The 144,179-nt window shown below is 36.9% G+C and overlaps 4 protein-coding genes across 7 annotated transcripts; 1 reads left to right on the forward strand and 3 right to left on the reverse strand.

Annotated features, from left to right (window-relative positions):
* Positions 1 to 7,808: 7,808 nt before the first annotated feature.
* Positions 7,809 to 10,365, reverse strand: LOC108710256 (interleukin-26-like). Its single transcript, XM_018251400.2, has 5 exons — positions 10,115 to 10,365; positions 9,946 to 10,002; positions 9,701 to 9,844; positions 8,231 to 8,302; positions 7,809 to 7,944 (listed from the first exon to the last, which is right to left on the reverse strand). Exons 1-5 carry the CDS (start codon positions 10,277 to 10,279, stop codon positions 7,855 to 7,857), a joined length of 528 nt encoding a protein of 175 aa, XP_018106889.1. The 5' UTR covers positions 10,280 to 10,365; the 3' UTR covers positions 7,809 to 7,854.
* An 8,300-nt stretch (positions 10,366 to 18,665) lies between these two features.
* Positions 18,666 to 23,645, reverse strand: LOC108710587 (interleukin-22-like). The gene is made up of 5 exons (XM_018251707.2): positions 23,218 to 23,645; positions 21,520 to 21,585; positions 21,208 to 21,348; positions 19,533 to 19,595; positions 18,666 to 18,882 (listed from the first exon to the last, which is right to left on the reverse strand). Exons 1-5 carry the CDS (start codon positions 23,422 to 23,424, stop codon positions 18,778 to 18,780), a joined length of 582 nt encoding a protein of 193 aa, XP_018107196.1. The 5' UTR covers positions 23,425 to 23,645; the 3' UTR covers positions 18,666 to 18,777.
* A 4,234-nt stretch (positions 23,646 to 27,879) lies between these two features.
* On the reverse strand, positions 27,880 to 91,361 carry mdm1.L (Mdm1 nuclear protein L homeolog). Of its 4 annotated transcripts, none has more exons than XM_041586345.1 (15): positions 91,135 to 91,361; positions 88,600 to 88,702; positions 87,326 to 87,687; positions 86,572 to 86,706; positions 84,442 to 84,621; positions 82,636 to 82,778; positions 81,915 to 82,014; positions 78,614 to 78,652; positions 78,121 to 78,296; positions 77,057 to 77,332; positions 75,782 to 75,930; positions 75,253 to 75,386; positions 72,289 to 72,535; positions 28,659 to 28,718; positions 27,880 to 27,932 (listed from the first exon to the last, which is right to left on the reverse strand). In XM_041586345.1, exons 1-15 carry the CDS (start codon positions 91,150 to 91,152, stop codon positions 27,895 to 27,897), a joined length of 2,160 nt encoding a protein of 719 aa, XP_041442279.1. In that variant the 5' UTR covers positions 91,153 to 91,361; the 3' UTR covers positions 27,880 to 27,894. The 4 variants fall into 4 exon arrangements, with proteins under 4 accessions (XP_041442279.1, XP_018107931.1, XP_018107930.1 ...); XM_018252442.2 differs by lacking the exons at positions 27,880 to 27,932; positions 28,659 to 28,718 and adding exons at positions 69,164 to 69,370; positions 70,982 to 71,041 and having other exon boundaries at positions 82,636 to 82,775; XM_018252441.2 differs by lacking the exons at positions 27,880 to 27,932; positions 28,659 to 28,718 and adding exons at positions 69,164 to 69,370; positions 70,982 to 71,041 and having other exon boundaries at positions 91,135 to 91,359.
* Positions 54,428 to 59,154, forward strand: lyz.L (lysozyme L homeolog). Its single transcript, XM_018251708.2, has 4 exons — positions 54,428 to 54,596; positions 55,859 to 56,023; positions 57,751 to 57,829; positions 58,476 to 59,154. Exons 1-4 carry the CDS (start codon positions 54,458 to 54,460, stop codon positions 58,552 to 58,554), a joined length of 462 nt encoding a protein of 153 aa, XP_018107197.1. The 5' UTR covers positions 54,428 to 54,457; the 3' UTR covers positions 58,555 to 59,154.
* Positions 91,362 to 144,179: the final 52,818 nt, after the last annotated feature.

Genomic DNA, 144,179 nt, shown 5'->3' on the forward strand with positions numbered 1-144,179 from the left:
TTTTTTTTGCTTGTTATTTTCTGTTCAAACTTGTTTTTATTCGGATCTTTTGATAAATGGCATTCATAGTTTTAGAGAAAGTGAGTTTAGTAATAGTTTCAAAAACCTCTAAAACCACTCAAATCTGACCTTTGATAAATAGGCCTCCAATAATCACTCTACTAAATAATCCTGTTAAGAAATCTATACTATCAGTGATGTAAATATTAGCAAAGATGTATGAAAAATGCTCCATGAAAAGGTAGGTAGAATCTCAGTTACAAAGAATGACAAAACTGCTAAAATGGCAAATCAAACATGAAACACAAATTCTTTTTTATTAAAACACCTATACCTATTATAAATTTGTCTAAAAATCTCAGCTGCCAATCACAAATTGCTTGCCCCTCCTCTATGCTTTAGATATAGAGACAGGGAAGGCTCTGGGGCAAATTCACTAAGATGCGAAGTTGCGCCAGGCGCAACTTCGCCGCACTACGCCAGGCGTAGTTTCGCCAGCGCTTCGCAAATTCAATAAAATCCGAAGTTGCGCACAGGGGTAGCGTAAGGTTGCGGAGTTGCGCTAGCGTTGTTTCGCTATATAAAGCGAAGTTGCGCTAGCGAAGGCTAATTTGCATACGGCGCGAAATTCAAATTTCAATGGTGGAACACGTATCTGCACTACAAATGCCTAGAAAACCTTCAAATCAGCAAATAAAATTTTTATTTTGCCCTACACATGTGCCCACTGTCTAGGTAAGTTGCCATGAGTCAGGAAAAGTAGGGGGGAGGAAGGGGAGCCCCAAAAAATTTTCGATCTTTTTCAGCCTATCAGCCATCATGTAGAAAACACGCCAGCGTTTTTTGGGACTACTCTATTGCGCTTCGCCAGGTCTGAGGTGGCGAAGGAAGTCTAGCGTAAAAGGTAGCGTTCGCTACACTGCGCAAGTTAGTGAATTTGTGTAGTTTCGTCGCTAGCGAAGATTCGCCTGGCATAAGGTTGCGAAGTAACACTAGCGAAACTACGCCAGCGTTCGTTAGTGAATTTGCGCAGTAGCGAAAATGCCAAACGCTAGCGAATTAACGCTAGCGTTCGGCGCTTCGCGCCTTAGTGAATTTGCCCCTATGACTTTCGCTTTCCATTCTGCATTTCCTAGATGTCACTGCGCTTGCAATCAGTGAATGGGTATGGGCATAAGGTGCCTGTAACAATACCTGTAGGAGGCGGAGGCGCCCAAAGCCTTGCGGGTGTCTATGTGCGTGCGTCTTTTCTTCTTGGCACATGTGTGACATCATCATACTTGGTGCGAAATTCAAATATTTAAAGTGGCTGCAAAAGGCAACTGTTATAGGTAGAGGAGTCATGACTGGATCCTTGGCGTTTGTTCTGGGTTTTGGCATACCAAACGTGACATTAATGTCAGGTCTTAAAGTGAGAGAACCAAGGCGAGAGTTCTGGACAGACAAAGGAACCATAATAGGAGGGACGGTGACAGGAGAGATGAGGTTAGAGCTAAGTCATGGGATGTGGTACCTTTAAATATTTGAATTTCACGCAAGTTGATGATGTCATGTGCATGCTGAGAAGAAAAGACACGCACTCATAGACACCATTGTCAAACCCGGAAGTGGCGTGTGCATGAAGAAGAAGTTGTACGCAGGAGAGGAGGCAGGTGGGCATCCCCGCCTTCCCAGGTATTGTTACAGTGCCCCATTCTGGTGCATAAACAAGACTTTTGCATGACGCAAAGCTTGCCTTAAAGGGATCCTGTCATTGTTTTTTTCAAAACGCATCAGTTAATAGTGTTACTCCAGCAGAATTTTGCACTGAAATCCATTTCTCAAAAGAGCAAACAGATTTTTTTATATTCAATTTTGAAATCTGACATGGGGCTAGACATTTTGTCAATTTCCCAGCTGCCCTTGGTCATGTGACTTGTGCCTGCACTTTAGGAGAGAAATGCTTTCTGGCAGGCTGCTGTTTTTCCTTCTCAGTGTAACTGAATGTGTCTCAGTGAGACATGGGTTTTTACTATTGAGTGTTGTTCTTAGATCTACCAGGCAGCTGTTATCTTGTGTTAGGGAGCTGTTATCTGGTTACCTTCCCATTGTTCTGTTGTTTGGCTGCTGGGGGGGGGGAGGGGGGTGATATCACTCCAACTTGCAGTACAGCAGTAAAGAGTGATTGAAGTTTATCAGAGCACAAGTCACATGCATTGGGGCAGCTGGGAAATTGACAATTTGTCTAGCCCCATGTCAGATTTCAAAATAGAATATAAAAAAATCAGTTTGCTCTTTTGAGAAATGGATTTCAGTGCAGAATTCTGCTGGAGCAGCACTATTAACTGATTCATTTTGAAAAAAAAATGTTTTTCCCATGACAGTATCCCTTTAATACAAGTGTCCACAAAATGGCACCTCCCTGCTTGATGTGATTATGAATGCCAAGACTAAAAGAAACAAGATTTAAATAATTTATTTAATGTAAGTGAAGATTATTTCAATTGACTAACATCATTAAATAGGATTTGGAATAATTTCCTTAGGGTGACCTTTACAACCATTTAGTGCATGTATGTTAGATAAACAAAGGAATTATAAGAAATATATATGAAATGCCTTCATTTCAGGATTCCCAAAACATTTCACACTCATTGTCCTTGCTCATAGATTTAGAACTGTTGACAGAAAAAGGAGTAAGTCCAAAACTTAAAATATTCCCTATTTGCTAGCAAAAAACGTAAAAACTTCGCAAAAGTAAAAGATTAAAAGCAGTAAATGATCCCTGTTGATCAATTGCTAAGGGTTACTAGAACTGCCTTTGGACCAGTAATTTCTTTACCCCCATAGTATGAAATGGGAAAAAAACCATATTAATATGGTCAGTGGAATAATTGTAATATGAATGCGCAAAGGAGCGGTAAGAAGCTACGGAATAACCCAGGCTATAAAAAAAAAAATTCTGAACAGCAAACAAATCTATGGGATTGTTCAGGAGGCAAATCAGTCAGTAGAAAAGAACAGACGAATGCTCATAGGGGAAAGTATGTGTACATTTGTATGGGTAAAGTTGATCAAATGAGTCATACGTTTGTATGAAATTCTGTGCTCAAGTAATGAGACGCGCATCACAATAACCAAAATGAAACTTTCCAGAGATTAACATGCTGGTTCTGCCCTTTAGAAACACCCAGATGGGCAATGGTTTTCTTTTAAGCATATTTCTAGAATAGAAATTTTATGTTTGGAAAATATGCAAAAAATATCAAGACAGAACATATAACAACTATGAACACACAAACAAACACACAAACACGCACGTACATATACTGTATTTATTTCTTTATTTAAAAACAGGTTGAAGTAATATTAAAATTGCTATTAACTTATGAAGTAGCATTTATTTTTTGTTATAAAGAGGTGCGCACCCTTCTCCCAGAGTCCTGTCCTGTTCTTACTGGCTGCAAGTACTTCAGAGTGGGTCAAGGTTACTTTTGGAATTTTGTTTCTTGTGCTTTGCTCTCGCATCTAATGAGTAGGGTACAAATGTCCTTTAGTTACAAGGTTTATTAACTAGCTACAGTGTATTGTGTCCCAACTATCACAGTTTCTCTCATGAACTATGGGGAATTGCTAAGTTTCTATAGTCTGTAGTCTATAAAACTGGCCAGTGGACACAGCAAAACTGGCAGGCAACCGGTGCTTGAGTGACTTGTGTCAGAGCTGTAAGTACCACTGGGCTTTGGTGGTGTAAGGAACATTGAACATCTGCCACCTTTCCCTGAAATGTGAGTATGGCACAAAAGCCAAGCATCAAAGTGTCCCTAAAACTATTTTGAAATGTTGGCAACTTTATGGAAATTTTAAAATGTATCCGACAATGATTTAAATTCTCTTTTTGTATATTGTAATCTGTATAACCACTAGATGGAAGCAAAGTATTTTATTTTTCTTGAAAATTAAGTGAATGCAAATTTACCGGAAGAAAAAAAAACCCCAAGATTAACACATTGTGAACCATAGGAACATTCTCAGTCAATAAAATCATTGCTTATATTCCTTGTTACTATACAGCTAACATTTTTTTAGGAAATGTTTTTTGCATGTGGTCAGCTTTCAGGAAGTTAAATAGACTATGCAAACCTGGTGTGTCTAGCTTCCCTGCAAGTGTTTAGTGAAATGGTTAATGTTGCAGTTTCTCAATTGAAGCAGCTCATTGGCAGTCCTTAATTTTATCTAAGGTGAGTACATACAGTACCTTATGCTCTCTCTCATAATATGTTTAATGGCATAGGCTTATATAATACAAAAAAAATGAACAACAAGGCTTGAGTCTGCTATACTATTAAAGAAAGGCTTGTGGCTGCTACACTACATTTCCTTTACTGCCTTGTTCAACTGGATACACCTTGTGTGATACCAGAGCAATCTCTTTGGTTCATTGGGCCATGCACCCTACATTCTCAGGGCCATACAACATGGATTCTCCACTGGTGGAATGCTGCCCCACTGCTCAACTTCTATTCTGCGGGCATAGTGGATTTTGTAGACTATTACAAAATCTTGAGTTTTGAGGCTGAAATCTGCAGTGTCTGCCTACACCCCAAAAGAGGCAGTGCAGCAGAAGAGGAGCAGTGGGGCAGTGGATTCTCTGCCTGTGTTTCTACTTAGGCCAAGATCTGCGCTGTATGGCCCTAGCCTTAAATTGATTATAACATTACAGGATGGCTTTTGTATGAAATACAGGGTGTTATGGAGAGCAACCTGTGCAATGCCCCCTAGGGCAAGACTATGGCTAAGGCCACGTGGGTGATAGATCCTAAATAGACTTGCCTCTTGACTGCTACATTCAGGAGCTTGGGACAAGCAGCAGATGTCAGTCATAACTGACCTTGCAATTAGGATCATGGCAACAGGGTGACCTCCAAGGTCCAAATGAAAGTGTCAGGGAGGAGGCTCCATCTCCCCCACTCCCACCATATACATCCTGTTTTGACACAGGTCTTGTTTTATGACAAATGTTGTTACTGAGTCATTGTGTGGCCCCCTCCCCAGCAGGATTGTGCTGGACCAGGAGAAGAAACATGACAAATATTCTTTAAGTGTTATTACTTGCCCCCCCCCCTGTCATTTTTGTCCCTCTTTCTAGTATTCAAATGTTGGGAAGTATACGTTCTCTTGATGATTCACTGATTGCCAAATATACAGAATTAATTTTATAGCCTGTGTTTTACAGTTTAGCTAAGACACTGCTTCAGGAAGTAAAATGCTTTTAAGATTCATAAAATGACTTGAATCCAAGGTCTACATTTTAATATAAGCAATAATGTGTGTGTTGAGTTTTCCATTTCAATATAAGCAATAATGTGTGTATTGTTGGAATAGGACAGAGGAAGGCCATTGGGCCAACCAGCCCTCGGCATTTCTGTTTTATCTCTCTCAAGCCTGCAACTGAAAGTCCTGTCTGGCTTATCAACTCCAGCAAACTCAAAATGGGAAAATGTAAAAAAAAGTTTTAGTGGAAAAATATTTGCAATACTAAAATGTATTCATTTGTGCAAATAATTTTTCCAGGGTTAGACTGGGCGGAACACCGGGAACAATCCTGATGGGCCCCTTTTGACCCAGTCCTACTCCCTACCTAAACTTTGGGCGCCCCACCTCAGTTTAAAAAAAATGTGAATGTACAGTAGCATCACGTTTCTCAAGGCAGAGTGCACATTGTGGGCGCGGGGGTGTAAATACACTGCTGGTGTAGGTTGGCAGGCTTAGTGACTAGGCAGGGGTTCCTGAGATGGCAGACTTAGTGGACACCCCAGTCTGTCACTGAATTATTCCTTTGCATAGTGGTTTGCTTTTTATGAAACCACCATGTCTGATGCACATGGTATGGTGAATGTTTTTGTGCCGAGGTCTCTCTGTCACTGCTCTGTGTGTATCAGACATGATGCTGTTTCCTGAGTGACTGATAACAGAAGTTGTAAAAAGACCCATTTGCCATTAGCCTTATGACACATGGGGTTTAAGTGCTGCTGTCATTAGCTGCATAAACAGAGGAGGAAAAAACGCCCATCTATGCCTGTCATTGTTTCCCATAGTAACCTCCACCACCTGTCACACATATATGCTTCAGGTACTGTGTTTTCCATAGGTAACTATGGGAGTCAGCCAGAGATGGAAGTTTTTGGTTGTCACTGTTTTCCAACAAATGGCAGTAGAAGTTACCCTGTGTGACAAGTGTCTAATAAGTTGCAATATTTCTATGCAATTTCGAAAACTGAAAGTCGTCTCCTGTAGCACATATTTCCAGGGGAAGAGAGTGATAACTTTGACTGCCATTAGAAAAGATTATGTATAATTACATGAGGGATCTTAAATTTCTCAGACTTGTGTGAAATTTTATTTGCGTTTAAAGGGTTGATGTGGGTACCACTGTCCTGGGAAAATGTAAACTGAAAGGAAATAGGGCAGGAGGTTCTAGCTTGTGCCTGGGTTCCTACCAGATGGACTGCAGTGCCTTTGCACAAGTTTTATACTACTTTATCCTGAAAATATATTAAAACAATTAGGTGTATACTAAATATAATCCTATTCCGCTATATAGGATTATACTACACATAGATGTAAGGGATCTGAATGTATCCCACTGTCTACTATAGTTAGCCAAGAGGGAAAATTTGGAAGTCCCTTTTAGCAATGCTGTTATGTATCTAGCGATTTCATTATCTACCTACCTATTCTTATTCTTATACCTGTCAGCTATATGTCTACCATGTATTTAGCCTATCTACATAGCATAGGTTATACACACACACAGCACTAACAGCACATTTATGTCAGAGTGAAAGTAGCATGTTCATATGTGATAGATGCTTCAGTGTGTACATAAATTTGACTCACCCCACAGCATTTAATGATCCATACAAACTTTTGATGAACATAAAAAAGAAACATTAATCTAAAATAGTTTTATTATTTAATCATTTCTTTATATAACAGAATATTAAAACACAGAATAACAAAATGCCAAATATAAATATTTAAGATAATTCCATAGTGCACTAATAAATAAATAACTTTCCAGAATTGTTGAAAAAACACAAAATTGTTAATCCAGATTAATACATTACATTATTATAAATTAAATTAAAAAAACACTTTTTTGAAAAACAGATCACTAATAATAAATTATATAGGATAGTGCTGAATATTATATAAAGTAACCTTATATTAACAGGAATGCATTGTAAAAAATTTAACTTAGTGACCTGTCAGCTACTAGTGAAAACTCCTATGTGTTTTATAGATTAGTATTATGCTTTCATTCTATTTGTGTGTACAGGTATGAGATCCGTGATCTGGAAACCCATTATCCAGAATGCTCCAAATTACGGAAAGGCCATCTCCCATAGAGTCCATTATAATCTGATATTTTTTTAAAACTAATTTTCTTTTTCTCTGTAATAATAAAACAGTACCTTGTACTTGATCCAAACTAACATATTATTAATCCCTTTTGGAAGCAAAATAATCTTTTGCATTTAATTACTGTATAAATAATTGTTTAGTAGACTTATGGTATGGAGATCCAAATTACAGAAAGACCCCTTATCTAGAAACCCATGTTCCCAAACATTCTGGATAAGAGGTCCCGAGCATTCTGGATACCTGTATATGTGTATATATATATATATATATATATATATATATATTTTTTTTTTTTTTTTCTTTTTTAAATTACTGTGTATTAGTTCTACTCATAGCGCTAACTATAGATACCACAGTCAAGTCAAGTTTGTAATGTTTCATCTTTTCTTTCTAGCGTTTGGATTAATTCAGAGATGAAACTAGCAAAAACATCTATCAGTCCTCCTTTCATTCCAACTCTTCAACATACTCCTGAATCCACTCGACAAGTATATCCATTTCACTTATGGCTTTCCAAAATACTTTTTTTCCATGAATCTGTGGGAAGAAATAGACCAGTTAACTAATTAATTTCACAACATTTTTTACATGATTCAGCAATGGTAAAACCCTCACCTGCTAATAATTTATTTAATGGTCAAATGCAAACTCATGCTAAGATATTAGGAGCTTAAATCATTTTGTCACGGGACCCATTAAAGTGGTAAGCAGCATTTCTACAGAACACTTTTTTTACTTAAGTCTTGCAGAAGAACATTGCTAGCTAATGAACAGTGTAAACAGTGCAAATCAAAAACTTTCTTAGATGTTACACATTTCTTACCTGGAGAGTTTTGTTTTTCAGCTCTGTAAAACTTTTACTTTCAGTTTTTTTTTTGTCACAGAGACTTTTTTTCTGTGGAGAAAAATCAATATGTAAGAGAAATGTTGTTCCTATGTTTACCTCCTAACAGTACTTTAAAATATATCATGTAGTATCTACATATTTAGGAACAACATACCGATCAGTTTGGGTTTTTTTTCTGACTTGTGTCCAAAAAAGCATGGATATTTGTATTTACAATCAACTAATACCATTAAATATAATAATTAATTAATTGTTTAACTATAAACACTTACAGGCACTCTTTTTTAGAGAACACCAGTTCACTGAATTCTGAGGGATACATTTTGCACATAGACATTTCACTGCAGCTTTCACAAATACATATTCAGGACCTTACACAAATACAGTACATATTCAGCAGCTGGGTTCTCCTATATGTTATTTTGTGGCATTGGGCTCCATTTGCTAATAAAAAACTGTGACAGAAGAGAGCCATGCAGTGGGTATACAGAGACAGATTGCAGAGGATAGCACAGACAGACAGCATGTAGGCCAAGCAACTCTATGCCTGTATATTTATAGCCCAGATTATATCATTGCTTTGGATAAACTATTAGCACCACTTACACATTGCAAATTCTCCCTGAGAAGTGCACCCTGTCAGTCCTATATAATTATCAACCTCCCTGGATTCACCCACTTGTTTGCTGAACCTGTCTTTTCCCTAACTAGCCTCTCTTCCTCTATAGTACAGGTATGGGATCGCTCATCCGAAGATCTGATATACAGAAAGCTCTGATTTACAGGAAGGCCACCTGCCGTAGAGTCCGCATTAAATAAGTAATTCTGTTTCTTAAAATAATTAGCTTTTTCTTTGTAATAATAATAAAACAGTAGGAGAGCCAATGACAAGTGCCCTGCAGAACGATACATGTCAGGCTTTTTACAGACATGTAATACGTTACTTTTTTTATTCTAATCTAATTCAAACTACAGTAAACTACCAAAATACATTTTGGCAGGAAATATTTCAAACGACAGAAAAAACTGTATCCAGGAAACCCAGGTCCCAAACTGGATAATAGATTGTATACCTGCTAGACTAAAAAGTAAGCCACAATGTCCTATACAAACATTCTCGTCATCATAAACACGAGTTAAAATGAATTAATTAGGAACCAATATTACATTCTACACTACAATGAGGTTGTTGTTTTAGTAAAAACACAGCATCATTTTATTCATGTATGCATCTTACATGGGGCTGGGTTGAGTGAGTTGTAATGAACAGCTCTAACATGAACTGCAATGCTTGTTAACATCAAGTGAAAGTAACAGTTAGAAAGTTGTCAAACCAGTGAGCTGCCTGTATATTATACAATCTGAGATTCTCTGCTCACACTTTCTCTCTCTTTCCCTCTCTGCCTCTCAAGGAATCACAAAGCATTCTAAGTTCATTCTACTCACACAGTGCAGAAGTAAGTCCTGGATAACTATCAAGTTTTGGATAATTTTGAATTTCGAAGCCTTTTCCTGAAGCAGAGGTTTTTTGAGAAAATCATTGATGTAGAATGACAGCAAATTGCTCCTCAGATCGCAGTTTTTCTGAGCCTGCGTTAGGAGAAAGAGTAATCCAGATTGATGTTTCAGATCAGACAAGTTTAATCACTCTATAATTTGTAACAAATAATGTGACTAAGCTTTTTTCTTACCATAAAATCCACTTTCAAATTTTCTGTCAAAAATTTAATGCCTGTGATATTGTCTTTCTGCAAAACAAAGAAAGAAAAATACATAAACAAAAGTGTATCATTTGCCTCCAATGCAATAAGAAATATTCTCGTTGGGTAACAGTTCATATCAGGCAAACAATTTACTTACAGGAAAGAGTCCTTTGAACAAGGCTGTTTCGTTGTAGAGTTCTGCAGTTTTTTTTTCCAGTAGCGGTCTTTGGCATTTTTTGGGGTGAAGTAACTTTGTTTCACATGTCAATATAAATAAGCTGGCTAGATAAAGCACTGACAAGAGGCTATTACAGAATTTCATCTTTCTCAACTGGATCTGCCTGTCCTTGATACAGAACCAAGACTGCACAGTTAGTAGTGGTCTGTTCAGAAACCCTTAAAATGAGATTGCAGCTTCTTTAGCCTTGTTTGATGGAAGGTCAAATCTGTTGCTGGTTTATATAGATCGTCTTCTGAGTTTAAACAAAATTCCCCCCATCATCATTGGTGACGTTTTGTAAAGACCTACACAGGTTTACTGGCAGAAAAAAAGCTAATCTTCTTAGAACTACAACCCAACTTACCACAGCAAAAATTCATATGTGGCTAATAGGCTATAGGAGTTCTCTTGTGGCTGTGGTTCATTTAGCGTGGTAAGCAAACCCTCAAATACATTTTCAAGTGTTTTCCTTAAAATATGAGATGCTATTCCTTTTAATATTGCTCAAAAAAATCATAATTTGTGCTTTTAAATCGTTTAAATGCAACTGAGAAAGTATGTTCCTGAGATCAAACATACTGATAGATTAATGCAACTCTGTGCCAGTTAAAACCATTTAGAGGCATATTTACTAACATCAGGAAACGTTTTGCACAAATTGCTATTTTTAATAGTTTTTGCATTTTAGCATTATTGGGCAGATTTATCAAAGGTCGAATTTCTTTTTATGTGAATTTTTTATTACTATAAAAAATTCGAATGTACTCCCAACTCTTCCAGATAGTGATGAGTAAATCTGTCCCAAAAATTAGCAGAATGCATTGAAGTCAATGGGTGTTTTTTGTTAATTACGGTTTTTGTTGTGCCCAAATGCATTGGAGTAAATGGGTGTTTCTGCGCTGCATTTTTTCCGCTCAAATGCTTTTTTCAAGTCAATGGGTGGTTTTTTTTCTCATGCCAAAAATGCTTTAGAGTCAATAGGAATTTTTTTCACTCATTTTTTCACAGTGGAATTTTTGCTCATCGCTACTGCCAAAGTATTGTATGCACCCATGATAAAAGTTTTCTAAGGTCTTCCTTGTGCAGATATACCTCATGAATAGTTCCACAAATTCCACAATCAGCCTATTAATAAATTAGAATTGGGAATTGTGGAATACGTACAGAAATTTGGAGAGGAATACCATTTAAACAAATATACTTTGCCAAATTTCACCTTTAGAAAATTAGTAATCGTACCATTGGGCTAAAGTTGGAAGCCTTAAAGGAATTGTTCAGTGTAAAAATAAAAACTGGGTAAATAGATAGTCTGTGCAAAATTATAGTTTTATATTGTTATTTAGCCAAAAAGCTGGAGTGACTAGATTTGTAAAATAATAACAAAACCCAACTCTGTAACTAGTGTGCTGGGCCCCGCTGCAAAAAAATCTTCAGTGGGGCCCATCGCACTCCGATCCCTATCCTCCTACCACTTCCCTCCTCTGCCCACTTCCTGCCCAGAGCCTGCCCACTCCCCACCCAGACACTGCCCACTATGTGCCCAGTGCCAAGGCGCTATGCTTTCCTGCCACAGGTAAGAGAGCAAGAGACCCCCCCCAAGAAGGGGGGTCTCTTGCTGGCTATAGAGGAGCAACTGATTAAAAGCAAACTCATTGAACAGTTATGTCCCATGTGGCCCCCTATAAAGTCGCTGACTAACTGAGAGTTAGAGAGATATAAAGCAGGAAGTTGGTTCTGGCTATTATGTTAGACATCCAATCACTCCAGTCTTTATACATTACATTTTTGGCTAACTAACGATATTAGAAATGTTTTACATTTTGCACTATTTATCCAGTTTTTATTTTTACAATGAACTGTTCTGTTAAACTTTTTGCAGTCCCCATGTAAGGTAACTCCTAGGTACTAGAATGACAGCACCGAGTGGGGCATCTAAAGGTAGTGCTGGATCTGTTAGCAATATTACAGATTTTATTTTGTTCACACAAATCCCAGAATAACCCCCAACCCCCTGCATTTAGAGCACTTCCTAGTAAACGTATTTGCATTACTTAAAAATGTAATTTATAATTGAATTAATTAGCCCTTTATTATCATCATAGATCATCTCTAAAACCAATGTGTCAATTTAAAGAGGAAGAAAGCGGTGGGGAGGGGGATTTCAACACTACAGAGGAAACAGACCCTGCGGTCCGGGCCCCCTTTTTCCTTGGGCCCTTCACAGGATTTTATTCCTCTATAGTTACTCTAGTGGCTTTTGTGTTATTTAGGGTTTTATTCAGGAGCTCTCCAGTTTGCAATTTCAGCAATGTGGTTGCTAGGGTCCAAATGACCATAGCCATCATACACTGATTTGAATACTGTATACTGTTGAAGACTGTAATATGAATAGGAGAGGACCTGAAGAAAACGTTGAATAATCAAAAGTAAGACTAACAATGAATTTGTAGCTTTACAGGGAATTTGTTTTTTAGATGGGGTCAGTGAGAGACCCCTATTTGAAAGTTAGAAAGAATCAGAAGAAGAAGGCAAATAGTTCAAAAACTATATAAAAAAAGTTAACTTAAAGGTAGACCACCCCTTTAAAATAATATTGTCAGCAAATTAATATATGGACTGGTGATAGTTCTGGCAGAAGAGATGGGTATAGCAGCAATTATACAGGCTGTGTGGTTATTTATAAAGTCTGACACATTGTGATGCAAATCAGGGATATCTCTCATTTGGCTCAACCAACTAGATAAAATGTAATTATTTGCCAAGAAGTGTGAATGAAAATTAGTATAGGGGCTAATAAGAATTCTCTTAAACTGTAAATCTAAATGATTTCTAAATCTCATTTGTATTCACTGTAAAACAAATGCATAATTTTATAGTTATTTCATTAGTTCCATTGAGGCACTAATAAGGCTACTTTGTTGAGCATCAGTCATACTGTCCTGTACATTCCTGGAGAGGATGTGAGAAGGATATGGCTGAAGCCTCAGGGACATCACTTAAAGAACAAATTAAACTAATATGACTCATGGTTTCTGTATTTTTTCCTCTAATGTCATACTTGCTGATCTGAAAACAATGCTATCCAAAGAACTACACTGTTCAAGTTTGGGACACAATAAGGGATGTCCAACTTACCCTGAATTGCACTTGGGAGATTGTAAGTACCCAGTGTAAATATGAGTGCAAGTGGTTTGTTGGTATCACTGAGTGTGTGTCTTCTCACATGTATGTGGTGTTGGAGCAGCCGTTCCGTGCAGTGTTTACATGTGAGATATGCAGATGGGTTTTCATCTTCTAATCTGAACTGCAGACTCAAATGGGGAACTTGCAGCACTGAAGGCGGAAGCAAACGTGGGAGAGGAAAGGAGGCTCTGGTAGGGTTTGTTAGCATTTGGAAATAGGTGTTAGGGACCCTTAAGGTGTTTAATCATGTGCTGGGGTGGGGGTTGGGTGCTGTGTTATCCATAGGGGATGAGGAGGCATATGGATTTAAGGGTATTAATATGACTTACATTTTTCACACATGAGTGATAAGTGATATCCCTACAGTGAGCACCAACCATTTGGATTTTTGGTTTGCATTAATGTGGACATGGTCTTAAAAGTTCTTGTGGTAACATGGGTGGGTTTAGGGGAGGTGGTGAACACTGGCTTTCATTGTTGGCCCTCCACCACAGTGACCAGAAAAATTCCGCCCCTCGGTACCACAGAAGTTGGTCTGCACTGACTTAGGGGAAGGTATCGTTAGTAATGTATCAGTGTTTGCAGATGACACAAACCTATGCAACCCAATTAATTCCATCCATAATGAAACATCATTGCAGCAGGATCTTGACAAACTTGCACTCTGGGTGGCTAAGTGGCAGACGAGATTCAATATTGATAAATGTAAAGTCATGCACCTGGGATGTAAAAATATCCAAACCATATACACACACACTTAATGGGACTCCACTAGGCAAATCCGGCAACCGAGGTCTTGAGCTGTATTAAAAGGGGAAAAATCCACACAAGAAGGGGGTTATTCTTCCACTGAGCAGAGAGCTGGTAAGGCCCCAGATAGAATATTCCGTACAGTTTTGGTCTTCAGTGCTCAAGCAGGACATAATTGTATTAGAGAGGGTACAGAGAAAGGCAACTAAGCTGGTAAAAGGTATGGAAAATCTCAGCTATGAGGAAAGACTGGCCAAATTGGTGGTGTTCACGCTAGAGAAGAGGGGAGATATGATAACTATGTATAAATATATAAGGGGATCATATAATAATCTCTCTAATGCTTTATTTACCAGTAGGTCCTTCCAGCTGACACAAGGGCACCCATTCCGATTAGCTGAATGGAGGTTCTGGCTACCATATGGTAAAGCATCTTGATATATAAATATATGCTAATAAATAAATTATTGATTTCTAACACGGTGTGCGTGTAACCTTGGAACGCTGTATACTACAATCTATACACTGCACCCGAAGTAACAGACAAAGTGACGTGTGCGGACTTGCAAGGAGGCTATATATATATATATATATATATATATATATATATATATATATATATATATATATATATATTAACTTTATAGTAATAATCTTGATAATGCTGTTTAACATTTTCCCTGTATCACTATCCAATAGTATACCAGTTATTTGTTATTTAAACCCATGGGCACATCCACACAGGACTGGATTTACGTAGTGAGCGCCCCTAGGCCCACTGCCGTTCGTCGCCCCTGTGCACTCCCCTTTATTCGTGCAAATTTTCATCATCTGGACTGGAGCAATGGGAATTGGTGCATGGGATTTAAAAAATGATTGTATCCCAGTGTTTTTGAACCAATGTGGGTGTGGTTGGGCAGCATGCCACCCCTTAAAATCCTGCTGCCCTAGGCCCAGGTCTAGGTGGCCTTTCCACAAATCCGGGCCTGCATCCATACAAATCACACCCATACACCACAATCCTGGGCCTTTGACTTGTAACACTGCAATTTCTCAGTCGAAAAGAGAAGAGAGACTGTGATATGCATTTTTCATTTTCTGTGAAGTTAAGGTCCTATTTGGCAGGTAGTGGGGCTGCTAAAGCAGATGGAACATGCATTTATACCACGGAAACCCAACTGCTACCCACTTGTGCATGAACACCTCTAAATGCTCTTTCAACAAATTGCAAGGATTATACATTACAACCTGGGGAAAGTACCTGAAACAACCTCAAACAGCTCACTGCAACCAGTTTTATGGATTCACAAATTTGTGTTTATGTGCAATTATATGGCTTTTGCAACATCCACTATGTACTATATGCTAAATCACGTGAGGATGTGATGCTAGATGTAGGTCTTCCTTACTGCTTACAACAATCCCTTTAAAGGACAGAGACTTTTGATATATGTGTATCTGCATAGATCAATAAATGTAAGAAGGAAGCAATGTAGCAAAAAATATAGACAGTGGAGAGAGCATACTCACTCGGAAAGGTTTGCATACATGTAAATATGAGCCCTACAGCCCTTCTGGGGTCTGTCGGCCAGATTCAAGTTGATGAGGAAAACTCATGGTTTTTCATCTGAAACCTCACTTGAAGTCTATGGGAAAATCTGGCATTAAGCTTTTTCATCTACTTGAATCTGACTCTTTGGGGGTTATTTGTCAAAGGTCAAGTGTTTGAGTTTTTTTTTACCTCGAATGAACTCGTAACTTAAATGGTCTCTTACTTAAGAAAAAACTTGAATGTGAAAAACCCGATTGTGCACGTTCAAGTTCCGAAAACTCGAATTGATCGAGATTTTGGCAAAAAAAAAATGAGTTTTTTGGCAAACCCTCTGAAAAAAACTCGAACATCAAGCAAGGTCTCAACATCTTTAAATGGTTCAAGGGATCCCTGCCATTGACTTCTTCGTGACCTCAACAGGTTTTAGGTGGTGTATTTTCGGATTCAAGCTATTTTCAGGGTAGGGGTATAATAAATCTTGAATATTCAAATATTTTTTTTTACCCAAAAATTTGAAAACTCAAATTTTCATGGAAAAAACAACTCGAACCTTAATAAATCTGCCCCTTTATGTCAGCCCCTTTATCTATATAGTAGCTTATTTATGGAAACATTTTAGAACCTTTGAAGCAAAATGCACAGGTGCTGGGTAGTTGAACACTGTTTTTACATGACTATAAAGCCATTTAACATTTTGGTGATCTTTTAACTCATTGAAAGTGGTGTATTTTTAAAGCTATGTAAAAAGTGGCTTTGGAGTACAATTTACATGGTCACTTGTACACCATGGTATGCTTCATAAAGCTATGAAGTGTCGTATGCAAGTGTGTAGTCAAGTATTAAATTCTAGTGTAAAGATGGTTCATATAGTACTGTTAGTTTAAATAAAGTACATTAGGTAATAAGCAGCAACACTAATCTGATCTACACACTTTTATAAATACGCAGATTTTTTATAAAGGATTTCTGTGACTTTGATGCATGGAATTTCAAAAGAGGCATTTATTTCACACCAGCTTTTGTTCAAATTTTTTAGGTGTAAAATTGTTTCTACACCTTTATTAATACGTCATATATTTTTGTTTGTCTTGGTGTAGTCCTCTGGTTACAGTTACGTGTAACCATGGCAGTACACTCACACTTTGGCCCTTCTAATATATCTGCATTATTTTTTTATAGTCTATAGTTTATTGGTAAAATAGCTTGTTCTTTCTGCCTTTTTGCTGCCTCACCCTCATGCTGCCAGAATCCACACAGTCTATTGACCTAAGCATAGGGTAAGGCAGGGGTCCCCAATTATTTTTATCTGTCAGTCACAATCAAATGTAAAAAGAGTTGGGGAGCAACACAAGCATGAAAAAAGTCTCTGGGATTTCAAATAAGGGCTATTTAGTGGACTGGCAGCCTACAGGAGGCACTATTTGGCAGTGCATCCATTTTTTATGCAACAAATAAATTCCCCCAATAAGCACCTGAGACCACTGAGAGCAAAGAGTTGGTGAGCATCATGTTGCTCACGAGCCATAGGTTGGGGATCACTGGGGTAAGGCATATAAGTATTGCTATCATTTCCTTGCCTGTTAATAACATTGGCATCTGCATAATTTTTACTGGACAGGCCAGTAGATTACTAGTCATATGAAAACCTGACCCAAGCAGGAGTTAATAGGAAATGAAAGTACAGATGTCATTCTTTTTTTAGACCTTTGGCTACTGCTTCATACAGTGGACAATGTGGCTGTTGATACTTCTGTAAGCAAAACAATTAGAATTGGTCTTGCTGCTGTCTCAACAGTTGGAGACTTAAAAAAATGCATGGCCTTTATTGACCTGTAGTGTGTTCCAAAGGGGCACAAAATATTTGTACATTGATTATTTAGAGTAGAGGCACGTACATAGGTGGATTATAATGAAGGCCAAGGGAGACTCAGCCTCCCTAAAACAAAAATATTTTTTTTATTTATTTGTATAACAATTCTAACTCGCTTAAGATAAACTAAACATCTTTGTAAGACATCACAAAGGACAGTGACAGGGAGTGGGATTTGCTTAGGGGAAAAGATACACTCTGATTGGTTGATGCCCAAATAGTCCAGTTATACTTTCATTGGATGCCTGCCACACATACCTAGTTCTTCTTTATAAGCTGGACATAGTCTATCCCTCTCTGCTATCACAGGGGCAGCTTTATGTGCATAAATAAGGTTTCCCACAGGTGTTTTGGACATTTCTACACTACAAAACTATTTCTCTTTATCTCCCATCTCTCAGAAAGAGCTGATCATTTAGGTCTGTTACAGGAGTGTGTAACAGACCTAAATGTATCATAGCCCTTAAACACCAGAAAAGGAAGAGAAAATAGCAAATTATGTTATTATTATTAACATGTATTTAGATAGCGCCAACATATTGCGTAGCACTGTTAGATAAAAATCGAATGAAATTTCAGTCATGCTATAGTCTATAGGTATATAAAATCTGTGTATTATTGTGTGATCTACCCCATCCTTTTACCAATTATATATATATATTCAAATAACATAACAATATATAATTTCTCTTAATTCAACAAAATAACACAGTGGGTTATGAATCATTATACAGATGCTTTTAATAGGTGTCAGATACTTATATTTACAGTTTTAAAGAAGATAGTTAGTTGTAATATAATGTGAACATTCACTGTGAAATAAATACAGCATGTTGAATAAATACAATTAATCTTTCAGTACAATAATGCAAAAATTCAGTGGCACCTTCTACCAGCAGCTATTATTGTCACAATATAAACTACTGGTATGCCTCTTGAGATAAGGTCTCACAATGGGACACACAACTGCATTATTTACTAGACTTTAGTTCTGTGTCCAATTTAATTTTCAAATTGACAGAAAAATACAGTTGTAATACTGTAGGAACTTTTAAAAACATAGCATTATACTTCCTTTCTTTTATTCTGTAACATGTTTGGAATGTATTCAGTGCTGCATGCTACAAACCGAATATGAATGGTGACTTAAACAGAGATTAGATGGTGGGTGTTGCAGGTAACCAGTTGATGGCAATGACAACCAGCTTCAGTAACTTACACAATTACACTTTTCCATTGTGCGGTTTATTTATGTACATGAGGTTTCATTCTTTGTAAGGTACATTTTCTTAGATGGCCAAACAGCAAGTCCAGCTCACCAACTACTTTATTTTTTCCATTGGGCCCCATCTGTTGTAAAAAAAAATGATATGGCAGAATGAATCTGAAAGGTGTGAGACATCTTTTTTGCTTATACATGTTGCAGAGACGTATTAGGGTACTGCTACACTGGGATGTTTCTCCTGTGTATCAGCTCCACTCTAATACACTCTCTATTGTGTCTGCACCCAGAGGCACATTGTCGTCCTTAGTGCAGACACATGGAATGAAACAGCCCAGTGTGGCACTAGCCTAAGGGTGTATTTACTAACATAGGTGCGAAATTGCACAAGTGCACTTACCCATAGCAATCAATCAGCAATTGATTATGTTTGCTACTAGTTAGAAAATGTAAGATCCAATTGACTAATATGAGAAATGGCACTGTTAGTATCTCTGTAAAGCAGCAGCATGGTGTTGACATAGTAACATATCAGGGATCCTTTAATTCCACATGTACAAGATAATTGTACAGTATACCATCTAAAATAATTAAAATCAGTTGCAAATTGTCTCAGAATATCACTCTCTACATCATACTAAAAGTTAATTTAAAGATGAGCAACCCCATTAAGGGGCATAACAGTAGGGAGCACAGGCCATGCCCTATGATCGGCATTAAAGGCCTAAAAGACATGCAATTTAATTTTACGACAGGAGTGTATTATTGATATACTTACCATTTTCATTTTGTTTATCATCTGTTCAACATTTTTTCGAATATGATCTTCTTCTTCAGATTTCTGTTAAAGTTAACAAAGTTCAAGCTCACTTTTTAGGGCTTCATTTACATACATAAAAATAGTATCTGTACAAAAATATGGATGCCATCCTAGCCAAAAAATCAATAGAAAAAAATAATTTTTTATCAGTGGAATTGTTATGATGAAAGTACAGCTGAATTCTCATAAAAGCAATATCATGAATGGCAAAATCTTATTGTTGGTTCAGTCTCCACGTGAACAACATAATGGGCTGGCAACAAGGGTGTTTATTGGCTTAATACAGTGGCCTTTAATAATAACAAGACAATGGGTGCAATTATAAGTAATGAAACTGCATCTGATTTACAGCAGAAGAACTAATATATCCCCAAGATTACTCAAGAAGGCATAACGTTTTTACAAATGAATACTGAAGGATATAATGCCAAATATGAGTAAGATAGTAGAGATGAAAGGTGAAAAGAAGAGAAATGAATTGTGGTATGAAGTATGAAAACTGGGAGTGAAGGGAAAGTGCTAGAAAATGGCAAAATAAAAAGCAAAGGACAACACCAATCCATTCAGCTGGACTTTACAAGGGGGTCACCCTGTTTATTTCAGCAGAGATATAACAGGGTTTAGTTCCCATTTAAATACTGTAGATATATGGATGCAAACGTGTATTGGCTGCTTTAGATATCAATGAACAATATGTATAGTCCATTTGGTCTTGCTATGTTTAGGGGGCACATTTACTTAGCTCGAGTGAAGGAACAGAATAAAAAATACTTCGAATTTCGAAGTATTTTTTTGGCTACTTCGACCATCGAATTGGCTACTTCGACCTTCGACTACGACTTTGAATCGAACAATTCGAACTAAAAATCATTTGACTATTCGACCATTCGATAGTCGAAGTACTGTCTCTTTAAAAAAAAACTTCGACCACCTACTTCGCCACCTAAAAACTACCAAGCATCAATGTTAGCCTATGGGGAAGGTCCCCATAGGTTTTCCTAGCTTTTTTTGATCGAAGGAAAATCTTTCGATCGATGGATTAAAATCCTTCGAATCATTCAATTCGAAGGATTTAATCGTTGGGTCGAACAATTTTACCTTCGATCGTACGAACGAAGGAAATGCGGTAAATCCTTCGACTTCGATATTCGAAGTCAAAGAATTTTACTTCGACGGTCGAATATCAAGGGTTAATTAACCCTCGATATTCGACCCTAAGTAAATGTGCCCCTAGGTTTTGTCCTACAGCATTTTTATTTAAGCTATTGGTATGTCTGGTTTAAAAGAACTGAGAAAAGTAAAACATAAACTGCCTAAAATGCTTTTTCCAAAGTTTAATGGGGGGTTCTAAAATGGTTTTCGCAGTGTTGGCTTTATTCAGCCAACACTGCAGAGCTAAACACACTGGAATAAAAAATGTAACTTCTCCTACAATATTTTATTTTACATGAACATAATTTTTTGGTCCTATTGGTCCTTTACTGTCAGTTCTTAAAGAAACATTGATGATATTATTCAGATGACTCTGTCATTATGATGTCATTATTCAAAAAACTTATGTGTTTAGCTAATGATTTATTTTTAATTTACATATTGTCCATCTACAGATTTTTGCAATAATTATGATACTTACACAACCTGCTAAATCCTTCTGTATGTTTAGTAAAAAGACAATTGCATTATCAATATGGGGATATTTCTTGGAATTGTCATGCAGAACATTCTCTACAATGGAACTGACCACATTTTTCATTAAGTAACAGTGATCCTTCTCCTGGAATAAAAATAAATAAAAGGTTTATTTTATAATTATTGCTCCTGATAATCTGAAGCCTTTGCATGAAAACAGAAACACAAAAGGTTCATATACCATTCTGTACACTTCTAATGAATGAACATTAATGTGTTTGCAATAAACATAGTAAATGCATATTATTTGAATTACCTTAATGCCAAAGAAGAGATAGCTTCCAAAAAGTTTATTGTCTGTGTCCTTGTCCATTATGCGTGCCTTTATTAATATAGAAGTACAAGATTAATTGGTGTAGTATTGTGTATAAACTCACTTTTTTTGAGCAAAAAATCTTCTATACGCCTCCTACAGCCAGGCTGATATATAACATTTTCTTGGATGGGATTTGGATCCAAGTCAAATAGAAGTTCAATATGGCTACTGTGTATGAGTCTCCTATACTTAAAAACAGCAATTTTCTTTTTTTACAAATGTGCTGTTCAGCTACAGCAATCTTACTAGCAAAAATCTTAACTGCATTTATCAGCAAAAGGAAATATACAGGAAAGGTCAAAGGGAATCATCACCCAAAAACTGTTTTTTTTTTTTGCATAATGAAAGGAAATAAGCTTCTAAGCAACTTATCTACATATGTGCATTAACTGAACATTTGCTATGGGTTTAAATGTATTTGTAACTGAAATTTCAATTGAAAACGGTGTTTGTTTATCCATTTCTGTTCTCACTTCTGGTTCTGAAACAATGTGACATAAGTCCTCCAAGGCAGTAGTAGAATGACCAAAGAAATGGGTAAACATGTGAGTTTTTCCTTTATTACCCCCCAATAGGAGATGAACACTGCAAGGGAGATGTTACTAAACAGGCAATGGTTTATCTGTTTAAAGGATTTTGCTGGCTGGCCCTGAAAGCTGTAGTGTTCTGAAAGGAACAGACAATCCATTCCAGTGGTCCAGTTCACATCTTGGAACTCATTTTCTACAGGAAGGCTGTCCTGTGGAAATGTTTTTAATCATAGTTAAGTGTTAGGAAGATCTCTCAGAGCAGGGCACAGAACAAGATAGGTTACCTGTCTCTGTTAAGAACTCATAGAGGGGCTGGGGGTGCTGCCTGCCACTGCAAGGAGCAGAGGGAAACATGACCAGGTGATTGAGTCTAAAGTAATTGAAGTGCTGCCAGAAGATGAGCCAGGCCAGAAGCTGAGGACTTCTGAAGGGGAAGCAGGATCAGCACACTCTATTGGTAGTTATAATGTGATCGTTTATTCCATAAAAAGAAGCATTTTATCGACGTTTGGGTCCGACATGGGGAGGGTGATACTGCACTGTATCCTTGAAAAAGGTCCCCATGTGGGACTGAAACATTGCAAAAAATGCTTCTTTTTATGGAATGAAGATCACATTATCACTACCAACAGAGTGTGTTGATCCTGCTTCTACATATATATATATATATACATATTGCTAAGAATTACATTTTCTTTCATTATGCAAAAAACTGCTTTTCAGTGCAGATCCATTTTAAGTAAAGCGTCGCAAACAATTTGACCAACTTGAGAAGGTAAATTTATCAGTTTTCAAGATTCTGACTTTTCTGACTGTTTTGGCCTTGGTGCAGACACGAACCAGATTCAGTGCAGAAAAGTGTAAAGTATACATTCTCACACCAAAATCCATGGCCTTTGTCTGCACCCAATTCAAGAAGAAAATGTACTCTCAAACTTAATGTTATACACAGACCATAATACATTATTCAGAATAAATGCTAATTAAATAACATTATAGCAACATTGTTAACTGTGTTCTGAATCTGAATTGAACTGAGCTGCTCAGTCATGTAATACAGCATCAGTTAGAAGGAAGTTTCTCTATCTAATTAGTTTATATACAGTACCTGTTCTGCAAGTGTGAAAATATTTTTTTTCATGAAAGTCTGAAGAAAGTATGTTTTTCGGATGGTACAAGGATGCTGCTTGGAAATCGGAGGGTTTTCTTGTTGGTCCGTTGGGGCACAAAGCAGACTATTGGGCAAGCAGCAGCAGCAGCATAAAAAAAAGCAATATGCAGCCAAGTTGCACACACGCAAATGGAAATCAGCCATTTCATAGGTAATGTGCCTCACTGTTGCGCTAATCCTGGAAAACAAGAAAGGTTATTCTATTTACCTGTTTAGATGATGAAAATGACACAAGCTTACAAATACTCAAGATACCAGAACTTGCCTTTCTTTAGTGAAGTATACAAAAGGACAGCAAGTGTTCTGCTATATATATAGTGCATGGACGTTGGCTTGAGCAGATTTCTGTATTGATAGCAATATGACACCACGAAGCTCTGACTTTCCAGAAATTGTCTCTATAAACAAAAATCCCCCAATTGTGGGCCTAATACACTAGTTTTTTTCTGTATATAGTGGTTTTCAGTTGCTTGAAATGTACATGTGGTTTTGTAAATTAAATGTCTGTTTAGATGGAAAAATTGCTTTTTTGTGTTTTTGCAGTTATGAGAGAAATATAATTGTCATCGATGTGAAATGCTTCTTAAATGTACTTGAACTTGTGTGTGGTGCCTTGGTGACGGGTGCAGTTTTGCACACTTCTTCTTGATGTGAGATATTATACTAGAGACCCTGGCTCAAGTTCCAGTGACCCAGGACAAATCATTTACAGAGGTACTGACATACTGATCAAGAACATGCTGGTGAATTCTGCCCCTCAAACAATAATATATTTGCTCTTTACTGTGCATATCATGACTACATTCATTTCTATAAAAAAGTCTTGTGAAGCCCTGTGTGAGAAAAGTTCTGTATGAATAATGCCCTGAATTTATCAAAAGGGCTACACTAAAAATTGTTCTAAAAGGCCACACAAGTTCTCACCAAAAATATTTAAGAATTCTACTACAATTTTAACCACAGGAAACCAAACAGAAACAAATATTAGTAACTACTTTGTTCACTGCTACGGGGGGGGGCATAACCTTCATGCAGGAAGGCTGGGTGAAGAAGGAGCTCCATTCCCAATCTCCTGCTGTAATAAAAGCCATAATTTGTCCTTAATAATACCCCTATAGTTTGTTCCAAAAGCAAAGTTGGCCTTTTCTTAAAATCCAGATGTGAGAGTGCACATTTTTATATACCACATGCAAACAAGATTTATAGAATAAACCAGTTGTTTAGTGAAGCCCATTACACCCTTACAACAGAAATGTGCAAGGGATGAAAGCAAACTTAAATACACTGATCAAGAAAGTTGTGGCAGTGGAATAAACTGCAGACAATGAAATAAGATGTTCTTTTTCACCACTTTTCAGGCTGCTAAACTTATATTAAATATTTCCCTAGCACAAACCAAAGCCATTCATATAATTTTGAATTTCCTAACTATTTTCTTATCACTTTTGCTCCCATAACAAATGGCTACAAACACAAAATCTACCATCAGTGTGCTCAACCACCCATTTTTGTAACTGTGTTGCATACCAGTAGTATACCTTAAATAAGAACTAACCCCAAAAACCATACCTATAATAGTAATGATCCAGGCCTTCTATGTTGTACACAGGGGGTATATTTATCAAAAAGTGAAGTTAGAGATAACCACAGTTCGCTAGAGTGAAATACCACCACTCTTCATTCATTTCTATGGGATTTTTAAAAGAGTATTTATCAATGGGTGAAAGTGAAATACGCCTTTAAAAATCCCATAGAAATGAATGGAGAGTGGTGGTATTTCACGCTAGCGAACTGTGGTTATCTCTAACTTCACTCTTTGATAAATATGAAAATATGAAAAATTTCACCTTGAATGGCTACCCCCCTGTCTTTTCATAACTATTAACCTCCCTAAAGGAATTGTGCAGTATAAAAATAAAAACTGGGTAAATAGATATACTGTGAAAAATGAAAATAGTAAATGCTTCTAATATAGTTAGTTAGTCAAAAATGTAATCTATAAATGCTAGAGAGACTAGATGTGTAACATAATAGCCAGAACACTCCTTACTGCTTTTCAGCTCTCTTGGTTTCCACTGATTGGTTCCTAGGCAGTAACCCCGCACTCACATATCATGCATTATCTTGGCCTGGGTGCAGTCCAATGAAGATTTGAACAGGTCTTCAAGTAGGTAAAGGATTAGGAATATACAGTCACAGGACTTAACGCTCTAATATTTTATTTTAATGATGCAGTCACCATTAATCAAATATTGCGAGCTTGTACATTGTAATTAAAACTTATCTATATATCTGTACTAGCTGTCACATAAAACAGCCCATATTTAAAAGGATAAGGAAAGGGTTAATCACTAAGGGGTTGCAAATATTTTAGGCAAGATGTTAGAATTGTTTTCTACCTTCAGTAACTGTTTATGTTTCTTGTTGATATTATTTTCTCTGGCAAATCAATTTAAAATCTGTTAAAAGTAAGAAGTGCTATTTGTGCAGGCCATTTGCAGGTTACTAAAGAATTTAACCGTACTTGCAAACATGACAGTAAATTGGAAGGTTTCATAAATCAGTGCCTTCACATTTTAATCACTTGCCCATGTAAGTCTAGAACCCTGGAAAGTACAGTGGTTTGAGCCTCGATGAGTTGCTTCTCTTCTTACTGACTGCCTTTCTTTTGACCCTGACCTGTCCTGATCTTGGCCCTACCTTTGACTACATTTAGCACTTTTGCTACATTGTACTGCGTCCAGTCCTGTTTCTCCTTTGGCAGCTGTGTTGCTTGTGTTGAGATGCCATAGATGCTGTGTAAAATGTGTCCACCCAATTGTGTTGGTAGATGACCCCTTTAGCCTCAAGAGTATAATAAACTGAATGGCATATCCCCATTACTTCTTATACTGCAGTCCAAACCCTAAGGTATCACCCACCATTTATCAGACTGTATTTTGGACAAGTTTTAAACTGCCCTCAATGCCCTCTACAATATCAAATATCCTAAATTATCCCTTACACTGAGGCAGCACTGCCTTTTTTAGGATTTAATATGTTCCCAAAGCAGTTGCCTCTATTTTCCTTGTCCTGTTTGCAAACCTCTCGCCTCCCAAAACTAGGGGGCCCATTAACTAACAATAAAATTTAATTTTTCCCAAGTATCTTTAAAAATTCATGGTTTTCCTATTTTTGTAGCGTTAAATTTTTTTTAGATTTATTAAGTGTGAAAACCATGAAAACCAAAAATGGTTGTTGAGGTCCTATAGTAGTCAATTGGAGTTACTCTGATCCTATTGGCCTGTTGTAAATCAATTCAGATTTTAGAGGTTTTCGGATTTCTCTTTTGCTATGAATGGTCCGAAAAACTTTTGCTATGAATGGTCCGAAAAACTATTTTTCAGCTCATTATTTTCAGTTTGTGATTTTTTAATTTGGATCTTTTAATAAATGTCATGACATTTGTAATTTTAGAGTTTGTGAGTTTGGATGTGGTTTCAAAAACCTCTTAAATCAGACCTTTGATAAATAGGCCTCCACACAACCAAAATGCAAGATCAATGTATTCTTTACCAACCACTTCTAGGACTCGGCAAGTGCTGATAGTAAGTGGAAGTGGGGGTGTCTATAATGACTGTGAATCATCAATAGCAGTGAAGGCTGCTATTCTAGAAGACTTTCTAGAAACAAGCTCAAAGAAAAATGGAAAAAAGCATTTAATTGAAGTACAAAACTCACAAAATTATTACAGCTGAAAAGTCAAATATTAAAAAATTGATTCAGCTTTGTTTGCATTGCAATGATTCATTTCCCTCATATCTCTGCAGACACCTAATTCACATTTAAGAAATATTGCAAGTTAATTAAATTAATATTTGCTGGCATAAAAGTTGCAGCATTTAACTGAAAGCAATGCACTTTGGAAATTTGACAGCCAAAAATTTGATTTTACAGAGCAAACTGTACCTATATTAGAAAGGTGCATAGAACTGATGCAACAATTCACTTAGAATGTCTTAATGGGAATTTTACCAAATACTGTCAGCAAAAACTGCAACTTGACTGCTTTTCTCTTAAGACTGACCACATTCATATAAAAAGAATTGTTAAAGGTAGTTTCATTTTCTCTTGTGGGCTGTTATGGTTACAGCAAATAAGGTTAGCAATCCTGTTTTCTAGGCACAACTACATATTTACAAGTAAACCTTCTTTCTAACCATGTTGTGCAGCACTATGTTTCAGTAAGTCTATTTTTTTTAATTAGCAGTTTAAACAGTAGAATAAGTAAATTATTTTATTTTCCGTGAAGTTAAAAAACATAATTGCAAACTAATGAAATATGCTTTATTGTTCCTTTAGTATTAAAGCTTAATGTTGACCAAATGGGTAATTTAAGAACCTCAAATGACAACTAATCTCCAAAAAGTGATAATTTTCCAAATTGCAGTTACAGTTAGCGGTATTATTTCTAGTTACATCACAAAATAGTTTAACTGCTTGAATAATGGACACTAGAGATGATCAATCTGTCTTAAAAGCACCTCTCTGTACTCCTCTCTATATTTCATTTCTTGCCCCAATAACTGTCTTTTTCTCTTTGTGCATGCTCCAGGACCTGAGAAACCAGGGAACTCATAGCAGACCTTTCAGAGATTTGGGAAATCTGTCATCTGGAAACACAAATCAGCAAATATCATGGCTACACAGAAGCTTATTTATATAAACTGTACTAGTGTTTGTTAAGTAAATACACAATCTGTAAAAGTGAATAGCAAAAGTACATTATGTTCTAATTACTTAAAACAACTTTTATTTTTTGGTGGCACTGTCCCTTTAAATCATTAGCATGATTCAAGGGTTGTTATACCTATTGTCGCCTGCATTTGTATAAGAATACATTGCTTCCCTCTTGCTTCTAGGTGTTACAGACTCATTTTGGAAGCCAAATCATGTCTACGTTTCCACATTCAGGCTAACCACTTTCTCCAACCTGCATCGAAAGAGGCCAGTAATGGAATAACTCCTGGCACAGCATAAGCTCAAATAATACTCGAGATTGCTCATAGCCTCTATACAGAAATAACATATGAGTAATAGAGGTGTCCCAGTGTATAGGAGAATATATTCCACAGTACAAAGTAGAATACAAATATAACATTTTATTACTTAATGTTTCTTTAAACTCATTGACATAATTAACATTTTATATTATATTTTACAAAAATAATAGTATAGTTGTATAGAAAATTGTATGTAGATATGCACATATTCCCATAATAAAAACACTTTGAAGCTTGAAGCTTGAAAATGTGGCATTAAAAGAAATTTGTTAATAAATGTGTTTACAATATTTAAACCAAAATCATCATCCAGTTTAAATAAAACAATAAACACACCTTCCATACTACAATCATCAGAGAATGCTGTTCTATGGAGACCAGGTGAGCCAAAGTTTCCTAAAAACAAAATCAAACAAAATGCTATAACGTGTAGAAATGATGAATAAGATGATTACATCTATTTTGAAATAAGCAAAAAGATGTTGTTTATTAACATAATTATACAATTTATTCTAAAACAGTTTTGAAGTTCTTTTTTAACAGTCGTTATACAATTTTGGTCCAACCTTGCTGCATAGCATCAGCCTCAGGTTTCACCATTATACCACAGATATAAAAAAAACCATAATAACTCAACATCAGTTATTTTAGTTTACTTTTAAAGAATATAGCCTATACTGTATAGTTGAAAATGTGCAATTGCCAACTCATTTTTACCAGTACACATTTTCAAAATGTATTACCACTACCAATATGGAGGTTTAGACATCAACGAGCAACACTCTATTCTATTGATAAGAAATAGATAAGAATCATGTTGATCTCCACTCATTGGTATAGCCTCCAAACAACACATGAACTTTCACAATTAAGTGCCATGTAATTCTCCATGTCATCAAGAGATTTTAGTTTATTGTAGCAAGAGATCAGCCATTTCAGGAGGACCTGTCTGCAGCCTAAGGAAATTAGTTTATAATTCTGTAAGTACCTCTTACACTCAACTACAAGAAGCTCTACAACAAACAACATACAGGGAAGATGGTCATGCGGGTGCTTTATTCAGAAAGCTGGATGTTTGTTAAAAACAGCTAAACACTAACAGCAAACAAAATATAATACTTTTACCAATGTATTGAAACTCTGGATCCGTTAGTGCTCCTTGTATTCGGCATGATGGGTTCCAATGTGATGGCATGGACACATATGGTCTCTGCTCAGGGGATATGCTAACTGGAACAGTTATTCATGGAGGAGAAGGATTATTTGAAATGTGGCCATGGATCTTTCCTTAGAGGTAGCGCATCTACTGAAGTGGCTAGGTGGGCCAGTTAGCTCTCTATCCTTGAGGGGGAAAAAAAAGACAGTAATAAAAACAGAAGCAAGATATTAACCCTTTTAGCGGTAGCAAACATAGACCCTAGAGCACTGATATAAAAGTGCCATAGTACCAGTAGTGAACCATCATCAAATTACCTTGTCACTTCGAGGGTTAAATGTGAATACTGGCTAAGAATTAATACTTTAAAACAAATACAAAATAGAACAATGACATTAATATTTATGAGATGGAGTTAATCATGTCGCAGGTTTCCTAAGGAACCTCAAAGAAATAAACAATTGGAGGGGCAGATGCCTAAAGATGACTGAACATTAGGGGTAAATGCTAATTTTCTTGTTTATGATAGTAAAAATGGATTGCACTTTCTTTCATTTGTGCCCTCCATTCTTGTCAGCGTAGACTTGCCAGCATTAACCCACCCCCACCAAGAGATCATGAATAGTTAAAGCGAATGCCAACCCAAAAAAAAAAATTTCTTATAGTACCTGCCTGAAGCACAGTAGTTGTCGGATAGCCAATTAAAGCCCTGCAGTCACAAAAACATAGGCTTCAGTTACCTATCAGGTCAGCCTAGCTGCTGATTGGTACCTATGCCACACTGCAGTGTGCTGAGTGCCCCCCCCCTCCCCCTGCACAGCCTGGTAAGAAGACAGCAGGTAGTGGAACAGATGGGCAGGACTAGTAGGGTTTTTGCAGAAATTTCCAAAAAATCAGCTTGAAACACAAATATTTAAGCACAATTCCTTCTATATGCAAGAGTACAACGTACTGGCACATTCTTGTTTTTTAACACGTTATGTCTACTGTAATCGCCCTCTCTATTAGATTGTGGGGAAGAACTGAATACACATATACAGTATTAGCAGCAATTAATGCATGTACAACCTACATGAAAAAGCCCCTTTTTTAGAGAAATGACATTAAATTACAACATAGCACAAGCATAACTAAAATCCCCCAAATGCTGTAGGCAGTAATAAATACTATATGATGCTGGTTTCACTCGGCTAAAAATTTGCTTCAAAAGGGCCCCTTTATTAGAGCTTTCCATTTCCATTGATTTTATACAGTCCGTATTTCAAATGAGGGGTGGGCATGTTCTTATAGTCCCTGCCTGAAGCACAGTAGTTGTCGGATAGCCAATTAAAGCCCTGCAGTCACAAAAACATAGGCTTCAGTTACCTATCAGGTCAGCCTAGCTGCTGATTGGTACCTATGCCACACTGCAGTGTGCTGAGTGCCCCCCCTCCCCCTGCACAGCCTGGTAAGAAGACAGCAGGTAGTGGAACAGATGGGCAGGACTAGTAGGGTTTTTGCAGAAATTTCCAAAAAATCAGCTTGAAACACAAATATTTAAGCACAATTCCTTCTATATGCAAGAGTACAACGTACTGGCACATTCTTGTTTTTTAACACGTTATGTCTACTGTAATCGCCCTCTCTATTAGATTGTGGGGAAGAACTGAATACACATATACAGTATTAGCAGCAATTAATGCATGTACAACCTACATGAATGGCCACTATGTAGACCTGGCTCACACTCTTCTACTGCACCTACTCTTTCCTGCACTGTTCTAATTCTGAATAAAAGTGCGATTAATTTACCATTCCTAGTTCATTGACTTAAGTTCAGTCTCCAGTCTCTTGTCTTGTAAAGACTCACTCATCTTTACAAGAGCAGCACACGTGGTCAAACCCCATCCCTGGCTAAATTTACAAACCAGCAGACCCGGATTTGTGACAAGGCCACAAAGGCCCAGGCCTAGGGTGGTGACATGCAGCGTGGGGGGCGGTAGTTGGGGGATGGCCAATTAAAGCCCTGCAGAGGCTGACGGGGGGGTGCTAGGACCATGAGGACTTGGGGCTCCACTGAGGGAAATCCGGCCCTGCAAACAAGATTCTTGCGCTCATGTACGCAATCTGTAGATCGTATGTGGAGAAAATCCCATGCACAAGCACACTTCATCCATAGCTCAATTCTGCCTTGTCAAAGGCCAAGCAAGAGTACTACAGTATTCTTATAAACGATAACAAATTAAATCCTGTGGGAACCCTGGAGCTACTGCCACCTCCAAACCATGAGGAAGCTCTGGGGTTACCACAACAGCCTGTCTCAGTTGCCTCAGCATAGATCTGCCAAAAGAATTGGGCACACACTTCATTCTCATGTCTAATGCTAAAAAATCTGCCAACTTCACCACAATTATGTCTGAATTGCGATTAAGTGCAACTGCATCAATTTTTCTGCATCAGCAGCAACTGCAGCCTTCATCAATCACTGAAGTTGTCATTTTGATGTCATAAGTGAAAATTTTAATTGCTGATTGCTGATTCTGGTCAAAGAGCAAATATGTGAATTTGGATGCACTGGCAGAAATTACCCCCTGCCGACCACAATTACACTGAAATTAATAGAAAAAATGCTGCATTATTGGTAATAAACATGGCAATTAACTTCAAAATTGCACTGTGCACACTTTTGGGACTTAAAAAAATGCCAATTTATTATAAGCTTCATCTCATGGAAAACTCTTTCTATATGTATATATATATATATATATATATATATATATATATATATATATATATATATATATATAGATATATATATATATATATAGATATATATATTTCTAAATACATTACTGATTCCAGCACAAATCCTGCATGTAGAGAGTCAATCTGACAGGGTGTATAGAGAATGAAAACAACTTGCTGAGAGGTGGATCGTAAAAAGTACAGTACTAATAAGTTAGTTTCTTATTTTAGTGAGATGAAACTTATATTAGTTCCCCTTTAAGAGTTTTTTTTAGTATATAAATGTGTGGGGAAGGATATGCTTTTTATAATAAAATTAAAGCTATAGTTCAATTAATGCCTGGTTTATATCAGTGATCCCCAACCATTAGCTTGTGAGCAACATGTCACTAACCCCTTTGATGCTGCTCTCAGTGTCCTCAAAGCAGGTGCTTATTTTTGAATTCCACTCTTGGAAGCAAGTTTTATTTGCATAAAAACTAAGTATAGTGCCAAGTAGAGCCTCTTGTAGGCTGCTAGTCCACATAGGGCTACCAGACCTCATGGTTGAAAAGGGTTGGGGACACCTGGTTTATATAGTACGTGGAAAAGCATAATATATTTTAGTTGTACTGTATATGTGCTTAAATAATATAAGCCAAACTAAGATCTAGATTTACCATTCTGGGCATACAATATATTTTGTTAATGACTAAAAGCCACAGTCTGCTATCTGCTAAAGACTGATGCACAGCAATGTCATAGGAACTTGTCACATAAATACTCTCAATGCCAAAAGCCTATCTTTGTAATTAGGTTACAAGACTGTTTTATTTTTTACTATGATCATTCAGAACTTTTAAAACAATGTTAAAAGTAAGGTGGGACTAAGGAAAAATCCTTACTTCACTAAAGTGCCCAATTTTGTGGCTAGGAAAGCAGTTCCACTGCGTATTGTGGTAAATAACGATGAACTCACCTCTTCCTGCTGAGTCATAAACCTGTCATTACTGAATTGCATAGAAGTAATAGCTGAGTAGTTTAGCTAATACTGAGACTGGGGGAAAAAATGGTAGCAGACGGAAAGAGAATAAATATGGTGGAATGTACCTATGGGCTACAGATAATAGATGTGCATATGTGTATATTGTGGGGGAATGTTTAAATACTCCTAAGCTGCTTATTTAAGATTAAACATTTATTTCATTGGTATTTCAGTGTCCCGCAGTCCAAGTATTAGTGTGTCTTTACTCTTTAGAGACCCTATGCATTCGGCAGCTCTCTTTGAAAGTGTGGAGAAAGCAAAACAATATTCTGTGCTTTATAATGTTAAAATTCAGATTTTTAAATAAAAAGTATAGAAAAGATACCCAACTCTTTCTTGAAACTATCTGTCAGCTCATTGTAGAAAACCCTTTCTAAATGTAAAGATGAAATCTCCTTTCTGCTAAACGAAATAGATATGAAAAAATATACTCACGCTACTATGATAAAAAAAATCACATTCAGGGCTTTTACTGACGAGCAGTTGTAGCTGCGCTCCCTTGCGTTCCGTTTTTCTGCGTTCAGCCACAGGGAAGCGCAGGAATAGATGCATTACATTTTTTCCAATGGGGCTGTACTCACACACAGGTGCGTGTAGGCGCCGAACGCAGGAAAAATGCAGCATGTTGCGTCTCCAGCCCCATTGGAAAAAATGTAATGCGACTATTCCTGCGCTCCCCTGCGGCTGAACGCAGAAAAACAGAACGCAGGGGAGCGCAGCTACAACCGCTCGTGAGTAAGAGCCCTTATTATAACAAGTTAAAATACATTAGTCCCCATTAAAGCCTACCTATACCTAGTCACAGGCAACCAAAAGCAAGTGTATCAACCTGCATATATACATATATTTTTTTTCTCAAACACACCCTCCCATGATTAAAACCAATCAACATAATATGAAGCATCTGTTGTATAAACAGCTCATAGAGCCGTCACAATCAGTAGCAGTTTCCCAACAGACAATTAAACAGACAATTTTTACAATTCACAGTTACAAAAAAATACCTGTTCAAATAGTATATAATACCAAGCAACCCAAACTCTTTGATTATGCAAAAGAAGTCACATTAAAAGTAAAATTCACACCTAATGGCAAACATGTCTGTAAGTAAAAAAAATCCAATAAACTTATGTAGAAGGGTTAAAGCATCCCCCCTCTTACTCCAATTTTCACCTTTTCAATTGCCTACACCGAAAAATATTTCAGATCACTTTGCATTCCATAAAGTACCTGGTAACATTAATTATTATTACAGTATTTAATATTGCTAATCTGATTAACATGCTCCCTAATTAAATTTTTTAAAGAATGCATTGTACAGCCCACATATTGTTTTCTGTAAATTGTTTTATTCTATATGTTTTATTAGTAACCGTGGACCAGAACTCCTGGGAAATGTGCAGGTGATGCAGCCACATGTATAAGTGAGTTTGCTTCATGGATTTATTCACATATAATACAGAAAAGCCATGAATATCCTGTAAATTATATCCTTATAAACAGTGAGTTCTGATGTCATTTCTGTCACATGACTCACTGAAACTTGTGTATTATAATAAATAAAGTACCCCCAGTTGCAAAATATGAGGATATTAGAAGTTACCTCGGAGTTCCATGACCTGTATAAAAACATCGGGCTTCGGCCTTGTGTTTTTATATGGTCATGAAACTACTCGGTAACTTATAATATCCTTATATTTTACAAGAGGGGGTACTTTATTCGCTATATATATTAGGCAATAATAGATCACACTGCTCTCACGTTGATTCAGGGTCCCAAGGAAATATTTATCTGCATACAAAATAGGCAAAATATTTTTAACAATACATACTATTTTATTATATTGTCTGCTGTATATTGTAATAAAGGAAACTCTATTACTATACTGTTTAGCTTGTGTTTTATTTTTGGGCATCAATATCGAATTCCTATCAGTCCCAGCAGGTTCAAATTCTACATTCTAATTTGAATTTTCGAGTTGGATTATTGGTCAAAACTCACAAATTTGAGTTGGGAATAATCCAAACTCAAATTCAGATTTATCATACCTGGACCCTGGGAACAACACAAATTTGACTATTCGCCATTTAAAACCAGCCGAGTTCATGTAGAAGTCAATGGCAGAGGTCCAGTGACCCATTTGAAGACGTTAATCAGGGCACCCCAGGAAACCCGGCCGGCCACTTTGGCCCCCGCCGCAGCAGTGCTCTATAGCACCCAACAAAGGACGCGAATGCGCAACCGCACACAGCCGAGGGCGGTCGTGCATGGTCATTCCCAAAAAGGGTTGCCACCTTTTCCTGAAAAAAATACTGGCCTTCCTATATATTTATCTTTTTTCCCTATTAATAACATTGGGACCAACCATCATTTTTACTGGCCAGGCTGGTAAAATACCGGCCAGGTGGCAACCCTATGCGCAAAGCACTTTGATTTCAGAGAGTGCTCCCACTTCACTGGGGTAACACTTGTCGGACTAGGGGTAGGTTAGATATGAGGCACATGCCTGCAGCCCCCCAAGCTTTGCGCCGTAGGCATCTGCCTCTTCTGCCTACCCCTAGTTCCAGTCCTGATGTTAATAGCCTCCATGACATTCAAGTTTTTTTTGGAGAAAAAACTCGATTTGAGTTTAGTTGAATACGATTCAAATTCGATTTGAGTTTTCGGGTTCATAATATTCTAGTGTTTTCTTGAAATAAGATACTGAAAGATTTGAATTTCGAGTTCATTCGAGGTTAAAAAAACTCTAACATGAGACCTTTGATAAATCAGCCCCATTTTGTAGTATATTGAAGTGTCTGTCTGCTCTGATTTGTTATTCCTTAATGCTTTCTCTTTCATTTCTATTAACTTTCTAACATCATGCCACATTGGGAGCTCTAAATGCTTTTATATTTCTTCTTTCAAGGAGAAGGAAAGTCACAATCACTGGGGAAGCCAAAAGTTAGGCACCCCTCAGTAACTGTATTCAGCTACCTGATACCCTGGGCCATTGCAGTTTTTTGCTGATAGGAGCACCAGCCTGGGTATCAGATAAGTGAATACAAGAAAAACCCAGACCTGCACCCAACCCGAGCCCTCACGCATCCGCCTCCTCCGCTCTATTTATAGGCCCATGCGGAGCATGGTGAGTGGGCACCTAGGAAGCAGGAAGCATAACGTCCAGTAAGGTCACAGGTGGGGAGAGCAGGCAGAAGAGCTCAACCCAATCCTACCTGTGACCTGCAAAGGAAGTGCTGAGGTCAGCCCAAACCCCCCGACCCACTAGTGTGGCATTTCTTTGATACTACTAAAAAAAAATTTCAACTCATCTAGCACGTTTTTAGGCGCACATACAGGGTCGGACTGGAGGGCCCGCGGCTACTGCCCCCCCTACACTGCGCCGCTTGTGTGAGCGTGAGCGCAGCAACTGAGCATGCGTGCTGAGCCATGTACACAATTTATTTTGCCGCAACTGCAGGACAAAAGGAGGTCGCAACATTAAAAAGCCTCCAAAGCGCAGATCTGGGCCGGTGGGGCCCACAAGAGGCAGGGGCCCACCAGGTTTTTTCCCGGATGTCCTGCTGGCCCAGTCTGAACCTGGGTGCATACCTGTTAAAAATAATACAAGTATTGGATCTGTTGGGGCTAGGGTTATTCAGGATAATGGATCTTTCCATAATTTGGATCTACTAAACAATTCTTTAAACATTAAATAAACCCAATAGGATTGTTCTGTCTGAAATAAAGATTTGGAGACATTTATTTCTATGGGATTTTCAAAAGAGTATTTATCAATGGGTAATAGTAAAAGCTCACCCTTTAATAAATATGCCTTTAAAAATTCTATAGAAATGAATGGAGTGGTGGAATTTCACTCTAGTGGACTGTGATGATCTCTAACTTCACTCTGATAAATATGTCCCTAAGGCAAACATTATTTGATGATATAGAAGTTTTCTAACATCAAGGGGAAAATAGGCTGCAGTTGTTTTATGGATGCTGCCATCTAGTGTCTCTAATGAATTTATGTTCACAAAATGTAATAACTGCAGATCATTGTTCTATTTTTTAATATTACTTTTTATTACAGAAAAGAAAAATATCAGCATGTCAACAAAAAACAAAAATATAGAAATAGACATAAAAAATAGAAAATTAAATAGGAATAAAAGTATAAGTTTGTGGTAGTACATTAAAATCAATCCATATATTACAAATTGTACTGTAGAGTTAACCTTTTTAAAGTTATTAAATAGTAAAATCAGTAGTCAATAATCTTGCGAAGTGTCCTATACTGTCAATGTGCTATGTATTGTTGGTGTAACCCAGCATAATATATATGTGAAGCCCATGTAATGCCAATATAATGTCAATAAAATACATATTTATTACTGCTGTAATATCTATATGTTAAATGGGTGGTTCACCTTTGAGATTACTCTTTGTATGTTATACAATGTCCAATTCCTACCCGCTTTGCAATTTGTCTTCATTATTTACATTTTATAGTTTTTGAGTTGTCTTTTAAGTCTGACTCCTTACAGCTTTCAAATGGGGGTCACTGACCCTATCTAAAAAAACGAATTCTCTGTAAAGCTACAAATGTATTGCTATAGCTACTTTTTATTACTCTTCTTTCAATTTAGGCCCTCTCCTATTCATATTTCATTCTCGTAATTCAATTCAGTGCATGGTTGCTAGGTTGCACCCTAAGTAAAGGCCAAGATGTCCACTTTTCAGTCTGTTTGATTCCCTTTGTTTTGACTATAGTTATATATAGTTATAGTTTGTTATATAGTGGCTATAATTATAAGTTTGAAAAAAGTAGAAAAATGCATGAAAAATTATCAGTGTGTGCATGAGAAGTGGAGGGCAGTTTGGAGAAATGCTTTTGTATTTGAGCAGAGCTGAATTATGTGAACAGTGTCTTTGATTTCACAGAATGCAAAATGTTTACTTTCAGCTGGTCTTCTTAGACAGATTGTTTGTTTTGTTTTTAATATGATCTGGATTGGGCTTCTCAGCATTTTGAATTGTATGTTCTTTATATTCCCAGCTTCTTTCTGTGAGTCCTGGGAAGATACTGTTTGGGCACATTTTAAGGTTATGGTGGACAGTCTGGTAGAGCAAGAGATTAGAGCATCTGTCATCTCAATTTATGAGGCAAATGAGCTTCCTAGAGAGTATTTGGAGGCAAAGTAAATTGAGCTTTTTATCTATGGGCCTGAAAAAAATATACATCAGGCATGCTTTTTTTAACTATTTTTTAATTTGTTATAAAGCTGGACTTTAGAGAGTGTATTTGAAGCGCTTCAAGCCAGAGACAAAAAGGTATAACATTAAATATCTTTCTCTTGATAATTGTATTAGAAGTCATAAATTATATGGTATATTCAAGTATTATTTCTTTTGAGATGGTACTGGAGGAAAACCATGAACAATACCATATAATTCAGAAGTTCGTTATCCTTGCAGATGTAGATGGTGAATTGCATTTTTTTTTTATAAATAGAAAAAAAAATTACTGATGTAAAGATGAAAGATACAAGATTCTTTCCACTCGGGCACTTCTCTTTGTGTCCCTGTGCCTGGTATCCAACCTAAGAATTGCACTTCCCTCATCTGAAACATTCTTCCTGGCTCCGTCACATTTTGCCATTCTCTTTTCTCTGAATTTCTATGTTTACTAGTCTCTTGCCTTAGTTCATTTATTTCTGCTACTTGGATAGGGATCTGCAAGGTAGGAGAGCCTGGAATGCTAGGTTATTATGAGAGTGCTATGAGAGTCTGAACTGTAGGAATTTCATTGTAGGGGGCTATATTAAAAATTCCCTCCATTACATACAGGTCTGACGGATGAATACAGTGAGTGGTTGGAAAACGGAAAAAACTTTCTGCTGGGACATCTTCTAAGATTCATGACACATCTCATTTTATTCTTCTGAACTCTAGGACTTCAGACTAAGGTAGTGATTGTGGCCTATAATGATAATAATGAACTTGACTGGCAAGTGTATACTGTACTCTAATGATTTAAATGTTGGTAGAAAGAATAGCTAAAATCAGCTCAATGTCTTTGGGAATGAAGTTGTGCAGCATCAGTTCTACATGTTTAAGCAATATACCTCGTATATGGCAAGCAGGAGATGTTTACTGCAGCTACACGCATAGATGACAATTGGAATTTACCTGTTCAGAAAAGTAGGTATATTTGTGCTCGTCAAATAGTATAGAAAATTGGTTACGGTCACATATAAATCACTGTACTCTGTGTGACTGGTGCTACAATAATAGCTATAATCAAACAAGTTTAAATAGGGGGGGACCAGAGACCAACCTGACAAGCAATTGAAACATCCCACACTGGGTATATTCATTGGCAAGTAATATACAAAGTGGCATGACCATCCCAATCAAATAGCGAAAACATTAATGTGCACATTACTGGCCACTACTATAGATAAAACACCATAGTCATGCACATAACCGTATTCTCTCTAGTAAATATGCCAACTCTGGATTGTGTCTGAATTGTACCATTGACCGTAACAGGCAAAAACCATGCTCATATACACATTATATGAATGGACACTTAGGGGCAGATTTATCAAGGGTCGAATTTCGACCATCGAATGGCTTTACTTCAACTTCGAATATCGAAGTCAAAGTTTTTTTCACCGGATTTGACCTTTTTGCGGTCGAAGTAAAATCGATCAAATGATTTTTCTTCGACTTCAAAAAACGTAGAAAACTGCTCTAGAAGGTCCCATAGGCTAACATAGCACGTCGGCAAGTTTAATTTGGTGAAGTATTGAAGTCGAAGTTTTTTTAAAGAGACAGTACTTCAATTATCGAATGGTCAAATATTCGAACTATTTTACTTCAAATCTAATTTGAAGTCGAAGTCGTTGTATCCTATTCAATGGTCAAAGTATCCAAAAAATTACTTTGAATTTCGAATTTTTTTAAAAACTCCCTCAAATTCCCTTTGATAAATCTACCCCTTAATAAAGATCCGCTGCTCAAAACATGTGAAAATGTGTGATAGAAACCTGAGGTCTAGGTACGGGAACAACAAAGTCCTTAAGTTGCAACTTATCCATCCCTCTGTGTCTCCTGTTATTACTAGTATTACTGATGCATCCACATGCATTTTGCTTGTAACAAAACATATTTTCTTTTAGGAGGAGGTCTCTGTTGAGGTGTTGAAGACTTACATACAGGTAAGAGTTGTTATGAAATGGAACATAATCCTTTTTACATATATCAGTTGTTTTAAGCTCTTTGAAAGGCCTATTTATTTTGTATAAAACTAACATTTCACTCCTGCTGCCTATCAATGAGTCCCTTATGTCATTACTTGAGTCAAGGCTGAGGTTTTGAGCCCTATTGCCCAAAAAAGGTATAATTATGCACTGGATGGGGCCCACCCCTCCTACAAAGGACTCCTGGATTAACCTAGTGAACTCCATAATACCTATGTTTAAGCTCACATGAAGCTAGAGGCACCTCCGATAAATTTGATAAGATGGAGTCCCTGGTGGGAATTGGGCCACGGAATACAACCAAGGAATGAAATTGCTAATGTATATTGTACTTGTAACTTTAACACTTTAAGTTTGTAAAATAAGCTCAGTTGAAACCAGTGACACACTTTTTGATTCAATTTAATTTGTTTATTGCCTTGCTAATGTTTATTGTTCACGAAAACAAAATAAACATTACATTTAAAAAATGTTTTACTTGAGTCAACATGCGCTCCTTGCACTTTATCATAGTTAGTTGTGCTTGGCAGCATTTGCTCCTTCCACTGCCTGTTTCAAAAGTTGCACCTATTGGAGCTACCACTACATGCAAACCAGAAAGTAGCGCCAGGGTTCCCACACTAGCCTTCATCACTTGTGCTAAAAGAATAGGGTGCACACATCACTATGAGACCAAACTGCAGCAAATTTGATTAATCAGCCACAACAGGTGCATCTTCCTCTGGCAACTACAGTTATGCTGGAATCATGGCAATAAAACCGCACTTGGCTAGAAAACATAACAATTGCATTCAAAAGCCCACTGCACTGTGCACATGGCAATCTGATTATTCTTAATCATTTAAAGCAAAGTGAATTGAAATAAGCCCTGTTTTTGAAGAGTGTACATATTCAAAAAAGTGTACATACGCAAAAAAGATGCTGGGCAATTTGCTCGCCACAACCTTGCACCAGCTTTAGATTCGGGGACCAGTGAGGTGAGTAATGGACAGGGTTCCCTCCCTTCATAAAATGCTAATGTGAATAGGGTCAAGCTGGGTTTAAATATACAAAAGCTTTATATAACATTACAAATATGAATCAATAGAAATAATCAGCAGTAATGCAGAATACGTATGATTAGAATTTAGGAGCACAAAATTATCTGTAAAGTTCACATTAAACATAGTATATCATATCTAGTGATTATCTGAAGTATGTAGAGTTTGTAAAATAAAAAGCTTCTCTTATGGGCATAGATCTCATAGTGTCACTCTTTCTCAAAGGAATCATAACTTGATCAATTATTTTCACATTGAGATCTTTGTTACATGTAGTTAAGCATGACTTTAAGTGTTTGCCCAGAGCAGATTGAGGGTCCACATTTCTGTCCTTCAAGGGAAGTAATAGTATGCCTCACATACTGTCTTTTACAACTTTTCCATTCAAGGTGATAAAGTGTTTGGTATTGCAGTTACCATAGTATCTATTATTTATAGATCCTACTAGTAACATTGGATTTAAAATCCCTGCAAACAGTAATGACTATTTTTAGAAATAGTTCCTTCAGACTTATATGTTTCTGCAGCTGACAACCAATTACGGTGCTAACATATTACACAATGTAAGCAGGGCCAGATTTACATAGTGGGCGCCCCTAGGCCCACTACCGTTCGTCGCCCCTCTCCCCTCCAGGGGGACAGGAGCAATGGGGATTGGCGCATGGGAAATTTAAAAAATTGTTGTATCTCCAGCACATCCCCAGTGTTTTTGAACCAATGTGGGTGTGGTTGAGCAGCATGCCGCCCCCCTAAAATCCTGCCACCCTAGGCCCGGGCCTAGGTGGCCTTTCCACAAATCCGGGCCTGAATGTAAGGGAACACTTTATTTAGAACAGGATCATTGTACAGTACAAGAATGTATTTTCTGATAACCTTGCAAATATCTCTATGTTGTTCACTATATTGCATAGTAAATAAGTATGTGAAGGCTTCATTAGTTTTATTTATTTTATTTTTAGGACCTCTGCCATGAAAAATTACAAAAATATTAGTCCCCTTTAAAGGGTTGCAAATTACCTCGTTGGCCAGTGCTGCCATACTTGCATTCATGAAAAGTTACTTCTTTTGGCAAGACATAACTCTTGTTTTATAAGTTTATCAGGATCCACTTAACTAAGGGTATGAAACGGTTTTTATTTTTAAAAGACAACAGGGATGTTCTGAACGTGAACTTTCTCAAATAAACCTTAAGCTTACAAAATAGTATCTAAAATGATTGTCTGATACTGAGTACCCAGTGTTATTTATAATGTTGCTATTGTCACCAAGCATTTTTACTAATTGAAGTGATGGACTAACTCAATCAGATCAAATATACCAACATGGAATAAAAACAACAATTTAAGAAAAGCCTCCAATTTCACCAAGTTATGGAAGGTCACAAAATAAAAGTAGTTAAGGAGTTTGGGACAAACCCAGTGTACTACTTGTAGGCACCTCTCCACCATCTTCTTTCTTCTCCCAGATGTGCTCTTCTGAGATTTTGTAGAGAAGATGTGCAATACAGAAATCTTTGGAAAATTAACTAAGAAGGATGCCTGGAGAAGTGGAAGGAGATAATGAAAATATATCAACCCATTTTAGCCAAAAAATAAGTCTATGTAGATTCTTAAAAGGTGTCCTTACAGTCAACCCCTGTTTCTGGAAAGAAAGTTACTCCTTTGTGTTAGTAAAGAAGCCGAGGTTAACTTTGGTAGAATTATTACCTTCTCTACATCATGAGAGCAAAACCAAACTGTAAGATATTTCCTCTTTTCCATTTTGCTCACTGACACGATTTACTGTATTAACTTGTCACCTCTGCCCACAGGAGGACCAAGCAAAGATTGATGTGATTGATTGGTTGGTTTTTGATCCTGCTCAGAGGGCAGAAGCTTTGAAACAGAGCAATGCCATCATGAGGAAATCTTTAGGTAAACATGCATTTTTCTTCATGTGAAGGCTGTATATCCATCATTTCCTGTGCACAGAATTATGGGATAACATCTTTAAGATACAAGTAATTTTTAAGCTTTTTCTTTTATATGTTCAAGGAAAACTACAGTATACCCCTTGAACAATGTAGGTTTTTATAAAATGTATTGTATAAAACAGATCATATTTTTATTATTATTAATAATAATAATAATAATAACATGTATAACCCTATATGTATAACGTGTAAAACCCTGCTTCATAAATAGGAAATTACCAGTTTAATATATCTTTTCTTATAAAACAGCATCTTTTTCTTCTGCTGTGATGGTAAATAAATCCAAAGGCTTCCCCAACAGTATTTATCACTTCTAATGCAGTACTGTTTCATGTCTGTCATTTTGAACTTTTGTCATTTAATTATGAAGATTTTGTAGTCGGTTCTCATATTAATGCCTGTTTTTTTACAGAAGAGGACCCTGAGCGTAGCCATGAGATGGTCTTGTTAAGGAGGCTGTGTTTGCCAATGGTGTGCTTTCTCTTGCACACTTCACTACACAATACAAAGCAGTACAAAGACTGCCTTAGACTGGCAGATATTATTTCATCTGAACATCAGAAGCTGTACATGGTATGTACCATCATGTATTTTCTTTGTAAGAATTACTGTATAAATCGTAATGATAAACATTTGTTACTGAAGATGCACGACTGTGTGTTGTAGCCCCTTCTGGTATGGCTATAATCAGTATAATCTTATTGTACTATGCCTACCTTAAAGGCCACACTTCATCATACCCCATAGAAGAGGATTATGCTTGAGCCATAACCATGTTTCTATGTGACTTCTGCAATTTTGTAGCACAACATTTATTGGTATTTGTCTATTATGTGTCCTGTGATGCCTGTATATATGGTTTTAGGGTCTCAATAGTGAAGTCTTCACAGGGTTTTGTTATTCTTGTGGGTCTGGTGATGTTACCACAGGCTCCAGAGGGATAATTTGATTTCCTTCTTAATAAAACCTGGCTGAAAGGATTTAAACACAGACTTGACAGTGTTAAAGTTTGTAAGGTATTAGCTATTGCATATTCTGTAATTCTTGACTTGTATATATACCAGATATATTTATTATAACCAACAAGGAACGTCATTTGTGTTAAAGGCTTATGGAAATCTTTAAGATGACAGTCTAGTTAATGTTCCATTATAATTTACCTCCTGTTATAAGGACACTGTATGGTTTATCTGTTGCTAGCATTACTTTGCATTGGATATTTAGTTGGTGTAAGTTTGTACTTTTCTTTACAGGTATTTTCAAAGACAGAAATGAGAAACCTACTGCAAAAATTAAGAGAGTCTTCTCTAATGCTGTTGGATCAACAGCTCGATCCTTTGGGTTATGAAATGCAGCCCTGAGGGCCTGCATAGCTCAAGGCTTATTTTGCATTTGTCTTAAAGGAAACACTTACATTTTTCATTTGTAAAGATAAATTACTATTTTTGCTACTTTTTTACTTAAAAAGTATTTACATATACACATTTGACAGGCTGTTATCGAATTGTATGTAATATAGAAGTAATATTAAAGATCATCTGTTCCTGAATGTGTCTTATTGCCTGTTTGATATAACTTTTTAATTTCTAAAGGATGTTTCCTTTTCACGGCTGCCATTTCCTTTTGTGCTAACTCATGTAAAGATGCCTTGAGAAGTTCTGCTTGCTTGTTTTACCAACACTGAGCACAATTGAGTGAGTTCTGTGGGTTGATTGTCTTCCTGGCATGTGAGCTCTATTAAGTGGGCATGCACATTTACATTCACACAAAACTGCTTTTTCATATTTCAGAAGCCCTAACTAACCTTGACCTATCTCCTCTTAAGAACACAGCACCATTTAGAGTTATTGTCTTCTTTACAAGTAAATATGCATAACACTCTGAAATGTTTTTTCTTTTAACTTTCATTATTCATTATTAGTTCTTCATTTACCAGAAGCACAATATAAAAATATAAAAGTCAGTACTGATTCTTAAAGGAATTTAGGACTTTTCATTTAGTCAGGTAATTCCTTATCAGACCTAGATTTTCTAGCAGTCCACATATATGCAGATAGCCACACCAATGGGATCTTTGCCCTGCATCCAACAGTGCCTTAAAGAAGCCAGGAATTGATCCACATGCTGCTTTGTATGTTGTGATTATGTGAATATAAACATTTGTTTGTTAGCTATTTGGACGCAAATGGTTTGTGGTAACATAGTAAGTTAGGTTTAAAAAAGACACAAGTCCAAGTTCAATCTTATAAGTCTATATAAAACCTAAGACCTAGCCTAACTGCTAGATGATCCAGAGGAAGGCAAAAACCCCATTTGAAGCCTCTCCAATTTGCCTCAGAGGGGGAAAAATCGTTCTTGACTCCAAAATAGTTCCTGGATCAACTTGTACTACAGTATGAGCTATCTTCCATAACTCTGTATTCCCTCACTTACTAAAAAAATATCCAGATGTACAGTGGAAGAATAACCTCCTCCCTCAAATCTATGCAGCTCAAGACCAGTGATGGGTGAATCTAACCTGTGCTTCACTGAAAATCTGCAAGATGGTGACAATTTGCCAAAATGCTTTGAATTCTATGGGTGACAAAAAATTTTCACCCATTGTGAAAAATTTCATTTTTGCTGTTAAGCTCTGTAAAAAATATCGCTCATCATTACTCAAGATGCCCTTGAGGCTGCTGACTGGCATTGCTTGCTACAGCCAAGTTTATCATCTACAAGGACTCCAGAGTCCTTTTCCATTATGGATTTACCTAGTGCAGTCCCATTAAGGGTATAAGTGGCTTAGATATTGCCAGTTTGTCAAGATTCTGCTGCAAAGATACAGCATCCTGGATGGAATTAATTGGGCTGCATAGGTTTGTGGCATCTGCGCTCCACTAAGTCATTAATGAACAAGTTAAATAAAAGTGGACCCAATACAGAGCCCATGGGATTTTAGCCAACAGTGGTAACACCAAGTACGGTGTTGCAAAATACATTTTTGCCATTACAAATGTAAGTATGCTGTATAAATAAATGGCAAAAATCCCAATAAAAAAAATATTTTTTTTACTCCAGGTTGTAACAACAAAGTGTTGAAAAGTCTGGGGGTTCCAAAATACTGTATACTGTGTTTACCCTACCAGTTCCTATATATAGAATATACCTTGTTAACATGCAGAACACTTACTTGATTTGTTCGGGGTACTCAATCATGTCCAAGCCACCCTTTACAAAGCTAAAAGGTGAAGAGGTTTTGGATTTGCCAATTTATTGAGATACTATCAAGTGGCTCAATTATAGTCCCCTTTTTTCAACTATATGTCTCCTCCTGCCATTTGGGTACAAATGAAAAAAACAGTTGTGTTTCTGATTAACCCTGCTTTTTTTCCTTTGAATGAAGCCTCTTAGGGGCCGATTCACTAACTTCGAGCGAAGGATTCGAAGTAAAAAAACTACTTCGACCATCGAATGGGCTACTACGACCTTCGACTACGACTACGACTTCGAATCGAAGGATTCAAACTAAAAATCGTTCGACTATTCGACCATTCAATAGTCGAAGTACTGTCTCTTTAAGAAAAACTTCGACCCCCTAGTTCGCCATCTAAAACCTACCGAACTCAATGTTAGCCTATGGGGAGGGTCCCATAGGCTTTCCTAAGGATATTCCTTCGATCATTGGATTTAAATCCTTAGAATCGTTCGATTCGAAGGATTTAATCGTTCGATCGAAGGAACAATCGCACTATTTGTGCTAAATCCTTCGACTTCGATTTTAATCCAATGATCGAAGGAATATCCTTCGATCAAAAAAAGTTAGCCAAGCCTATGGGGACCTTCACCATAGGCTAACATTGAGTTCGGTAGCTTTTAGATGGCGAACTAGAGGGTCGAAGTTTTTTCTTAAAGAGACAGTACTTCGACTATCGAATGGTCGAACGATTTTTAGTTCGAATAGTTCGATTCGAAGTCGTAGACGAAGGTCGTAGTAGCCCATTCGACGGTCGAAGTAGCCCAAAAAACACTTCGAAATTCTACGTTTTTTTACTTCGAATCCTTCACTCGAAGTTAGTGAATCGGCCCCTTTGTGTTTATTAAAACACCAAGCTAAATTGATTGCTCTCCACTAACCCACTTTTCCCTGGCCCTTAGATTTGCGATCTTTAGGTGGTGGCTGGAGAATCAAATAGTTTATGTAAGTCTTATTATATAAGTCTATCTGAGAAAGGAACTCTGAGAAGCTCTTTTGAACAAGTGTGCCAAATGAAAACTTTCATTCTCAGAGAGTAACTTTTATATTTGCAAAGATGAAGTAAATCATAGCCAATTTGTGGCTTATATCCTCCCTTCTAATGGCTTGACTTCTATTGTGAGTAACGAGGTGGCCTAATCTGTTGTAAGGGCCCCCATGATTTCTGGTGGTAGCCCTGTTTGTATCTATATGATACTGCTTAAACGTGTTACTTGTGCCCAGGGCTGACCAATTTTTTATGAGCTCACTTGGATACCGTCTTTCTAGTGTTGGGGCTTTCCAGCATGGCCCACCTCCCTTCCTTCTCTTTTATGTTGAATTACTTAACATTCTTAGAAATAACTCAGGCAGATGTTATTGTTCTTTGTTTTATTGCTTTATTTCCTCTTGCACAGTGTTGTCTCATATGGAATAATTATTACTTCAGCAAATGTTGAATCTTACCCTTTATGTAACCTGGGCCGTACCAGATAGTCACAGATACTGGACTTGGTAGCCTGCAGTTGAAAGTGTCACAAGTGGGATCCCTTGACCAGGCAACTTCTAAGTTTCACCCCCCCCCCCCCAAATGTTAGATAATTGACTGCCTACAGCTTTCCCAGGTGTCTACAGAATGCCTGCACAGTTTGGGCATCATGAATTTTCTGCCAGAGTTCTAAACCCTTTGCAGGTATTCCATTTCATGGCTACCTGAACTGCTCCAGGATTCTAGCGTGTGAGGCAACCTCATTTCACCCGTGGTACACATGAAGCATTCATTGTGTGCTACAAGGCCACTGGGGAATTTCAGTATTTTATTTGCTCCCCATCCAGTGCCAAGGGCATGGGGGGCACAAATTAATACTCCATTTTATAATTCTAATCCGTTTTATTGTCGAAAGGATAAGGTAGTTCAAATGTTAACAGTTAACAAGGGATCTATTCAGAGTTTTACACAGATGAGGCATAGTATCTTATGTATGTAGGCTAATGCCTTACATGACTGATCTTAGCCTGCAGAAAAGCACAGGCTGAGAATCAGCCCCAATGCTGACATTCGCTTTCTACTTTGTCTCCACCCGGACCTCCTATGTTGGTTCCAGGTTCAGGCACATTGGGCGCACTTTGTTGTGAAAATGCAAGCTCTTGTGTTTTGCCAACCAAAACCACCACATGTGCCTGCATCTGGCCCAACACTGGTTCTGGGGACAATAAATAAAAAAAATGCACCAGCGTTGGGGCTGATCCTCGGCCTGCGCGTTTCTGCAGGCTGATCAGCCCAATGTGGCATTAGCCTTAAAGCACAGGCTCTTAACTCTTATTGTTCAGTATTTTGAGCCTTGTTGAACTTATTTATAAACAATCAGCATTTAGGCAGAACAATGAATACAATCATTTGGTTGGTTGCCAAAGGTAACTGCAAATTTGCCCAGTGTTGACATGAGCCCCTGAGTTTACACTCTACACTGTATCTTTTTTTAATCAAATTTTATTGCAGGTTCTGTAGCAGGGGCAGATTATTTAAACAGATTCTGTCATGATGTTTATGGTATCGTTTTTATCACTAAGTTACACTGCATACTTTGCAAATATTTTTTTCTACCATTTATCAATTTAATCTTGAACCAATATTTTTTTAGTTGTAATAATGATGTGTAGGCAGCCATCTCAGGTCATTGTGCCTTGTTATTTGCTTTCAGAAGAGCCAGCACTTCACATTGCAACTGCTTTCAAATAAGTCATTGTTTCTCATATTGAATTCTATCTTCCAAGTCACTAAAACAACTAGACTTGCTCCTTCTTGGGTGCTATCCTCATATCTACCACTATGCGAGACATGGAAGCATTTTTAGCATTGCAAACTATTTCTGACTTCATTTTGATCTGTAAAACGCGGAAACCTTCTCCAGGCTTCTAGTAACCTGCTTTTTGGAAAGGTAAGTGAGTCTGTGGTGTCATGAGCCATTGCCTCTCACTGTATAATGTATTTGGGGCTAATGTTCCCACTGCCTTTCATTGTGTTTAAAGGAAAACTATTCCACCCAGAATGAACACTTAACCAACAGATGAATGGGAGGCAGTTTTACCGTTTCCCCACTCACAACATTACAGGAACCCAGAGCAGTGGGAGCAGCATAGAAACGTAGAGTTGCTATCAGTTTAGGTATCTTGAACCTTCAGCAGAGGTGTCAGGGAGCTGTTATCATGTTTGCATCAATCCAACTTGCATTGCAGCAGTAAAGAGTGACTGAATTTTATCAGAGTACAAGTCACATGGCTGAGGGCACCTGGGAAACTAAGAACATGTCTAGCCCCACGTAAAATGTAATATAACAAAATCTTTTGAAAAATGGATTTCATTGCAGAATTCTTCTGGAAGAGCACTTTTAACGGATGCATTTGGAAAAAGAAAACTTGTGTTCCTGCTACAGAATCTTTTTAAGACAAAAAGGTACATTTCAGCCAGATTGGGGATTAAGTGGAAAGGCCAGGGGTTGAACTTTTGAGAAATTTGTGAGAATATTACACATTTTCTGCCAAATACATTGATGGTAAATTTGTAATACAAGCCCCGACCTTGGAATGTATTTTACAGGTAGGTGGCAACCCTACTTGGAACAGACAGGCTGTAAAGGCAGAGCAACAGAAGCACAGGAAGTGAGTATAGCTGGCCATAGACATGCAGATTATTAGGCTATATCGGACAAACGAATGTCTGCTCCAATCTTCCTAATTGCAACTAACCATTCTTAATATAAAGTAGTAAAGAGAACAAACCACACAATGCTCAGGCCATTCATTGACAGACAGCAATCGTACGAAAGTTATGTCTAACAAATAGTAGTGACAATCTCCCATTAATAGAATCAGATAGGCAATACATGCAGAGATATTGATATCTTTGTTTCGTATCTTCGCATCTATGGCCAGCATAAGAGAAAAGCACAGACAAAGCACAAAGGTTTTCTGCAAATAAAATAAGTTACAATACCATATCTTATAAAGCAGAAATCATATACATCTGGTTTTCTGGTAATTTTGTGCCACACCCTGACCCTGGTTAATGATTACACATAAAATATATAATTTCCAAAGGAACTTTTAGATCTCCAGTGTTATTTCACAATACAATCTAGAAAAAGGAAGTCAGACTTGTGACATTATTTCGTAAAAGTAGACTTTCAGAAATGTGCCATTTATGTGTGAAGCAATGCTGTATCTAGGCACCAAAATGCAATCGACTTTTGATATTCTGTATAAAGTACAGAATAATAAGGCGCCAGTGATTCTTATGATAACCATATAACTTATTTATTGAAGAACACAATCCATATAGAAGTTCAATGAGAGATAAAGCAGGAACATAGGACATTTATAGTTAGGTATATACTCACAGCACCAATGGTCAGTACAGTCATGAAAAAGTTTGGGAACCCCTCTTAATTCTTTGGAGTTTTGTTTATCATTGGCTGAGCTTTCAAAGTAGCAACTTCCTTTTAATATATAACATGTCTTATGGAAAGAGTAGTATTTCAGCAGTGACATAAAGTTTATTGCATTAACAGAAAATATGCAATATGCATCATAACAAAATTAGACAGGTGCATAAATGTGGACACCCCAGCAGAGATATTACATCAATACTTAGTTGAGCCTCCTTTTGCAAATGTAACAGTCTCTAGACGCCTCCTATAGCCTTTGATGAGTGTCTGGATGGCGGTATTTTTGACCATTCGTCCATACAAAATCTTTCCAGTTCAGTTAAATTTGATGGCTGTTGACAATGGACAGCCTGCTACAAATCATTTTCGATGATATTCAAGTCAGGGGACTATGACAGCCATTCCAGAATATTGTACTTCTCCCATAAATGCCTTTGTAGATTTCAAAGTGTGTTTAGGGTCATTGTCTTGTTGGAATATCCAACCCCTGTTTAACTTCAACTTTGTGACTGATGCTTGAACATTATCCTGAAGAATTTGTTGATATTGGGTTGAATTGATCTGACCCTCGACTTTAACAAGGGCCACAGTACCTGAACAAGCCACACAGCCCACAGCATGATGGAACCTCCACCAAATTTGACAGCAGGTAGCGGGTGTTTTTCTTCCGCCATGCAAAGTGCTTTTTGTTATCACCAAATAAATAAGTTTTGTCTCATCAGTCCAAAGCACTTTGTTCCAAAATGACTGTGGCTTGTCTAAATGAGCTTTTGCATACAACAAGCGACTCTGTTTGTGGCATGAGTGCAGAAAGGGCTTTTTTCTCATTACCCTGCCATACTGATTTTCTTTGTGCAAATTGCGCTGAATTGTAGAACGATGTACATCTACTTTTCTTGGCCTGCCAGACCTGGGTTTTGCAGTAACTGTTACTGTGGACTTCCATTTCCTGATTCCATTCCTTACAGTTGAAACTGACAGTTTAAACCTCTGAGATAGCTTTTTCTAGCCTTCCTCTAAACCATGATACTGAACAATCTTTTCAGATCTTTTAAGAGTTGCTTTGAGGATCCCATGCTGTCACTCTTCAGAGGAGAGTCAAACATAAGCACAACTTGCAATTGGCCACCTTAAATATCTTTTCTCATGATTGGACACACCTGCCTATGAAGTTCAAGGCTTAACAAGCTAATCCAACCAATTTTCTGTTGCCAGTAATCAGTATTGAGCAGTTACATGCATTCAAATTAGCAAATTACAAGGGAACCCAAATTTTTGCACAGCCACACCCCAGATGTTCCTGGGAAATGAAAGACATACCACTGTTATCTTTTTTGTTGAAAGTGACGTAAATTATTATGCAGTCTCAGAAGGGTTTCCAAATTTTTTCATATGACTGTATATATCCCTGCAGGGTAAGAGAGAGAATACTCAGTGTAGACAGAGGTACTCCCAGCTTTCAGCCTTTATCTTAAGAGGAGATCCTGGGAATCTCCCTAAATCCTGGCTCAGCATTATTTTTTTCAACGGTCAAGTTGTATTTTACCCAAAAATTTTGCGTTTTCAAGGGTATTTTTGAGTCAAAACTCGAATTTTCAGGTTAAAAAAACGTGATCTTTGAGTTTTTTCAGCGAGTTTCACTCTAAAACTCGATTAGTTCGAGCAATTTGAGGGTTTTTTTCTGAAAAATGTGTGTATTTGAGTATTTCATCCCGACTACACTGATTCTAGTTTTTTACATTCAAGTTGTCAAGTGAGTGTAGGACTAGCCATACAGGGATAACATTGTTGTCCAGCTTAAATATATTGCAATATATGAACAAACAATCCCTGTTTTGTTCAAGGGGGAGGGCATTTTGGTAGCTTTATCATAAATGTCTTGATGTCCTTTGAATATTGATCATGGGTGAGCACTATTGGTTTTTAGTCAACTCATAAGTTTTCCTGGTTTGAGCATATTTGAGAAATTTAGACATAAGACTGAAAAGAAGCATAAGAAAAGAGGTTTAGTGGCTTCAGATAGATAGAGCGACCCAAAAAAAAGGAATCACAATGATATATATGTTTTTTAACTTTTTTGTGTGATTTGAATTGCGTGAGAGGGAACTAACTGGTAATTCAGAGCACTGGATAGATAGCTGTGCTGAGCACACATAACAATTCAGAAATGAATTATAGCATACATTTATAATGGCCTTATTACCTTCCTCAAAGTAATGATTAGCATGCTTAGATAACGTCATTATGTATTTAAGAGTGTGGGTGTGTGTATGTATGTATGTGTGTATATATATATTAGTAAATCAAAAGTCAGCACCAAGAGTCTTGCAGTGTGAAAAAAACTAATCGTACTATTGCATAGTATGCATGCAGGATAGAACTTATACAAGCATCTCACTGGGACCCTTCATATGGTTGATTAGGAGTGTATTACACTGCTGCACTATGTAACGAAAACCATTAATTCAGTTTGCTTTTATCTGAAAGCAAGAAGAGCCTTAAAGTAGTTGTTCACCTTAAAATACCTTTTTCCGTTTAGTTGTTTTCAGCAGAAATAAAGACTTTTTTCAATTACTTTCAATTTTTCTAATATTGAAGTGTAAAGTTTCATTTTTCACCTTCTAAAGCAGCTCTGGGAGGGGGGGTCGCCGACCCTTTAACTGTTCTTTATGATACATTTAGTTGATACATTAGTTATCTTTCTCCCTGAGTTTCATTAAAGCCAGCTGTTAGAATTGATACACTTGTTGCTAATATTACAAAGATGTAAATGTAGCAAATTGTAACAGTTCAGAATCTGCCCCCGGATCACTGTGCTACCAGACTGAAACCCCAGAGACAGGAACATTAATCTTTAAACTTCAATTTGGGAAAAACGATAACAAATAAAAGATGGAAAGCAATTAAAAAAAGTCTTTATTTCTAGTGAACAATCTGAAAACAACTCAACTGAAAAAAAGTGTTTGGAAGGTGAACAACCCCTTTACTTTAAAAAAATGTTATTGCCCCCTCCACATGTGCTGGAAGGTTATTATCTATATTTAAAGGCCAAAGGAAACCCTTTCGGTGCAAAAGCCCTATACCCGTAATACCCCCTTCCGCCTCCCCCCCCCCCCCGGTCTACCTCCCCTACCAGCTCTTCGTGCTGTTTAAAATGTGATAAACAAGGAAATGCATTAAACTACTGAAAGTGGGACAGGCTCTATCCCTCTTTGCCTTTCTGTAAAGATTTGGAGGTGGAGTTTCTGCCACTCAAAAGAAGTTGCAACAGAAAGTCTTTTAGTATATTGATTTTCTCTCTTTAGCTTAGACATGAACTCTGCAGTACTTATCTTAGTGGGGATTTTTATTTTCCCAGCCACAAATGGGAAGCTATTTGAAAGATGTGAGCTTGCAGGGACTATGAAGAAGATGGGGCTTGATGGGTATCGAGGATACAGTCTGCCTAACTGTAAGTTAATCTATTAATGTTTTTGGTATATCTCTGTCAAAGTTTGAGATTTATATATAAAATTTTGAATTCTATGTTATCTCATCTCTAAGGACTTTGGTATAGCAGAGTATCCGTGGTGAGGCTGCACTCCAAGTTCATTTAATGGATTAACACCTTAAAATGTATTCCCAGTGCGAACTAAAAAATAATAAAAAAATTAATTTAAAAATCATTTAAAAAAGAAAATAGCTCTTTGCTCTGTGTGTAAAGATCACACCAAAATTGTTTTTTCAAAAAGCCCTGGGAAAGCCTTGAATTTGTTGTATAGATCTATCCACCTATATTTTTATTTATTTGTCTTTGTGTCCATTTTTAATTTGTATCTTGTTAATAAACAAATAAAAGGATTGGGACCAGAGAGTAGAAGGTATAGGTTCTCCACTTACATATGTCCGGGTTCAAGAGTCCTTTGCTTTAAGTGTAACTGTGTGCTCTGGAGATTCCAGTTTTTTTTCCAATAAATGTGATATCTAGAGTGGTAAGCTTTCGTTTCTACAGTAAAATTTTTCATGGCGTTGAATGAAACAGCAAAATCTGATAGCAAATAGAGAGACTTGTGCACCCCAATAAATTTTAAACATTAAACAGGGGTTCATTGAGGCTGTTTAGTTTTAGAGATTAAGTTTTAATTTACTGCCAATTTAATGAATTTTTAACTTTTTGACCTGTTGGTCAATTCCTGTAACTGTGCAAACAGAGAGATATACAGATGGTTTCTGTTGAGGAAATTGTACACAACATTACTGCCATCAAGTAAACAAACAGGTCATTACCCTACATGTAGTAGGTATTCAGAAACCTGCTTGTCCACCATCTGATTAGTCCTCCCTTTGCTGCTATAACAGCCTTTATTCTTCTAGGGATGCTTTCCACTACAGTTTGTAACATTGTTGTTCCATTCAGCCACAAGAACATTAGTTTGTCAGGCCTTGCTCACAGTAGGGATTCCTATTCATCCCACAAGTGTTCATTTGGGTTGAGGATGGGACTATAAGCAGGCCAGTCTCAGCAAGACCATTCTGGGGGGATTATTGTGCTGACACAGGAATGAACCTTCTCCAAGCTGTTGCCACAAAGTAGGAAGCACATAACTGGCCCTAGAACAAACCATGGAGAACAACCCCAGACTATTCGTATTCTACATCTAACTTTACAGTTATGTTTTTTTGCATGAAAAGCAAATGAATATTCTTTGGATTAACTTTAATATCTGTCCACAGGGGTATGCACAGCTTTCTTTGAGAGTTCATTTTATACAGATCGTACAAATTTCAACAGGGGAGATAACAGCACTGATTATGGCATTCTGCAAATAAACAGTCGTTGGTGGTGTAATGATGACAAGACCCCGAGAAGCCACAATGCATGCAACATTAACTGCAGAGGTAAAGTCCTTGGAAAATGTGTTGTTTTGTGTAATTTATACAATATCACTGCTGTACATGTAGTGGACCCTTGATCAGATGGGGTCCATAAATATCCCTTAAAAGGGCCACACCCAAAGCACAGACCTTGAGTTGGAAAGACTTTTATTATATTATAGTGACCTTACAGCTGTTGTTTAACTAAAACACTTTGGGGCACCGCAAAACTTTGTAGGTCAACAAGAGTTAGAGAGCCACAGATTACACATCCCTGATGTATGCAATGGAGGCAATGGTATGTTTCTGTATATTTCATATTTTTTGGGCCTGTAGAGGTCTGTTTAAGCCTCAATGTACTTGAAATACCAGGGCCTGAAATCTGAAATTCAATCCGGACATGCTAGGGACTATGATGTCAGCACCCACTTACGCAAGGATGTTTTTGTCTTTTTGTAGTGGGGGTCCCCGGCTTTCCCTAAAATATCAAGGGCCTTCTTCAACGCTAGCCTTAAAGACACATTACATGAGCTTGTTTTCTAATATTTTACAATTACAGGAGAAGGAAAGGTTAAAACTAAGTAAGCTTTATCAGAAAGGTCTATATAAATACACCAGTAAACCCTCAAATAAGTGCTGTTCTGAGACCTCTGACAAAAGAAACACAACCGTTCTTTCCTTCTATTGTGTATACATGGGCTTCTGTATTAGACTTCCCTCTTTCCCTCTTCCAAGGCATGTCTTGAGCATGCTTAGTTTGCTTATCTCTTTCTCCCCCCTCCCCTCCCTGCTGTAATCTGAGCCCAGAGCTATAAGTTAGCAGGGAGAGACTCAGGCCAGAAGTGATGTCACACCAAGCTAATGTGGCAGCTGCTATCCTAAACAAACAGAGACAGTGTCTAGAGCTGTTTACTCATGTATGGGAAAGCATTCTAAAGAATAAAAATGGTGTTCTAGCTTGCACTGTTGTGGCTCATCTATTGGCAATAAACTGCCTTGGTAGCTTTCCTTCTCCTTTAACCGTGCCCAGATCAGTGCTGGGTTGTGATCAGTATCTTTTAGGAAAAAAACAAACATTTTTTAAATACAGTTGTTTAAAATCAGAGGCCTAATTTCTGGGCGTTGCTTCATTCAAATCGATTAGAGGCTCATTTATTAAAGGAGAACTAAACCCACTTAGCCAACATAGCTCCCCCTCCCCTCAACTACCGCAGTTGATGTTTGCAGTGGAATAGCCATTGAATGAACCATCTTCCAGAAATGTAAACTTGTTTTAAGTACAGATATGGTACCTGTTATCCAGAATGCTTGAGACCTGGGATTTTCCAGATAAAGGATCTTATCTAATTTGGATCTCCAGATAAAGGATCTTATCTAATTTGGATCTCCATACCTTAAGTCTACTAAAAAAGCATTAAAATAGTAATCAAGCCCAATAGGCTTGTTTTGCTTCCAATAAGGATCAATTATATCTTAGTTGGGATCAAGTACAAGGCACTGTTTTATTACTATAATGTAGATTTTGGAAGCACACACAACAGCAGAAAAACTGCAATTAAGTTTTTATTGTGCATCCACACGACACGTTTTATTACTACCAAAAAAAAAAAAGAAAGTTTGATTATAATGGAGTCTATGGGAGATGGCCTTTCCATAATTCAGAGCTTTCTAGATAACGGGTCCTATACCTGTATGAATGACCCTAAAGTTCATAGTTATAAACTATAAATTATACTGATGCCTTTTTCTAGATCTCTTAAGTGATGACATCACCCAATCAGTGATATGTGCAAAACGCGTGGTGAGAGACCCTCAGGGCATGGAAGCATGGTATGTAATACATATTAGCACATACATTTTCCTATGTAGAGAATATGAAACTGAAAAGTACATATTTTACCTATTTCACACTGAAAACAAGCAAAGCAAATGACTGCTTTTATTTTAAGGGAGCATAGGATCATTTAGGGGTGCCAGTTTGTTAGGCACCTCCAGTGATCCAAATAACTCTCCTTTTACCCTCATCTGGCACCCTGTCTTCTGGAAATAAAATTAATCTTCCAGGAGTACTTTCCTACAGAGTGATGCCATCTTTTGATTATCCTCAGGCATCCGTTGCACTAATGGAAGCTGTAAACATGACCATTACAGTAATATCCCACACATGGTCTTGCCCTGGCTGGCAAAAGGGATGCCTGGGGCAGTTCATTCTGCACTCTTAAGGAAAGTATCTTAGGAATGATGATTTTTTTCATGATTAGGGATGCTGGGCACAGGTAAAGTCATTTTCCCCCATAAAAAGCACACTAGCCAAAGGTGTAACTCTTGCATGTAATGTATTAATGTTTTAAATACGTTCCTCAGATGTTCCATTAAATTATCCATGAATGGAAGCCATGGAATTGCAAAATTATCAATACACTCTTCAATTACCTAAAATCCAGTTAATTGAAATATGTTTGTGTTTCATAAACAGGGTTGGCTGGAGAAATCACTGCAAAGGAAGAGACCTTTCTCAGTGGATTAAAGACTGCAAACTTGATATTCTTTTATAGCTCTACTGAACTCTCTGGTTCCCTGCTGCTGATGGCAAAGCTTCCAGCAATAACCATTTTTTTGCAAACCAAATGAATAATGCGCACGTCATTTAAAAAATGAGAAAACATGTTAGAAACAGCATAAAAATGGTGCCAAACTTGTTTTCATTGTCATATATAAGGGAGGAGAAACATACAATCTTTAAGATATAATTGGACTACCACTCTTGGAATACTGGAAGTGGTCCAGATTGCCTTCATAGGGCCATGGCATTCTGGGAATTTGCTCTACTGCTTCTGTGGGAACATTACGTCAACATCTAAACACTCCAGTAGTTAAAATGCCCTGTAGGCCACTAGCCATATATTTCTTAAGATTACTAACCTGAAGGAATCTATAGCAGGAGCATGCAGATACAATGCACCTAGCTGCTGTGTTTAGACAGGTAGTCTACTGAGTTTTTTATACAGCATTAAAAAAAGACAGTATCCCTTAAATGAAATGTAGATCTTTGTTATAATTCAAGAATAAAAATAACATTTAGCAGACATACCTGTGTACTCCTAATGCTTGCAATTTACTGCCTTTCTGTTAAACATTAAATCATTTCTATATCACTTTTGTTTTATCATTTTTTCTGTTGTAAATAGTGCCATTTTTGGGGCTGTGCCACTGCCATGCCCCCCTTTCCTGCTCCACTCTTGAAACGTTAGCATTGGAGCAGGGCAGGTTTCTCACCTTGCCTCGTGGTAGGAGCTGCCTTGGTTGTAAACTTGTCCCTGCAAAGAGATGGAAGCATTACATTTACTACATTAGATCAGGGTCAGACTGGGCGAAGACATGTCAGGCCCCCCCCGAGCTGCAACCCCCTTCCGGCCGGACGGGAGTTCAGGGAGTAGAGCTAATGGCAGTCTGGGCCGGCAGGCCCACCAGGTTTTTTCCCGATGTTCCGAAAGCCTAGTCCGACACTACATTAGATGATTCAGTTCTCAGCTGCATCTGTGGTATGCTAACAACTATTAAAAACTATTGTATCAATTGTAACAGCTGCTTTTAATGAAATTAATACAATGAATACCAGGTGCTTGTATGAACCATACAAGCACCTTAGGAAGGATCCTTGATCTGAAACGTTGTATATTTTCTTTTTTTTTTTAAGGGTAAATTTTATTGTTTTAACAACACCAAAACAAACAACCCAAAACAAAAAATAATAGACATGTTTCAGTTGTGATTGGTTATAATAGCTTCAATTTATGTTGGTGCAGATACAGCGTCATGCCTGTAGCCATGGTTGTTAACAGCATTTATAAGTACTTATGTGGAAATGAGGATATAAAGTAAATAAATGTAGGTCATAGGTGTTTCAGGGAGTCTGGGTCGCACCCCTTGTTTCATACATCAATTTAATTAATGGAAGAGCTCCGTCAGGGTATGGTAGGAGGGGTATTCCACACCCAGTGCATAACAATGCTTTTTTGGCGTAGAACATAAGGGAGCATAACCGAGTACTTGCCGCGTTGGTTGGTATTAGATCATCAATCACTCCCAGTAGGCATACCACCGGGTCGACTATCTGTGGTCTGCCCAGTTCGGTGGCTAGGACATCGTATATTATCTAATAAAAAGATGACTGATTGATACAAAAAGATTCTCCAGAGTGACATTATCTGTAATTTTTGAAGTTTGGAAGGTCTGGCGGTGCCTTTCTCTGAAGGTAGAACCTACTACACAATTAAAAAACAACAATACAATCATCTGTATGGTATATATACCTTTGAATTATTGAACAGTTTATAGAGTTGCTGACAACACCCAACCCCCCAGCTGCTCCAGGGAGACAATCTGATTAGCATACTGGCTGTGCTATAAAACCCAGTGGGAGAGTTTTAAGATGGCCATAGATGCAAAGATTTCTCTGCAATATTGGACAAACGATCTCATCTCCCGAACTGCCACTAACCATTCAGATCAAACAAAGCAGTAAAGAACAGATCAGCCGATGTTCTGCCCCACAGCAATCCTAGGAAAGTTGTTGTCCGACAGTGACAGTCTCCCACTGAAGATCGTCAGGATGCTGCCACTTTGCAGATTAATTTGTCTAAGTTGGAAAACTGGGCAGCAAACTGGAAAATGACGTTCAATGTTGATAAATGCAAGGTTACGCACTTTGGCAAAAATAATATAAATGCAAGTTATACACTAAATGGCAGTGTGTTGGGAGTTTCCTTAAATGAGAAGGATCTAGGGGTCTTTGTAGATAACACGTTGTCTAATTCTGGGCAGTGTCATTCTGTGGCTACTAAAGCAAATAAAGTTCTGTCTTGCATAAAAAGGGCATTAACTCAAGGGATGAAAACATAATTATGCCTCTTTATAGGTCCCTGGTAAGGCCTCATCTGGAGTATGCAGTTCAGTTTTGGACTCCAGTCCTTAAGAGGGATATAAATGAGCTGGAGAGAGTGCAGAGACGTGCAACTAAATTGGTTAGAGGGATGGAAGACTTAAATTATGAGGGAAGACTGTCAAGGTTGGGGTTGTTTTCTCTGGAAAAAGGCGCTTGCGAGGGGACATGATTACACTTTACAAGTACATTAGAGGACATTATAGACAAATAGCAGGGGACCTTTTTACCCATAAAGTGGATCACCGTACCAGAGGCCACCCCTTTAGTCTAGAAGAAAAGAACTTTCATTTGATGCAACGTAGAGGGTTCTTCACAGTCAGGACAGTGAGGTTGTGGAATGCACTGCCGGGTGATGTTGTGATGGCTGATTCAGTTAATGCCTTTAAGAATGGCTTGGATGATTTTTTGGACAGACATAATATCAAAGGCTATTGTGATACTAAACTATATACTTAGTATAGGTATGGGTATATAGAATTTAATTAAAAATAGAGAGGGGTGTGTGTATGGATGCTGGGTTTTCATTTGGAGGGGTTGGACTTGATGGACTTTGTCTTTTTCCAACCCAATTTAACTATGTATGTCAGATCGGCAATACATGCAGAGATATGATCGTCAGCCGACAGAAATCTTTTAACCTGTCTGATCTTGCATAGGCAATGCAAGATAAATGTCAGGACACTCCACACATGATCCTAAAATCACACAAAACGAGGATTCGTATGGTCTGATCTTTGCGTCTATGGCCAGCTTTATTCTCTTAACTTTTCCATGTAAGATTCCATTCCATAGCTGTGCTAGATTCAATGCAGACGTTTAAATGCTTAAGCATGACTCAGATATTACAATAATTTTCAGCTTATTCCTGAAGGGAGGGGTTTAAGCTTGACATTTGATGCATTTGGACCCTTTTATTTGTGATTAATCAAAATACATAAATTTAAACTGTCAGGGCATAAAGAAATCTAAACCATAAAAAGAATTAGTCTTACAAGTCTAAATTACCATAGCAACCAAACCAATAATTTGATTAAGAGACTGGAATATAAATAGCAGAAAGAAGAATTATAAAAAGTAGCAATAACAATGAATTTGTAGTATTGCAGAGATTAATTTGTAGATGGGTTCAGTGACCTATTTGAAAGTTTGAAGAATCAGAAGAAGAAGGCAAATAAAAATTCTATAATATTCTAAAAGTTAACTGAAAGCTACACCACCTCTTTAAGATAAGATCACAAAGCCAATTTAGGACATAGTTTGGACCCTTACTTACATGTTATGCCTACAGGTAAAGATCCACGTTTAATTCCAGTAAGGGGCCGATAAATCAGCTGTTAATCAAGGAGAAAACCCCCATTAACATATCATGTTCACTTGCACCTTGCAATGGCTGGTGTTGAGCATTTATGCTTCGATTTCCAAGATGGGTATAGCAGCAATTATAGAGTCTGTGTGCTTATTTATGAAGTCTGACGCATTGTCATGCAAATCAGGGATATCTCTCCCTTATTTGGCTCAAACAACTAGATAAAACTGAATTATTTGTCAAGAATTGTAAATGAAAATTAGTACAGGGGCTAATAAGAATTCTCTTAAACTGTAAATCTAAATGAGTTTTCATGTCTCTAAATCACATTGGTATTCACTGTACAGAAAATGCATTGTTTTATTTTTATTTTATTAGTTTCCTTTTTTTTGGAAGTTTCCTACACTGACGCATGTGGTTATAAGGCTACTTTGTTGAGCATCAGTCATACTGTCCTTTACATTCCTGGAGAGGATGTGAGAAGGATATGGCTGAAGCCTCAGTGACATCACTTAAAGAACAAATGAAACTAATATGTCTCATGGTTTCTGTATTTTCTCTGTCTTGGTTATCTGAAAACAATGCTATCCAAAGAACTACACTGCTCAAGCTTGGGACACAATAAGGAATGTCCAATTTACTAAATACTGGATTTGTTATGCCATAGCTTTTGTTACATTTCCTTACATTTTTTTAGATGAAGAGAAAACTCTTTGGGGCATATTTATAAAGTTATGTAAAAGGTGGCTATAGATTATCATTTACGTGTCACGTGTACACCATGGTATGCTGTATATAAGCCTGTGTGTTTCTAAAGCTGTGAAACGTTGTATACCAGTGTGTGGTCAAATATACATTTTTTCTAGAGTAAAGATGGTTTGTTTAGTACAGGTACTGTTAGATTAAATAAAGGTACATTAGGTAATAAGCAGCAACACTTATCTGGTGTGCACATCTTTATAAATACACTGATTCGATTTTTGTAAAGGATTTTTGTCACTGCAATGCATGGAATTTGTAAATAGGCCATTTCTTTTATACCAGCTTTTATATATATATTTTTTTTAGGTGTAAAATAGTTTCTACATTATTAATATGCCATGTATTGTTGTTGGTGTAGTCCTCTGGGTGCAGTTATGTGTAACCACAGCAGAGGAATCAGACTTTGGCCTAATTGGACAATATGTGTTATTTTCGCTAGAATACAGGCCACGTTCTATTATATCTTTATTATTTTTTCTCTATAGTTTAATGGTAAAATAGTGTTTTGTTCCTGCTACATCCTTGTGCTGCCAGGGGCCACACAGTCTATGACCTAAGCATAGGGTAGGACATAGTAATATTGCTACCTATTATGAAGAAAATATATCAGCCTTCCTACATTTATATTTCCTTGCCAATTAATAGCATTGGCATTCGCACCATTTTTACTGGCAGGGCTGGAAAAATACCAGTCATGTGTAAATATGACCCAAGCAAGGAGCTAATAGGAAATGAAAGTACCTATGTCATTATTTTTTAGACCTTTGGCTCCTGCTTCATACAGTGGACAATGTGGCTGTTGATACTTCTGTAAGTAAAACAATTAGTACTTGTTCTTGCTGCTGAATCAACAGTCAACAGACTTTAGATTCCATTTAAAAATGCATGGACTGTATTGAACTGTAGTGTGTTCCAATAGAGCACAAACTAGTTGTATTGGTAGAGAATCTGTTATCCGGAAACCGGTTATCTACAGTAGAAAGCTTTGAATTATGGGATTCCATATTTATTAAATAATTCAGAATTGTAAAACTTGTTAACTTTTTTCGGTAATAGCAATACAATACCTCGTACTTGAACCCAGCTAAGATATAATTAGTACTTATTGATGGAAAAACAATTCTATTGGGTTTATTTGATATTTATATGATTTTTAGCAGATTTCAGATATGAAGCTCCAAATTACCACTGGTCCAGAGTATTCTAAATAACAGGTCCCATACCTGTACCTGTATTATTTAAAACACTGTGTTTTTACTTCTCCAAGTAAAAACGATGAAGGATCTGTGCAAACAGTTGCTGAAATACTATTACCCAGCAGATGCATGTATCTAATAGTTCTTCTTTATTCTGTGAATAAATAAGGTCTCCCCCCAGGTATAAATGTTGGACATTTCTAAACTACAAAACAATTTCTCTTTATCTCCAGTGGAGATAAAATGGCTAATTTAAAACATGTTAAATTGTTCTCTTCTTGAAGGTATAAAAACTTTACACTAAGCATTAAAGGCAATTTGATTATAATAAATATTGGAGACATATTAATCTACAACTGCTAAGCTTGTTGCACTGCTCTAGCCTGTAAAAAAATAACAAAAACTACCTCTTGCTCTTTGGGCCAAGGGTCATATACTAAAGCAGGAAAAGGGACAGAAAGAAAGATCAGTTATCTGGAAAACCCCCAGGTCTTAAGCATTCTGGATAACAGGTCCCATACCTGTACAAAAGTAGGATACAAGGAGCCCCTTATTTTTTTAATTTGCACCTCGCCCCACAGGTTTGACCCAAAGACGTAACTCTTTGCAGATTACACTGTATTCCGCTGCCTTGTATATAGAGAGGGTAGTACAAGGGCATTCCCAAATTGCCCCTTTCAGGTATGTCAACTAGACATGGAAAGCATTAAGTACAGGGCTCCATTGCATCTAACAGCACATCACTTTGCACCTTGCACCTGCCCTGATGCACCTGTAGAATTACAGACACAAAGAGGTCTATTTATCATGTTGTGTAAAAAAAATGGAGTGAATCATTAACTGTGATGTTGCCATCAGCAATTACTGTATATTTAAACAGAATACAAAGGCAAAAATCTGATTGGTTGATATGAGTAACATCACCAGTAGGTAATGCTTCACTCCACTTTTTACATAGCATGATAAATAAACCCCAATGTGTATTGCTCAAACTGGAATGTCAGATGATGGGCAAGTGATGGGCAGAGTAAAAAAGATGCTCTGTGTTTATCCGTCTCTCCTCTTGTAGCCTGCCTTTCCACCCATGACCCGAACATCCTGCGCCTCAGCAGTCTAGACACCCGCAATTGGTGTTACACAGGCAGTTGATCTATCTCAACAGGTCAGCAATAACACATGCCCTGCACAGTTGTGGGCTTTGCTTCCTCGGCAATTGCACATATAATATGGAATTCTAATGTATTTTTCATTTGGAGAAATGGTGCATGGTGCTGGGCAGTGGGGGTTACAATCACTGTTCTATTCATAATACATTTTTCCAGAGCACATCAGAAAATAACATTAATTTAAAGGACAACTATAAACCTTTATGAAAATACTGTATATCACATAAAACAGCCCATATTTAAAAGGATAATAAAAGGGTTAATCACTGAGGGGTTGCCAATTTTTTAGGCAAGAAGTTAGAATTTTTTTCTACCTTCAGTAACTATGTTTTTAATTGTGTGTGTTTCTTGTTGTGCTATTTGTGTAGGCCATATGCAGGTTACTAAAGAATTTAACTGTACTTGCAAACATGCCTGTAAACTGGAAGGTTTCATAAATCAGTGCCTCCACATTTTCATGTATTCTTTACCAACCACTTCTAGGACTAGGCAAGTGCTGATAGTAAGTGGAACCAGACATCAGTTTTTTGGGGATGTCTATAATGACTCTGAATCATTCGCAGCAGTGACTTTCTAGGAATAAGCACAAAGAAAAGTGGAAACAAAGCATTTATTTGAAGTACAAAACTCACAAAAATATTACATCTGAAAGCATCTTATTAAAAAATTGATTCAGCTTTGTTGGCATTACAGTGATTCATTTCCCTGATATCTCTGCAGACACCTAGGGGCAGATTTATCAAAGGTCGAAGTTAAAAAAAACTTCGAACTTCGAATTCAAAAAGACCAACAGAATGGTGGTCGAAGTTTTTGGGGTCAAAGTGGGCCTACTTCAAATTGTACGTTTCGAAGTAGCGCTACTTCGATTAGAAGTTTTTTTAACTTCGACCTTCAATCTCCCAAACTTCCCCAATTGCCTCGATACAGGTTCTAGGAGGTCCCCCATAAAACAGCACTTCAGCAGCTTTTGGGTGGCGAATGGACGAAGTCGAAGTTTTAAAGAGACAGTACTTCAAAAAAATTCGACCTTCGAATTTCGAAGTGTTTTTCTTCATATCGAAGTTGGACTATTCGATGGTTGAAGTACCCAAAAATTACTTCAAAATTCTAATTTTTTAACTTCAAACCTTCACTTTGACCTTTGATAAATCTGCCCCCTAATTCACATTTAAGAAATATTGCAAGTTATTTATATTTGCTGGCATAAAAATTGCAGCATTTAACTGAAAGCAATGCACTTTGGAAATTTGACAGCCAACAATGTGATTGTACAGAGCAAACTGTACCTATATTAGAAAGGTGTATAGAACTGATGCAAGAACTTGTCATCATGGGAATTTTACCAAATACTGTCAGCAAAAACTGCCACTCGACTGCTTTTCTCTTAAGACTGACCACATTCATATAAAAAGGATTGTTAAAGGTAGTTTCATTTTCTCTTGTGGGTTACAGCAAATAAGGTTAGCAATCCTGTTTTCTAGGCACAACTACATATTTACAAGTAAACTTTCTTTTTAACCATGTTGTGCAGCACTATGTTTCAGTAAGTCTTTTTTATAACTAGCTGTTTAAACAGTAGAATTAGTGAATTATTTTATTTTATATGAAGTTAAAAAACATCATTGTAACCTAATGAAATATGCTTTATTGTTCCTTTAGTATTAAAGTTTAATATTGACCAAATAGGTAATTTAAGAACCTCAAACGAACCTCCAAAAAGTGATATTTTTTCCAAATTGTAGTCACGGTTAGATGGTTCATTGTTAGAAAAACAAAAACAGTTTAATTGTTTGAATTATGGACACTAGAGAGGATCAAGCTATCGAAAAACACCTCTCTGTACTTATATTAATATTCTAACAGTTATTTATCATAGCATTGCAATTGCAACCATAATAACTCATTATAATCCCTAGAGGTGCAACAACCGAGAACTTCCAACCGTTTAGAATGTTTGCACGTATTCAGAGCCCTCTGGTCTGCAGAACATTGGAATTCTGATTTAACCCTCCAACTGTGGCTACATATAGAACCCCAGGGCTGGCTGAGATGGCTTGGCTATAGTATGGGTATGCCTTGGAGCGGTATAACCCCAAGATGTATATTATGGCAAATAAGGGTGCTGTCCACTTATTGTTTGTTATTTTCATCCATATAGGGAACACATGCACCCTTAGCTTTGTCTTGTAAAACGTTTCAAGCTAAAATGCTATAAAGAAGAACACTGGCTTTATAAGCTCATTTATCTTTTATTTTTTGTTCTTGTTCTATCATGATTGTTTTGTTATGTTTGTCCCTTTTGAGCAGCTGTGTTTGCTTAAACGCCATTTAGAGCTACAATTATTCAAATGGCTCATTCAAATCATTCAGATTATTCAAATCAGGTACAGGCACCATAGCAATTGCCTATTCAGTAGATGGACATGGTTGAGCTACTTTTATAATACAATAGGAACAGTTGATGTATGTCGAAATGGTCAGTTTATACACTGTAGTAAGTATTGTGCTTTTAGTTTCATATAGGAAATAATGCAGCCATTTAAAGGGAAAGGAAACCCAGTCAGAACTGCAAAGACAGTCAGTTGTTAGGAGTGTCCCAAATTTTGCGGTATTAAAGGGGTGGTTCACCTTTAAGTCAACTTTTAGTATGTTATAGAATAGCCAGTTATACACAACTTTTCAATTGTTCTTCATGATTTATTTTTTTATAGTTTTTGAATTATTTGCCTTCTTCTTCTGACTCTTTCCAGCTTTCAAACGGGGGTCTTTGACCCCATCTAAAAAACAAATGCTCCGTAAGGCTACAAATGTATTGTTATTGCTACTACTATAACTCCTCTTTCTATTCAGGCCCTCTCCTATTCATATTCCAGTCTATTATTCAAATGAGTGCATGGTTGCTAGGGTAATTTGGACCCTAGTCACCAGATGGTTGAAACTGCAAACTGGAGAGCCACTCAATAAAAAGCTAAATAACTCAAAACCTATAATTAATAAAAAATGAAAAGCAATTGCAAATTGTCTCAGAATATCACTCTCTACATCATACTAAAAGATAATTCAAAGGTAAACAACCCCTTTAAGTATTTATATTAAATAATCATCCCACCATAGTAAACTGCCACATATACCTTTGCAGCCACCCTCTTGCTGTTCAAGAATCCAGAAAATGGGTTAGTGATGTTTGCTGTGAAGTACTGACTTACTGTACATGTACAACATCTCCCTAATCATATAGGAGCATGAAGCATGCTGAACTTCCCTGAAATGTGCATGTGCAAAAATAAACTTGAGTGTACTGTGCGACGGAGTACAGATTTCATGCACTCTTTGAATGAGGAGGCTGCAATTGTGATTATATTACTGGAACACAACAGGAGATTACTGTTGTATCTATAAAAAGTTGCACTTCCTTTTTTCCTCTTTATTACAACACTTTTGTAATAAAATGTATACAATCAGTTATACAATCAGTGTATGGCACACAGGGAGTTATGTCCTCTACTGTGTTTCAGCCCCTGACACCTCCTATTCACTTGAATGAAAGCAACATTACTGACACTTGTTGAAAAGTGCCATATTGGCTCTATCAGGCGTTTCCTGTTCAATTAAATGAGAGGTGGTAAGGGCAGTTTTGATGCATATTGTACTTATTTAACCAACATCAATGCAATTATTTAGAAAAGTTCATAATGTTAGAAACAGGAAAGAATGCTCTCAGTATATATTAAAATATCCATTGCAATTTGGGATGGTTTGGGAACAGGACAAAAAAACAGAACAGTTAACAAAGAGGGAGAAAATTATATTCAAATTAATTTTGTAACACAGCAATATCAGGAACAAATACAGAGTGTACACTATTACAAATAAATAAAAAAATATTTCATTTCTTGCCCCAGAAATCATCTTTTCTTCTCTGTGCACGCTCCAGGACCTGGGAAGCCAGGGAACTCGTAGCTGCAGACCTTTCAGAGATTTGGGAAAGTCTGTCATCTGGAAACACAAATCAGCAAATAGTCTATATAAATGCACTGCATGTAGGCAAGGACACATCAATAGGTGAAAACAAAACATAAAATGCAAATTGTTATAATTGGAAAAAAACTTGACAGATTAAAAACATGAAAAAAAACTTGAATGCAAAATTGCATTCTAGTATCATTTTCAATGATTCTACCATTTTTTAAAAACTCAAAAAATCGGCTAGGACAACTACCATTGACTTTTATATGAACTCACCAGATTTATATGCTGAGTTTTTACATTAGTATTTTTTCATCTGTGATAAATCTTAAACATTCAAGTTTTCAGAAACCCTAATTTGAATTTGTGCGGCAAAAATGCAAATTTGAATGTTAATAAATCTGCCTCTTAAAGTTTGTATGTTTTCATATAGAAACTTCAAATAGTCTATTTATTGGCAACAAATTACCTATTTTACATGAGAGAGGTATTATATATTTCTGCAGGAAGTCATGAATGCCTTTTTACCCGTTTATCTTCCTCTGTAAGAACTAACCCTGCTATTGTCTTCTCCTTTTTTAGATTGAATAGATATCCCCATGGCTACACAGAAGCTTATTTATATAAACTGTAGTAGTGTTTGTGAAGCAAATATACAATATGTACCAGTGAAGAGCAAAAGAACATTATGTTCTAATTACTTTAAAGACTTTATTTTTTTTGGTGTCACTGGATTATTAGCATGATTCAAGGGCTGTTATACCTATTGTTTGCCTGCATTTGTATAAGAAGACATTGCTTCCCTATTGTTTCTAGGCACAGTATAATATAATGTTTATAGGTATAATAAATAATACCCTAGATTGCTCATAGCCTGTACATAAAAATTACATATGAGTAAAAGAGGTGTCCCACTGTATAGGAGAATATATTCAACAGTACAAAGTACAATAAAAATAGAACATTTAAGTATTGGGGGGCCGATTCACTAACTTCGAGTGAAGGATTCCAAGTAAAAAAAACTTCGAATTTCGACGGGTTTTTTGGGCTACTTCGACCATCGAATGGGCTACTTCGACCTTCGACTACGACTTGGAATCGAACTATTCAAAGTAAAAATCGTTAGACTATTCGACCATTCGATAGTCGAAGTACTGTCTCTTTAAAAAAAATTCGACCCCCTAGTTCGCCATCTAAAAGCTACCGAAGTCAATGTTAGCCTATGGGGAAGGTCCCCATAGGCTTGGCTAACTTTTTTTGATCGAAGGATATTCCTTCGATTGTTGGATTTAAATTTAATCGTTCGAACGAAGGAATTATCGAAGGAATCGAAGGATTTTAATTCCTAGTCGAATATCGAGGGTTAATTAACCCTCGATATTCAACCCTTAGTGAATCGGCCCTTAATGTTTCTTTAAACTTGTTTGACATATAACATTTTAAAGTATATTTTACAATTTCACAAAATAGTATATTTGTATAGAAAATTGTACGTACTTTAAATACGCATATATTCCCATAATACATACACTTTGATGCTTGGAAATGTGGCATTAAAAACCAATTTGTTAATAAATGTGCTTACAATATTCAAACCAAAATTATCATCCAGTTAAATAAAACAATAAACACATACAGTACCTTCCATACTACAGTCATCAGAGAATGCTGTTCTATGGAGACCAGGTGAGCCAAAGTTTCCTAAAAACAAAAGCAAACAAAATGCTATAAAGTATAGAAATGATCAATAAGATGATTACATCTATTTTGAAAAGAGCATTTTTTATCAACATAATCACACCATTTATTCTAAAACAGTTGCTTTGAATTTCTTTTTTAAATGAGAAGGAAAGGCTAAAATTAATTAAGCTTGATCAGAAAGGTCTATATAAATATACCAGTAAACTCTCAAAGTAATGCTGCTCTGAGTCCTCTGTCAAAAGAAACACAGAATTTCTTTCCTTCGTTTCTGTATACATGGGCTTCTGTATCAGACTTCCTGTTTTCAGCATAAACCTCCAGGGCTAGGGCTTGAGCACGCTCAGTTTGCTCCTTTCTCCCTCCCTTTTCCCCCCTCCCTCCCTGCTGTAATCTGAGCCCAGAGCTATGAGTGAGCAGGTAGAGACTCAGGCAGGAAGTTATGTCACAGCAAGCTCATATGGCAGCCGCTATCCTAAACAAACAAAGAGAGTTTCTAGAGCTGTTTACTCAGGTATGGTAAAGCATTCTGCAGAATAAATAAAGCATTTTAGCTTGCACTATTGTGGCTCATCTATTGGCAATAAACTGCTTTGGTAGCTGATTTTCCGAAGTCCCCCGAAATCTGAATATGCCGGTGCTTTGTATTCTTGCCTGTGTAAAGGCATTTCGGGGAGATTAATCGCCTGCATAGAGAAGATTTGTCGCTCTGCAACTGATCTCCCCATCTGCTACCACACTTAACAGCCATAATACAATGAATATAGTCTATATAGTTGAAAAAGTACAATTGCAAACTAATTTTTACCACTACAAATTTTCTAAATTTACTACCACTACCAACATGGAAGTTCAGACACCAACAAGCAACATTTTAATGGTCAGAAAATGACTCATGTTGATCATGTCATTGGTATAGCCTCCAAATAACACGTGAACTTTCACAACTGTGTGAACATGTAATTCTCCATGTCATCAAGAGATTTTAGTTTATTGTAGCAAGAGATCGGCCATTTCAGGAGGACCTGTCTGCAACCTTAGGACAAGAGTTTTTAATTCTGTAAATACCTCTTATGATGATAGTACCTTCATCAACTACAAGAAGCTCTACAACAAACAACATATGGGAGGGTGATTAATCATGTGGGTGCTTAATGCAGAAAGCTGAAAGTTACAAGGTATTTCCTAAATGCTCAAAATATCTAAACACTAACAGCAAACAAAATATAATTATTTCAGAATTATTTTACCATTGTGTTGAAACTCTGGATCCCTTAGTGCTCCTTGTATTCGACATGACTGGTTCCAATGTGGTGACATGGACACATATGGTCTCGGCTCAGGGGATATGCTAACTGGAACAGTTATTTTTGGAGGAGAAGGATAATTTGAAATGTGGGCAATCGGCCATGGATCCTCCCTTAGAGGTAGTGGATCTACTGTTCTAATACCGGCAACATGTGGTGAATTGCTAGGTGGGCCAGTTAGCTCTTTATCCTTGAAGGAAACAAAGGACAGTAATGAAAAGCAAGCAAGATAGTAACCCTTTAAGCAGCACCAATATAGACCCTAAGGGCAGAGACACATCGCTGGCAGGATGGCACTTGGATCGCTTCGGCTCTCCGAAGTCATCTGAAGTTTCCTTGTGAGGCAACTTCGGAAGCCGAAGTGATCCCAGTGCCATCCCGCCGGCGATTTACATTCTAGCTGACGGGAAGGCAGTTTGGGGACATTAGTCACCCAAGGAAGAATCGATTTGTTGCTGGCCAACTAATCTCCCGAAATAGCAGCATGTATCTCTGCCCTTAAGCACTGATATAAAAGTGTTCATAGTTCAAAAGCAGTAGATTCTGTGCCAATGTGAACCATCATCAAAAAACCTTGTCAATTAAATGCGAATACTAGCTAAGAATTAATACTTTAAAACAAATACAAAATTAATATTTATAAAATTAATATTTATGAAATGGAGTTACTCATGTTGCAGCATGCTGGTTTTTAGTTTGGGGATATGCACATCCCTAGGGAAACTCAAAGAAATAAATAATTGAGGGGGCCTAAAGATGAGTGAACATTAGGGATAAATGTTAATTTTCCTATTTATGAAAATACAAATTGATTTCACTCACAGTTATGCCTTCCATTCTTTTTAGTGAAGACTTGCCAGAAATAAACCACTCCCACCAAGAGATCATAAATATTTAAAGGAAATGTCAACACAAAAAATCTTTTGTCTAATAAGAGTAAACATAATTCTAAGCAACTTTACAATATACATTCATTATACATTTCTATGGTTTTTAAGTTGTTTATGTATTGCTAATGAAATCAGTGTTTGTCTGTTTCTTTCTATTCTCTGTCCTGATGGCTCAGACTGTTGATATAATGTAAGACGAGGCAGCTGATTAACAGGCCTGTCTTTGCTGGGGAACTAAAACTTTTTTTAACAACCAGGAGTTAAGTAAATGCTACATTCAATAGCAATTGTTTTTTCAAAAAACTTAAATAGCAATGAGCATTTTTAATACATGGAAAGTTGCTTAGCATTATATTTTCTTTTATTGGGCAAATTTTTATTATGGGTTTGACTTGCCCTTTAACAAGATGGTCTGACTACCATAAAACCATGAAAATACTTTACTTCAAATGATAAATAATTTTTTGGGCTTGCTGCATCAGCTATTCACATCTGTATGTAGTGTACTGAGCCCATCATGCTAAAACATAAGCAAAAAAATCCCTTCATGCCTTCTCACAATGAAATGTGTGTAATTTCTTATTAAAGGAAAACTATACCCCTCAAACAATGTAGTTCTCTATAAAAATATATTGCATTGCTCATGTGTAAAATCCTGCTTCATGTAAATAAACATTTTCATAATAATATACTTTTTTGTGCCATTGGGTAATCATAAAAAGAATACTGCCATTTTAAAAAATAAGGGCCACCCCCTGGGATCGTAGGATTCATGGTGCACACAAACATACCAATCAAACTATACTTATTAGGTCACATGAGCCAATTAACAGACAGAGTTCTGTCTTTTGCTTCCACACTTCTTCCTGTTACAGTGAGTTGTAGTATTTCTGGTCAGGTGATCTCTGAGGCAGCACAGCGACCATCACAAAATGGTGGTTCAAGGCAAGAGATGTAAAAGGGTAACATTTACTTAAATATATACACCAGTTTGATAAGATTCTTTAATATGCCACTTTATTTGATATAAACTATCTGTTGCTCAAGTATTCATTTTGGGGTATAGTTTTCCTTTTAAACCTTTTAAGGCATAGGAAAAATCATATATCTTATTTATCTTTGCTCCCAAGGGGAAACAAAGTTACAGTAAGGGTGAGGCCACACTGGGCGTTTTGGGGAGATTTGGTCGCCTGGCGACCAAATCTCCCCAAAACACCCAGTGTGGACTTACCCTAAGGGTGTAGACACACAGAGCTACTAGTGGCAGCTACTTGTCATGGCTACAACATAGATAATAGTGATAATTGGTTTTGCTAAGACACTACATGTGTTTTACCAGAGGCAATTTTCAGTATTGTCTATGGCAGGGTTTTTTGTAGACACAAGTAGCTGCTACTAGTAGCTGAAGAGCTACTAGTAGCAGTTACTTGTTGTGGCTACAAAATGCAAAAAAAAAAAAAAAAAAATACCCTGCCATAGACAATATGGTGAATTTCCTCTGCTAAATCGCATGTAGTGTATTAGCAAAGCCAATTATCAATGTTGCCTATTTTGTAGCCGTGACTCGTAACTGCTACTAGTAGCTCTGTATAGCTAGACTTATGTTTCTTTAGTAGCATTGTTTTAAAGGCACTCCATTTATTCATTTTAGTAAGTCTGGTCCAATCTGTGGGCTGCAGAGATGCTCCTTTTCTGCTAAAATTTGTCTTTCCGAAATTAATTTGTCCTTAAATGCCTCCACAATTTGTTCTAACTTATTTTGTTATACTATGTTAGTGTACCTTAATTTCTGAAAAGCATAGCTGAAGATTCTGTGGTTCCTATTTTTTCAATAATTATAATAATGATTATTGCTCCTTGTTACCTAATTGGACATCACAAAGCTCTAGGACAGGCCATGTTTGTTAAATAAAACAATACAATTCTTAGATGAAATGACATGTTAACTTTGTATCTTCAGGCATTTTTTATTTAGCAGCATACAGTTTGTTTAGAGTTATACACATTTCCCATTTACCTTGTTGAGCTTGGTTTTAAGATCCTTTTTGCAGACAGCTTTCTTTGGAGGTGTGCTACTAACAAAGAATCCTTTTTTCTTATCTTCAGGTGTGTGTGATTGCTCTTTCATTGGAGAAACTAAAAGAGCCCCTCCTTTAAAAAAAAAATACATAAAATTACAACATAGCACAATTATAATTGGAAATTCCCTAATCTTGAAGGCCATAATGAATACTATATGTTGGTTTCACTCTGGGCTAAAAATTTGCTTTAAAAACTGCCCCTTTATTGGAGCTTCCCATTGATCCTCTATGTTCCGTATGTTGTCACTATAACAAGACAGACAAAGGCTTTACAATCTGTAGATTGTATGTGGAGAAAATCCCATGAGCAAGCAACCTTCATCCAAGCAAGAATACTTTAGTATTCTTATAAACAATAACAAACACCTCTTTGCTCATACAGTAGCTCTACTAGTTTGGCTAAGGCCAAGTCTCTATTTCCCACTTTATTTCTTTTGTATTATGTTGTTTTATGATTTATAATACCTCTGGCTGGTGTGGTAAGATCATGATGAGTCCTTTGTGAAAATCCAAATTCTTTCAGTTTTGGAGTGGGTAAACGACCACCATCATCTGACGGTAATGAGACGCATTCTGGCCCATCCTCTGAAGGATTTGATGTTGTTTTACGCAGTCTGCAAAATAAAACAAGCAATAATAGCAACAATAAAGAAAGCAACAATTAACATTATCTATATTATGTATAGATAAGTATACACAAATAAATGTAAGACACAAGAGTTTCTAAGAATCTTTACTAAAATCATCTACTTAGAGGCTCTATGGCAGGTTCTTCGGTAGCAGCACAGAGTTAATGAATCCAGCATTTCTGCAATGAGGAATTCCACTGCAGAAGTCGGCAGTGGAATGACAGAAAAGGAAATTGCATGTTATCACTGCTCAAAAGAAATCATATTCATTAGGAGTCCCTTGCACTTCTTTATAATTGTGCTTGGCCCACTCAGTATATCCTGCCTTCTGTCTGAAATTGAGCCCTGAACCCTACCAAGGAAAGCCTGGAGCTACCTTCATCGTCAATTACTCTCTCCTCCTGTAAATCTATAATCCTTTAAGTATGGGACAATACCTTGCTGGTCCACTCCTGATGCTGACTGGCATTGTTTGCTAAAGCTAAGTTGGTACTGTGACTCCTCAATTGTACATACTAAGAAAAAGAACATTTGCTTTCTCAGACTCCCTTGTAACTAAAATATCTATATTTTTAATGGAGCTACTTTTGCTACTTTACAACACTTATTGTTGTATAGCACTGTGCATAGAAGTGTCTGCCTCCTCTTATTTGTAATTCCTCAATGCTTTCTCTTTCATTTCTATTAACGTTCTAACATCATGCCACATAGGGAGCCCTTAATGCTTTTATATATCTTCCTTTAAGGAAAAGGAAAGTCACAATCTTTGGGGGGTGCCAAAAGTTAGGCTCCTGTTAGCAGAAACATGCACCAGCCTGGTGTTCTTAGCAAGGAGCAATACTTACAGCTTCTACTTTCTTTGCTACCCAGGCTGACGTATGATGTAGAATGGAAACGTCAGCTTTTTTACCTAAATTTCGACCATGGTGCCTGCTGAGAAGGGCCATTGGCCAGTGCAGTTTACTGCTGATAGGAACATCGGCCTGGGGTATCAGGTAAATGAATACAATAATATTAAAGTCTCTATTACCCAAATAGTCTAAACATTGTGTATTTGTAATTCAATCTGGTTTGTTAGAGAGATTCCAATAATAATCATTTGAAATCCTACCTGTCTGGCCTTTTTACACCTTCACTAAAAACATGTGCCTCTATCTCCTCTGCATCCGCTACCACTTCAGCATCGGTTTCTTCTGCATTTTTATCTTCCACCATCAATGCTGCTATTTCTTGTGCCGGCTCTGAATTGTTATTTTCATCCCAAACAAGCCTTCTTCGAACTGGGACAGTGGGAACATCAGAAACCCCCAGATTCCCAGTATTCAAATCTTCATTCGCTTCTTTGAAGGATTTGTGCATATTTTCATTCTTTGAAGATGTCTGAAATCTAAAACCGAAAGCAACTTGATTCAAAGGAATAATACAAGCATTTATTTATAGAAGAGACTGTTTTTTTTTGCAGAAAATCAGTGCTATATTTATAAAGCATAAAAGAAGAAATTGCTAAATTTGGCCCCTAACACTATAAATTATAAATTTTATACATTAGTTGATACCCTTCTAATGACCAGCAGCATCAGTCCCTACTGAGCATTCTAAAGTGTGTTACTGAGAAAAAGGTACAGGGAGCTGGCATTTCTTTAATGCAATTGAAAAATGTTTTAACTTATCTATTACCGGTAAGTTTAAATGGCAAGTTTTTTAGGGGTACATACCTGTTAAAAATAATACAGGTATGGGATCTGTTATCCAGAATGTTTGGGACCAGTGTTTTTTTGCATAAGGGATCTTTCAGTAATTTGGATCTCCATACCTTAAGTCTACTAAAATATCCTTTAAATATTAAATCAACCCAATAGGATTGTTTTGCTTTAAATAAGGATTAATTATATTTTTAGTATCAAGTACACGGTTCTATTTCATTATCATAGAGAAAAAGGAAATTATTTTTAAAAATGTGATTTGATTAAAATGGAAGATGGCCTTCCCATAATTTTTTCTGGATAACGGATGCCATACCTGTACAATAAGTAACAATTTTCTTAGGATTTAAATAAAATTATGCTTGATTTCTTGTTAAAAAAAATAGAAAATGTTGTACCCCAAAAAGGTGTCTCAAGTAGCTTAGAACTTTGAAATACTGTTACTGTTTTGATCTTAAGATTTCGAACATACCCAGCCAGATCCAAAGCTTTTATATTGTTGCTGACTTGCTCCTCACTGCTAGAGTTCGAAGACACATCCCAGAATTTATTGTTGACAGAAAGTATCTGATTCAAGTGATTCCGGGAAAAGTGAGTTCCCTGTTCACGATGTCTGTAATATTCAGCCTTTTCTCGTAATTCCTTTATCTGGTCAAAAGTGGGTAAAAATGTCAGACTGTACGAAGGTTTAGGTGAGGTTTGCTGCAGGTGTTCATGAATTATATAAATTTTAAATTTTGTTTTAAAATCCCATAACTGTTAGAATGAGTTATATATAGATCATTTATAGCAGAGATATGTGCTGTGGACGAATACGGATCACATAAGCAGGGAAGGAACAGTATAATGTTAACAAGGCAATGCAAACATGAGCCCACAGATACAGAAAATGCACATGCACTCATGACATATTGGACCGGGTGTACACAATGCTATTATACAAATGTAATTTTTATGTGACCAACCTCAGCAACCCACAGGGCGCCTAGAGGGAGATGAGAATCCTAAAAAGAGGAACACAGACCATTTCAGTAATTAGGATGAAAATAAAGTATCTCAGAGATAATGAATATTGTAGCTGTAGTAAATAATTATAGAAGTGTCAACTGTGGACAAAACATTTCCCTTTGAAAATAAAATCAGACTTAAGCTGCTCACACAACATTCTGATTAGGTACTCTTTAAAGGAGAAGGAAAGTCATCCTGCACTTGGGGGTGCCTAACATGTGGCACCCCCAAGTGTAGGATCACTTTCCTTCACCTTTAAGGGTCTACACGGTCCTTTATTACCATTTTTATCTTTGGCCTGGGTGTCAAATGATACTCACTCCTTTAGTAACATAATAGTATTCTGAAATGAATTTGAGTTAATTGGTATATAGAGTAGAAGACTAGAGCATGGCAATATCCAGAACTATAAAGGAACTTATTTCAAATTCTATGCTCTATGACACTGCTATCTATCTATCTATCTATCTATCTATCTATCTATCTATCTATCTATCTATCTATCTATATATATATATTTGTTGTTTTTTTTTTTTTCAGTTGCTAAGATAAATAAGCTGGATCTACACAATAAGCATACAAACCACACTTACATGAAAACAATTGTGGTGAATTATAAATTATAAGACATGCATCTACATACTATATACAATGGGTTAATCCTTTGATTGACCCTTTTCTTTACCTGTATGTAGATGTAGCCCCTTAAACACTTCTTTCCCTCTCCTTTTTCCATAGCGTTTACTAATGTATTTACTTGCACTTTCATCAATTAGAGGGTCATCAGGCCTTGTGCACAACTTAGTGCAAAGCCCCTGATTTAGTGCCCAAACCTATGATCCTGTGGCCACAGGTTTCTTTATTTTCACCTCTCTATTCACCAATATACATGCATGAGGCAATGTAAAAAGGAGTCATAATAAGGAGTCTTTATTTTTATTCTGCAGCCACAACCCCTACAGACAGCTGCTTCTACACCTTTGGAGCACTCCATCTCCTGTCTGCATAATGTGACAACATTTGGCACTATGTACCCTTATAGTACAGTTTTAAAAATACACAAACTCTATGCCAAACATTATTTCATGATATAGAAATCAAAGGGAAAGTATGCTGCAGTTGTTTTATGGATACTGCCATCTAGCGTCTCTGTTAAGAACACCAGCAAAAAGATCTTGCAGAAAGTTATTAAACAGTTAAGTCATTAGTCAGTAATCTTGCAAAGTGTCTTATGCTGTCAATGTGCTTTGTATTGTTGGTGTAATCCAGCATAATATATATGTGAAGCCCATGTAATGCCAATATAATGTCAAGAAAATACATATATATTACTGCTATCAATATGTTAATGTGATACCTATACCAATATAGTGCCAGTGAATTACACATATATTACCAATGTAGTGTCATATAGTGCATATGTGGTACCAATATGATAGAGGTGTAATACAAGTGTATTGCCATTATAATTATAGTATCGTACTACTTATATAATTCCCCTACAATTCCAGCAGGGAAAAGTACCGGTGTTCCTGTGCTGTTATACATTGCTAGTATGGTGATAGAATAATTATGATTGCAGATCGTTTTCATTGATTTTTAAATGACTGCAGAACCCTTGTCACTAATGTTTATGCAGCTGTAAGACTGAATACAATACATTCCAGACTGCTGTGTTTACTTTGGTTTGTCATATAGAGGGATGCTACTTTTACATTTTTTAGTTTATAGTCTGTGTAATGTTGAAATAAAAGGAACAAACAAGGGCCCATTTACTAACAATTGAATTTTGATTTTTTTTTTTTTCACGGATCCCGAAAAATTGTGGTTTTCTATCATTTTAAAAGGCTCTAAAATTTGAGATTTATTAAGTGTAAAAACCACGAAAACTTCTAATATAAAACATTCGTCAGGTAAAAGTTGTTGAGGTCCTACAGAAGTCAATGGGAGCTGCTCTGATCCTATTGGACCATTAAATCAATTCGGATTCGGAGGTTATCAGATTTTTTTTCTAATCGTCTGAAGTATTATTTTCCGTTAATACTTTTTTATTCAGCTCTTTTAATAAATTCCATGACATTCATAGTTTTAGAGTTTGTGAGTTTAGTTTTGGTTTCCAAAACTTCTAAAACCACTAAAATCCAACCTTTGATAAATAAACCACAAAGACTGCAGCATTCAGTCTGACTGTTGCAAGACCACGTGGTAAACTTGATGCAAGTACTCAGATAGGAGTGACATTACAAAATGCTTGAACTATACATTAACCAAATGTGCAGATTGCCACTGTGACTCAAGCCAAAATTGCAGCAATTTATATTCCATTGGCCAAATCAGGTTGGGACAGATCACACTCGCATTCATATTTTAATAGAACATTATTCAGAATATGTGTATTGAACGTTGTAGATACAAGCAACACATGCAATGTGCCCTATGGGGAATCTATAAAAAACACAAACTGTTCCTTTAATTCATGCTTTTTTCCTTCTACTGAACTTAATACATAGGATCAACATATCCAGTTGGACCTACTGTAATGTAAATCTGATGCAAGTGAATGAACTGAGCACCACTCACTTTTATTGATGTTTCATGAAAGTCCCTAAACAATTGGTCATGTAGGATCAATAATTTAGGATTGGGCTTTTTGATCTCTATATCTATCTCAACGTGTACGACTAGACTTAATACTTGTAATGCAGACTTTCCTTGAGGTCCTTTTTCATTCAGTGTTTAGTTGTGGATTATTTGATAGGTTTTGTTAATTGGAGTTGAATACTCTTTCTTATTATACTGTTGTTTCTAAGGGATACTAGAACTGAATTAGTCATATAATTGTGACCTTCATCTGCAGTGCAATTTCTTTGTGTAGTCAGTACCTCTTTATGGAGCCTGGTATGTTATTTATTTGGTTTTATAGGTTTTTACTAGGCTTATAAACACTGTAAAACACAGAAGGAGTTCCTGTGGCACTGATGGGCATCTGCATTTATTAGACTTAAACCTGGCATACTGGACTTGAGCCATGCCATTTTAATGAATTTAGGCATAACATACCCACCCCAATAGAAGAGAAATAATACAGCAGCAGTATAACATATATCCACATCCAGCAGAACAACAGTTAGATGAATCACTATTTTTTGAACTACGTTACAGTTGTGCAGGCTCTATTAATTGATTTGTCCAGACAGATGAATTCAAATAAATGTTTATGGAACAATGTCCATTTCCATAAATAGATGTTTTACTCACTTGATCAAGCATTTGTTTCTTTGCCCTCACCCAGGCTCCCTCTTTGTATAAATATTCAGATGGTGATAAAAAATTAGCAGAATACTCTGATTTAATTCTCCTTGAAGAACAAGAAAGAAACAGCCATTTTACATGCAGAAATTCTAATAGAAATACCCTAAAAAGTAAGGTTATTTGGCTATTTTAAACTATTTTCTCTAAACTAAAAGCACTGATGATAGCCAAGAAACAATAAAATGTAAGCTCCCTATCTTCTCTTCCTTTACAAGGAAATTATTACTAACTCAAACAGTTATACAGAACGATTAGTTGAAAAGCTTTTTTCTTTTTAAATTCTCATATTAAGCCATGCAATCTAGTTGGTGTGCTTACAAACTTTTGTTCATGATGCCATTGCATTTAATTAGGCCATCATTACACCTTTTCCACTGATATGAATTCTGTGGCATACTTAATCACGTTTTGTCTGATGGCAAAGCAATATTACATTTCTCTTAACATTTCAGGAAAATATTTTAAGCTTTCAGTGGCAAGCAATACACACATTTTTGTAGTTTATTTCTATGGAGGCTTGGTTTCTAAGCTGCATCTTACATGAGCTTACTGTGTGGGGGAAGGTTAAAGAGGCCAAATTCTGCATCTTTCCTTTCATTGTTACTATGGTATCTAGGAACCCAGTGAAAGCATGAAGCATTGTATTCACTAACAAGGCATTGCATACCTGCAGCTTTTAGAAGAATGTTTTAGTTGTTGAATAACTTTTTCTTTATGTTTCCTAGCATGAACCCTTTGCTTTGCTTCGGTTTCGGATTTGTCACTCTTTGGAGGGCTACATACTGCTTCCTTTTTTTGTTTCCTTTTCTCCTGGGCAAAACAGAAATATGCATTTACATCACAGAAAAGCTCTGTGAGTTTGCCAGTATTCATGAAATAAACTAATCATACAAGAGCAGACACAAACAATTCGTAATATTATCTTAACATGGCCTATGTCACTTGAGAATATTAACAGCCACTACTTGTAGCTGGTCCGTTGGGCATAAAAGGCCAACTGCTCTATGGAAAACAATGAAATCGGTAGCCACTTTTAATTAGTTGCTACTAATCTCCCTGTGTGACAAAGGATAAACATCTGTTTTCTATTACCGTATAAGCCGTCCCGAGTATAAGCCGAGGTACCTAATTTTACCTCCAAAAACTGGGAAAGCTTATTGACTCGAGTATAAGCCTAGGGTGAGAAATGCAGCAGCTTCTGCTAAGTTTCAATCAAAAAATTGAGGGGTTCTGCTCCCATTGGAGGTGCCGGCGTCTCGTTTTTGGATGCCGGCGACCATTCTTAGACGCCGGCTAATATTCTTGGAGACTATTCTTGGACGCCGGCGACTATTCTTAGACGCCGGCAACCGTTTTTGCGCTTGACCCGAGTATAAGCCGAGATAGAGTTTTTCAGCATATTTTGGGGGCTGAAAAACTCGTCTTATACTCGAGTATATACGGTATGTAAGCTTAAAAAATATTCTTTTCCTGCTATAAAATTTGGAAAGTTCCCTCTTTGAACAGACCAGATGTGTAATGCTATGGTGTGTCCTATATATAGCTGCTTGAAAAAGATTTACTTTTTTTTAAAGAAACAGTAACATCAAAAAAGTGTTTTAAAGAAATAAAAAATATAATGCAGTGTTGCCCTGCACTGGTAAAACTCAGTGTTTGCTTCAGAAACACTACTTTTGTTTATATAAATGAGCTGCTGTGTAGCAATGGGGGTAGCCATTCAAAGGAGAAAAGGCTCAGGTTACACAGCAAATAAGCTCTGTAGAACATAATGGTGTTATCTGTTATCCACTATTTAACCTGTGCCATATCGCCTTTTTTCAATTTCCACCATTGCTACATAGCAGCTTGTTTATATGAAATATAGAAGTGTTTCTGAAGCAAACAAATCCGTTTTACCAGTGCAACAGTACATGATATTTTCATTGCTTTAAAAACACTTTCATTTTTTGGTGTTACGGTTCCTTCAACAGTCAAACTACTGTTTTATTATTATAGACAAAAAGAGAACCAGTTAACAATGAAGGATTGTTTGCTTAAATAAGACTCTATGGAAAAATGCATTCCAGTATTTTAGAGCTTTTTGGAATAAGGTTTCCAGATAATAGATCACCTACCTGTAATAGTTTGTAAGGTACCCTGCAAGCATTTAATGACTATAAAAGTACAAAAAAGAATGTATGGCTTTATATGAGACAGAATAGTCAATACCAAACAAGTTAAATCAAAAGCAACCAGGGATTTCGCTGGAGCACACCCAAATCAATAACACGGGATAGATCACAATGCAAAGAGAATTGATAGGATGAAAATTGTTTTTTTTTACATTCTGGTAGATAAAATACCTCTATTAAAGCTCTATAACAGGAATCGACAATTGCACTGCAAAAAAACATCACTATGACACTGGGAGCTGTAGTGCTGCATATGATTTCCTTGAAACTGTATTACAAGAAACTGCAAAAAACTGTTTTACCTTTTTCTTAAGGGAGGGGTCCTCTGGTTCATATTCAGGAAGATGTTTTTCTTCCCAATCCTTTCTCAACAACAGACCTTTAGCAGGCGGCGACCCTTTAAACTGGCTGTTGTATTCAGTCTCTCTCTTAAGTGCATCTACATTAAATGGTGGGACTGATTTGTTCTTGTTATATATAATCTAAAAAAACACACAGATGAAAAAATGTTCAAACCTAACATACAGTTGGTATCTTGCAACTGCTCTGCACAACTTAGATCATAATCAGTGTTCTTACGTGTCATTGTAAATATTGGAATAACACTGTGCTAAAAGCACGGGACGGATCATCATCTGCAATGATAAGCAACTAAAAATGCGGAATGAGTCATTCAGGGGAAGAAAACCTTAACACTGCACTGCACTTAACATGTTACCGATAGGATTGTTTTGTCTTCAATAAGGATTCATAATATTTTGGTTGGCATCAAGTACAAGGTACTTTTTTATTATTAAAAAAAAAAAAGAAAATACATTTTAAACATTAGAATCAGATCATTAAAATGAAGCCTATAGGAGATAGCCTTCCCGTAATTCAGAGCTTTCTGGACAACAGGTTTCCGGATAACAGATCCCATATCTGTACAAGTATAAATGTCTGCAGGTATTTAGGTTTAAAGTCTACCAGCCTTGTCTAAAGAAAAAAGGAAAGGAAAGTGTAGACTTTTTTTCTATAAAGTGGGGCTATACATTTTCCAATAAAAATAAATGACGTTTTACAAAAACCATATACAGGTATGGGACCTGTTCTCTAGAATGTGCGGGACCTAAGGCTTTCTGGATAATGGATCTTTTCATAATTTCGATCTTCATACCTTAAGTCTACTAGAAACTCATGTAAACATTGAATATGCCCAATGGGCTGCTTCTGCATCCAATGAGGATTAAGTATATCTTAGTTTGGATCAAATACAAGGTACGGTTTTAATATTAAAGAGAAAAAGGAAATCATATGTAACAGATTGGATTATTTGGATAAAATGGAGACTATGGAGATAGCCTTTGCGTAATTTGGATCTTTCTGGATAATGGGTTTCCTGATAACGGATCCCATACCTGTTATATTATTATTATATTACTATATTATATTTAGTTGTCAATAAACCTATATAAAAACCTATATATATATATATCATAGAAATCACTTACAAAACTCCACAGCATATTTTAGGAAGTATACTTCTAAATATGTTTCATATTGCAGAAAAGCACACACTGTTCTCTTTCTATATTTATTACATATTTCTCTGTGGTTGTGTATTACTTCTATAAATATTTCAATATTTCACTGAGATTTCTGTGGTATCCTCTGAGCCAGTTTTGTACATCTTTTAAATATATTTTGTCTTATAATTTGCCATTGTTAAAGTCTATGACGGCTGTGAGTTGATTAATTGCCGCTTCTGGTTCATGGGTCTCCACTTGGATATCCCTGCTTAAAGCTATTAAAGCATATATTTTTGTAACAGTGTAACAAATATTACCCTACACATAAAATGCAGAAGTCCAATAGTTCTCAATTTTTTTAGAGAAGTGACAAAAGTAACTAGTGCCTATGCACTTTCAGACTGCAGACATTTAGTTGCCTCACTCAATTTTTTTGTTTTGGAGTCCCATAAGGGGGAGTGCAAGAAACTCTTACAATTTCAAAAGAGACAAAAGTATTGGATTCAAACTTTACAAACTATGCACCCAAAAGTCAGTATAATCTGCATGTGTTTATTTAGATATTGACTTTATTTACACAGCCTGCCGATTTTTAATTTTGAGCTACAATGTCTATGTTGTGAATGTTTTATACTTTTAGCTTGTATTTATAACATGTTCAAAGTATAAGAGGAGATCCCATCTTTTACAAAAATATTTAACTCAATTAAATTAGATACAGCTTGGTGGAAATATGTAAAGACTAACTTTACTACGTGGCTGAAACTATCCACCACTGTTGCACAAATATAGAAAAGCTAGTATTATACTAAAGATTATTAAAGCAATATTTGTCAATCTGTAGCTAAACTGCCATTGTGGAAAATACAACTGTTCAGATAAGGTTGAACTCACTGATATAAGATGTTTGTTTCATATTATTACCTGTTCTGCAGCAAGCATGGGAGAGTTTACTGTAGGCGTCTTTTTTTCAAACTGCCTTCTGTACTCTGATATCTTAAGTGGATGCTGAATAGGAACTGTGCTCAATCCAGCTTTCTTCTTCAGAACTCTGTGAACCTTTCAATGTCACAATTTATATTGTCACAATGTACTTTCCCAAAGACTATTTACTTACATTGGAAAAATCTATTTACTATGTAATAATGTAACATTTAAACTTTTAAATTTAAATAAAATTTTAAACAATGTAAAACATTTATCAATGTGCTGCAAAGACATTACAGAAATTAATATGCCCTGTTTTTATTGCATGAAGGTCAGAGATTTTAACAGATAAGGCATTAGGTTTTGGATTTATGGAACTTTAGATAGGCCTCTTGATGTTGCAACATATTTAGATATGCAGCAGAAAGACGAAACACCCTGTATAACTGTTTAATACACAATATATTGTAGACCATAATGGAAGTGGTTTCTAATCTAGAAGTACACTCCTTCCATTTTCCTAAGTATTGCATTGGGTTCTTATTAGCACTAGTACTAAAAATGCCAGACAGCTACAGCTCTACTGGTTATGCCAATAAACTGCTAAGTTGTTAAAGATTTCTATATATCATTAATTTACTTCATTTTTTCATTTATAAAATATGAAGTCATAAAAGCCTAAACAAATTAAGCATATTATCACCTGCTAGTATAGTATTAAGCATAGTATTGCCTACTATATGCTCCTTACCCCACTGGCTTTTGCCTGTGAATTTACTTTTTCTGAGGGAGCTGCTGTTTCTTGGTTATCTTCAGGAACTCGAACTGTTGTTTTTTTTACTGTAGATCCAACATTTACAAACATTTTATTAGAAGCAGTAGACTTTGAGTTTGCCTTTTCCGATAAGCGTGGTGCATCTGGTGTATGTGTTTTATCTTCAGCCACAGATTCTCTGTCCAGATCAAGGCTTAACTGTGCAGGTTCCTCAGTTTTAGATTCAGATTTATAATATTCATTGTCACTTGGCTGCTTCCATTGAAATGATTTAGAAATCTGTGTCGTGAAATATGGAACTCGACGTTTTGAAGGGAATCGGGGCTCTTTAGTGATGCCTTTAAAAAAAAAACAAAAAAAAAAACCAACACATAACTATGTATAAAATATTCACAGGGCATTTGTTAGCCCAATAATATGTAGAGGTTCCTAGGTGTACCACTAGTGAGTGATACTTCTCCATAGATGTTGATTGGTACTTTGTAACAAGTGTCAATTGTTACTTTTTTAATAGAACTGAACTGTCTAACACAAAGATAGTAAGTGCAAGGGGCTCAACTCCATATTTATTAAAGGAGAAGGAAAGTCTCACTCACTGGGGGAGGGGTAAATGTTAGGCACCCCCCAGTGATTGTAATAATGTATCTGATAATAGGCCAGTGCTCCTATTAACAAAAACCATAGTGGCCTCCACCCTCTTCCACACCTGCTTTGACTTCAACAAAAAAAGCCAGCCTTTTTATTGTATTGGCATGTGCTGGACCGGGGTATTGACATAGAAAAAGCAGAAGAAGAGGATCACTTCATGGTGTTCACTGAAAAGTACCCAGACCTGGGGCAGTTTTTTGCTAACAGGAGAACCTGCCTGGGGGTATCAGGTAAGTGATTACAATCACAATCACCTAACATTTGACACCCACCCACTGATTGCGACTTTCCTTCATCTTTAAGCTGCTTAAGCTGCAGAAAAAAACAATGCACAATATTTGTTTTCAGAATACAAGAACATACTCTGTGTGTTTCAAAAATTTGCAGTCCGATTTTTTTTATATACCTACTCCACGCTATAGATCTTTTGTGAAGCTGCAAGACAGGACTTTTCATGTTTAATATTACAGATAAACTATGAACACTTTAAATGTAACTTTTACAAAACATACTACAATACTGACTCTCATGTGTATGGAAACATTATGGCTTATTATAAACCAGTACAACAGAAATCAAGATAAATATAAAACCTAGCTGACCAAGTTCATCTGATCGAAGACCTGCCCATCTTGAATGAGTGGGTTCCTGCCCTGAATCTTCAGTATTTTTCCAAGTGTAATTTCGGTCATATTCCGACAAACCCTATATTGTGAATGAAAAACAATTCATAGTTATATAGTGGTTCAGGGTGTATCGATGTAGCTCCATGTTGTAACTCCCACCATTCCTACAGTTAGGCGATTCCAGTTTTAACCTTGAAAGGAAGCCAGTTGCAGGTAAAACTTAAATCCCTGTGTAAAATATAAAATGAAGCAGTGGAATTCTTAATGAATCAGGTGAAAGTTGAATGTTAAGTTAAGTTAAGACCGGCCAGACCAGGGATGACTTTGATGTAGTTGGCCAGCTTGAATATATTGCAATATATGGACAAACAATCCCTGATTTGTTTAAAGGGGAGGACATGTGTAAGTAGCTAATGCACAAAATGTCTCAATGTCCTTAATATATTGATATTGGGTTGAGTGCAGAGGACTTCTTGTCTTTGTCAGGCTGAATCGACGAAGGTCAACTTTAAGGCCAAGAAAATCCCATCCTACTTCTGTTTAATCTAGAGCAAGGCAAAATCCCAGTCTGGAAATGTGTCCTAGTTGACTCACAAGGGACAGGTCATGTGTTGATATTGGCGCCAGTCAGATCAAGTTTTCATCTATGAGAACAAAGCCGTAACATGGATAGCTAACCTCCCTGCAGGACTCATTTACAAGCACTAATGTGTACATTTTTATTTTCCAAAATACAGCATTTTCTTTAGAATTTTCATGTAGTTAGTTGCTTACATTAGTTAGGGTGTGAATAACACAACTGGATAAAGAGCCAAGACTTTTCTTTTTGCTGCTTCTCTTAAATAAAGGCTTTTAACTTTAAAGTGTTACCCAATATCTGTCTGTAAATCAGTGCCAAAAATGTAATTATGCAACACACAAAAGGAAGCCTCCTCAAGGAATGTGTTAATTTCAGGGCACCATTAAATCCATATTCACTATGCACCTTATTCATAGAAGCAGAATCACCCAGCATTGTAGAGCTAATGAATAGTATAGAGATGCCTGTATAGACACAGAGCCTTGAATAGCTTTAAAATGCCCAGAATTGTGCACACATTATTTATGCTTTTCTCAAACAACAACTTTCACTTCCCTGTGTCTAATGTCATGTTGGAAGAACTCTGGAGAGTAATTCACAAGTGGACAAAGTGCATTTTTGGAAGTAAATGCCATGTTTTTCACCCATAATGCAGTGTTTTTCTGATAATTCTCATGCAACCCTACAAGCAGCACCTGCCCTATTTGCACCCTATGCAGTATTTCACAGTGTGCACTATAAAATGACATTTACATATGATTCATTGCAGGCAAGTCTGGTTCATCGAACCCCCTGCGGGAGCCCTGAAGCTACAGCCAGCTACGGTGTTTCCCAGCATCAGTAGGCACAGTTGCACACAATTCATCAGAAGCGGTATGATGGACACACTGGAGTGGAGTGGAGTGCAGCAGTAATTTAATGAATCATGTCAATAAGTGTTCTCCACTGCTTTCATTTTAAAGGTTTGTAAATGACCACTTGGTAGTTTTGCAGTCACTGAAGCACTGCAGATTGCCTAAGCCTGTCATAAAGTAAAAGGAAAGTTAGGCACCCCCAAATGGTTATCAGCAAGCACCACAGAGCAATCCTCTTCTTTAGCTTCTTATTTCTTCAAATTTCCCAGGGCAAACGCATGCACAGTAGAGTGAAATTGACGACTTGTTTTGTTAAAGTTCAACTCAACTGCTCATGTGCAGCCATGTGAAGAAAGAAAAATCAGGAAGACGACTGCTCTGTGGTGCTTGCTGGAAAAACCCTGGGCTGGTTTTCTGTAATAGGAGCACTGGCCTAGGGTACAGTGGCAGAACTACTGGGGGAGCTGTGATTGTACCAGGGCCCACACCCCCTGGGGAGCCACCTAGAAAATCTATTCCAGAGAGGAGTGGGGGGCCGGCTGCACAGCCTGCACCCGAGCCCGACTCTGCCTAGTTACATTACTGCTAGGGTATCAGGTAAGTAAATACAATCACTTTAGGGTGTCTAACTTTCGGAACTCCTAGGTAAAAAAAAAAAAAAAAGACTTTCCTTCTCCTTTAAGGGAATGTGTTTCAGGGACTCTAGATTAATAGTCATGACTAGCACTGCAAAGTGAAAGTGAAAATAGTTAGTACAAGAAATTGTAAATCCAGATTTTAAAAAGCAGATTCGTGTTTTATGTAGAAATGTATTTCACCTTCAAAATGCAGGTGCACTCATTTCATGTATTTTTACACACGGAGTAAAACTGGGCAGGGGGCATATTTACTCATACTTTGGAACATTCTTGGCTTTGAAAAAAGTACACAGATTTTTTTTGTATCCTAAGTAGCAGGTATGGAAATAAGGCATGAGACCCCCGTGCATCCCACTCATTCCCATAGGATTACAGCTGCTGCATCCAGTCTTAGTACTTATCCATCATCTGCTAAATATATCAGTTTTTTTTATCGCACCTTGAATTGTACCGGCATGGTGGGCGTCTTCCCGAGGTGTTTCGCCGCTGATCCACTGTCAGTGTGTGTGTATGTTGAACACTACGGACAAGCACCGCGGTGCCATGTAAACAGAGCCAGTTACCAGGGCAAAGCAACATTCGAGCGTCCCCATGGATTGCGCATGCGCGCGCTAACGGCTGTGACAGCGACTCTACCAATCAAATCGCAGATTGTAGCCTCAATCCTATCAGTCCTGTAGCTGGGGGAACTGTGACGTAGGGACTCTGGTTCGTTTGTTTATAGAATGGCGAGAGCCAGGAAATGAATGCTGCCTGCGATTTTTGTTGAAGGTCGCAGTCATTTAACGCGGCCTGAAGAGAATCGAGTTATTCTTAGGACGAATAAACATCTATTAAGGAAATACAATTTAAAAAAAGAGTAGAAAGTGTTCTCTCACAGCTAGCTTACTTTGGCAAGCAGCTATTCTTTGACCCTAAGAAATGGAGCGAATAGAGCCCATTTAGGCTCAGTATACGAAGTGCAATGCTTTTTACCCACAATGCAACATTTTTTCCTGAGTAGTTGAGGTCGTGGTGTGGTGATGCACCTAATGAGTCAAAATTTGCACTTAAATCGGATTTGGATACAGTTGAAAATGTGCGGAATTTGAATTTTGTTGCTTCCAGTGCTCGCCATCGAAATGATGACTGGGTTCATTTAAAATGCCCCTGACACCCCAAAATAGTTTCCTTCACTCCGTTTGGGGGAACCAATAGCTTTTTTTAAAAAAAAATTGTTGCCACCAGCGCTAGGACATCTTCACCAGGAGGGAGCTCCCAGTACAAGCAGCCATGTTGTGTGGCGCACATAATGAGTGCCTGACATAGTCACCTGACAATATGATGTCATGCGCATAATGAGGGAGTTGAGGCACTCTCACATTACACACATGTGTGCCCCAACATGGCCGCTTACACTAGGGGCTCCCTCCTGGTGCAGTCGTCCTAGTGCTGGCTTTTGGCAGTTTAAAAAAAAACAACTATTGTTTCCCCCAACCAGATTGCAGGCTTTTTTACCCGCATCATTGGTGAAGTAAACTATTTTAGGGTGACAGGTGCCATTTAAAACGCAGGCCTCTTGGCAGTAGTTTTAGGATTCATTTGTGTCAATAGGAACACTGCACATGATCAAACTGCGTTTTTTGGTCATAATAAGACGCTGTCTACTTGGCCACACAGGGCTGATTTTAGGCTGATTTGATCTTTTGGGCTCAGGGGTTACCCGGGTTGGAATCGGTAGACAGGAGTGCAAACCACAGCGTTGTTCTTTGCTTGTAAAACTACATACAGGGGCCCATTTACTTAGCTTGAGTGAAGGAATAGAATAAAAAATACTTTGAATTTCGAAGTATTTTTTTGGCTACTTCGACCATCGACTTGGCTACTTCAACCTTCAACTACAACTTTGAATCAAACGATTCGAACTAAAAAACGTTCAACTATTTCTTCGACCACCTACTTCGCCACCTAAAAGCTACCGAACATCAATGTTAGCTTATGGGAAAGGTCCCCATAGGCTTTCTAGCCAATTTGTGATTTAAGGAAAATCGTTCGATCGATGGATTAAAATCCTTCGACTCGTCAGATTCGAAGGATTTAATCTCTCGATTGAACAATTTTTCCTTCGACCATTCACTCGTACTAAATGTGGTAAATACTTCGATATTCGAAGTCGAAGGATTTTACTTCGACGGTCGATTATCGAGGGTTAATTAACCCTCGATGTTCGACCCTAAGTAAATGTGTCCCTAAATGTCTCCAGATCCAGTTGTAGGAACAAAGAACATTAAGACAGTTTTAGATAGATCTGGTTGGTATCCTCATTGAAAGGTTCTGTTATATTTATTGGGGCACGAATCCTCAAAAACTGGAGAAATGTTTAATTGAACAGTGTTGGTTTAAGAATACAACAGACAGATATTAAATATAGTGCTTCCTTGCTCTCATGCACATTGAATACTTCAATACCAGAGTGCAAGTGAAGTGGCTAGTGGTACAACAAAGGGTACAGTTCTAAGGCCATGGAAAACTATACCCCCCAAAATAAATACTTGAGCAACAGATGTGACCTAACAAGTATAGTTTGTTTGTGTGCACCTGTGAATCGTAGGATCCCAAGGGGCTGCCCTTATTTTTTAAAATGGCAATTTTCTATTTATGATTACCCAATGGCACATACTACTATAAAAGTATATTATTATGAAAATGGTTTATTTACATGAAGCAGCTGTTTTATGCAATATATTTTTATAGAGACCTACATTGTTTGAGGGGTATAGTCTTCCTTTAACCCTGCAAAAGTTAATGTTTTGGTATGGATAGAAGTGGCATTTTATGGAAACTAAAGCCCAGCAGGAAAATATTCCAGAGCTGAGGCACAGATCTTATTGTATCATCACAGACAGCACAATATCTCAATGACGGAAGATCCTTGACTTTAATGTAGTCATTTGCCAGAATGTCTTGACTGAAAGAGGGCAGACAGGGACAAGAGTAGCGTGAAATATAATGGAATTACTCAGACACGATGTTCACTAGAACAGGTTGTGTGCATCCAGCATTAGACTTGATCAAGAAGGATAATGAACATCCCCTACATATAATGAATGGGTACATTTATGTACCAGGTTTGTACACTAGATGGTACACTATATTCAGACTCTGAACACTGAAGAAGGAAGTAATTTAACAAGAATGAAATAGTGCTCTCTGTCTAATTTTTTTTTCAGCCATCAACCCTACTAATGTGTTTCATCCAATAGCTAATTTCTGCGCAATGAGACTAAGGCATTTTAACATTATTTGGAAGGATTGCAACAAATTGCTCTTCCAAGATTTTCAAGGTCCTTGCTTAAATATTATCATTGCTAGTAAGTCTTTATAAATGCTAACATTTATAAACAACTTTTATTTTAATCCATAGACAGGTTTTAACTGACCCTTACACCTTGCCCTAAGCTTGTGCAACAACTTTTTTTAAATAATACTTTTTTAATACTGATTTGTGTTGTTTTTTCAGCTAAACATTCTCTGAAGGTGGCAACACGTGGTTTGATATTGAACCCATTTGGATTACATCTACACGCAATCATTTCTTCTTAAAATGATGTTTACTGCACAAATGTATGTTACAACTAGGATTAGTGTTGATAGGTGAAAAGGCATCAAACACCCAATGGTGTATGGTGAAAAACTATACTTTTATTCTTCCTAGAATAAATTCTATATTGATTTTGTAGATATTACTTAGGTTAATGAGCTAGTTCCAAAGACAAAACAACCCCACTTCTTTGTATATTTCTAGGGGTTTACCTTTATGTGGTATGGAGGCTGATCAATTGTATGATCATAACTTTGTAACAAAAAAAAACCCTGTTTTTGAAAATACATGCACTTGCATAGATACTAAATTTCTTATGAAACAGGGGACCTGGGAATGTGCATTGGTCAATCCCTTCTCTTTTGTTTGCTTGTAGCAAATTTGGCCAGATAAGTCACACTTCCATTGTATTTATATTTTACTTAGCCTTGAAGTGCTCCCACAACCCCCCTTTTTATATTTCAAGCAAACCTGATCTTAGATTTGAAAGAAGAGATCAACCTTTCATTTCCTGATGTAGAAACAAAATCAGCTTCTACATCACCATTCAACAAAGTGTATCTGTGTATTTACATATTATTTAGTAATCATTAACAAGGTGCAAAACACCCCAGTCCAGCTAGCTCTGTTTTCCTACATTAATCTGGTGCAGTTACCGTCCACTTAATCTGGTATCAAAAGTTCCCTTGTTTAGTCAACAATTGCATAATACTAAGGGGCACATTTACTTAGCTCGAGTGAAGGATTAGAATGAAAAATACTTCGATTTTCGAAGTTTTTTTTGGCTACTTCGACCATCGAATTGGCTACTTCGACCTTTGACTACAACTTCGACTTGGAATCGAACAATTCAAACTAAAAATCGTTCGACTATTCGACCATCCGAATGGTCGAAGTACTGTAGTCAAAAACTTTGACTACCTACTTCGCCACCTAAAACCTACCGAGCACCGATGTTAGCCTATGGGGACCTTCCCCATAGGCTTTCCTAGCAATTTCTGATCGGAAAATCGTTCGATCGATGGATTAAAATCGTTCGATCGAACTAAATGCGGTAAATCCTTCGACTTTGATATTCAAAGTCGAAGTATTTTACTTTGATGGTTGAATATCGAGGGTTAATTAAACCTCGATATTCGACCCATAGTAAATGTGCCCCTATGTGGGATAAAATGAACATGCTTATATTAAAATCGGATTTCTCTTTCCATTAGATATTCAAGACTGAGCTTAGCTCTTTTTGCTCAGCCTTGCCAACCTTTAAATGTAAAAGAGAGATGCCTGCTTGATTGTGCAGCAGCAAAGGCCTCTCCTTCACTTTGATCTGTCACTCAATACCTATTAAATATTAATAGTATGATCCACTCCTGCTTCCCCTTTGATTGCACATGCATTAGCAGTTTATTGTTTGGGGTTCACATTTATTTTACAGTATGTATGTAAAATAATGTATGTTTGTACAGTATGTTCACAGAAAGAACTTTAATTGTGGTATATATATATATATATAATCAATATAATCAAGTTTGTTCATAAGAAATATATTCATTCTATTACTGTATATTTTTGTGTTTCTAATGCTTATAACACTACAGTATATAAAATTACTTCTTAAATACTGTTTTTGAAGTTTTCTTGCTGTTTATAAGTATATTATTTGTGTGAAAATGTTTTTTTTTTTAACATTTTGCTATTCAAGGGCTTATGAACAAGTTGACAACATCTGCTAAAAATATCAAAATCTGAACTGGATTTATTAAAGAGATACTGATCCAATAAATGAAACTTGTTTTTACATACTGTATATAATTACTGTATAACAGCATACTATTTACAATTTTGCCATAAAGGTATATACCCAATGCTGTTATATTACCTTTCTGATTCCCCATGCTCCTCTATGAAGGGGCTGCCATATGTGTACAGCAATAGTTAGTTAACTCTGACAGTTTGTTACGGGATAGTCAGTTCAGCAAAACAGTGAGGTTTAGGAACTTCTAGTAACTACTGTTTTTCTTACAAAAGCAGACTTAGCAAAAAAACAATCAATGTGACTTATAGGTAATTTTTCAGGCCAGATTTATCAAAAGTCGAGTTGTGTTTCCAAGAAAAATGTTACTTAAAAACTTTTCAGTCAAAAACTCACATTTTTGGGTTATAAAAACTGAAATTTAAAAGCATGTGCATATTGATTTAGCAGATATTTACTCCCCCTAATACCCGTGTAACCTTGTAAAGTCATTGGGACAGAAAGAGAAGTTGTTGTTTTTGCATAAATAGTGGTATGGAACAGTATAATAAACAATGTTTACATTACACACATTTTTAAATAGCATTTTTCAAGCCAATACTACTTATTACACTGAAAATTAACACTGAGTTACACATTTATTACTCAACTTGGTTATTTAAAACATACGTTCATCCATTTGTGGGATATGCAGTAATTTGTTTTTCTTCTTTCAAATTCCAAACAACATTGACTTATCTGAAGCATAAATACATTTCTAGCATTATTTCCTCTTGGGAAAAGTGGTTATTGGTGAGAAATGATAGTTTAATTAATAACATGTAAACTTATTTTCAGTAGGATTTCAATATATTTTATCTGCATTATTATTTGTGCTGCTTAAAAATATTAAAGGTCAAAACTTTGTGACATAATGCAAGTCCTACTTATTTTGTAATAACAGTCATTTTGTTCCTGAAAAAACAGAAAGTTATTTTTAAGCCTGAAAACAACTTGCTTGATTTATGTCAAATCCCCTTGGCACTGGCAATATGATTTTCTACAATTCTATTTGGAAGCAGAAGGCAATTCCAGGGCTTCCTTTGCACATTGTACCCATAGGCACTTGTTTCTTAATATAACACCATAAGGTTTAAAGGAGAAATGCACAATTAGAGATGCGCTTAGATGCAGGTTAAAAAAACTATGCTATTTAAAACATAGATTGACGTCAAATTTATAAAAATAGTAATCCCTACTCATTTTAAGTAACATATTCCAGAACCACATTTCATTACATGAATGCTTGAGATTTACATTGGGACTTATACTAAAATTATCTCTGGAAGACAGGAGACAGATTAAATTATACATGTTATACATAGCTGTCATATTCTAGTGGTAGGAACTGCAGAAAAGACATAAGTCAGCAAAATAATTTCACACAATTTTTAACAAAAAGGCCTATAATATATCTTGCTGAAAATATGACTGTCTGAATCAATATTGGGAAAAGAGGATAAGTGCACTGAATTGCTCTGCACTAGAAATTTAGTTTTAATGAATCTATAAAGAAGTTATTTTGTTATATTTTTGGAGACAAAGTTAAAAAATTTAGTTAACATGCAGTTTTTATATTACATCTTTTTTTCCCCTTGCATCTCCTTGTAATGGGTTACCACTACATCTATCTCTGCCTCTCTATTGGCAAACATCAGTAATGATTCTTTGAAAGTGAACAAATAAGGAGTCAAGCCACAATTGCCCACAAATTAGTAACGTTATCATTTGCCATCTGGCCCACCTGCAAGTACTGTACATCAAATTCACATAGTTTTCAGTATGTTGTATGGGAAATCCGGACTGATATCTATATACGATGGATAGCAGTTGGTTTGTGAATGGCCCATAGCTACCAGTATAAAGTGCAATGGTAGATGAGAAAAAAAGAATGACTTCCTTTTTCCTTGGGGGACCCAAATAAAGAGCCAGATTCAATTTGGTGAAAAAAAGGTTTATCGCGTGAAAACTCATGGATGAGATTCCATTTGAGCAATTTAATTCAGGAAAACTTATCTCATGGTTTATCAAGTAAAAACTCTATTGACGTCTATGGGAAAAAACTGGAGCTGAATCCTTAAATTGCATTTCGTCCATAAATTTTCACTTGACAAACTGAATTGAATCTGGCCCAAAGTGTAGGAATACAGTAAGCTCTGTGACCCTAGCAATATTGCATTAGTTTGAGTAAGAGACTGGAATATGGATAGGAGAGGGTGTGAATAGAAAGACGAGTAATAAAAAGTAGCAATAACAGTAAATGTGTAGCTTAACAGTGCATTTGAAAGCTGAAAAGAGTCAGAAGAAGAAGGCAAATAATCCAAAAAAATAAATAAAAATAATGAAGAAAAAATTAAAAGTTGCTTAGAACTGACAACTCTATAGCATAATAAAAGTTAACTTAAAGGTGAATCACCCCTTTAATATTGATTATGCACTATGTAATAGCTATTTTCTATTGTAAGAAAACATAGCATTGTGTTAAAGGAAATGCACATTTGGGTCCCGACCTGCATGTTAAAGGGAAACTATCAGGAAAATGAAAATTTAATATAAGATACAACACACTAAAATAAGAATTTTTCCAATATAATCGATTACAATTTGCGGTCCGTTTCTGAAATAATCAAGTTAATGTCAGGTAGAAAACTGCTGTGTAACAGGTAGATGCTATGGGGCAAGTCCACCAAATATCTATGAAGTTACACACTTCTGTACAACCTTGAAAGCATGCTGAAGGGATCAACGTTATGCTTTCTCTGTAGGGAGATATACCATCTTGTTAGTACCATGGAAGCAGATTCTTTGACAGCTATGTTTGGGCAAGTTTTTAGAAAGTTTTCGTTGCCCAAATAGTATTCCATGTGTTTTATAAAATAGGTGTTTCAGCATATTTTCCCACTGTCATATATTTCAGTGGAGCCTTATACTATATACTATACTATACTATACTATACAATACTATACAATAGTAGTTTATATAACAGGGGAAGGTTCCCTTTGAGATTACCTTCTTCTTAAAGGCATGCTTCCAACAGAGGTTTCCTTGCACCACCTTGTACTGTCAGAAATTTCTTTCTCCTACATCTAAAGCCTTTTCGCCGTCTTTCCGTCTTCTATTCTTGCACATGCACCTTATCGTTCAAGTGTTTTAAAGGCACTTACAGTTCTCCCTATGTGTATTTCATTAACAAAAGTACTTTCACGTGTTCTAATGTTTTTAAAAATAGATTGATTCAAAATATATGACCTATTTCCCTTACTTTTATTTCTAACTTTTTCATTCATGTCTCTTTTTTTAAATAAGTATGTTTATAAAAATTGACTAGTACTACATTACTATTTGTTTTGGACCCTAGTAACCATCCAGTGTTTGAAACGGCAGACTGCAAGTTGACTTGGAAAGGGCCTGATATGAACTCCAATTTGTATTCAGCTGCCAATAAGACTATAATGTTCAACCTCACACGTCATTATATTTTGTGTTCTGGGTTATTCTAAATATACATTCTAAATATATCAACACAAACCATAATATCGTATATGTTAACTAAAACATATCCACACAAATTCTAAACAGGCCTTTCAAAAATAATTTTTAATAATTTTCCTTTCAATGGACCCACTAATATACTGTGTAAACCATTTAGTCATCTCCAATTGTTTGCACATGACTGTTAACCCTTCATCTTTGCAAGTTCAATGTGCTTAGATCATTTTCAATATTGTTTTTAAGACCCAAATCTGAAAGTGTTCATGATAAATTTGGCCACGGCAAACAGGACTAAAAAAAAACTTCATTCCTTGGCTCTTGGCTGTACTTTACATAGAATTTTATGACTCAGATATGTCTGGAACGCTGAGGAGAGAAGACTACTTAGAAGAACGAGGAGACTTTGCTTAAGATTACAGGTTAGAAGGACTGTTGCTTCCCTTGCTGCATCTCACAACTCAGGAGAGGATCCAATAGTAGTAGCTGCACCTCCGACTGTCCTCCCTGAATGTCCCCCAAGGCCATATAGAGCCTGGGTCTTGCGGGCTGGATTAGGGGAGACTGAAATTGACGATAAATAATGGCAATAGCCAGTGTCTCATGGATCTCTGTGAGCTTAGAAAAAGTGTAATTTGCACATTACATTTCTTAATGTCCCCACCACAACCAACATTGTCAACATCTTTCTTCTATAACACCCTTTACAATTCCCATTACACTCTCTCATTCAAACAAACTGGTTGCTATAGTAAAATATACCCTAGAAACCAGACATCTCAGTAAGATATCAATAGTGTAGGTGTTAAAACCAAAGCTATATGTTTGATGTTCAATCATAAACCAATATTCTACATGTGTGTGTGTATGCGTGCGCAAGAATGACATTTCCCCTTAATCTATACTTTTCTATAGCATTGTAGACCTTGACTTCATGGAGTTTGGAGTACATGAGTGAGACTGTAGCCTTTACCCTTCTGTATTAGTTGAAACTGTTGTCTAATAATTTCTGGCCCATAAATGATTAATAATAAAACAACACAAATCCTTACAACAGGATGCTTAAATCCACTTATAAACACCTGACATTGATGTCAAATAAAAAAGGGCCTTTGCTGCAAATGTTTTGCAAACAACCAAAATACAGTATCCACATAGTAAATTAGACATATCCTGACAATAATAAAGTCTTAAACCAAAAATATTATGTTTTTATACTGTGCTTTTAACACTTATTTCAAAAATTTGCAGAACGTCAAAACAATTTTGTCACCCATAGACTTCAATGCATTTTGGCATATTTTTGACGAAATGGGTCAGATTCATCCATCACTAGTAAACACATCTTTGCTTTATTGAACATTCAGCACATTGAATTTGGTACATTGTGGGTTGATGCAACGAGATGCCCATACAGTGATTAGCTTTCTACCAGCTGAAGGAGAAATGTATACAAGTTAATACAGAAAAATGTATATATTTTAATATGGGAATGTTATTATTTGTTTTGCCATTTTTTATGCAATAGTTTATAAATGCAGCAATATCATTTTTAAACCCTAACCCTCATCTACACCCGCCAATACACACAAAAATGATGTATGCATGAGAACTGAGCATATTTTTAGTTTATAGCTTGATGTGTCTGAGAAAGGTTATATCAGCTACATGACAGATGTACCCCTTTCTCCATCCTGGCAGGAAACAGAAACAAACCATGTGATCTAATAAACAATGATAGGTTTACAGTGTCAAAAGTCCAATTAAATGGTTTACGTAAAAGTTTCTTTTCACACTAATAGCAGAGAAATAACTGCTGGCATCTCCTTGCAGCATCTGCTGAGCTTATTCATTTTGTTTTTTCTTTTTTCATTTTCCCTTTTCACCTTATATTATTATGCTATTTGTGTAAGTACTCTGGGCTCATTTGACACTATATGCTTTAGTTGTACCTTTCATGGAATATGTTATCTAATTGGTGAAATAAAAATGGCAAGACAAAGCATGACAGAAAACACAAAAAAATGGGAAGAGGAATTAAATTGCTTGTTTCCATGGGAATATGAACATCAGCAAGCAGATCTATGTGCACATTTAATAAATGTATATGGGTTTTTCTTTCATTTTTTGCCCCTTTGCATGAGCTCTTTCTCTGTTATAATAAGACAGTTAGCTCCAAAATTAAGCAAACCAGTCGATTGGGTTTAATTTATGTTTAAATAATTCTCTAGTAGACTTTATGGATGACGATCCAAATTACAGAAAGATCAATTATCTGAAAAAACCCAGGTCCAAAGCATTCTGGATAACAGGTCCCATACCTGTAGCACATTTACTCTTCTTATACATTTAAGCAGTGTGCTTCTTTCTATTCATTTTCAACTATTTTCTGCTGATATCACACTTTGAGGCAAATTCACTAAATGGCGAAGCGCCTAACGCTAGCGCAAATTCGCCAGCGTGATGTCATTTCGTTACTTCGCCAATTTACTAACGTGTGCTGGCGTAAATTTGCTAGCGAAGTGGACCTACTCTAGCGCTACTTCGCACCCTTACACCAGGCGAAGTTGCGCTATGGCGAAGGGACGTAACTACGCTAATTCACTAATTTGCGCATTTTACTGAACGTTACCTCTTGCGCCAGACTAACCTTCACCACCTCAGACCAGGCGAATTGCAATAGAGTAGATAGGGATTGCTTCAATCACAAAAAACGCTGGCGTCTTTTCCTTTTTTAAGGATGATAGGCTGAAAAAGATCGAAAAAATTTTTGGGGGTACCCTCCTTCCCTACATTTCGTAACATATGGCACCTAAACTATACAGTGGGCACATGTATTGGGCAAAATAACAACTCTATTTTATTCTATGAAGGTTTCCCAGGCTTGTGTAGTGTAATGTATTTGCTGCTACATATACGTCCATTGTACTTTAACTTGGTGCCGTATGCAAATTAGGCATCGCTATCGTAACTTCGCTTTGCTTGACGAATTAACGCTAGAGCAACTTAGCTACCTTTTGCCTCCCTGAGCGCAAATTCGGATTTTAGTGAATTAGTGGCGCCTGGCGAAACTTAGTGTGGTGAAGTGTGTCGAAGCCTGCGCTAGCGCGACTCTGCAGGTTAGTGAATTTGCCCCATAGTGGGTGATATCAGTTAAGGGCAGATTTATCAAGGGTTGAAGTGAAATCGAGGGAATTTTCGAAGTTAAAAAGTTCGAAATTACATTTTTGGATACTTTGACCATCGAATAGGCTACTACGACTTCGACCTTTAAAAAACTTCTACTTCAGTACTTTGCCAACTTAAACCTGCCGAAGTGCTATGTTAGCCTATGGGGACCTTCCAGAGCATATTTCTAAGTTTTTTGTATTCGAAGGAAAATAGTATGATCGTACGATAAAATCGTTCGAATCGCACGATTCGAAGTATGATTGGAGTACGATCATACGATGGTACTACGATCGGAATACGATCGTACGATGCAAAAAATCCCACTAATTCGACTTAGAATTTCGTGGTATTCAATTAGATGGTCGAATTTCTAAGTATTTTCCACTTAAACCCTTGATAAATATGCCCCAAAGTGTTAGAATCGTTGACAGTTTGTTACGGGATATTCGAGTCAGCAAAAAAAATAAGGTTTACAAGTATAAAAAGCAATGTATACGTTACACACATTTCAAACAGCATTTTTCAAGCCAACACTACTTATTACACTGAAATTTAACACTGAGTTACACATTTATTATACAACTTGGTAGCATGATTTTAATGTGTTTATGAGAAGTGCATTCTGATTATTATTTAAAACATACTTTCATCCATTTGTGGGATATGCAGTAATTTGTTTTTCTTCTTTCAAATTCCAGACAACGTTGACTTATCTGAAGCATAAATACGTATGGGTGATATCTCTTTCACGGTTTTATTTTTATGGCTCTCTTGCCTATATGGAAATAAAACCAGTAGCCCTTACATTAATAATGATATTTTACAATCAAAAACAAAAGGGTTATTGTAGCAAATACATTTCTCAACAGCTTGTCCTTTGTTTATGTTTCTAACCTATTATTTACGGTATATTTCCCATTAACTTACCACACCCAAATGTTAAATGGCTTTCTCGGTTCCTCAGTTAGAATAACAGTAGTTAAACAGAGGTTGCTTTTTCACTTGTACTTGTCACTTATTATTATTTGAAAAGTAAAATCCAATACAGTTCAGCAACTGAAAATTAAAACACAATAAATACATATTCTAAAGTACCTGTTATTTGCACCATGAGCACATGTAACAGTAGTTAAGTAAGTCCAGTGAATAACAGGTGGTAGATACACACAGGGTGTAAGGTTACCCTGATCGTTTCTACAGCTAATGCAAACATAGGGTGGATTTCAGACAGTGGTTTTGAATTGTCCACAAAATGCCCCCCTTCTGCTTTGAGATAAATGAGATAAAAGGTAAGTATAAAGGTGTCATCACTGGTGTGGATTTCAGCCTGAATAAACACCACTTCCTAACTGCCCCTGAGGCATTAGACTAATGAAAATATTTCATAACACAGTGAGAAAGGTGGATTTATGAGAATATATTTATCATTAAAGCCATAAAATGATCTTCCTTTCTACCTATACAAGTCACGTTTCAGTGATATGCTTATAATATGACTAATGATAAGATCAAAGGTTGAAGAAAGTTGCTTTGGCATTTTAATTAAATGAAAAAAGGAAAGAAAGAAGTCAGTCAGCAGTAGAGCTAAATCATTCTGGTATCATTTTTTTATATTAAAACATGATAAGAAGAGAATATACAGTAATTTGTGATCTTTAAATTATCATAGATAAGCTTGGCACCTTAGAGCAACCTATAACAGCTAATTAGCCGTTAACTTTGGCCAATGGCCCTCACAGTAAGAATTATGAAAACAACTATATTTAGTAGTTGAAATGGGGACATTTATGCACATACCATAACCCCCTAATTTATTAACAAATGCAAATTTTGTTCTGCAATCTACTCATTTGTAGGAAACTAAATCAAGTGTTCTTGTAGTCTTAACACCAGTACATATTAGCAGCAAATTGGTTGCTATAAGTCACAAGAACTTGAGCAAAGTTTGCACCACTTTTATATTCCCCAGTTTAACTAAGAGACATTAGAGTGGACTTTTAATTCCCAACCACTAAAGTCCTGCACAAGGAAATAGGAATAGCCTTATTGGCCCTTGTGTTGTTGCATTAATTATCAATATAGAAATGATGACTACACAGCTCCTCAGCTGACAAGGTTTAATTTCAAGGGCAGTTGAGGCAGAAGACAGTGGTCAACCAACAATAACTTGCACACGATTTTTAAAAGGCCCAACAATATGCCTAGTTAGAAAAAAAAATTGTGATTGATACAATTTTATGCAGTCCTAGAGACATGGTAATGTGTACAGCTTCTCTAGATTGGGAAGCAGAAACAGATCTTTTTTTTTTAAGATTTGATGAGCAGAAACTTGTCTCTTGGTTTCTTGACTTGTTGCGACGTAGTGAAACAGAGACACACTTCTGAAGTCCTTCCATATAACTTATCTTCTTCAGAAAGTTTAGTTAAACATATATGCAGAAGCAAAACTGGAGAAGTGTGGCTGGCAGTTTTACTTACCCTTGCCATTTTTTAATTGAAGTGTCCACAGAAAGAGCAATTAGATGCTATAAAACAGTCAGAAGGTCACACCTTATAAGCTCATCTTTAAGACACAGGTCAATTTCATCTTTAAGACACGATGCCAAATGTAACAGTCACAGCCTTTTTCTCCAATTTCTGGTTTCTGTCACCAGGGTTGAGATCATGATAGAATACTGGCCTACAGATCTGTTGCTTTGGAAGATCAATAGAAAGGGTGATAAGGCAAACACAGGGGTGCTCCGCCAATGAGGCTAGTTGGAAAATTCGACACAGGCGGCAGTGCCAGATAGGTTACCAGGGGCAGCAAAAAGCCTCTCCTGGTTCCTTTAAGATCAACAGATTGATTGGTAAAACTTCTTTATGATTTTTTATGGTTTATTAAATGGACGCCTTAGTACTTAAGATTTTCTATTTAGTATTACCCAATAGCACATACTGCTAAAAGCAATTATTATGAAAATTATTTATTTATATGAAGCAGGGTTTTAAATAAGAACTGTTTTATCAATATATTTTTTATAGAGACCTACAATGTTTGCCAGTATAGATTTTCTTTAAATGAGATAGATAAATGCCCCATGCAGCCAAAGTAATACAACACAATAGATAGAATTCTATAAAGTTCCAACAAAACATTTTCAGCAAATGTAAATGCCCTCTAACAGTGAAACAGTTAAATCCAAAGCTAGGAATCCTGAAAAAGAAAATAAGGTAGAATGAAGAATTTACTATACACAATAGATCAAACAACTGCTTAATCATATCTCACATGCAGATGGGCATGTGTCTGACGCAGTTTGATTTTAATATGTATAGGGACTAACCAGCTGTTGGAGAGTTGCACTAAAGAGAGCTTTATCATTAAATGCGGTTAAAATATTCAGCCGTCTTTTTTTAATTCCCTTCCCTAGGGAGCTGGGGGATGTTTCATCAGAATGTCATTTCCTGCAAAAGGCAATTTTACCTATGATCTGGCCAAAATAATGCATTAGCTTTATGCCACCTGATTCCAACTCTTCTAAATGTCAAATCTGCCATTTAAGAATGTATCCTATCATGTAGTACTTGGTGCAGTGTTAATTGCTTAGGCATAGACCATAAATCATCCTGGAGCATTGCATTATTTATGTGATGTTACCAAAAGGAGAAAGTCAGCAACTGTTAAACTTTGTTGACTGAAGAAATCAATATACGAAAAGAACCATATTAACCAAGGTGGCAAATATACAAATACAACATAAGGCATGCTGTTAAAGCTGCACAATGGGATTTATTTTCAGTAACCTGTTATACAGAAATGTCCAAAATACACCAATGTCATTTAAATAACCAATTCTTATTTTTTGGCATTTGCTATTTCCCAGTAATAATAAGACAGTAGGGATTTTTTTTTAACCCAAACACAATTGCAGAAGCTCTGAGAGGGATGCACAGGCCTAGCCACCTCTTCCAAATATGTCTTACACTGGCAGTTGAACTGCATGAACGACTACAGTCCAGTCCAATTTGCAATTATAACACACGGAAATATGATTAACTTTATCTTGGGTTTAGTGTGGGCAGCAGACAAAATTACAGTATATGTACCTATAAAACAATGCAAATAGGTCAATAATATATGGCGTAAAATACACCTGTTATAATATTTAGAATTTTAAATAGCAAAAGTCACTTAGGCGCACTGGTACAATACAATGTTACACAATAGGTTGCAGGATTCTGGGAAGATTATCCAGTTTAAGAAACATACTGAGGCTGAATGAGGCTGAGCTGGTGGAAAATATGGCCTGCCACCTACCCACGACCGACCTCTGTGGGCAGCTGGGCAGCCCAAACTTGCCCAATCTTAAGTTCCCATGGGTTTCGGGCAGGACTGTCATCAGAATGACCCCTTGACATCCATGTGTTTTCGCACCATAAATAGAACTGTGTTCAACATACACATTTTTGTTTTATGTCCACCTAAACTTGCTATACCATACCAGTAAAAAAGAGACAAACATGATTTGCACTTGAAAGAATATTAATTTCTCTTCGTCTCCTTTGCACATGAACTGCATAGTTGCTGTTTCTGCAGCAGAGTGATACAAAAGTATGCGGCTTTATTCCAGAAAAATATAATAGCAGTAACTCCCAAGCTAATTAATCTTTTAGAGATTCTCCAGAGCTCCTGGGAAGGTTGAGTCTGAATTCATTTAATGTCATATGTAAGTGTCTGTCTAATATCAATACTTTATGTAATGTAAACATGGCGTTTAAAAAGGCTAAGAAAAAATGATTTGTATATCATACCAAGCCCTGAGTTTGTGACATCAGGGCAATTTTAACAGCTGCCATTCCTGATATTCCATAACACATTTAAACTTTCACTTTCATAAAGTTGTTTAATAAATAATGAAGATTAGAAGTGAAATTTAATGAGTGATGCTAAGCTTCAGGAAATGTACTGTCCATGTTAATAATGTCCACTGTCAATGCTGTCTGTCAAGTCTTGCAAATAGCAGATTTACCTCTGCCGTGACCATAGCAGTACAAGGTTGGTTTGTGGCTGCTCTAGACAGAATTCATGCTGGTCCCAGACACATAAACTTGGTCTGACGTGTAGAAGATTGTCTAAAGTCAAACCACTCCACCCTCTGTACATGCCCATCAAAGTAGTACAACCTGCCTTCCCAGCTATAGACAAATAACACATGTGGTGGCAACAAATATGAACATGTCTTTATCTTCATTCTCATGTCCTTTATTATTAGATGCAATGGAAAGCCCAATGCCATTCTTTTGGAGAAGGTCATACTGAACCAGACTGTGCCTACTAATCCCTACTTAAAGGAATAGTAACGTCAAAAAATTAAAGTAATGAAAATATAATGTAGTGTTGCCCTGCACTGGTAAAAATGCTGTGTTTGCTTAAGAAACACTACTATTGCTTATATAAACAAGCTGCTGTGTAACCATGGGGGCAGCCATTCAAATGAGAAAAGGCTCAGGTTACACAGCAGATAGCAAATAAGCTAAGTCTGTCTAATGGTGTTATCTGTTATCTATTAGTTAACCTGTGCCATATAGCCGTTTTTCAATCTCCGCCATTGCTACATAGCAGCTTGTTTATATGAACTACAGTAGTGTTTCTGAAGCAAACAGATCAGTTTTAACAGTGCAGGGCAACAGTACATGATATTTTTATTACTTTAAAACACTTAGGGGCAAATTCACTAAGATGCGAAGTTGCGCCAGGCGCAACTTCGCCTCACTTCGCCGCACTTCGCCAGGCGTAGTTTCGCCAGCGCTTTGCAAATTCACTAAAATCCGAAGTTGCGCACAGGGGTAGCGTAAGGTTGCGGAGTTGCGCTAGCGTTGTTTCGCTATATAAAGCGAAGTTGCGCTAGCGAAGGCTAATTTGCATACGGCGCAAAATTCAAATTTCAATGGAGGAACATGTATCTGCACTACAAATGCCTAGAAAACCTTCAAATCTGCAAATAAAAATTTTATTTTGCCCTACACATGTGCCCACTGTCCAGGTAAGTTGCCATGAGTCAGGAAAAGTAGGGGGGAGGAAGGGGGCCCCAAAAAATTTTCGATCTTTTTCAGCCTATCAGCCATCATGTAGAAAACACGCCAGCGTTTTTTGGGACTTAGAAAAAATTTTGAAACAATCCCTATCTACTCTATTGCGCTTCGCCAGGTCTGAGGTGGCGAAGGAAGTCTAGCGTAAAAGGTAGCGTTCGCTACACTGCGCAAGTTAGTGAATTTGCGTAGTTTCGTCGCTAGCGAAGATTCACCTGGCGTAAGGTTGCGAAGTAACACTAGCGAAACTACGCCAGCGTTCGTTAGTGAATTTGCGCAGTAGCTAAAATGCTAGCGTTCGGCGATTCGCGCCTTAGTGAATTTGCCCCTTAAATTTTTTGGTGTTACTGTTCCTTTAAGGCACTTGCCAGAAATTATACTTTAATGCCAGGCCTGCTAAAACTTAGTTTGCCCTGAGTTTGACATAATTAGGAAACAAGGGAGGCAAGGGAGCCCTTAGCATGTTGTGCCTATACCTGCTAACATCCTTTATACCATGCAGATCAGTTCACTGTAAGTCAAGCAAAATACACACACATTGTCTGTGAGAACCCAGCACCAACACTTTTATGTAATTTACCACTACCAAAGTTATTTTGTCTCTACATTGATAAACTGCACATATAGTGGGTCACCCGATTATGCTGCAGTTCTGGGGGAAGCACAGAAATGCAGGTGTGAAAAAGGGGCGATATGTAGTCATCCCCCACCCAAGTCATTACAAGTCATTCATACACAGTATCTGCAGGAACAGGGTGCGGTGGGGGATTGTACTTGGGACTTAAACTGAAATCCACTCCCACAAGTGTTCTGTAACTGAGCACTAAAGGGTGCAACTTGTCACAAACCCCTTAATGGAATTTCATTGTTAGCGTACCTTCTGCATCAGTATCTCCAAAGAAAGTGTCTGTTTCTGCCTCAAGTCTGAGTTTTGCTAGAGAGCACTCCCTAAACACTCAAACCTATCCAGTATTACTAAAGTTATTCTTACACTGAAAGGTTTTAGAATGAAGTATAGCCTGCATAATATATCTGTCAGTTACAATATACTGTACACAGAACTTTTATAAAACGGACGTAGTAAAGCTGCATATATTAAGTGTTGTACAACAATAAGTCATAGCAGAAGCGCAGCACCAGTGAATATTCTCATCTGATTCATTCATTCATTGCTGTCCTCTGCTTTTTAACAGCATTCAACCCATATGAGTAGCATGCTTTAGCCATACATGGATGCATGGGGCCGTTTTAGCTTTCATTCCTGACATACCAAAACCATTTTTCGCAAATTATTCTGTTCCCTTATAGGCAACATTTTTATTAATGCTGTAGTTGAAAATCATGACATGCTGTCGGAAATACAGTGCCAAACAAGCACCCGTTGTTAGTGCTGCTTCTGCTTTGTCATTTCCTTTCTAGGTTTTAGGATCTGAGTCAGCACGTACTTGTAATGGAAAGATAATATATTGCTTCCTGACAGCTTCCTGGTCTTCTGAATCAGAAAATACAAATAGGGGCTACCTAATCTGTAAACTGCCACCGTAACAGAGATCCCATCTATAAGACAGACAAGCCTTGGTTTTAGAAAAACATGGTTTAATGGGAAGGAATTTAATTAAGAAGAAAGTACAAATATAATTAAGATTAGTTTTATGGAATTTTACAGAAATACTGTATAGGTGTTGAATTTTGTTTCAGAGTACAAGTTCAAATTTCAGGCCATACTTTTCAAAACACATCATACAACAATATTAACAAGACCATTTTTGTTCCTGGTTATAAATACCATCACATTCACTTTATATTTGTAGCATAAAAACATGGAAAAATGTTAAGTCATTTACATAGTAGAAGAAAAGGTGCAAAGTTGTAAAATAGGTATAGTGACATTTTACACCCTGTATTTTGCACCCTGTCTTTGGCTTTATTTGAATTGCCACACATCTCTGTGCTTCATTTTGGAACACAGATATCAGCTGAGACCCCCCATGAATACAGTGCTGCCTGCATTCAGCAGAGCTACACCTATAGGGAGAAACACATAGTCATATCATTCAGACACACAAGTTAGGCAGTGGTAACAGACATTGGCTACAACAGAGGTCTGTACTTAATGCCTGTAAGTAGATAGTACAGGGATCCAGCTTCAGACGGGGGGGGGGGGGCACTATGGCTGTCATGAGGTCACTGTCAGGTCCTCCAAAGAATATGCACGCTGCAAGCCCCCCTTCTCTCCACCATGAGTGCCTTTTAATCTCCGATGCAACTGCAATCGGGAGGTGAGGTCAGAAGGGAGCAGTTATCAGTCAGCAGGGCCCATCAGGTTTTTTCCCGGTATCCAGCCAGCAAGCCCAGTCCTACGCTGTAGGAATCAGCTGATAGATCTTGGGAATAATGACAGTTACAAGAGCTGGCTTCACTACTGCTTTACAATGTAAAAAAAAATTAAAGCAGAACTAAACCCCCCCTCCTAAATAGAGTCCCCATCTACTTGCTCCCTTTGCCCCTCTTCCTTCCCAATGTCCACTATTTAGAAATGTGTCTGAATGTCACACAGACCTCTCCATGCAGAGTAGCACAGCGGAGCTCACAGGCACCATCTTCGGATCCTCTTCCTCCCTTTGACTATTTGGGAGCGTTCCGGCGCATGCACAGTAGATGCTTATATGCTTATAAAAGCTCCAACTGTGCATGAGCAAAAAACTTAGTGTTGGCAAACATATCTGAAAATACCAAAGATGCCGCCCGTAAGCTCCACTGCGCTACTCTGCATGGAAAGGTCTGTGCAACTTTCTGCAAAACTTTTCTAAACCGTGGACTATGCGGAAAGGGGGGCTATTAAATGTTGACTCTCCTTTAGGAGGAGGGTTTAGTTCGCCTTTAAGGTGAGCACAACTTTCCCTTTTGCTTTGATAATGAAGCATCAGGACTAATGTGCAACTACAATGGGTGCAGTTGTTCCACGAGTTCATGGCATTCATTTTTGTGTCCAAACACACTCCTTGCAATTCTGTATATTTGTGCTTGGCACTGGTGCATCTGCCTGCTGCAAATTATGTATTGCACACAGGTGTTTTTATTAACACAAGGGAATCTTGAAATCATTCTAAATCATTTCTGGTATAATGTATCTTTAGAATGATACATCACTAACCTATTTTATAATAATACCATTTCCTGCCACTTTAAAGTTAAATGTTTATATAATTATATAATTTATATGTTAAATGCATCTGTTGGTATTACTTCTGATCCTCATTTGGCTTGTGGGACACTGGCGCTGATCAAGAGAGCAATATAGGGCTTCCATTGTTTATCAGAAAGGAAATAGTTATATGAGCACTAGTGGTGAATTTACCCATGCAAGCACAAAAAGTGGGCATTTATGTAAACATGTTTCCCAAACCTACTTTATACAAAACTATACCTTGTTTTTATAAAAATAAACACTCTACATTCTAATGACATTGTCCCTTTGACCCTCTCCTCTTTTAATGAGCACACAAATATGGACAAATTAATTTTATGAAACAACCATGTTGAAATAAACTGTAACCACAATGAGATACAAGATGCTCAGTGGATGTTCCAAAATGGGAATGTGTGACAGTTAAAATGTCAGTGATGGCAACAGTATCTTGTGTCAATATTTAAAGTGTAGTAAAATATCGGCCGTGTGTAATTCTACATTTATTTATCCACAATAACTGACTCTTTTTATGGAATAAGTTAAGCACTGGTCTATATTATAGACAATATAATCTTCCCAAAATAAATAATTATATTTGAAAACAAGCATAAAACAGACACAAAAGTATCAGAGTTGAAGAAAAGAGTACCCACTGAACCATGCTTAATGTTTATGACACTGCACTCACTTAAAGAAGTTGTCCACCTTTGAATTAAATTTTAGTATGATGTAGCGAGTGATATTCTGTCACAATTTGCAATTGGTTTTCATTTCTTATTATTTGTGTTTTCTGAGTTATTTAGCTTTTTATTCAGCAATCTAGGGTCCAAATCACCCTAACAACAATGCATTGCTTTTAATAAGAGATTAGAATATGAATAGAAGAGGCCTGAATAGAAAGAACAGTAATATAAAGTAGTAATAACAATACATTTGTAGCCTTACAGAGCATTTGTTTTTTTAGATGGGGTCAGTGACCCATGTTTTAAAGCTGGAAAGAGTCAGAAGAAAAAAGCAAATAAACTATTAAAAGAATAATAAAGTTCAATAAAAAAGTTGCATAGAATTGGCCATTCTATAACACACCAAAAGTTAACTCAAAGGTGAACCACCCCTTTAAAGATACAGTAATGAGTATCTACTTTTTATATAAATTGCATTTGTTTCTGCAAAACTTTCTCCTATTCTGAATGCATGAAAAAGAAGCTAAATATTCATCACATATCTAATCTGCTAATTTTGCAGTGTAAGTAACATGTCAAATGCTGGATGCTGTTCTTTATAAAAAAATTTTTAAAAAAACACGCTCAATAATAGCAGTAGTGCAGACATTGGTGATTAAGTCTACTACCAGTTAAAAAATGAAGATCAGAGTTTTCAGTTAAGTACCTGTTGAAGTAAATCTGCCACATTATATCAATTAGGTATATTCTACAGTAAATCAGCTTATGTAAAAGAAAACTTTTAAATATTATGTACAAATTTAAACAAATACAAAATTGCCAGGTAAATTTATTAACATATTTGAGTCTATAAGATTTGGTTCAGGCCCCCTTAGCTTATAATATGGTTACATACAGTTAGAAAAATATCAGACAATCATCCACATTTTTAAGAACATTAGTGTAAATACTGTACGTTTTCAAGTTATGCGTTCGGGGGCATCAAATAGACATTTTCCCCAGATCTTACTTACTTACTTACTTACTTTAGCTGGCAGTGGCGTAACTAGAGTGCGCCGGCCCCCCTGCAAAAAAACCTTCAGAGGGCCCTCCACACTCCGATCCCCATAGCGATAGAGGAAACAGACCCCATAGTCCTTCTATAGTTACGCCACTGTTAACTGGCATTCAGTCTGAGCCAATGTTCCAAGCTCCCCCAAGGGTGGGGGCAGCTCTACTGTTTGGGAAGCACCAATATGTAATAAAAAAGTATCCTCTGCTCTCACCCATTATCAACATATATTAAGGATATTAAGTTATACATAAAGCTACTAAAAATGCTCTTCTGTTGATAATGAGTGCAGAGGATGCCTTGTCTATGTATGTACTTACTACCTGTATGTCTGTTGCACATAAGGCGAATCAGTGCCACATTGCACAGTATTTCTAAATGTATCTTTGAAGATCCAATTTATGGCTTTGAAAAAACCATTTTCAAAGCACCAAAACCTTCCTGTAAATGTGATCACTTAATGTATACAACATTTTGTTTGTTAACTCTTCATTTTGTACTTTTATATTTCTTTTTTCTCTACTCAGTTGGATCAGTGATGATTGCAAGTACACATACTAGCAGAAGGTTTACTCAGCTGCAGATTTGTAGAAAAAAAATAGTACTGCAGAAGACTGATGGATTCCCGCTATTTAAATTTTATCACAATTATTGACAAATTAATTCAGTGCTTGTCTATGGGGAATATACAGTACATCAGTACATCAGTACATCAGTACAATGTTCCACATAATTAGGAATCTAATATATTAGTAGAATCTGTTTTGAGTGAAACAGTTTGAGGTCAGAAGCCATTCATTTTTTTATGAACAGTAAGCTGTTGATAAAATCTTAGTTTATGAAGGAGGGCACTTTTATGGGGTTATTTATGAAAATCCAAATTTTAATTAAAAAAATCCAACCAAAGCAGAATCTAATTTTAGCTTATTTATTATTAAAAAGCTTGATTTAATCGATTCACTTAATTTTTCAGGCTTTTTCCCAAAAAGCCAGAATTTTTAATTCCAGAGCAGGCGACAGAAACTTCAAAACAGGATAGGGACCTCTGCAATTGACTTATACACAACCTTGGCAGGTCTGAGATGGTGGATTTTCAGATTCTGGCTTTTTGCTGCATCAAGCTTTAATAAATGTCGAAAAAATTTGAGTTTTTAAAAAGTTTTGCCCCAAAAAGCCCGACCGGAGTTTAGTAAATAACCCCTTAATGTTATTTGTAAAGCACAATGATTTTGAATAGATGGCCTTTCATAAATACGTTCAACCGCACATTGTTTTCTATAGTATAAAAAACATGTTTTTTAAAGAAACTGTTAGCAACACTGTATGCTAACAAGACACAAGGATGTACTATAGCAGCAGAAGCAAAATATATAAATGCAGATAAATCATGACCCAAAGGAAAACAATGTCTTAGCTGGATGTTCTTGTGTCAGTTTAATAGTCCATTTTTGAAATAAGATATGATATTGACTTTTTATCAGTGTTTTGGAGGAGAAGTCCACAAATTGGACAAATTGTTCAATATAATTTATCAAACTCCTACAGAAAGCATATACTGCAATGTAAGTAAAAGTCTCCCTGCAGCAACTGCGTGCAAAGCACAAGAGACTAACTACATGATTCTCACCAGATGGTACAGGTGCCCCACGACCCTGCATATTATCTATCCCGGGGTGTCAGATTTATGTTGGCGCTGCAACATGATACATACTTGGTGTGGTTGTCAATTCTTGCAACCCTTTTGGGTGTCAGTCTTCCAGTTAATCTCCAAAGTCATAGGGGTAGATATCCCACCTGATCCCTCTTAAGCATTGCTAACGATACCATCCCCTACTGCACAGATGAAAATTGTACCAAAGGGCTTTGTAGCATTTGCAATAGCGGCAGCCAGAACTGTCATTACCAGATTATGGAAGTGTACTAGGCCCCCTACTGTGGCTGAATGGCTAGCGGAAATTAACCAGATACAACGCATGGAAGAGTTACTCTCATACACAAACAAATCCCCTACCAAGTACATAGAAACCTGGACATCCTGGACCTTATTCAAATCATCCCTGTATTATACCCGTGCTTTGGCTGCTATATGATGTTCCTTAGTGAGAAGGGTAATATCAACATATGTGAATTTCTTTTTACTACGAGCTAAAAGATTGATCGTAATGTTGTTGTATTTTTATGATCTGATAGATTGTGATGTGCTGATCCACCCTTGTCTTTTTATTCTTTTGAAGATCCTTGACACAACTGATTAAAAGAAAGTTACTGGGTAATACTTTTATTGTTCCAGAGATGATGTCAAGTATTATGTACTGCTGAATGCATTAACTGTACATCCGTCATGTGAATGCAACCAAGGGTCACACCCTTCTGATATGATTTCTATTATTCTTATTTCTGTATATTGTCTTTGTTTTATTTTTCTGAAAAAGAAAACCAAATAAAGAATATGTAAAAAAAAAGTCTCCCTGCAGGACCCACACTGTCTGTGAGTATACAATTGGATCCACATCTCTGACAGAAATTCGACACCCCAAAAATACTCTCATGGTTTAAAATGTAAATGCCAAATAACTTATAATTCTATTTCTCGTTATACAAGTTTTAATAGGGATGTGTTTTCTGTCACAGTAGTTCAAACTTCACTGCTTTATAAATGATATATTATTATGAATGATTTATATATATTTATTGTCCATTATACTACAACATAAATGCTAATTGATTCCACTAAATCTCATAAGAAAAGTGCTCAGATCCTTTGGCCTATGGCACACACACTGCATCTCTGCTGGTATGCAGTAAATGGTAAAAGTCTGTGTGTACTGACAAGCACGTTCTAGGCCTGACATTCTGATAATGTGCACAGATACAGAGATGAGGGGTACAAGGCAGTGTTTTTTTCTGCCAATGTTTTTACACCAGTGGAGAAACCCTAATGTGCTTCTAGGTTGTGTTACTGCACAATATAGAAATATGTCTTGACAGAATACTTTCATTAAATGTCTTAAAGAACATGGCAAACACTCCTTTGATGAGCACCTGTGGTGGGCCTTCTTCTGAATAGTTTTATTTTTCTCAATAAGATCATTGGCGATGTTCAAGCCAAGGAATCTTAAGAAAATATCAACCTGCTTTATCTTACTAACTTTTACAAGTAGGTATGCTCATTGTGTGACTGTCTGAAGTCAACAATTATCTCTCTAGTTTTAGATCATTGTATTCTTGATAATATCTGTCACAAGTTGTCTCTTGGCTGTTTTATCTTCTCCTTGTATTAAACCAACTACTGTAGCGTTGTATGGAAACATGCAAATTCCAGATTTCATATGCTAATACAGTCATAAATATACAAGGAAGAGCAGCTTGCAGATGAGACATAATCCTTGGTGTCCTTGTGCCCAGGAATCTTGTGGATGACATGTTCAATCTGGTTTCAACAGCTTGAGGTCTGTTTGTCAGGAAATTAGCACTTCTGTCTTGCAGAGCTGGGGTCCTGAGTTCAATCCTAGCCAGGGCACTATCGGCAAGGACTTTGAATGTGCTGCATGTGTTTCCGCCAGGTACTCTACCTTCCTCCCACACTCCAAAAACATGTTGGGGCAGGGACTGATGTGACTAATGTATAATCTCTGTAAAGTACTGCTAAAATTGGACATTGGAAATACAAGAGAATAAAATAAAATCAGTTCAAGACCCTGTTACACAGTATGTGATGAAGATTGATGTTCTTCAGTTTTAGAATACTCTTCCCAGGTTTAATGGTATTTAGAGCTCTAGTCCAGAAAGAGAATTCCTATACATGCACTGGATTTTGTGCCGTACCATAGTTTGTGAAGCTTTTTGTTCTGTATGAATAGTGTAGTAATTCTAGAGTAGCCAGAATTTACTGTGAAGTACTTTGAGTTATTTGAAACTTTTCTACAGGTGTGAGTGCAATTGGTCTGTAGTTTTCAGTAGGTGATCTTGGTTTTCTTGAGTACTTGGATAACTGTGTATCTTTTGAAGTGTGAACCATTGTATTTGCCAAAGACTAATTAAATATGTAGACCTCAGCAAGCTGTTCTGCATACAGCTGTAGATTCCTCAGAAATATATATTTTGGTTCCACTGATTTCTTTGGATTTGGTTATAGAACGATTGGTTGATCATGTGCCAAATTGAGATAGTTTAATATGTCACTGTTGCACTGAACCTCACATAGACCTATTTTATTTCATATAAGTTGAAACATAATGAAATGCTAATTAGATGTCAAATATTGGAGATAGTCAAGGTGTCAGCAGGTAACAATACTGAAGTGGCCTAAATAACGATTTTAGTTTGAAATATTTTTGTACATTTTTTTTATACTTACTTTCCTTTTCACAGATAATCCCTGCTGGGGGGGAGAGTATAAAGATAAAGGCAATAGCCCCACTGGCAGTAAAGTTGGCCATAGATGTAAAGATTTTTAAAAGATCCGATCATCATCATGAGGCCACGATTATCTCGAAATGATCATATGATCGTACGAATTGTCCATCAACTAAAAAGACCATTTCAGGCGATATTGCCTGGAAATGCAGTGCAATCTATCGATGTTTGCTTGTCCCTGCAAACATAGATAGATTGCACTGGGACCGATAAAGATTTTTTAACCTGGCTGATCAATTTTCTGACGGATGTACGATCGTTCGAATCCCACTAACCGTTCAGCAAGAAAAATATTTGCGTCTACAGGGGACCTTTAGTGTTGCTTTGTTATCAATTGTGTTATTATTATTTTGTGTTTATACCATGATCTAATTGCATCACAGCTTTACAATGAATTCATCATGGATTTATTGCTATACAGGCACTGTGCATTTAAGTATTTATATTATGATTTAGTTGCTCGGTAGCACAATAAGATGTTATTATTATGCATTTTTTGCCTTTGTTATCATTGATAGGCACCAACCAGCAGTGTCTACACATATAACTAAAAATAATTCCTCCTAAAATAAAGAACATACTTATACATACTATACCCATACTATACTTAACATACCAATGATCATAACCACGTGAGGCTAATTCTTTAGGTGCGTGTCTAACAAAGGTTGCTGTTCTATATTTCAACTGTATATTGGCAAAAAGAATGAAAGGATGACTGCTTATTTTTTCTCACTTGTAACATTGTTTCCCTCTTACCTTTAACCTCCTTTCCTCTCCAGCACAGGAAAAAATAAAATAAAAAAATACCTAATGAATGATAAAAGATTAATGGCTGCTGCTGTTCACAAAAATATTGTGAAGTGGAAGCAAATATACATATAGGGGGTTATTTACCAAAGGTCGAGTTTGTGAGGTTTATGAGGTTTTTTCTAACTTGAAAAAAACTCACAACTCGAATATTTGCTTATTTATGATAAAACCCGAATGTAAAAACTGGATTGAATGCAATCGGTGGGAAAATTTTGAATACTCGAACTGATCGAGTTATCAGCAAAAAAAAGCTTGAATAGCTGTATTTTTGGATTCAAGCTTTTTGGAACTTTGGGCATAATAAATCTCTAAAAGCTCAAGTATTTTTTTATCCTGAAAATTTTTTTGTTTTTACTGAAACTAGAACTACTAAAAAAGCTCGATTTTTTTTTTGGAAAAAACAACTTGACCTTTTTTAAATAACACCCCTATTGTTACTATAGAAATATACAACCTTAATATTCATGTGCAAACTCATTAGGACATTGTGCATGCTATGTTAGCCCTCTACCAGTAGTTATAATATTTAGTTTTCATCCATCAAAAGCTACTTTGAACTCGATGTTCTTCAAATGCTAACTTTATTTTTCAACAGCATAAGAATAAAGGGTTCCAAACAGTTTAGTAATGTCCCATGACCAGTATGGGTGGTATATGTGGGGTAATATCTTCTGAAAGAATTAGAACCCATGTAACTGTTTTTGCACTCACTCTCACTGGAGAAAGAGATCAAATCTGTTTACTCTTTACACAAAGCTGTTAATGTGTTTTCACCAGCCTCCACACCATCCAGTAGTCTATTTATGCACTTCCTCATTACTGTTTTATCTTTAGGCAGCTCTAGGTTTATTGATATCTGATCCCGCTGCTCCTGACAACACAGGAACAACATGAGACCCATCAATAAATCAGGCAGTGTAAATCAGACTGACATTTGAAAGAACCCTGAGCAACAGAAAATGTAAGAGCTTTATGGTAAACAAAAATAGATACAAATATTGTTAGGCACACCCCATAAACACTATATGAAACAAACCACAAATGCCATATAATCTTTGCTTTCATCAGAGCTGTTAACCACAAATTCTGTTACTGTAATGCTGCTGGCAACTCTTGCCATAAAATGTAGAGAGATATAAAAATGCAAATTGCACTCATGAAGGTTATCTTTTATACAACTTAGAGATGATTTCAACTGTTGTATTCAAGATGGCAGTTGACTATGTGGTTTTATAAACTTACTTGTTTTCCTGTCCACCAATATTTATTCATATGTTGCCCTTTGTTTCTGGCATGATTTTACCTAAATGATTACTTTAGGAGGATGACATACTATACTTGCATTACTTGCACTGTACTTATTCATTTTGCCAACAATTCTTTCTTTAACCCATCCACCCAAGTACCTGCTAGTGCAATCATGCTACTCTTCTGAGCTAATGCACTGTGCTGAGATCTACCTAACGATGTGTTGAACCTTGCTTCATATACTAACCAATGCTGAGAACATTTTAAGGAATTGTAGCATAGAGATTACTGTTGTTTATAATACTTTGACAACCAAATATAAGGGGGGGTATTTACTAAAATCAGAATTTATCTCATTGTCCCAATAAAAAAAGCTTTACCAAACTCCCATGCCCATTGCCTTATTTATTAATAAATTAACTTGATTTAATTGGATTGGTAAAAAAACTCGAAAAAAAATAAACGAAAATCAGTTTTTGGGCTTTTCTCTCGAAAAGCTAAATTTTTAAATTTTTCAATTTGAGATAGGGGCCTCTCCCATTGACTTATACAGGACCTCGACAGCTCTGAGATGACGGATTTTCGAATTCAGGCTTTTTTCAAGTTTTGCCACAAATAGCCCGAGCATAAAAATTTGAGTTTTAATAAATAACCCCCAAAATGTAGCAAATTTAATATGCATCTTAGAAAAAAAGGCACTTTGTACCTGTACTCTGAACTTTGCCCCTTCAGCCCAATGATAAATGAGCCCAATTACTCTATTATGTGAGGAGAATCTAATGATATGGATAGCCTCTGACAAAATGGGTGTTTATGGTATGCTGTTAATTGCACTATATGCACTAAATATGCATTATATGCACTAAATGCTCTGTAATATTATAGAAACTTGACATGAGTGAAGAATTCGTCAATTTATTAACACTATTTTAATGATATTTTTCCCTAATAGATTCATCTTACCCTCGAAAAGGATACAACTCATTTAATTTCATTGACTATAAATACTAATTTACTTCCATCCTCAAATTATAAGTAAATAGTAATATTCTTTGGCATCATCTGCATATTAAAGGCTACTTTATTTGAATCTGATGAAAACAGATAAAACAACCAATCCTTATTTTATTGAATTCTAGCTAGAGTTGACTTCAACATTTTAAAGGTAAGAGTTCCTCAAAAAAGGAACTGACAAAAGAAATGGCTACAAGCACTGGTCAACAGCATGCTCATCATATATATATATATATATATATATATATATATATATATATTATATATATATATTATAGTAAATGAACTGAATAAATTTGTGCACACATCATGTTTTAGCCAAACCATGAATACAGATCTGAAAAAAATGTAATTAATTTATTTATGTTGAAATATTCTGATATTGTATAACATTTTCCTTCTGCTTTATGCTGCCTGGAAATAGACACCTATAAATAGTATCAGCAGTGTCAGCAATACTACAAAAATATATCAGTTTGTTATCCTACACACCAAATTGTTTTCCAGTTCTGGCATTTCTTATAAAATCTACCTTACTGCAATATCTGATGCTGTAGTACAAACATGTATGTACTTGATATCATTAGATCATTCAGTGCATCGGCGATCAGACATCAATACATGTCTTTGCAAACAAGAACGCTGATTTACTGCAAGCATGTTCTTCCATTAACAAAGCACAATGCCTGAAAGCAATCAGCCGTTTGGCTCCACTGTCATTACAAATTATTTTTAGATTCCATCCTAGTGTAAGTAATTAATGCAGTTCTATGTAAGGTATTGTAGGGTTACATAAGGCCAAAGGGGATGCATTTGGCACTTGTGTAACATATGAATAGAGACCATCTTTATTTAAGGGCAGGAGAGCTGTCGCAGGAAAAATGTGGCATGTATAGGCAGGGCCGCCATCAGGGGGGGACAGGGGGGACAAGCGTACCGGGCCCGGGCATGAAGGGGGGCCCGGCAGCGCTGCATTTTTTTGAAGATCCGGGCCCCCCTTACGAGCGCCCGAGCCGTACGTCTTGCCTCTTCAGTGCCGAATGCGGAAGTGCCGAAAAGCCGAAGCCGATGCGACGAAAAGACCCGAAGTCACGGAAAAAGCCGAAGTCACGAAGCGCCGAAAAGACCCGAAGTCACGAAAACAGCCGAAGCCGAAGTCCTGAAGCAGCGCAAAGACCCGAAGTCACGAAAACAGCCGAAGCCGAAGTCCTGAAGCGGTGAAAAGACCCGAAGTCACGAAAGGAGGCGAAATTGAAGTACTGAAGCCATGAGTTCAATTCTACTGAACACCAGTTTGTGTTTTTTTTTTTTAATCCCCTGGCCACCAATGTATTATTTTAATATTCTATAGGCCCCTGCCACCAATCTTTTTTTTAAAACTTTTGTTTTTGGGGCCCCAATTTTTTTTTTAACTCGTAAGGGGCCCCTTGCCACCATTGTTTTTTTTGGGTTTTTTTTTTAAAAAAAATTAATTTTCTTTTTGGTGGCCCCAAATTTTTTTAACTTGTAAGGGGGCCCCTGCCACCAGTTTTTTTTTTTTCAAAAAAAAATTATTTTTTTTTTAAATTTTTTTTGGGGCCCCAATTTGTTTTTAACTTGTAAGGGGGCCCCTGCCACCATTTTTTTTTTTTCAAACCCAACCAGATAAATTCGAGGTTTACTAAATAACCCCCTTAGTGTCACCAATGAGACCATTGACCATGCTAGTTATGCCACTTATAGCTCACAACACTAATGAGCAGAATGCTGATGATATATTGCTATTGATATTACCAAATACATTATCCTTTTTGCATTCAAATCATTTGAAATAATATGATTTTAAGTAGGCAATGCCAACAATCAGCTTCTTATATATTAATAATAAAAATAATATTCTAGGTTTTCTGTAATTATTTTATATCAATAAACTTCCCCTTAAAAATCTGGCCAGCCTACTAATTAATCAGTGTCGGATTGACCCACCGGGACACTGTAAAAATCCTGGTCATGCTGGGCCCTGTACCTCTTCTCCCTCCCTGCTGGGCCTCCATAGCTTGTCTCCCTCCCTAGGCTCCTGACCACACCGCTGTGTCACTGCTTACTGTCTCACTGCTGGGCCCAGCCAACTACATACTATGGGAACCATGGCCATGCATTCCACTGTGAAACACACAGCCAGCTTTATTTTTCCTCCTGTAAGTCTGGCCAGCCCGCCAATCTGTCATTCTGCTGCCCCCCCCCCCTTTCTGCCCCATCACCTTACTGGACCCCCTGATCCATCTCCCTGTTGGGCCCCCGTCAACTTTTTTTGAGACAGCTGTCCCTACCCCCCCACTCTTCTTTTGATCCTTTTTCTATCCCATATATAATTTTTTGTATCAGGCAGCAGAACAGTTCCCTTTCATTTAAAAGAATATACTATATAATGGAAAATGATGTATGCATACTAGTTCATACTGCAAACATTGACACAATCGGTCATGGGGTTTTGTTTTGCCAGATCTCTGACAGTTATTGCACCCCTATAAAATGTTGTGCCTGGGTTATGCATAAACAGTGTACTAATACAGGCAAGGTACATGCATTTGTCTGATATTTGGTCCAGCGTTCCCATGTGACCTTGCAAGTGATGAGAGTACTGTTTTGCTTGGTACAGTTTCATGGTGTAACTTATGTTTTCAACAGCAGTGAATATTTACACATATTTGCACTAGAACTCTGCCAGGCACTGAAAAAAAAATGCAGGACAAAACGCCTATTGGCTTATTAGAAATGCTCCATGAGCAGCATTGTAGCTCCCACCCTTCCCAGCTATAGTCAGATCATCCCAGTGGTGGTCAATAAAAGGACAACCATTTGGGAGTTTCAACCTTGAAAGCAGCAAGTAAATTTCAGGTAAAACTAAAGGTGGCCATAGACACACAGATCCGATCGTACGAATCGAGGATTCGTACGATTTTCGGATCGTGTGTGGCGTGTGCCGACATCTTTCGTCCGGCGGAGATCAGACGTTTGGTCGATCGGTCAGGTTTGATTTTGACCCGACCGATCCCGCCGGAGCTCATGGCACATCGTAATCTGATCGTTCGTCCATATGGCCGAACAATCAGATTACCCCCGATATAGCCATGCCTGTTAATGTCATGTCGGGGAAAGATCCGCTCGTTTGGCAACATCGCCAAACGAGCGGATCTTTGCATCTATGGCCACCTTTAGTCCCTGTGTAAAATGTATAATGAAGCAACAGAATTCTTAATGAATCAGATGAAAATTGAGCGTAGGACTGGGCAGATATGGGATGACGTTTTTGGCCAGCTTTAATATATTGCAATATATGGACAAACAATCCTGTTTTGTTTAAAGGGTAAGGCATTTTTAGTAGCTGTATGCACAAAATGTCGCTGTCTTAAATATATTGATAATGGGTTGAGTGCAGAGGACTCTTGTATTTGTCTATATGTATTTTGTGGTCACAGCCTCATTGCACCCCCACCTAATGGTTTCAAAAATTAGTGGTGAACACAACTTTCCCTTGTTTGTTTTTTGAAACAGTACACAAATAAATATGTACCAAAAAATACAAGTGTCTACTGTTGCTAACAGAAAATTTTTATGGTATTGGTTTGAGGTATCTGATTAGCATGTGCTTTCAGTCAACTCTTTGGACATGGGAAGGAAATATGGGGCATTTTGGCCTATATGTTTTGACTACTTAAAATGCAAAAAAAAGTGTTTCATGGCACTTGACCAACATGTCCAAAACCTCTCTCCAAAGACATGTACTTGTGTCTATACCAAGATGCACTGCATTGGCTTCTGTGCCGAGTGTATTTCAGCTAGGAAACACATAGCTATGCATTTTCGCAATTATATCTGCTCCGTGTGTCTGCACCCAGGTCAACACAGTGACTCCCAGTGCAGACACAGAAGTGAACAGAGGGCAGCAGATGATTCTCAGCTCCATGGGGCACTGGCCTATAATGAATCACATCCATGGTAAAAAAAAAATTAGGCATTTACAGCAGTAATACATCAGTTTGGGTAACTGTATCAGAGAAAAATATCAGAGCACTTACATACATCTGTAAGGTAAAACATAACAATTTTTATCATAACCACAGATTCAATCCTACAAAGAATGCAGATATCATCTATCTCTTTGCCTGTACATTATTAATACTTAATATGTCTTACATTAAAGGTCATCAAAAAGTTTGCCGTATGTGATTGGGTCCTGTTAGAAACAGCTTATTTCTGGCTCTCTGGCCTGCTGAATATAACCCAACACATTAATGTACTGTTGTACAAATAGTGTTAAAATTTAAATGGTGCGTTAATTAAATCGTGGCAAACTAAGATTAATTTTAAGCTCCACTATAAAAGCATTGCAATTTGTTCACAATAAAATAACTGTTTATACACACTATACAGCAAGATATCATGCTGCATAATTTTCCAACAAAGTATGGCTTTGTTGTTAAAGGACTTTAATTTCAAAGTTGAATGCTTCTGTTTAAATAACTTATCCAATTTTCTTTCCAAATGTGTTTAAATGTGTGCCTTGCTGTTTGCCATTTACCACATCTACAGGGGTCAATTAATTAGAGCCTGTTGTATGACTGAACAGTGGGTATAAATATAAAATTTCCTGTTCACAATGCATCACAGTATTGCAGCCTTTTCTTGCACCTTGTACACAAGTGCTTAGGAAATTAGCTCTAAGTGGTGAGCTTTTGCAACTCTTTGTGCTCTTGCATTTGAACCCCCAGGGGTCATGAATGACCCCTAAATTCTTCTCCCTTCATATAGTAAAACACAGTATTGTTCACAAAAAAACTATCCTTATTCTAGGCTTTTTCAGTTGTGTCCATATCCAGTTCTCAAACAATCATAACTAGGGGATTCACTGGCACAATAAATGCAGAGGAGATTTAGACAATAAAAAATTTTGCAAGCAGGACACCTGTTATATTCTGCAACTCTTGATTAGTAATTAATTGTATTTGTACATCCCTCCAAAGATTGGGGACACCTTCTCAGGGCCCAAAACCTACACCCAAACCTCACAAAGATTAAGGGGCCGATTCACTAACTTCGAGTGAAGGATTCGAAGTAAAAAAACTTCGAATTTCGAAGTATTTTTTGGGCTACTTCGACCATCGAATGGGCTACTTCGACCTTCGACTACGACTATGACTTCGAATCAAAGGATTCGAACTAAAAATCGTTCGACTGTTCGACTATTCGACCATTCAAAAGTCGAAGTACTGTCTCTTTAAAAAAAACTTCGACCCCCTAGTTCGGCAGCTAAAAGCTACCGAAGTCAATGTTAGCCTATGGGGAAGGTCCCCATAGGCTTTCCTAAGTTTTTTTGATCGAAGGATATTCCTACGATCGTTGGATTAAAACCCTTCGAATCGTTCGTTTCAAAGGATTTAATCGTTCGATCGAAGGAATAATCCTTAGATCGTACGATCGCAGTATTTGCGCTAAATTCTTCGACTTCGATATTCGAAGTTGAAGGATTTCAATTCCTAGTCGAATATCGAGGGTTAATTAACCCTCGATATTCAACCCTTAGTGAATCAGCCCCTAAAATAAAGTTTCCAACACCCAATTCGTATTTATTTGCTTCTAGAGATTTTTTTTTGTAAAACGATCTACTGTCCTTTCTTGCTCCATATTCCATATATAAAGAACAGTATTTTACATTTTCTAATTATGTCAATAATAAATTCTACACTAGAAAGCAATGAAACTTAAAATGTGTTTCTTTTAAATGATGTTGATTTATTTTACACAATTAAAAAACAAACAGAATATGCTGTTTGCATAATTATTCAATCCACACAAACTAATATTTAGTTGAGCAACTGGAACAATAACAGATTTAAAGGAGAACTAACGCTTAACAGTATGGTAGAAATGCTGCAAATTATATTTTAGGGTTAGCAGTCCTGCATATGAGTGTTCCTCTCTAAGTTGATATTACATTTGGAGTTACCACAGCCCTTTAGCAGTGAAGATCTGTATCTAAAGATGTCCAAGTAGCTTCCCATCTACTTTTCTGCTGATTCAATGTGCATGCTATGTGCTGCCGCCATAAATAATATATCTATGATAATATATCTATAATAATTGCATAGATAATATTTGAGAAACAAAAAAAATATGATTGCATTCTAAAAAAACTATTTATTCTTAGTGATTTTAAATAAAAATATCACAGAAAACAGTAATTCATTGAAGGAACTGGTCAAGAGCCTGAAGCTTTCACAAGGCATTGTACAGACAGAAGTAAAATGTGCAGACACTGTCCTGAGAAATCAGTCATTATTTACACAAAATTTTTTTTTAATATAATACAATGTCCATGAAGTGTATCTAACTGGAGATGATATATTTTGATGTTGTTGAGTGGTAATGTCAGCTTTATGTATTGTTGCTGAAGGCAATGTATTATCTTTCCTCATCAAGTCAAAATATTGCTTGACTTTTGACTAAAGCCAGGCTGTCGCTATTATTAAAAATAAAAAACTCCACTAATCTGCAGTGTGATGTTTATTAAAGCATTCACATATATTTTACATTCCTTTTTTCTTCCAGTTTTGTTTAGATATTTAACTATAGGTTTGTAAAGTTTTTCATTTGCAACCAGCCAAAACTTTAGCGCTGCAAGTCACTGACAAATCTCACTTGTTCTAGTTGACTAATTCCAGCATGTAAGCTATTTGTAAGGATAACTCAAACAGTGTGGTTGAGCTGTTTTTAGTAGGAAAAATTGTTGGGTTGAGAAAGCACACTTATAACTATGCATATATAAACAAGCAGTTATTTTAAAATATGCTCAAAATAGTTTTTAACATTTACTACAGTTTAGTGGCTTTTTAAAAAAAAATAGCTACTGTTCCCTTTAAAGTTTCTGCTATAGACTATATAAAATGGCAGGCAGGCTGAACAGAACTGGGAGTAAATAGGGCACATGAAAAACAGGAACAGAAACATACTCTAACTATCATTGCTGTGATAATCAACTTATGATATCCCATTTGTATAATTTACAGGCTGAGTGCTTTTCATTCATGTCATGTAAGTAGAGGGGATACATTATTTCTTCCAATATACATCATCATCATTATCTTCATCATCAGTGAATAATGCGACTAAGGAATGATTATGAAGATGTAAAGTGATGGCACTAAACATCTATAATGATATTGTAGCGCTATAGTAAATTGAGTGCACCTTACTCTACTATGGGCTTCACTCCTAGTACATATGCTCCAGATGAGACCTTAAATCTTAGGGAGTGAGCCTTTGCATCGAGGTGGAAGCAGGGTGTAGTGCAACTGTAACAGTAATCAGGGTGCAAAGAATTGGGCGCCAGTGGTTCTTATAACTTAACCAAATAACAGATTTATTGAGCACAGTATACAATCCTCAGTGGAGTGTACATAGATCAGAACATTGCAGGTTCATACAGTACATTGAATAGGCAGTACTCACAACACCTTTGGTCAGTATGATTCTCCTCAGAGATAGGAACAATACATGCAGCTTTGAGGAGGTACACCCAATTTTCAGCCTTTTCCCTAAGTGGAACCTGAGGGGAATCTATCTACCCTAGGTCTGTACACTTAGTCACTACTTCTGGGCAATGAGTACCCTGGGATCTTAATCCCACTACAATCCTCGTAGGAGCCTCAAACTGCTCAGCTAAATAATCTGACTGACTATCACTCCTAGAGTGATCTATAAAGGTGAGTAGCCTATTCTTACTAGACCTGACCTGTCTAGGTTCCACTCAAGCTCTGCCTCCTGCACAGGCTAGAGCCAGCACAAGATGGACCCTGATAATCTGTCTTCAGGGTCTACTTCTTCTGTAGTTACACCCCTGGTTCAGAATAAATACTTGATCAACAGTTCATTTACATAATAATTAGTTGCCTATATAAAAATCTTGTCAAATAGGCATGAACATATCAGCAAATATATCATTTTATAGTTTTTTTACCTTGAGGCACCGTTTAATGTAATTATGTGTGCTCCCTCAGAGATCACATGACAGGAAATAGCGCAGCTTTTATCTCAAATAGGAAAAAGTGTGGGACTAAAGATACTGCTTTGTCCACTTGTTGGTTAATATAATCTAGAATGTATGCATGCCCTTGGTTTGTGTGAGCGCACAGTGCCTTATACAACCCAGAGGGTGGACATAAGTACTTAAAATGTTTAAAAAAGGCATTATCCAATTGTACATACTGCTAGAAAAGTATATTTATCGTAAAAAACATTTATTCAAATGAAATAGTGTTTTACATATGGGTTGTGTAATGTTGTGCATTTTTATGTACAGGTATGGGACCTGTTATCTAGAATGCTCTGGCATTTTCTGGTTAATAGAGCTTTCCGTAATTTGGATCTTCATTCCTTAAGTCTATCAGAAAATCATGTAATCATTAAATAAACCCTGGTTTTATTGGCTGGTTTTGCTTCCAGTAAGGGTAATTACAGTATATCTTAGTTAGACTCAAGTACAAGGTACTGTTTTATTATTATAGAGAAAAAGGAAATAATTTTTTTTTATTTGAATACAGTTCCAAATGATGGTGTCAGGATTATGTGTGATGTAAGAGGTAAGCTGATAGCCTGGGACCTTGTAGGAAAGGATAATGTTATATGCAAACAACTCCCACTCTATTATACAGCATAGTTCAACCACTCCTAATGTAAATTATACCAAATATTAAAAGTCACCCCAGAAAAGTTCTATCTTTTGTAGCACTTGTGGTCTCCTATCTGTGCATTGCTACACTTATTACTTCTTTTCTCCTTTTAATGTATGCTGCAAATTATTTTGTTTTAACCACAATTAACAAAGGCATGTGCTGCAATTCAGTACAGGTTGATTAAGAAAGGGATTTTGTTTGCTTCTGCTATTTGCACTGTTGTATTATATGTAATAGCCTGCCTCCTGCATGCAGAAATTATCTGTTTTTGTTTGTTTAAAGTAACAGTAACACCAAAACATGAAAGTGTTTTAAAGTAATTAAAGTATAATGTACTGTTTAATGCACTGGTGCAGCTGGTGTGTTTGCTTTAGAAAGACGACTAAAGTTTATATAAATAAGCTGCTGTGTAGACAAGGGGGCAGCCATTCAAAGTTCAGGTTACGAAGCGGATACAAGATGTACTACTGTATGTAGAATCCTATTGTATTCTATTACAGAGCTTATCTGTTATCTGCTAAGTAACCTGTGCCTTTTCTGCTTTTTTATCTTAAATGGCTGCTCCCATGGCTACACGATAGCCTATTTACATAAACTATAGTTGTCTTTCTAAAGCATACAAATAACTTTTACCAATGCATACAGTGGCGTAACTTCGGATGCCAGGGCCCCCCTGCAAAAAAATTTTCAGGGCCCCCTCTGCACAAAATAGTGTGAGAATTTCATGTATAATATCCCCAGAAGTCATAGAAAGATGGCAAAGTCGTAATTTCACATATAAATACCCCAGAACTATAGAAGGATGGTAAAGTGTCAATTTCACAGATCTCTCTGTAAAGGCTATGAGCAAATTTAGGGGCTGTTACTGCAGAAGTAAGACCATGCCCACTTTGAATATATAGATAGCAAGGCATCTATTTTAGCTCTTCCTCTAAACCTCTTCCTGAAAAATCTCATTGTTCTGAAAAAAAGCCACTGATGCAATTTCATTTATAATGCCCATAAAACACTTAGCAGAATGAATGCAGTGGCAACTTCATGTAAAATACCCCCAGAATTCATAACAAGATGGCGCAGTAACAATTCTATGTATAAATACCCCCAGAACTCATAGCAGGATGTCACAGAGATTATTTCATGTATAAACACCCCAAAACTCATAGCAGGATGGCAAAGGGATTATTTCATGTATAAACACCCCAAAACTTATAGCAGGATGGCACAGGTATAATTGTATTTATAAATACCCCCAGAATTCATAGCAGGATAATACAAAGGCAATTTCATGTAAAAATACCCCAGAACTCATAGTAGGATGTTTTTGCCATATCATTACACACTCACTTTTCCAAATCACTTACTTTTCTGATTAAGACAATTAAGCCTTTCACATTGTGTCTCCTTTTCTAACCCATGTACCTTATTTACTTTTTATCATGTGCCTGCTATTTATTTTACAATTAATGTAACCTTCTCAACACAGTCCCACACATTGATTTTTAGTTTTTCATTTACCTCTGCACTCATATTCTATGTTCTGCTGCCCTTCTCCTCCCAAACTTGTCTTGCCGCAATCTGTTATCTGTTTCAAAACGGAGAGGGGGGCGGGGCATGTGACGGCTGGCGCATTTCTCTCGCCCTGCTTCTGAGCTACTGGCAAAGCTTCACGTGACCTGAGGTCACACACGGGATCAGAGGCCAGGAAAAGCTTTACAGTCTACGAAGAGAAAGCTGCCTAATACAGCATTTACTCTCTGGCTCTGTAGGGTAACGGGATGGCGCGTGACCCAGGTCCGGATTGCCAGCACCATCCATTGGACCGGGCCCCTAAAACCAGGCGGGTTGTAGCCTAGGGCGCCTTGTGGGTAAACTGGCACTGCTGAGGAAGCAGGCCCCGCCGGGCCCCCTGTACCTCCAGCCCCCCCGCGAATGCGAGGTCTGCTTCCTCGGTAGTTACGCCACTGAATTATGCATAGTAACAGTATACTGTATTACAGTGTTACTGTTCCTTTAATTCCACACAATATTATTTTTTAATGACATGTTGATCCATGCAGAACATCACTTCAGTTAATTACAAGTATTTTTCTACTGAGTGGCACTACATGCTTCACAGTTGTGTGTATGGATTTTACCACAGTTACTTCAATGAAGATGAGCACAATCTATCAAGATGAAATAAAAAGTTTGTGCAGGTGAACAATATGCAATAATAATGCAATTGTTATAAAACAATAATGCAAAGCTAGGATCACCTCACATTGCTTCCTTATTAGTGAAAAGTGTCAGATGACAATGTCTAGCAATGGAAAAATAACACTTGGGTGAAATAGCTGTTATCATGTGTCAGGGGAATCAGCTGCACAGAACAGGATTTATAAATATTTTTGCAACAGATAGAAGTGCTGTAAGATAGCGCTCAACTATGCTAGGCAATCAATAAGCCTTTTTGTGCTAGAGGTGTCAGAAAAATATTCCATGTCTACAACTGATCAGTGTAAACAACCTGGGATGTTCCAGATAAAGTAACTTTCCATAATTTCGATCACCATACCTTAAGTCTACTAAAAATAATTTAAACATTAATTAAACACAGTAGGATTGTTTTGACATTAAAATGGATTCATGCAGCGTATTTATCATCAAGTACAAGCTACTGTTTTATTATTACAAAGAAAAAGCAAATCATTTTTGAACATTAGAATTATTCTCATAAAATTACTCTATTGGAGATGGCCTTCCTGTAATTCAGAGCTTTCTGGATAACATGTTTCCAGATAAGGGATCCCATACCTGTACACAGTCTGGGAGCATTATATTATCATGTTCCTAAGCTGTACTTGCTATATGACAATGCAGTGTGCCATAGGTTATCTATTTGCCATAACCGTAAAAAAAAATAGTTCAGCGTAAACATTAAACTGGGTAAACAGATATTAAAAATGTTTCTAATCTAGTTAGCCAAAAATGAAATCTAGCTAGCCAAAAATGAATGGATGTCTAACACTACTTCCACTAATTCCTCCTTTGCAGTTCTTCTTAGTTAGCTTTATCTTTCAGTAAGGGCACACTGGGCGATTCGGGGAGATTTAGTCGGGCGACTTCGGAATACGTAGCGCCGTGTGTGCTTTCTCGCAGGCGATTTTTCATTTTAGCTGGCGCAAGACAGAGGGAAGGCATTCGGGGAGATTGGTCGCCGCAAATAAGAGGCGATTAAATTAAATCTCCCTGATTCGCCCAGTGTGCCCCTACCCTTAGGCCTTCTCCTATTCATATTCCAGTTTCTCATTGAAACCACTGTCTGGTCGCTTGGGGACCTTTTTACCCATAAAGAGAATCATTGCACCAGAGGCCACTCCTTCAGACTAGAGGAAAAGAACTTTCATTTGAAGCAACGTAGAGGGTTCTTCACAGTGAGTACAGTGAGGTTGTGGAATGCTGTGCCAAATGATATTGTGATGGCTGATACTGTTAACGCTTTTAAGTGGCTTGGATGTATTCATGGACATATCATACCTTCCAACTATCCCATTTTTCATGGGACTGTCCTGAGTTTGACAGCTCAGCCCGCAGTCCCGGGTTTGTTACTGAAATGTCCCGAGTTTCTGTTTGATCTCCTACACTGAAGAGCCAGAAAAAGATACAAAGTTTCTGGAATGTAATTAGGCTTTAAGCAGAGCCCAGAAAACCCTGCAGCTGCACATAGATACATTTGTAACTATTTAAGATAAGCAAAGATACAATTGTAACTATTTAAGATAAGCAGGTCTCTTGGGAAAACTTTGACTTGCAGCTTAAAGGGCAATTCACCTTCATTAACAAAACTGTAATAACACATACAAAAATTACCCTAAAACCCCCAGAATAGTGTTCAAACTTTCCATAACCTGCAACATTTTGTAAAATGAATGTGGCATTTAGGGGGTGTGGCCATAAAATGGGCCTGGTCAAACATTTCACCGCTCTAGGCACACCACATATTTTTATCCCTCTTTCTGTTTTTCAAATATTGGGAGGTATGTAATATCATATGGGTATATTTATCAAAGAGTGAAGTTAGAGATTGCTACAGTCCACTAGTGTGAAATACTGCCACTCTCCATTCATTTCTATGGGTTTTTTAAAGGTGTATTTATCAAATGGTGAACTTTCACCCTTTGATAAATACACCTTTAAAAATCCCATAAAAAAAACAGGGAGAGACAGTATTTTTCTCTAGCGGACTGCGGTGATCTCTAAATAATATGATAAATATACCGCATAGGCTATTGTGATACTAAAGTCTACAATTATTATAGATATTAGTATCTATAGTTTATGTGAGTGTATGGAGGGGTCTGTGTAAGTGTGTGTATGTATGGATGCTGGGTTTCATTTGGTGAGGTTGAACTTGATAGACTTTTTTTCAATTCAACTTAACTATTTCACTATGTAATTGCAATTTGTCTCAGCATAGCACATTCTACAGCATACTAAAATTGAATCTAACATGAAAAAGCTTCCTTTAAGCCCCTGTGGAAGTTGTATACATCTATAAAAAGCAATGGGTACATTTTGAGTACATTTTATTTGATGTGGTTATTGTTATTCCCAGTGGCGTAACTATAGAGACAGCAGACTGCTGCACAAAAATCCCCCCTCTGCATATAAAAATGTGTGCGTGTGTGCGCCATGAGGAGGTATGCGAGTAGGGAACTGGGCTGGTGTGCACGCAAGGTCCTTCTAAATTTTATTTTGCTGGGGGGCCAAGCAACTGCTTGTTATGCCACTGGTTATTTCTTAGGCTGATTTATAAACCAGACCATGATTCAGTAGCGCTGCCAGTGCTGTTTCTACACATACATTCTAAACATACATACACATGAGGGTAGAAATAGAGTTAAAATTAAAAAGACACAATTTTTATACCACCATAATATAAAAGCAAGAGTGGGAAAGAGCTCATGCCCCCTCCAGGAGCCGATCACAGGATTATTTAGTATCCAGAATGTTGTCCCTATAGCACTTATCTGAACCATAACCTGTTTTACACATTAAAGAGTCTCTTTGATTTACCATTCATTTATGGTCTCAATTGTGCCCAGTATTTACAATATCACATTACAATATCTCCATTGTAGGTAGGCAAATAGATGGCAGTCACATAAACAGTGCAATGGAATGCAAATAAATGATGGTCACCTCTAAACTTACATTTCCTTTATATGTCCTTATATATATAATATAATCCACAAGCAGCACAAATCTTCACTTCTCCAGCTTCTGAGATGTCTTCCCTTGGAGCTACATATACTTTAGTTTCCTGGAACTTGATGAATGTATGTCTTTTCAACCCAGCCCTAGTGAGTAGGTCTGCAAGGGAATTAATCTGGCCAACTACCACATAATTTTAGATTAAAGGGGCTGTTCACTTTTATGTAGATGATGTAGAGAGTGATATTCTGAGACAATTTGTAATTGTAATTAATTTTTTTATTATTTGTGGTTTTTGAGTTATTTAGCTTTTTATTCAGCAGCTCTCTAGTTTGCAGTTTTAGCAATCTGGTTTTTAGGGTCCAAATTACCATAGCAACCATGCATTGATTTGAACAAAAGACTGGAATATGGATAAAGGTGGCCATAGACGTAACAATTACGATCTTTCTTGGAAAAGATCTTTCCAAGAAAGATCGTTCGTTTCAGTACACACGTGTAGAGCTCAATCGGCAGATATACAGGTAGATATACGGGAAGAAACAATAGAATTCTACCTGTATCTGACGATTCAGCACTAACAATGGGCGATGTTTGGGTCACTTCAAAGGCACCCGATCAAAATTTTCCGTCCAGCCCGATCGACGAGCCGACCGATATCCAAGTCTTCTGCCGATATCGGTCGGCTCTTTTTCCACCATACACGCAACGAATATCGGACGAAAATTCGTTTCGTACGATATTATCTGTGTGTCTATGGCCACCTTAAGAGAGCAGGGCCAGAACTAGGGTTAGTACCTCTTCTGATGCCTTCCCCTAGTTTGGATCATTGTGTCCAGAGGCTGTGGGGCCTGAACAGAAATACGAGTAATAAAAAGTAGCAATAACAATAGGGGGCACATTTACTTTCAAAGGTTTTTTTTGGCTACTTCGACTACGACTTCGAATCGAACGATTTGAACTAAAAATCGTTTGACTATTCCACCATTCGATAGTCCAAGTACTGTCTCTTTAAAAAAAGCTTTGACTACCTACTTCGCCACCTAAAACCTACTGAGCACCAATGTTAGCCTATGGGGACCTTCCCCATAAGCTTTCCTAGCAATTTCTGATCGAAGGAAAATCATTTGATTGATGGATTAAAAAACGTTTTTTCCTTTGATCGTTCGATCAAACTAAATAGGGTTAATCCGTCGACCTATTCGAAGTCGAAGGATTTTACTTTGATGGTCGAATATCGAGGGTTAATTAACCCTTGATGTTCGACCCTTAGTAAATGTGCCCCCATATGTGTAGCCTTACAGAGCATTTGTTTTTTAGATGGGGTCAGTGAGCCCCATTTGAAAGCTTGAAAGAGTCAGAAGAAGAAGGCAAATAGTTTAAAAAGTATAAAAAATAAAGGCCAATTAAGCAGTTGCTTAGTATTAGACATTCTATAACATACTAACAGTTAGCTTAAAAGTAAATTGTCCCTTTAAGGGAACGCTCAGATACATTTCTGGCTTTAGTAAGATAATAGGCAACTTCAACATATCTTTTGCTTGGACTGACATGGACTTCTTTTATTCTGATTTGTAGGGGTTTTTATTAGGTTCATTTACACACTTTACTATTATATCTTTCCCTCATTTCCCATTATGAAGAATGTTGTTCCTGTCTTGTAAGCTTATTGCAAATCCAGCGGCTAAGCTGGGGTGGGGGGGGGGGGCTAGGAGAACACTTATTGCACTTGTAGGCAGAGGTGACGCCCAGGGTCACTCGAGTTATGAGGCAAGGTGAGTGTGGATGAATGTTTATATCCATGACAGCTTTTTATCATCCTATCTTATTTTACTTATTATTTATCTTATTTATTATATTTTATCTTATTTATTTATTATTACTTATATAGCAGAGACACACTTATGCAGAGCTTTACAGAGTGGCGTAACTAGAGTGCGCTGGGCCCACCTGCAAAAAAATCTTAAGATTTCAAAAAAAATCTTAAGAGGGGCCCAGCGCTCTCCGATCCCCATCGCAAATCAGTAGCGAATCAGTCTCCCTTTAAAATTGTACTAATTATTTGTTATATGTTATTAATTTCACTTTCTGAATATCTTGCAGGTACTCTCTTACAAGATCTACTACTGTTGATCTAAAACTAAAAGTGAATTATAGTAATAACACGCTACTATATTACAAAAGGGGAGGTAGAGAAGTACCACAACCTTCTTCACCAAAACCACCTGGCAAACAGGGTAATGTTTTGTTACAGAAAAAAACACAGTAACATCTTAATACTTATATATTCAAGATAAAAGATCTTCACAGTTTCCTTCTGGGTTATACTGTTTTTCTACGCAAACACACAGCTAATTTTCTATTGTGTATACAATGAAAGATCACAAGTCACTTTTTTATTTTGTGATATAAACAGCCATTTCCATTACTGCTGTAGACTTTCCAATTACATTCTAAATACCAATTATAATTTCACTCATTGTAAATTGATGTAAAATGCATTTCAGAACATTACAAATTGTAAAACTTGTAAAAATGTAGATACAAGCTTGTATAGTGTGGAGCCATTAATTTAAAAAACATTAATGTGTTTTTGCACTTTCCCACAGAATCATTCTGCAGATGGCTTATATAATTCTTAATTCTCCACTGGATAATTACTCTATTAGTGTGATTTTCCTTCAAAATGATATTTTTATTGCAGCCGAAAATAGAGCATAGATTAATCCGCCACAGATGTTACTGGTGTGCCTCTTAGTCTTCTTAACGAAAGAACACAGAGCAGGCCATATAATAAATCCTTTATGGTTGTATGTTTCCCTACAGTGCTAGCTTATATCTGGCTCTAATTAAAAGGGTAAATAGAATCCCCAACAAAGAGGAGTTCATGTCTAACTTCAGGAAAGTATATATTGGCAGTTGGAAAGGAATTATCTACAAAATTTAGATAATTTCACTTGGGTGACATAAATATATTAAGACAACCAAAGTGCCTTAAAAGGCATTGCTAACATAAAAGATGTTGAAAAAAATCAATTGAAAAAAATAATGTCTTATTTTTCATTCACTTTGCAAATAACTTTTGCTGTGATAAATTCAATTGCATCAGTTAAAACCTCATTTCCACTATCCCCCATGTTTCAAAACTACAGATATTTAAGGCTACTAACATCTTTTTGAATGGTCCCAGTGTTTTAATGTTTTTGTGAATTTATCTGGGACTACTGCTGACACCCCTGAAGCTGCTGACACCGCAAAGCCTGCTGACAAGTCTGATAATGGTGCCACCACTCATCTTGTTCCTGAAGTTGGGCTTTTGGACAAATTTTATTCAAGTAGCCCAGGTGCCCTGGTTACTAGTACTGGTAAGTAAAAATACCTATTATGGCGTGAGTATGTTTTAAACCCCTCAAAACATAACATAGGTAATCTCATCATATTTGTCCTCACAGAGGATCCAGATGACGTACTTTTTGATGGAATTCAAAGCTGATCTACAGTAGGAAAAATCTGAGCACTTTCACTGGCAAAACCAAAAATAATATTTTGAATGACATAAATGCAAACAGGCAATGTCTAACCTTAAAACTGCAATATCTGCTATAGAAGATATCATTGATAGTCTACATGATGATATTGTTAATGCACTTAAGTAAAAATGTTGCTTTGTTTATTACCATTTTATGTTCAAATAGTACTATAGAGCATAGTACATTTTCTATATGTGATTTCTATATGTGAATTGAGCACTTTTGTGTGTTTTCTTGGTGATAGGGCATCACCAAGTGACCTTTCTTTTTTTCAGTAAAAATCTTTTCAGTATTGCCTCATCCGCACCTTTTCTGATTAAAAAGAAATATCTATAAAACACCACAATGTTGTGTGATTTTTCCTCCATATAGTACTATAGAACATAGTACATTTTCTATATGCTGCTGTGATTTCAGCACTTTTATGCGTTTTTTTTTTATATGGACAAATAAATCTAGTTTTGAAAAAAGTGTTCTGTGTTCTCTTTATTTTTGTATTGACTGCTATCGTTTCTTGACAGCATGGGTACGATTGTTCATTGTTTACTTCCGCATGTGGCCCTGCCCCTCCAAATACAGGCATGCGCAGTGAATGATCGTTTAACGAAGATGATCTGTTTGCGCCATACAATGACGGATTTCATAGTTTCACGATTGGAATTTTTACACCTGTCCGATCAACAGTTGGGACGATTCGGTCAGAATGATTTGATCGTTTTGACCTCATCCATGTAACGACGAGTAGACGACTTTATCGGATCATCCTAAAATCGGTAGTTTCACACAACAAAATCTGCCCGTTTATGGGCAGCTTTAGTCAGCTTTTAGTTGGCCAGTGAGGTCTGTGCAATTTGAGCATCCACTATGAGGCCAAATTACAGTAATATATGGACAGTCAGACTGTATGATTATTCAGTTTATTTAAAATAACTTGTCCATGCATGACCGGCCTGAGTATTAGACCTTTTTGAAACTACGATTAAATTGGCATTTGCACTCCAGGGTTCGTCTGCTTCAATAGGTGCAATGACACTTGATGTTTAACAGAATGCAAGAAGAACTGAGCAGCACCAAAGGTAACTATGTGTAAGTGCATTGAGTGCATTTTGACGCAAAGTACTTTTAGGGGCCGATTCACCAAGGGTCGAATATCGAGGGTTAACCCTTGATATTCTACTGGGAATTAAAATCCTTCGACTTCGAATATCGAAGTCGAAGGATTTTAGCGCAAATAGTTAGATCGAACGATCGAAGGAATAATCCTTCGATCGAACGATTAAATCCTTCGAATCAACCGATTCGAAGGATTTTAATCCATTGATCGAAGGATTATCCTTCGACCAAAAAAACTTAGGAAAGCCTATGGGGACCTTCCCCATAGGCTAACATTGACTTCAGTAGCTTTTAGATGGCGAACTAGGGGGTCGAAGTTTTTTCTTAAAGAGACAGTACTTCGACTATCGAATAGTCGAACGATTTTTAGTTTGAATCCTTCGATTCGAAGTCAAAGATCGAAGAAGCCCATTCGATGGTCGAAGTAGCCCAAAAAACACTTCGAAATTCGAAGTTTTTTAACTTCGAATCCTTCACTAGATCCTTCACTAGAAGTTAGTGAATCGGCCCCTTAATGTTTAGGATTTTTGCAAACTAAGGGGCCGATTCACCAAGGGTCGAATATCGAGGGTTAATTAACCCTCGATATTCGACTGGGAATTAAAATCCTTCAAATAAAATCGTTCGATCGAAGGAATAATCCTTCGATCGAACGATAAAATCCTTCGAATCATTCGATTCAAAGGATTTTAATCCATCGACCAAAAAAATTTAGGCAAGCCTATGGGGACCTTGAGTTTGGTAGGTTTTAGATGGCGAACTAGGGGGTTGAAGTTTTTTCTTAAAGAGACAGTACTTCGACTATCGAATGGTCGAATAGTGGAACGATTTTTTGTTTAAATCCTTCGATTCGAAGTCGTAGTCGAAGTTCGAAGTAGCCCATTCGATGGTCGCAGTAGCCCAAAAACACTTCGAAATTCGAAGTTTTTTTACTTCGAATCCTTCACTCAAAGTTAGTGAATCGGCCCCTAAATGTCGAGAAATTTGCATGAACGCAACTGTGCTTGTGGTCATAAATAAACCTTAGTTTCTTTCTGTTTTGTGCCATTGTCCATCTTGTCTAACACACCAGTCCAGTATTTCTCCAACAATACATTCCACTGTATTTTCAGTTCAATGTCCACCGTATTTTTTTATTTTTTTTTTAAACGCAGATTAAATTGTTTATAAAAGCAGATAAGTAATGAGGAAATAACAGTGGGAATGAAGAGCTTCAATGGGCAAATGACCCAGGATGTACGTGAGATGTTAAAATGTAGGAAATGGAGAATATGAAAGGAAGATTAAAGAGCATGTTGAACAAATATTGATTGTCAGATACAATTAATTGTACTCAGATGGGTTTTCTTTCTTTGCGTACATTTGTAAATAAGGTTCTAGCCTCGCATTAGTAATCAGACAAGTGATTTAGGTGTTTTCACAAAAAAGAGATTAGCAGATCATGAATAATTAAATAATTGGCCATATTTCAGCATCCTTTAAAAATGTTGAAGTCTTGTTTACCAGTTTTCATTGACCTGGAAGTTTTTCCATTTTCCCAGTTCATAATGAAGTAAAGAACCGTTAAGACAACAAGGCTGTGAGTATGTAAGTACACTTTGATTGCTATTACCATAAACCACAGAGAATTAAAGAATTAAGAAATATTTACTTGCAGCAGTACTAATAAAGCCTGATGATATGTATGTAATGGAGCATCCTACTCCCATTTAGTCTAGAAGAGGCTGGTGCATGGTAAAGGAAATACAAAGAATAGCTGATAAACTACTCTGTGATATTCTTGCAACTATGCAGCCTATGCATTATAGAGAATAAAAAATGGTCCTTAATTACTCAGTGAAATGTAAATAGGCTAAATCAATAGTCTCTACAATATAAGAGTGGCTTGTTAAGCCAATATGAATGGTATGCTTCAAATGCACTTTGTATTTGCCCCGGGGCACTCCTGACAAGAAGGCCATTTGTTATTTATTACATCAACACACAAATGATTTTAAACAGCCATATTTCATGTGATGGCATTCACTAGTTAGTGCTACTTTTTATAAAAGGAAAAGAATAAAAGGGGTTAACTGTGGTTGGAATGTACAGTGTTGGTTGTGAGGCAACAATTTGGTTTATTACATTAATTTGATAACAATACAGACAAGTAACACAAATTTCCAGAGAGATAACATGAGAAATAAAATGTTCTACATGAATTATTATTATTTTGCCTGCTAGCAGAATGCTGCAGTGAAATGCACAGATGCACCATGCAGCAGTGAGAGAGGTTAACTCATCTAGCTATGTAGTCTATTCTTTCCTGCAGAGATACTGAAATCTAAATGTTTTCCTGTTTTTATTCACCCACAAAATCACCCTAGATAAGCTAGCTCCAGATTTCTTCCACTCCATCAGAAACATGTAATTACACTGCTCATTCATTTTTTTTTAATGTTGTTTCTTTTTACTGGATTAGGTTGACTGAGCTGCAAGCCCTGTTAATGTTGGGATATTCATCTCTGTAAAAGCCTCTGTGCTTGACTGTATAATATCGCCTGCAGTCACAAAGCTATGAGAAAAACACCCTTTGTTGGCTCTTTTCATATGTGGAGTTGCTACAGCTCAAACTGGTTCACTGATGTAAATGCATGTTCATTTTTATATTGAAAAACAACATTTCAACTTTGCAAACACGTTTCACCATATGTCTGCAAAATGTTCATTTTGTGTTATCTTATTGATCACTGCCTCAGTATTAAAAAATATATATTTTCATCAAAGATTTCAAAACTGAAGTCAAGTCAGGTAGGAATGTATTGCCGATTGTGCAACTGTCTATGGGAATTCCTATGCAGCTTAGTAGTTCACAGTTAGCATTTCAACATTGAACTAATAAATAATGAGTAAAAAATGTAACACCATAATAATATCATACCAAACAATAAAAGTGTTGGGTAGTGCTATATTGTGAAAAATGGATGAAGACACAAATGCTTTTGAGAAGACGCTATTAAACAGTATCTTGCTCCTAACTTTAAAGGGATCCTGTCATTGGAAAACATGTTTCAAAACGCATCAGTTAATAGTGCTACTCCAGCAGAATTCTGCACTGAAACCCATTTCTCAAAAGAGCAAACAGATTTTTTTATATTCAGTTTTGAAATCTGACATGGAGCTAGACATTTTGTTGTGTTGTTCTTAGATCTACCAGGCAGCTTTTATCTTGTGTTAGGGAGCTGTTATCTGGTTACCTTCCCATTGTTCTTTTGTTTGGCTGCTGGGGGGGGAGAAGGGAGGGGGGGTTATATCACTCCAGCTTGCAGTACAGCAGTAAAGAGTGATTGAAGTTTCATGACTTGGGGCAGCTGGGAAATTGACAATATGTCTAGCCCCATGTCCGATTTCAAACTTGAATATAAAAAAATCTGTTTGCTCTTTTGAGAAATGGATTTCAGTGCAGAATTCTGCTGGAGCAGCACTATTAACTCATTCATTTTGGAAAAAAAAAATTTTTCCATGACAGTATCCCTTTAATGCTTTCAGGCCTTCTATGTTGGAAATAACGAGGCTAAAGCAAAGGCTGTAATCATTTAGCCAAAAGATTCTATGATTTTTTGGAACTGGAATGATTGTTGAGCTTTTACAAAAGTGGTAGAACCAAGGCTTATTTAGGAGGTTTAGATCTCAGCCTATTCATCAGCAGAAGTTTGTAGGACTTTGATGAGACTCCATCCCTCCACCATCTTTCTAAAGCATTGGATCTGTTGCTGTTTGTGACCAAGGCCTTCTCTGTAGCTTTCAACTGTGTATGGAAGTTGCTGAGTTGAGGTCTTCTGGAAAGATGGCTTGATTTTTAAAGCCAGCATGGTGTTCTTTATGTATCTCAATGATGAACAATGGATTTGGGTTAGAGTAATTTGTCAGATGGGAATACAGAGGTAATATGTGTTTACTATATCAGATGTTGGTGAATATCATCAGTTGTGTCTTTATACAGGGACTGTTCCTTGGATTCAAAGCAGAATAATCAGACCCTCCCAAGTTAGTTAGTTATGTGAGTGGCTTTCTAAGCTTTTTCCACACTGGTATAGCATTGGTGAAGCCTTGTCACTTCCTGTAGTAAACAGGATGTTCTTGTGGTAGTCTTGTGCTGTCAGAAATGATGCAGTATCCCATGAGCTATGTGTTCTAGTGTCACATAATCTACCAATTTCTTACAATGTGGCTGGTTTTCCAGTAATGCCAGAATTCCACTACAATGCAGCTGCATGGTGTATTACAATGTGCTGGCCAATGCTGTTCTAGATACACTAGCTCTAAAAATGTACTGAATGTTGTTCTAATTAAAGAGGAGGGCCCATGTGGACTGTAGATTATCAATTATTTTTTATAGTAATTTTATATCCCTTGTTTTTCGGTATCTTGCTTTAGTAGC

Source organism: Xenopus laevis, chromosome 3L, assembly GCF_017654675.1.
Source record: "Xenopus laevis strain J_2021 chromosome 3L, Xenopus_laevis_v10.1, whole genome shotgun sequence".
NCBI classification, from domain to species: domain Eukaryota; kingdom Metazoa; phylum Chordata; class Amphibia; order Anura; family Pipidae; genus Xenopus; species Xenopus laevis.

What these genes read in the sequence shown, in the direction of transcription:
- lyz.L (XM_018251708.2), top strand. Translation starts at nt 54,458, where the DNA reads ATGAACTCTGCAGTACTTATCTTAGTGGGGATTTTTATTTTCCCAGCC. An exon ending in AGGATACAGTCTGCCTAACT is followed by an intron (nt 54,597 to 55,858) that starts GTAAGTTAATCT and finishes ATCTGTCCACAG; the next exon opens with GGGTATGCACAGCTTTCTTT. An exon ending in CCTCAGGGCATGGAAGCATG is followed by an intron (nt 57,830 to 58,475) that starts GTATGTAATACA and finishes TTTCATAAACAG; the next exon opens with GGTTGGCTGGAGAAATCACT.
- LOC108710587 (XM_018251707.2), bottom strand. Translation starts at nt 23,424, where the DNA reads ATGGCTGATTTCCATTTGCGTGTGTGCAACTTGGCTGCATATTGCTTT. An exon ending in TTTTCACACTTGCAGAACAG is followed by an intron (nt 21,586 to 23,217) that starts GTACTGTATATA and finishes ATATTAATAAAG; the next exon opens with GCACGCATAATGGACAAGGA. An exon ending in TGATAAACAAAATGAAAATG is followed by an intron (nt 18,883 to 19,532) that starts GTAAGTATATCA and finishes TTTTTACAACAG; the next exon opens with ATGGGGCCCAATGGAAAAAA.
- mdm1.L (XM_018252441.2), bottom strand. An exon ending in GCGCCCTGTGGGTTGCTGAG is followed by an intron (nt 78,297 to 78,613) that starts GTTGGTCACATA and finishes ACTTTTGACCAG; the next exon opens with ATAAAGGAATTACGAGAAAA. An exon ending in TCTTACCACACCAGCCAGAG is followed by an intron (nt 75,387 to 75,781) that starts GTATTATAAATC and finishes TTTTTTTTAAAG; the next exon opens with GAGGGGCTCTTTTAGTTTCT.
- LOC108710256 (XM_018251400.2), bottom strand. Translation starts at nt 10,279, where the DNA reads ATGAAATTCTGTAATAGCCTCTTGTCAGTGCTTTATCTAGCCAGCTTA. An exon ending in TGTTCAAAGGACTCTTTCCT is followed by an intron (nt 10,003 to 10,114) that starts GTAAGTAAATTG and finishes TTTGTTTTGCAG; the next exon opens with AAAGACAATATCACAGGCAT. An exon ending in AGGACTTACTTCTGCACTGT is followed by an intron (nt 8,303 to 9,700) that starts GTGAGTAGAATG and finishes TTTTCTCCACAG; the next exon opens with AAAAAAAGTCTCTGTGACAA.